General features: G+C 43.8%; 6 protein-coding genes across 9 annotated transcripts; 4 read left to right on the top strand and 2 right to left on the bottom strand.

Moving 5' to 3' along the window:
- The first annotated feature begins 38,272 nt into the window (after positions 1-38,272).
- C1GALT1C1 (C1GALT1 specific chaperone 1) lies at positions 38,273-39,960 on the top strand. Its single transcript, XM_080624516.1, has 2 exons — positions 38,273-38,312; positions 38,738-39,960. Exon 2 carries the CDS (start codon positions 38,743-38,745, stop codon positions 39,697-39,699), a length of 957 nt encoding a protein of 318 aa, XP_080480642.1. The 5' UTR covers positions 38,273-38,312; positions 38,738-38,742; the 3' UTR covers positions 39,700-39,960.
- A 2,926-nt stretch (positions 39,961-42,886) lies between these two features.
- Positions 42,887-49,406, bottom strand: MCTS1 (MCTS1 re-initiation and release factor). The gene is made up of 6 exons (XM_080624517.1): positions 49,203-49,406; positions 48,356-48,508; positions 47,557-47,654; positions 46,342-46,475; positions 45,250-45,317; positions 42,887-43,145 (listed from the first exon to the last, which is right to left on the bottom strand). Exons 1-6 carry the CDS (start codon positions 49,211-49,213, stop codon positions 43,064-43,066), a joined length of 546 nt encoding a protein of 181 aa, XP_080480643.1. The 5' UTR covers positions 49,214-49,406; the 3' UTR covers positions 42,887-43,063.
- A 1,497-nt stretch (positions 49,407-50,903) lies between these two features.
- On the top strand, positions 50,904-77,076 carry CUL4B (cullin 4B). 2 transcript variants are annotated; one of them, XM_080624515.1, is made up of 21 exons: positions 50,904-51,254; positions 52,053-52,571; positions 55,163-55,278; positions 59,847-59,950; positions 60,842-60,911; positions 61,404-61,477; positions 62,497-62,659; positions 62,760-62,849; positions 63,136-63,218; positions 64,283-64,350; positions 65,398-65,516; positions 66,304-66,496; positions 67,584-67,688; positions 67,924-68,034; positions 68,740-68,825; positions 69,599-69,706; positions 69,955-70,068; positions 71,031-71,136; positions 71,213-71,385; positions 71,909-72,061; positions 73,352-77,076. In XM_080624515.1, exons 1-21 carry the CDS (start codon positions 51,242-51,244, stop codon positions 73,445-73,447), a joined length of 2,664 nt encoding a protein of 887 aa, XP_080480641.1. In that variant the 5' UTR covers positions 50,904-51,241; the 3' UTR covers positions 73,448-77,076. The 2 variants fall into 2 exon arrangements, with proteins under 2 accessions (XP_080480641.1, XP_080480640.1); XM_080624514.1 differs by lacking the exons at positions 50,904-51,254; positions 69,955-70,068 and having other exon boundaries at positions 51,558-52,571; positions 73,352-77,075.
- An 8,605-nt stretch (positions 77,077-85,681) lies between these two features.
- Positions 85,682-98,151, top strand: LAMP2 (lysosomal associated membrane protein 2). Of its 3 annotated transcripts, none has more exons than XM_080624627.1 (9): positions 85,682-85,783; positions 86,813-86,931; positions 87,441-87,654; positions 88,278-88,439; positions 89,229-89,446; positions 89,971-90,090; positions 90,353-90,431; positions 91,390-91,557; positions 95,255-98,151. In XM_080624627.1, exons 1-9 carry the CDS (start codon positions 85,729-85,731, stop codon positions 95,329-95,331), a joined length of 1,212 nt encoding a protein of 403 aa, XP_080480753.1. In that variant the 5' UTR covers positions 85,682-85,728; the 3' UTR covers positions 95,332-98,151. The 3 variants fall into 3 exon arrangements, with proteins under 3 accessions (XP_080480753.1, XP_080480751.1, XP_080480752.1); XM_080624625.1 differs by having other exon boundaries at positions 92,717-95,372; XM_080624626.1 differs by lacking the exon at positions 85,682-85,783 and adding an exon at positions 85,933-86,457 and having other exon boundaries at positions 92,717-95,372.
- Positions 98,152-103,281: 5,130 nt separating this feature from the next.
- On the bottom strand, positions 103,282-109,934 carry ATP1B4 (ATPase Na+/K+ transporting family member beta 4; the record flags this gene model as incomplete). Its single annotated transcript, XM_080624911.1, has 7 exons — positions 103,282-103,443; positions 104,745-104,840; positions 105,493-105,549; positions 105,741-105,937; positions 106,185-106,289; positions 107,120-107,248; positions 109,835-109,934. The coding sequence occupies 7 exons, from the start codon at positions 109,932-109,934 to the stop codon at positions 103,282-103,284; spliced, it is 846 nt and encodes a 281-aa protein (XP_080481037.1).
- A 5,413-nt stretch (positions 109,935-115,347) lies between these two features.
- TMEM255A (transmembrane protein 255A) lies at positions 115,348-142,019 on the top strand (the record flags this gene model as incomplete). Its single annotated transcript, XM_080624895.1, has 9 exons — positions 115,348-115,405; positions 119,706-119,848; positions 124,122-124,184; positions 130,390-130,479; positions 132,382-132,444; positions 133,282-133,370; positions 136,751-136,913; positions 138,218-138,361; positions 141,861-142,019. The coding sequence occupies 9 exons, from the start codon at positions 115,348-115,350 to the stop codon at positions 142,017-142,019; spliced, it is 972 nt and encodes a 323-aa protein (XP_080481021.1).
- Positions 142,020-142,801: the final 782 nt, after the last annotated feature.

Raw genomic sequence — 142,801 nt, 5'->3', positions numbered from 1 at the left:
CATAATCAGGAAACAAAACTGAAGATGAGAATGAAGAGATTAAAAAGCCATTTGCAGATCTCATAAGATAACCAAGCAAAGACAGTCATTCCCACTCTCCCCTGGCAGATATATAGCTGTGTTTATAATGTCAAATCAACTAAATCAATTACCTATTAAAAAAATGCAGAAGTTTCACTGCTTTTAGAGTCATAGCCATAAACTTGATAAATGCCAACTTCAGGGTTCACTGGCTACCATATCACAAGACTGGAATCACTCTTCAAAGACTGTCCTTCATCATTATTAATCAGCTCATAATGTAAGTATTTAACATGCAGAGACACTCCCCATTTTCTTCATTACTCCTACAACTCCAGTGCTAGAATAAAGAATAGTAACACAGGGAACTCCTTAGAAGCCACAATCATTTGTTCTTTTGCTTTCTTGGGTTGTTTTAAGTAATTCACGCTTCTGGCTCAGAAATGAACATTCCCTCAACAATGCAGCCTTGGCTTTGCTCATTTCTTCCTGTTATTACATTCTGCAATTATCAAGAGCCTCAAGCACCCCCTTCCAAAACTGAATTCACTGCATTATTCAGACTGTCCATCCATCACTAGCCATCACCTATTCCCTAGAGACCCTGGCATGCTATCGGTCAACATGCTTTGGTGCACAGGGCAGGTGGCATGGGACAGCCCCAGGAGGCAATTTCCCATCTGAAGCTCACTGGCCAATTCCTTAGCATGGAGATGGGAAACCCTGAGAGTACAAGAGAAACAACAAATTCACAAGGTGAATTGTTTGGACATTGAAGTTACCATTCTGAGAAGCACAACACAGCCTGCGCTCCCAAGAAAGCATGTAAAATTAATTCACTTTTTGTTTTGTTTGGGGTTTTTATGCAAGGGAAATGTTTCCAAAGGAGAATCAAACTTCCACACACAAAGGAAGATGCATGATCCATGCACAGCCAAGATTCAGAGGATTACAAGAACACTCATAAAATTAGGATTGTCAATAGGCTGGAGGGAGAAAAGCAGAGAGTAAACTCCCAACTGAAGACACTAAGTCTATTCTTTCCCATCCAAGTGCTTGCACCCATGCAAGCAGTTTCACTTTACTGGAATACTGGCTTTTCCTGGAAGTCCTAGGCACTGTAGCTTTTCCAAGTGGGCCATCCTTTTCTGCTCCCTCCTCCAGCCAGCTTCTGCCACCTCTTTTTTCTCACTTCTTCTCATTAACAGGAAAGCAGTAGCTCTGGGCTTTTCAGAGTACATCATTCACCAGTGACTGCTATCCATACACTGAAGAAGTAAGAAAAATTGTAGAAAAATGCAAAAAGAACAAAACGCCCTCAAAATAGATTTGAAGGGATAAGAAAAACTGCTATCATAAATAATGTAGGATCCAGGGGAATAAGCCTTAGAAACCACCGCACTCCAAGCAAGTTTCCAGATGTACAAGGAGGCCAGGCAATTATGTTCAATTCCTGACTGATTTAATTGGTATGCACAGCAAACCCACAAGACAAACTACAGGCAAAGTTATAATTGCCCTGATTACATAGCTCTGCAAGAAGCTTTTAACAAAATAACATGCAGCAGTTTTCCTTTATTTATATCTAACACTGAAAACATCATGGACAATCCATTTTTAAAACCTCCTCTAAAGAAGCCATTATCAGAAGCAAAGAATAATAAAAACAGGTGGTGGAAAAACAGCAATCTAGTCAGTACCTTGAAGTATATCCCATCTGCTTGTAACATCTCTATTTTGTTTATAAAAGCTTAGCTTAAAAAAAATACCCCACAGCTTTAACAACAAAAATAGCAATTCATGATGTAATTTCTTGATGCCATGGTGTAGCAGTGAAGATCTTTGTTGGCTTTTTGAAAGATAAAAGATGTTTTCTCTCACTAAATAGGCTCACAAAGCAGAGTTTGCAGCACAAACATTACCCTCTAACTTGAGCTGAATTTCTTCCACTCTACTGCTGACATGAATGTCAGCTTAATCAATAGGTTATACTCAACTGGCAGAGTTTTTTCTCCACTTATATTTTATCTTGCTCTTCAATTGTTAGAGAGGAAGGAAAAATGAGCTATCTAAACCAACATAAAGCCAAACACTGCAGAAAACCTTTCTCCTGCAGCCTGCAAAGATGAACCTCTCCCCCAGCTCTTCTTCACACCAGTGCACAAAAGAGAGCTGTGCAGGACTGCAATGCTTTCACCCCAACCACACATGGTTCTAGCAGAGGCAGGAGACCATGTTATCCCTTGCAGGAAAAACCTTTCTCTATCACTGACAAAGGCCTGTTTCAGCTCTGACTCAAGAGCTCTGTCTGCATGAAATAATACACATGTGCCTGTGGACCAGCAGAGGTACATAAAAAACACCACCACTATCATAAGATTTCCCAAAGTATTATCCATCTTTACCAATGTGTTCCCCATTTACCAAATATCCTAAACCTCAAGTGGACATGTATTTTGCCAAGATACAGTCTTCTCCTGACACTTTGGGAACTTACCAGCACAAGCACTGACCACTTCTCTTACTGATAACATCAAGGTAGATTCTTACTTCTTTCAGAGATCTTCATATTGAATTACCTATCTTAATTGCTTCCTGCATTGGCTGGCCCATTTAATCCATCTTCATTAAATACCATCACTTTTACCACTTTAACAGAATGACCAGTAAATATAGTCTGGTACCTGCTGATCATTTGGAAGTAAATAAAAGTCTCAATGGATCACTGGATCACTATGCATATTCTAACCCCAGGTCAGCAAAGCAGAGCTGCACAGTCTGACCTCCAAATGGAGGAAGGCACCAGCCAGAACATGGAAATCTAGCTGGAAATTCCTGCTCTACCCCAGTTTCTGTGGTCTGGAAAAATACTTTCAGCCTATGGTTGATTTTCCTAAATGGTACCTAGGTATCCACCAGAGCTTTCAAGCAGACCTAAGTAGGTCACTCACTCCCAAAGCCAGTGGGGCAAGGAAACGCATAACCTCCCTTGGACATTTTAAATCCACCCAAATATCAATCTGCATAATTATGTGAACACAGCTAGTCCTTAGCTTCTCTCTGTCTTGACTGTCTCCCACTGAAATTAAACCGAAGTTTAATATATATATATATATATTAGAATCATAGAATAGTTAGGGTTGGAAAGGATCTTAATATCATCCAGTTCCAACCCCCCTGCCATGGGCAGGAATACCCCACACTAAACCATGCCACCCAAGGCCTCATCCAACCTGGCCTTGAACACCACCAGGGATGGAGCATTCACAACTTCTCTGGGCAACCCATTCCAGTGCCCCACCACCCAAGCAGTAAAGAACTTCCTCCTTATATCCAATCTAAACTTCCCCTGTTTAGGTTTGAACCCATTACCCCTTGCGCCCTGTCACTACAGTCCCTGATGAAGAGTCCCTCCCCAGCATCCTTATAGGCCCCCTTCAGATACTGGAAGGCTGCTATGAGGTCTACACGCAGCCTTCCCTTCTCCAGGCTGAACAGCCCCAACTTTCTCAGCCTATCTTCATACGGGAGGTGCTCCACTCCCCTGATCATCCTCGTGGCCCTCCTCTGGACTTGTTCCAACAGTTCCATGTCCTTTTTATGTTGAGGACACCAGAACTGCACACAATACTGCAAGTGAGGTCTCACGAGAGCAGAGTAGAGGGGCAGGATCACCTCCTTCGACCTGCTGGTCACGTTCCTCTTGATGGAGCCCAGGGTATGGTTGATTTCTGGGCTGCGAGCGCACACTGAAGCCGGCTCATGTTCATTTTCTTTTTGACCAGCACCCCCAAGTCCTTCTCTGCAGGGCTGCTCTGAATCTCTTCTCTGCCCAACCTGTAGCTGTGCCTGGGATTGCTCCCACCCAGGTGTAGGACCTTGCACTTGGCATGGTTAAACTTCATAAGGTTGGCATCAACACACCTCACAAGCATGTCGAGGTCCCTCTGGATGCCATCCCTTCCCTCTGGCGTATCAACCGAACCACACAGCTTGGTGTCATTGGCAAACTTGCTGAGGGCACACTCAATCCCACTGTCCATGGCACCGACAAAGATGTTGAACAAGACCGGTCCCAACACCGATCCCTGAGGGACACCACTCGTTACCGGTCTCCAGCCGGACATCGAGCCATTGACCACAACTCTTTGCGTGCAGCCATCCAGCCAGTTCTTTATCCACCGAGTGGTCCACCCATCAAATTGATGTCTCTCCAATTTGGAGACAAGGATGTCGTGTGGGACAGTGTCGAATGCTTTGCACAAGTCCAGGTAGACGACGTCAACTGCTCTGCCCCTGTCCATCAGTTCCGTTGCCCCATCATAGAAGGCCACCAAATTGGTCAGGCAGGATTTCCCCTTAGTGAAGCCATGCTGGCTGTCACCAAGCACCTCCTTCTTTTTCATGTGCCTTAGCGTGCCTTCCAGGAGAATCTGCTCCAAGATTTTGCCAGGCACAGAGGTGAGACTGACTGGTCTGTGATTCCCTGGGTCATCCATTTTCCCCTTCTTGAAAATGGGGGTGATATTTCCCTTTTTCCAGTCATCAGGAACTTCACCTGACTGCCATGGTTTTTCAAATATGATGGCCAGTGGCTTAGCAACTTCATTCACCAGCTCCTTCAGGACCCGTGGATGGATTTCATCAGGTCCCATGGACTTGTGTACTTTTAGGTTTTCAAGATGGTCTCGAACCAGTTCCTTTCCTACAGTGGGCCTGGGGTCTTCATTCTTACAGTCCCTGCGTCCACCTTCCAAGACTTGGGTGGTGCGGTCAGAGTCTTTGCCAGTGAAGACCAAGGCAAAGAAGTCATTAAGAACCTCAGCCTTCTCCAAATCCCAGGTAGCCAGTTCTCCCGATAGCTTCCAGAGGGGGCCTACGCTGTCCCTAATTTGACTTTTATTCGCTACGTACCTACAGAATCCCTTCCTGTTATCCTTAACATCCCTAGCCAAGTTCAATTCTAACTGGGCCTTAGCCTTCCTCACCTGGTCCCTAGCTTCCCGGACAGCATCCCTGTATTCTTCCCAGGCCGCCTGTCCCTGCTTCCACCTTCTATAAGCTTCTTTTTTGCTTCAAATTTCCTCAGCAGCTCCTTATTCTTCCAAGGAGGTCTCCTGGCCCTCCTGCTGCATTTCCTTCTAGTTGGGATGCAACACTCCTGAGCTTGTAGCAGGTGATCCTTGAATATCAACCAACAGTCTTGGGCCCCCCTGCCCTCTAGGGCTGTGTCCCATGGAACCTTACTAATCAGGTTCCTGAAGAGGCCAAAGTCTGCTCTCTTGAAGTCCAGGGCAGTGAGCTTGCTGCACGCTCTTCTCACTGTCCTGAGGATCTCGAATTCCACCATCTCGTGGTCACTGCAACCAAGGCTGCCCTGGAGCATCACATTTCCAACGAGCCCTTCCCTGTTGGTGAGCACGAGGTCAAGCATGGCACCTCTCCTTGTCGGCTCCTCTATTACTTGCAGAAGGAAGTTGTCTTCCACACAGTCGAGGAACCTCCTGGATTGCTTGTGCTGGGCCGTACTGTCACTCCAACAGATGTCAGGGTGGTTGAAGTCCCCCATGAAAACAAGGGCCTGAGAGCGTGAGGCCGTTCCTATCTGTCTGTAATATATATATTAAGAGGGAGACAGAGAGACTGAACCAGAAGCTCTATCGGTTTAAGTCTGGTACACATTTATTTGGTTTAAATATGGTCCAGCAGATTTGCTGCCTCAGTGTTTAAAATAAACTAAAAACAAAGCTGCAGATTCAAAGCTTCACACTTCCTCCTTGGAAGCCTGGGCTAGTTCTGGAGAATAGCTGTGAAAGCTACAAATGGCAATAATACATTTTTAATAAAAATCACTGTTTTAAATCATTTGCTTTCACCATCTATTTTGCAAGTCTCAGAGGAACCCAAAAGCCATTGTGTGACAGCTTCCTCATTTTTATATATTACAAAGAATCTAAAAGATCACTCCAGCTATAAATACACATTATGAATGGAGTTCGGTATGGAGGACGATAGCTGTAAAATAATGCCTGGGGGAATGAAAAGTGTACTGGGGCTTTGATATAACCCTGACAGGCAGAGGCCAAGTGCATTATTTCAGCATCAAGGTAACTTTTCTGTCCCAAGGACAATATTTTACACAGCGATTGCTTGAAAAAACAGTATTTCTGTTATTAAACTTCTCTGTATTTTTCCCCCACACCCACATATTGAAATTGCTATAAATCCTATTTGCTCAGGGCAACATTACCCATTTCATTTATTTGGGTGACACACTCCTGAGCACATGCTGGTTTTTCCAAACTACTTCCCCATTTTCCAGAAAACTGTGCCTATTAGGTTGTTCGAGCAAGTTAAAGGACAGGAGGAAGAAATCAGGAGCTCTTGGCACAGCCGTAGTGATCCTGACCCCCAAGGAGATGAACAGCAGTACAGGACACAAAAATCAATACACCCCTCAACTGCCGTCACAAATTCCACATGTGATACAGGTCCTCCCGCAGCGAATTGCCAGCTTGTTAAGCAGCACACACAAGACCCAAGCAGGAGTCTGTCTTTCAAGAGACACTGAGGAAAAAAAATATATACACACATACTCTTTCAGCACACTACCCTCAGCAGTGCTGCGACTCCCCACAAAGTCAGGGCACAACACCTCTAAAAGCAGTTTGCTTTGTGATCCAGCAGGAACCATTTCACATGCACAGCGCTCCAGCCTGGCCACTGCTGCGAAGCAGCACATCCATAGCTGCAAAAGCAAGTGCTTCTCAACAGCTTTACAAATGCAAAACCATAAAGGAAAGCTTGGTCAGCAAGCAGCGCTGGTAGGGAAGAGGAGAGCACACTGGTGCACAGCGCCAACTGGGCACTGGCAGCACCCTGCACACTCCAACTGCATAGCAGAAGGTTGCTGGGCCCAAGTCCCTCACCCATTCTCAGTCCAGGAGCCATAGGTAACCTTGGACCCTTTTCCTCCTGCAGCATTTCCACACGTGAAAGCTCTTCTTAGCCAATCATAAATCCATTTTCTCCATTCCCCTTGCACTAATGCTGAAGCACACATAAGTGAAGAATGTGAAGCAGTCTAAGGGCACTTTCAGAGCTACAGGTTTCTCTGAAAAACAGCCAGTAGGCTGGCTGGGAAAATACAAACCTATACAGGCAGCAACACAGCCAATTGTTGCAGTACAGAGCCAGCTGCAGCATCTTACTGTGCTGCCAGGGAGCAGGAGCACTACAGAGTTTATATTTGCCAAGGTTTGTTATAATTCCAACCATATTCCAATCATAAGAAGTAGCTCCCTTGACTAGGCTTTGTGAAGTTGCTGCATCTTGAATTTTGATCACTAGCTCATTATGTCATTAGTTTTTAGCCAGACTAATTCCTGTTAGTCCTTGAGAAAAGCAGCTCCTTCAACTCTGAAGAGTCCCTTTGGCCCCCTTGGCCACAGAAAAGTGCTTTAATACAAGCATTTTTGAGGCACGCAGAGCTTGAGTTACAGATCAGTGTATGAAATACCCAGAGAAAATAAATGGACATGGAGAGCCTGTATAGGAAAGGCCAACAAAGACAAGGTTGCAGGCACATGCTGAGACACAGTATCATTACCACTGCCTTAGCATCTGCATGGCAGCTCTGGAACAGAACCGGCACAGCACTTTCCCTCCTGACATATTGCACAGTGCTGCATTCCTGTCATTTATGCTTCTCTTCTGTTTTCATCACCTGCACAGAAATACCCATCTGTCTAACTCAATAGTAACTCTCCGGGAAACATTCCCTCTTCTATCCAGGATGAAGATCCCATGCTGTGTGCTGCTGCTTGCACTGGCACTACAGCCAATAAAACAGGTCGGGCCAAGGAAGACCAATTGCTTTGTTTGATCAAATTACAGAAACAAGTAGCTGAAGGGAACATGGGAGATGCAATATCTTGACTTTCATCAAACATCCACTACAGTGCCTCACAAAATCACCAAAACGCTTGAATCAGATTGGTTTGGACAGAAGCACTGTCAAATGGTTTTAAAGTTAACTGGAAATCATAAGCAAAGAGCAACACTGGGCAGCAATGTTTTGAACAAGAAAGACATCCTTAAGTGTGTTTTCACAGGGATTAACATTAGTTATGTGCATATATATGTATATAACAGTTTATACAACATTTCTTCTTTAGCATCTGGAAGAGCAAATAACTAGCAGACGAAATTTGTAAATAGTAACTGCATAGAACAAAAAAGAGCTGGTTGGAATTGAAATAATAACTGTACAGCCACTTGAAATGCAACAAACTCATAGTCTTTTTAACAGGTATGAAAGCACCATGGCAAGAAAAAGTGGTAAAGCAATAAAAGTGAAAGAGATGCCTTGCCATTTGGCCAGCAAAGTAGCAGAAACATGACTTAAGGCAATCTGTTATTCAAACAAGTTTCCGTTCTCCTGAGTAGGTAAGCTTACAGGGAACACGACAGCTAGTTATGAGATGTACCATCATTTGGTAAGGGCTGGCCATCTGAAGACTAGCCTGATCTCAGTGAAGTCAAGAAGGTTTAAGAAAGATCTCTATATTTATTAGATGCTGGGAGGTTTTCCTCATTAATTAGCTGCTCAGGGAAAATCACTTGCAAGGAAGAAGGAATGCAATAAAAGCTGACACTTGCGAATGCTAGCAAGAAACAGATGGTCCTGCTTTGTCAAGGAGAGAAGGCTACGGATTCGAGTCTTGATCTGTAAATACTATCCCCTTTCTTTTGCACTATATAAATCTGGAAATAAGGTTCCCATAATATTATATAGTCTAGACATCAGACACAGGCTGTCTTTACTGCTTTCTAATTCACCTTCTGTCAAGTCTGTATCAGAAATACACAAATTTTCCTCTTATTTCTGTCTGCTGTCAATATACCTCAGGTCTCACACATGAGAGGAATCCTCATTAACAGCCTATGATCTGTTTTACACAGCCAATTTCACACCTGATTAAGTTACTAAATAAAACACATTAAATTTCAGGTCTTCCTTCCCTTTATCAACTCTAAGACAACACTCCACACTATAAAATAACAAGCCTTGCTCTTAATCTTCAATAGCATCTATATAGTATCAGATTAAAGAGATTCATATCACTCTTGGCTCCCAGCTCGCCTACCCTCACTGCTCCCCAACATCTAACTTGTTTAGCCACCACCAGGGTAGGGCACCTGGTATGTAAAGTTATGCTTCACACTAACAGGAGCTAAGTAACCTCTGTTTGCTTGTAATTAAAATACATTATTGCTAATACAAACTATTTCCAAACCCTGCTCTACAACCAACACTAGCCCTAGGGCCATCATTAGTAGCTGAACCAAGGCAGGAGACAGTCAAGCCAATGAGTCAAAACTACAAGAGCTAGAGTGGATATTACTGCTGGTATTCTGGGCACACTGCCTGCCTCATGCCTGTCTAACCTGACCCACTGGTACTGTACACACACAACAAAGCAGCAGCCTGGTGACACTTTACTTCCAAAGCAACGGAAGAGCAGAGGATCTGCTGCTCCTGAAGTACAAGCCACGCAATGCACAGAATGGCATGTTCTCATGGGTGCTCTGCAAAAGAGTGCAACATTACCAAACTCCAGAGGCTGCTCTCTGAGCTAGATCAACATGAGTTATGATTGCATGCTTATGAGTGGCACACTAGTCACAACACTTCATTTGCTTCTCTTTTTTTAAATGAGGAGGGAATGGAACGGAACATGTTAGCCAACAGGAAAAGTACCTCCAGGCACACCATGCACAACACAGTGAAACATGCAAGTCACCAGCTACTATCCTAATCTTATAAATACAGTATAACTGGCTTAAGCAAAAATGCCAGTCTTGTGATCAACAGCACCAAGTCCCACTGGTGCCACTAGTAACATGCCTCAGAGACAGATATTAAAGCCAATGCTATTTAAAGTCTTTTGTAAATGACCTAGGCAGCATTCTCAGCAAGTTTGCAGTCATTTGGTCTCATTTGCAGTCAACACAAACAGAAACCAGTGCTTAAAATTCTAATTAGGTATCTGCATGCATTTCCCCCCCCAACATGCAGGTGATCAAACCCCAGGATAGGGGCCAGGCAGGTGGGGAAGCTTTATCCTTGGAAACATTTAACATCTAACTGGACAAAACTCTGAGCAGCCTGATCCAAGCTGGCCCTGCTTCAAGCAGGGCATCTCTGAATAGAGGACCCCCTGAGGTCCCTCCCAACCTGTTATTTTATAGCAGCATTAGTTAGTACATCAACTGCAGGGCCTGTGCTTTTGGATACCCTCTATGCAGCATTACAATGAGTTACGGAAATGTGAACATCCTGCATTACAACCCACCTTCAGGTTTCTTTATTGTTCAAGTGTCAAGCTTCTGACATAAACTAAATTAATTTTACTCAATACTAAGCTGCAATGGACAGACTGTCTAATGAGTATAGAAACTTTCACAAGCCAGATTGCCTCTTCTTGATGGCAATTGTTACAGTGACGCGTTTTGAGCTCGGTAGCCACTTTAAAAGGCAAATCATGCAAACTATACAGGTTCTCCTCAGAATTAGGTACAAAGCTTAGGTCAGCCATTTTATAGATTAAAAAGGAAAATAATGCGCAATAAAACTCTTGATGGCGAATGTGAGTAATTACTTATCTAACTAAAAGCACATTTTCCCCCTGTGTCCTGAATGCTCTAGAGATTGTCTGCCCATGGTTTTTGTAAGCAGAATAATTCTCAGCCTACACTAGTTCATTCTGCTGTGATAAGCTGTTGCCTGTAGACGCACTGAATCTGCAGGAGTAAGAAAAACGAACCTCTCCTTCTAGAAACACTGCTGGAGAAGAGCAAAACACAAAAGCACTCATTTTTAGCCATAGCGCAATGAGTAATAAAGGAATAATTAAATTATAATTGGTTAAATTACAGCTGTCTCTCATTTAGGAATCTTCTTGTTCAGCAGTTGATGTTTTCCTCCCTTAGCTATTTACAATGCACAGGTGGAGCAGAGATAGAGGGATATTTGCAGATGCATTTGGATAGCAGTTTTACATCCATTCAGTAACCTATTGAGATCTGAAAGTTGCTGACCCTGCCAACAAATAGCAATTATAAGTTCAGTAGGATCTGATCTTCTTAAAGGGTTGCTTTAAGGAAGCCTTTAGCTTATTAACATGTTGCCAGCTTTCAAAATAAATACAGAAGAATCTTTTGCTTGTAAAGTATGTAGCAGCATTATACATGTGAACAGCCCGAGACCTGCAAAGCATTTTTCTGGTTAGTTGGTGTTTTTCTTTATAAGTAATTGTGATACTAATGGTTCTATTAAGCAAATAAATACTTGGAAAAGATTCAGGAAACTTATTCTGAGTAATGGACCATTTCTCTTTATGGATGAGGTTCTACGGAAATATGGACTGTAAAATATCCTTTTTGATAGAAAAACACCACACTTTCCAGGATATTAAGGTTTAAGCAGTAATCAGAAAAATAAGGCTCAACTAATTACAATCCTGTGTTCTTTCAACAGCTTTCAAAGAAATGAAAGCTGCAGCCACAAAATGCCTGAGCAAAGTTTTGTAGCTCCTCATGTTTTACTGTTGTTTTGCCTTGTGAAGGAGCACATGGCATCTGACTTACACTTCCAGTGTTGTATACACCATATAAACATCACGATGCACTGCAGAAGGGGAACCACAAAGGTCCACTCACTAAGCACAGAACCCTTTATAAGCTTCAGCTGAAAAGTATCCCAATTGTTGTAATACACACTAGGACCAGTGTCACTACTCAGAACAGAGTCCAGAAATAAAATACCACCACCAATTCATAGAATCATAGAATAGTTAGGGTTGGAAAGGACCTTAAGATCATCCAGTTCCAACCCCCCTGCCATGGGCAGGAACACCCCACACTAAACCATGCCACCCAAGGCCTCATCCAACCTGGCCTTGAACACCACCAAGGATGGAGCATTCACAACCTCCCTGGGCAACCCATTCCAGTGCCTCACCACCCAAGCAGTAAAGAATTTCTTCCTTATATCCAATCTAAACTTCCCCTGTTTAAGTTTGAACCCGTTACCCCTTGTCCTGTCACTACAGTCCCTGATGAAGAGTCCCTCCCCAGCATTCCTTTTAGGCCCCCTTCAGATACTGGAAGGCTGCTATGAGGTCTCCATGCAGCCTTCTCTTCTCCAGGCTGAACAGCCCCAACTTTCTCAGCCTGTCTTCATACGGGAGGTGATCCACTCCCCTGATCATCCTCATGGCCCTCCTCTGGACTTGTTCCAACAGTTCCATGTTCTTTTTATGTTGAGGACACCAGAACTGCACACAATACTGCAAGTGAGGTCTCACGAGAGCAGAGCAGAGGGGCAGGATCACCTCCTTCGACCTGCTGGTCACGCTCCTCTTGATGCAGCCCAGGATACAGTTGGCTTTCTGGGCTGTGAGCACACACTGAAGCCGGCTCATGTTCATTTTTTCATCAACCAACACCCCCAAGCCCTTCTCTGCAGGGCTGCTCTGAATCTCTTCTCTGCCCAACCTGTAGCTGTGCCTGGGGTTGCTCCCACCCAGGTGTAGGACCTTGCACTTGGCATGGTTAAACTTCACAAGGTTGGCATCAGCCCACCTCACAAGCGTGTCGAGATCCCTCTGAATGGCATCCCACATCTTCCCTCTGTGGTTTATTAGTTATTTGTGACATTCAGAGCTCTCTATTGTTATGAGCCCAACTCCAGTGGTAATTAATGTGAACTCCCAAGAACACAACAGGAGCCTCTTCAGGTTGTCAGCAGGAAGTGCTGAGAGCACAGAAAGCCCATCTCTCCAAAGCAGTTTCTCTTTCAGCTGCAGAGATGAACCTCCCCACATACCCTGAAAAGTGTCTCGAGCTTTTTGAACAAAAGGAAGTCTCTTTGAACCACCACACTGCTCCCTTTTTTTCCTCTTTTCTGTGCTAACTAATACCTTTCCCTAACTGCCATTGCTACGTACAACATATTTTCCACTGACACCACAAAAGCTGTTGACCTGGCCAGCAAATGCCTATTACAAATTCACTAGGCACAAATTGTCTTTAAGCTTTGCTATAAGGGAGCAACCTCAGGATCAAGTACACAAAAAGTCACAAGTTCAGATCCCTCTTGGCAAAATAAACTCAAGCACACTGCTCCAAGTGGATGCTCTGGCAACAGACTACCTGGGACAAAGGACAGAAAGCAGTGTTTGCATTCATATCAACTAAGGCAGATCTAACTCCACATGGAATACTTACACAATCATTGATCAGAGAGAAGCACAATACTCTATGCATACTAGCAGAGGAAAACCACCTGGACTGCAGTCCTGCCTCTCTGCCCCAGTTTATTGCTGGTTTATGCAACTTAGAATTCCCCATTTCTCTGCAAATCCAAAGAGAAAACACCATACTCACTCTTTCTCCTCCCAGCAGCCAGCTGTTCACCTCTCCAAAGGGCATGCAGTCTAACAGAGCACTTATCCAGAAGATGGGCTAAATCTTCCTAAATAAAAGAAAGAAACAACATTAATCCTCCCACAATACCACTTTCCCCTTCAACAGGGCAACAAAGAACCTATTCTCCTACAAAAACCCTAACAAATACCTGTTAGATCAGCAACCACAACCAAAATGAGCTCAGAGAGGCTATATCCTCAGCTGGAGACTGGTGTGATTTACAGCACAGGTGTGATTCATTTCTCCCTCAGCCGTAGCAACAGAAACCAAATACACCTGAAGACATGGGCTCCTCCAGGATTAATACAGAGATTTTAACTTTGGACTTAAAGGCCCCAAAGTAGTAGCTTGTCCTCTATCTGCCTTCCCGAGGATCTACACCCAAGTAAATTCAGAAAGAAGGAGTAAGCCTTTGCTGGGCACCACTGTCTCTCTTCATTTTTTAAGTATTATTCATTTAGGGCTTGGTGTAAATGTGGGTGAAAGCCCAGCCCCTCAAGGAATAACCACCATCAGCCTTGGTCTGTGTGCAGTGACCTTGACAACTTTTCACCACCAATTTTCAATCATAGATGATGGATTAATCAAGGCTGATTTGAACCAGCTGCACTCTGTCAGAGTCTTTGCTCTGATCTTCACGCTCAAATAACTTTCCATTTTAACTGATCCTGCAGCGGTGAGGCTGTTAGAACAGCAGAGTTCTCTTTGCCTCCCTTTGGCCACAAAAAAGGGAAAAAGAAAAGTGATTTTCATTAATACTACTAAGGTGATTTTCACAATAGTGAGAAGGCAGACATGACCCCATTTCTGCCTAATGTCCATGTGTGCACATGTCCTCATTAGCTCAGGCTTCAGAAACTGACCTCAGGTTTTAAACTAGGTAGACCAGAGAAGAGGAGGGGAAGCTTGCACCACAAACAAACTCACAGCCATAGAAGATTATTCATAAGTTTCCCAGCTCCTTTTGTGCAACTTAGAGCTTGCTGTCTTTGAAGGAAAAAAATTACTGCTATCCCTAGTCTCTATCATGTACTGTAATAGTTGCCATATAAATGCATCTCGCTGCTTATCCATCTCAAAAAAGCATATTTTGTGGAGGCTTGTACATCCCCAAGGCCTAAATCAAAAGCTCATGTTGGGCTGTTTGCTCTCTGATTCCCAGCACACGCGCGCACACAAGCACAAGCACATGCTTGCCTGTTAATACCATTTTTAGATGAACAATAATCGACTGACTGCTTCAGGCACAGTTTTATGTGAGAGCTACTCGACTTAGTGAGGTGGAAGGGCAGAGGGATAGCGTGCAGCCACCTGGAAAGCTGAGATCCAGGATGGATGAAGCTGGCATGCCAGCCACTGGCGCACAGGCTCTAGTCACCCACCTGCACTCCCATCCTGAGACAAGGAACTGCAGAACATCACCCCAATGACCCAGTCAGCTCCATTCCACAATCTCAGACAGCTGCTTTATTACTTCTGACAAAAGCTGCTCACTTTCCCCTTGTCTGGGTGAACAGAAATCCTCCCCAAAGCACCAGGAATCATCTCTGTTTCAGATTTTGGTTCTAGGGAGCCTGCTGTCAGTACAGGACACAACAGCGTCAGATGAAAGAGCCCATCTACTGTCTTTCCTCTTCCCGCAGCAGGCCATTCAGATTAGACACGCTCCTGCTGCTGCTTGCTAGCACGCTGGTTCAAGTATGCTCTCCTTTCTCACACTGGGCCTAGCACAAAACAGGCCATTTTGCATCACAATCCAGCTTTCCACTCAACTGACTGCTTCTGTCCACTCAGAAATATCTGGGATCACAAGTACCTCTCTGCTGCTAAAGCCCCACATTACCAGGCACAGCAACACTACCAGTGAACTGAGGGTTAACAGCAATTCCATTGACACAAGTGCTTAGAGAATTAGATCCTGGAAGGATCATGGGAATCAGGAGTACTTACCGACCACTAAATTAAACTGTTTATTGACCTCCTTGCACAGGCCCTCATTTACACCATTCTCTGTAGGGTAGCGTATAAAGGAGTATCAGCTTTCAAGCTGGCTGGGTTTCAGCACTGGTAAATCAGCCGCAGCACCACTGATTCCAAGAGACAGTCTTCATTTCACCTAGTGGATGATCTCAGCAGCTTTCCTGAACTGAAGATGGACCTAGCCAGCAGATCCCTGTACATATTCCCATCCCATGTGTCAACAAAGCTGCCTGACCAGACTTATTTCAGTCTAAATATCGGAGTGCATGACTATATCAAGAGCTTGGCCCCCCATAGCTAACTCTTTCCAACTTTCCCAGTTCCTCCAGAGAAGCTTAAAAATTCTGAAGACCATACAGACATATTATAATATTACAGAATGAAATCTACAACAGCTTCTAAAACAACTTCAGTGAAAAATAATCAGCAGTATTCAGTAAGACAGAAACATACCAAGGCAGCTCTTTTCAAATGCTACAGTAGAAGGTAGTCTGAAACATGCAATCCTGACAATGCCAGGGCTGTGAAGGGACATCAGAGGGCTCAGAGGGCCCATCAGAAAAAAAAAAAAGCATTAAGAGATGGCCTCCACCAGGTCAACTTCAGTATGGGGCACCAGTGATCAGGTCTGAGGAACAGCTCTTTGCTTTGTGACCCAAGCAGAGATTGGAGTGGAGAGAAATGGGAATTCATATATAACCCAATGTCCATTCCCTCCAATGCAGAAGATGTGATGTGTACAGTCTCTTCTAGCACATTAATGCTTCCACCCTGCTGCTTTCTTGTCTCATTTGACTGGAGGAGAACCGGTTCATCAGCTTCATCTGAGTCTTCATAACAAACACTTGAACTAACTCTTCAGGGGAGAAATACTTGCAGCCCATTTCTCTCTGATATTTATTATTTCAGGCTGACTGCAGAAATAAGGCATTGATTACATGTTGTTCGTGTTTTGAATATTAACTTCCCAACCATAGAAAGTAAAGACATTTCAGTTTAAACTAAACTTTTGCTTTTATGAGACAAAATACCAGTTTCCAGGGGAAAAAAAAAAGAATCACTTTACCAAGCCTGTACTATATCCCTGGGTCTGGTGTTGAAAGCCAACACCTGAGCAAATGCTGGAATCCCAGCAGCCATTTGAATCCAGACAAGTCACTTAATCATGCTGTGCCTCCCTCTTCTCATAGGAATAATGCACAGCCACTTCACTGGGGTAATGCAAAGCTGATTTCTTTAGCATTCACAAAGTGCTTTCTGCCCAGCAGAGGAAAGTATTAGGGAAATGCTAAGAATCTCCACTGCTGGGCTTCTCTTCTAAACTTGCTGTTTTCATAAGTTATGTTCTACCAAGCATGGAAAAATTTCTTAGAACCTGCTTAATCAAGAAAGCAAACATATCCTCATTTGCCAAACAGAGGCTTGTAATTATGTGAGCACAAGGCAGAAACAGCACATACATGCATTAACATTGATGTGATCAAGAGATAACAGCACCATTAATCATCATGGCTTGACTTCCAGAGCAAAGATTTGGGAAAGGCTTTACCCATGCTTACTACAAGCGTGCTGATGACTAAAAAGGCCAATGTGGGATAGGCAAATCTGCTTGCATCAAGTGTGGGTAAACCCTTCGGGCCTGCGCAGTGGATTTTTTTAGGTGAGGTGCAGCATGCGCAGAACTGGCCCCATCCTTTACCCCTGAGGTTTATCTGCCAGGACCTAGCAAGCTTAGGACGGTGACAGCAAAGTCCTCAGGTCGTACGTAGGTTTGGTTAGAATATCCTTCTCTCAAATGGATGGCCTTACAGGGCTAAACGAGCTCCATCTGCCCGGGTTTGACATTAGAGTTGTTCTTCTCCTAGGATGGTTGCCCAAAGGCTAGTGAGCCCATCCTGCCCATGGACACACTTTGTCTGACCCTTCAGTTGAGAACTGTCTGGCATGGGAGACCCTACCGGAGGCATGTGCCACCACCAGCATGGCTCCCAACCTCACAAGGGCACACAAGCTCTTTCCCCATGACAAGGGAGTGTCCATTAATATATCCTTTGGAAATGACAGTTTGCAGCCAGATAAATGTGGGTGACGGATAGAAATAGTTAACAAAATGGATCGAGGCGTTATCGCCCTGGTCCAGCTTAGGCCTTGGGAACTATGAAGAAAACACCAGGTGTTAATGCCCTGCTCAGGCCTAAGCCTTGAGAACTGTAAAGAGAACAATGGGTAAAGATCGGTTAGCAAAACAAAGCAGGCGGTTTGCAAGATAAAGCAGGCTGTGCATCTCAAAGACAGACTAAATAGTGTGAATATTTGTAACCCTTAGTAGTTTTGCTAAATCGGGATGATAAGGGAGTAAAAGAGCGGAAAGTTACTGCTTAGCACTTAGTAGACTATAAAAGGGATGCAAGACATGAAATAAAGGTCTTCAGATTTCACCAGAACTGGAGTCCGTCTTTGATAGGCCACAGACAAACAGCTGGAGAACCCCAAGTGGGGCTCATCAAACATTTTCTTTTGCAAGATGAGTTAAACAAATAGGAGGCATAAAGAATGCTGCAGGAACTCAAGGGAGAAAAGGGGCACTGGTGTTTAAGTGTGTTAAATACATTCTAAACTATCCATCCATGGACCTCAGGTACTCAAAGCAGACATTTAATGGGCTGCTGGACAGTTGTAAATAACCAGCTGATGTGGTACTAGCTCCTTCACCTGCTTCAGACAAAAAAATATCCAGTCAGTAAAGATAAAAATGTGCAAGCACCTCAGTAATGGATGCTAGCACCTAGAGATGGTATAGGATCAGAAAGGCAAGCAGCAGAATTGGGCATGGGAACAGAGGAGTCCACAGAATGCTTGCCATTACAACACATGTAACCTGAAGAAAAGATTTTCCTTACAATTAAACAGAATTTCCAATGTCCCAACTAGCACCCATTGCCTCTCATCCCGTTCCTGTGCACCTATGAAGAGTTTGGTTCTGCCTCCCCCATGTTCTCCGATCAGGCAGACAGCAATAAGGCCTTCCCTGAACCTTCTCTTCTTACAAATATTTTAAGTAGTGAAAATTTCCAGTGCTTTTTAAACTACGTAAACCTGTATGAAAACAGGTGGGTTTCTCATTGGTTTGATTACTACTGTAAACACAAGTGACTATTCTCTTCCAAAAGCTACGTATTTAGTAGATCTTTCCCTGTGTGACATGCAAGACAGAACCCTTTCATTTTAGCAACAGTCAAGACTGGATTAGGCTAAACAAATGCAAAGCACTTGGATCTTTTCCTAAAACAAATTAAGGATACAATATACTTTATTAGATCTGGGAAATACAGGATATTTCTCTAGACTAAAAGCTATATTGCTTCTGTTCTGTGATATTGCTGAAGCTCAGGTGCTCAGAATTTGTGTCAGCACTTTCCAATATCTTTAAAGTTCCAATATGTTGTGAAGTGAAGCTTTAATTATCTTCTTGTCATTTTACTGTTGTTGATCTGCTACCATAACAGTGTATTATGTCACAGAACGGAGACATGACATGGGCAAATAATATTGATGGGGAATTCTGGCAAAAAAAAAGTCACCTTCGTTACATTAATAAGCTTTTCCTATAAGGCAAACTCAGCTCAAGCTGCTGCAGTCTTAATTTCTGATTTGTTTGGAATCTGTTTTGATTTTCTGTCTCCTGTTAAATACAATTCTCTTCTGGGCTCTGTTTAATGCATTGATTTTTGCAATTGCATCCATATTACACTGGGACCCAAATCCACAGTTCTCTAATTCAGATTACACAGAAAAGTGTAGACAATCCCAAATTCTTTTTTTTAATTACAGAAATACTTTGCCTCTTGAGCAAGGAGGGGACTGAGGCTAGTTACAGCACCATTTGTTCCCACAGTCAAGGATATTCATCAGGAAGGGATGGACTGTTGACTTTTTAAGGATATATTAAAAATCCTTCTCTCTGGACTATACTTTGTATTGGAGAAACTTACAGTTTAATGGCACCATCAAACTGTTATTTTATATAGCTGTGCTCCGGAGTAGGCATCAGTGCTGCACTGAGAGACAATATAGAGAACCTAAAAACCTCTTCCGCACAGGTCTCATCTCTAATGCAGCTCATGATGGGTTTTTCCTCTTAAACAATCACAAGTGGGTCTGACATTTTTATTTCAAGCAGGGTCATTTTTACTGGTTTTTACAGCTACCAGATTGGTTTTAGCGTGTATTCATCTCAAAAATACACGCAGGGAGCAGAAAGATCATTACCACCACGCAGACCTGGTTTCTATTCCTAGCAAGTCATTTAGGGCTTTTTGGAAAAGCAGGTGCAGACAGAGGCCAAGTCTTCTACCCCTGCTCTCAGTTCAGTAACTCCATTGCTGAAGACTGTACCTTAGGTACATACCCAACCTAATCCACTTGTTTGCTCTCTAACAAGAAGCTCCTCCAGCTACCCTTGTCTTCAACTGGAATGTGAGAATGCAACAGCTCTAAGGATTACAGCTCAAAATTAACTGGGCTTGAGACCATCCCATTTGTAACAAGCAAATATTATTAATTACTTTTTGGTGTTTTGCAGCTGAAGTTACTCAGAGCTTGTAGAATTACTTGGTGGGTATGAAATAGAAGATGATACTTAAACTTTGAGAACAATTAAAGTGGTAGAGATCTGAGTTTGTTTGATTCATATAAAAGCAAATAAGAATGCTAGCTATCAGCTGAAAATTTCTGCTGCTAGCGCAAATGCTGTTTCAAAGGCCATGAAACCTCTGTACCTAAAACACCCTTGCATCCTCTCTTGCATTCAGTTCAAATAAATATTTTCAATCACAAACTGATTTTATATAGATAACCAGAATATTGCAAGGACAAGAGTCTCCTACCTGTTTCTCCTCTCTCCCCCCCCCCCCAGTTTCTTCCTACAATGGCTATGCCACAAGATAGAAATGCCCATGGAACGATTCCACTAATGTTAAGAGATTTAGTTTCCTTTTAGGAAATAGCCTATTATAATCAGATAAATGCTAGATTGCTTGCATTCAAAATAACCAAGAAATAGCCCAACAGGGTTTTTGGCATGGTTTTGGTGTAGGGTTTTGGGGGCATAAGTGAGGGCTCCCTTCTCACCCCTCTTCAAGCAGAGCACAATCTGTGTTTCTGATATACTGCTCACTGTCTAAGTTTACTCATCACCTTTATCAAGGAGTCTGAAGTAGTTTAAGTACCCTCACTGTGTTCTCATTTTCATTTCAGAGATTGACGTCTCCCCATCAACTCAGATGGAGAGAGCAGAGCAGTCCCTGTGATGTACTACTCTACCACAGCACTGACCAGTCACACAGGAAGAGACTCTCTGTCAGGTTTTTAAGAAGATGAAGTTTTCTGTTGCTCCACCACAGTGATTATTTTTGTGTCTCATTATTTCAAACCCTTTCTGCTTCATTATAAAAACACCATTTGCTAGAGCTAAGGCAACGAGCACAATAACATTTCAAGGCAGAGTGAATTAATCAATACAGCCTCTACAGCAAAAAAGCACAATGTCACTCTCACTGGGAAGGTGAAGGCTTCATTTCAAGCTGCTCTCCATCCTCCTAATTAAGCACTTTATAACTCATCTTCTACAAAAAGCCTCATCTCCCAGTTATAAAAACAAACACCTCTGTTGAGAAACAGATGTGAACATAACTGAAGTCAAAACATAATAACCCATGTGTAGGAGAAAGAAAGAAGGAAAGAAGAAAAGGAGAAAGGGAGGAAAGGGGGAAAGGATGAGGGGCAGAGAGAGATTGATTCAAGCATGATAGTCCTTAATCCATCTAGAACAGTCAGGCTTGACCCATACATACCTGCAATTTTCTGTACAGTATTCCCAAGCCTCAGGGTCACTGAGGCTTCAATCTGGCAAGAAGAAAGGAAGAAAGGGCCAAGAGAGGTTTCCCACCCATCCTTTTCACTGCCTAACACCCCATCCCATTGCCAAAGAGCAATGGTACTGGGGTGCTGTGAGACACACAGCATGCAGCCTGGCACTCACCAGAACTCAAAAAGACATTGTTATTCCCAAGGGCAGGAATAAAATACTGAACCAGGAAGCTGTGGAGAGTTAAGGCTCACAATGTCACTTCAGCTTCACTAAGTGACTTGTGTAAGCTCCACATCAAACATTCAGTCCTTTAGTTATACTTACAAAAAACTGTAAGTACAGCTAATATGTATCCTTATAAATAGGACACTGTGTTCCACTGCGTCTTGTGAGTGGAGATAATTTACACCACCCCACAACACACCCAGATCAAACCAGAGCAGTGGGAGCCAGCAAAGCCCTGAGTTAATTGCAGTAAGAGCTGCTTGCTCTGACTCCTGTACAGCCTCACCAATACCACCATCCTTTGTCACTCACAGTCCCTCTATCCATGCAACTTGCAACTCAGCCTCTAGATTTAGGGTAAATGTCTTACAGCAAGAAAACCAGCCCTGGTCCTTTCCACTTCCAAGCCATTATTTCATCATATTTTGTAGGAATCCTCCTCAGATACCAAGATAAATATTGTGCCATGAGCCATATACATACATAAAACACTGCAGTTTATTCTGTATCATGCTGCTAGTTTTCCAGTGTAATTTAATGCATGTGATTTTATGACCAGTCTTTCAACAGCAGATATCAGGCAGTCAGAATGAAATGGCTTACAAGACCTCTTACTGGCAAGAGTTTAGATGTGTGCTTGAAGGGCAACTGGAGTTAAAATACGACAAGCAGTAGATTAACCCATACCTTAACAAATGATAAAGTTTTTAGATAGTTCTTTCTCTCCCAAAACACAGTCAGCTCCTGGGCTCTGTTTTGCCTGTATATTGTAAAGGCTTGTAACTGTGTACTCATTCAGCCCTTGGGGCTTGGCTCAGAACAAGAGATGGTGTTGACTGCCAGCTTGGGAATGAGCAGCATCCTCTTTGCTGAGGTGAAGCTAGCCAGCTGTTACTTTGCTTTCCCCCTTCAGAAAGATATTTGCTTAAAAACAAATGCAATCAAGACACCATTGTACTGACCAGTCTGTCAGAGGGAAAGCAACTCTGCTTCAGCGTGCCATCTCCCACCACAATAGTCTTTCTACCTCAATTTAAGGAAAAGTTTCATTTTCTTCAGTTTCCAAGTCTATCTAAAAGCAGATCCAGTAGCAAGTCCTCTACATATCTACCTCATTCTCCAGTGCAGAGAATCAGAAACAGTCCTCAGAATCAGCTACAGTCAGTGCAGGGAACTGCCAGCCTTTGAATGAATGGTACCAAGGATGGTACATGGAATAGCCTCAGGAATATACTGTTTGGCCACTGGCTTCTACCATTCTTTTCTATATTTCAGTACTATAGTGACTACCTTTAAGCCAAGGAACTCCTGTTCCTGAAGTTCTGCCAGCTATGGTGAACGCATGTAGTCTGCTTTCAGATGCTTTCCAATAGTGACACTGCTATCTCTTCTGCAGTTCTTCTGCAGCCTCATCTAGGTTTTTTCCTACCAGGATGAAGTTAAACTACCAAATGATGTGAGCCTTTCCTTACTTTTATTCAGTGTTCCAACAATAATAAACAAGCAAAGGGCTGAAGCCAGGATCTAGCTAAATAGAGTAAAAGTCTATTCCTTCCTGCACAAGCTGCTATAAACAGTTATCTTCCAAGATACTCCAAGAGCTGTTCTCACATGTATTTTATATGAAGACAAAGGACACTTCAGGTTAAATAAATAAATAAATAAATAAAATATCAGGCCTCTTTGGTCCAGGATTGACAACTGAGGCAACCATTTAGCTGTCTAGCTGAAGATTTTGTAGCAGCCAGAAGAGGAAGAAGTCACTGACCCACTTGCCCACACAAAGTTAATCCTGAAGGAAAGATCTATTTCGTCAGATCAGAAACAGTCCCCAGCTCTCTGTTTCCTCCAATAGCTGCCTGTGAAACAGCTGAAGTAGGCTCTAGATTTTTCTACCAAGCCTCAGCTTCCTAGTACAGACACCTTTGTATCCTTGCCTGTCAAGGATCCTTTTCAGAACCGATCTGCAAGACATCTTGACTCTTTCACCCTTATAAATGAAGCTGGCTAATTTTGGAAGTCACCACTTTCTTTGGCATTGTCTGGATTACTGTTGCATTATTGCATCTGCTTATCTCAAGTATTTTCCGTGCTTTTCCCATTTCCTTTAACACAACTGACAGTACTGCAGTAATGCCTCATTACCCGTCTGGGTACTCATTAACACACCATGAGCACAATCTGCCAGAGCGATGTAAATGGAGATAACAAAGCTCAACATGCAAAGCCCCCTTGCAAGACTGCTCCACCTTTCACAGAATCACAGAATCCCGAGGGTTGGAAGGGACCTCAAAAGATCATCTAGTCCAACCCCCCTGCAAGAGCAGGGTAACCTAGAGTACATCACACAGGAACTTGTCCAGCCGGGCCTTGAATATCTGCAACATAGGAGACTCCACAACCCCCCTGGGCAACCTGTTCCAGTGCTCTGTCACTCTCACAGTAAAGAAGTTTTTCCTGATGTTCACATGGAACCTCTTATGCTCCAGTTTACACCCATGACCCTTTGTCCTATCACTGGACATCACTGAGAAAAGCCTAGCTCCATCATCCTGACACTCACCCTTTACATATTTGTAAACATTGATGAGGTCACCCCTCAGTCTCCTCTTCTCCAAGCTAAAGAGACCCAGCTCCCTCAACCTCTCCTCATAAGGGAGATGCTCCACTCCCTTAATCATCTCTGTCGCCCTGCGCTGGACTCTCTCCAGCAGGTCCCTGTCCTTCTTGAACTGAGGGGCCCAGAACTGGACACAATATTCCAGATGCGGTCTCACCAGGGCAGAGTAGAGGGGGAGGAGGACCTCTCTCGACCTACTGACCACCCCCCTTCTAATACACCCCAGGATGCCATTGGCCTTCTTGGCCACAAGGGCACAGCGCTGGCTCATGGTCCCATCCACCAGGACCCCCAGGTCCCTTTCCCCTCACTACTTTCCAGCATTTCAACCCCCAACCTATACTGGAACCTGGGGTTGTTCCTCCCCACATGCAAGACTCTGCACTTGCCCTTGTTATATTTCATCAAGTTTCTCCCCGCCCAACTCTCCAGCCTGTCCAGGTCTCGCTGGATGGCAGCACAGCCTTCTGGTGTGTCAGCCACTCCTCCCAGCTTAGTGTCATCAGCAAACTTGCTGAGGGTACACTCGGTTCCCTCATCCAGGTCGTTGATGAAAATATTAAACAGCACTGGTCCCAGCACCGACCCCTGAGGGACTCCACTAGTCACAGACCTTTCAGCATGGACACAGCTACCCTGGCTTTGGTTAGCCGGGTCAGTTCCCCAGTCTCACCCTGAGAAGAGCCATTGACCACAGCAATGTCTCCTCTCACCATGCTGGGCTGACTGTACATACACACAGCCCTGACACCTCCTAATCAAATGTGCTTTGCTCTGCAAGTGCAGAATAGTGGCTTCCTCAGCTGAGGAAAACGTGCTGGGCTTACTTGCAGAGCCAATGTAGTGCAGCAGGCTGGTCCCAACACAACCTGTTTGACCTGAGAACAGCTCACAGAGGGATACGCTCAGCCACAACAGGCCTTCAAGATGCAGCCTGAGCAACCCTGCCCTAAAAATGTAACACAGTAGTACTCAAGGGCACACAGGCACACACCAGGCAAGATACCTATCCTGCTAGTAACACACTTCCTGATGCTAGACAACATGAGAGCTACTAAACTGAAATCCAATTTTAATCCCCTTGTTAAGTGAGTTCACATAAGTTCAAAATGGAGCTTTCTATCATTGCTATAGATCTCGTCTCCTTAGACAGGGTGAGGAGAGTAAATCAACAGAGTATCATTACTAAACCATAGGAGAAATGGGTGTATTGGGCCTTAGCTGGTTTTCTAACTACAGCTTTGATTCACCTATTTTTCTCAAGCCTGTCTCATCTGTGAAGCTTTCCAAGCCAGTACCGTTTCAGTGCCTAGCTGAGCTATAAAGCTTCCACTATTCCTCATTCAACTTAAAGGAGCACTCAAGCCTCTACACTAAAAACTGTGGCACCACATGGAGAGAATAGATATGTCTAAGTTTAATGCTCACTACAGCTAATAGTCATTTATGTTAATAGACACTTTTGTTCCTTTGAATTAATCTTCCTCTGGGATTTTTTTATACCATAAATCAGGACAGATTATTTCCCTTACCATTTAGAATACTCTTCTTTCTCAGATACTAAGAGCAGAGAAAGCCAACCACAAGCAATCAAATTACCATATCCTAATGAACTACCATTTGTCAGCTGAGCCAGAGTGACTATTTCCTTGCAAGTAGCAGGTAAACATCAGAAAGGCTTGAGGAAGGTGATTAAAGCCAGTATGTTTAATTTTGCATTTGCAATAGGCTGAGAGTGCACTGTCAACCACTTACAGATGCTTGCCTTCAAATCTTCATCAACTGCAGTCTCTTGTCCTTACTCCACATTTTCATTTCAGACTTTTCCCAACTGGGAAAGTTTCTCTCAACACTGGCTACTCCAGCCAGTTCCTGCTGAATTTCCCAAGCCTCTGAGTGCTGTCAAGAGATGCATTCCTGTACAATGCCGGTTTATGGACCACCAGCACAGGGAGATGAAAAGACTTGCCTGGTGTCCTAGGAAGCCAGAGGGCAGCTCTATTCTCAGCTCTGCAAGAGACTTTTTGACATTTTTTATGCCTCCTTTTCCTCGCATCTGAATTGAGAATAACTTTGCTGAATATCCTGAGATCCCTGGTGAAACAGTAAGATCTGTAACACTCCGGGAGAAATTAATGCCCAAATGTGACATCTTAAATGACTGCAGCATATATACATTTGAGACCTCAGCTACTACGTGTAAAACAATCATCCTCTGCTATCCAATAAAGGGTTAAGGGTTCAAAAGAAACAGTTTTAGCAATTCTGGGTGCAGTATTAGCTCAGATACATGAGTTGAATCCGTATGGCATATTAATGATTCCCAGCAAGGAAACAATTTCAGGAGCTATTCATTTCAGAAATAGTCTTCATTCCATCTAAATACTGGAAGCAATAAAGGCTCCTACACACTCAGTAAAATAGATGAGGAAATGGCATAGTATGAAAATCAGAGAGTAGGAGACAGATGTCAGAGTTCCAAGGAGTAGAAGGTAATATTTTTCCTGTTCCAGCTTTATGTCCATGAGGGGGCACACACAGAGCCTGTTTTGGATTTCACCATGGTATCCAAAGATAGGAGCCTGTATGCTCCCCAAGGAGAATACAAAGTGAAAGAGAGGGGTGTTTCCAACAGAGGTGGTGATTCAGACGACTAAAGTATTATGTGCCTAAAACAGGAAAGGGGAAAACAGCTGGACTTGCCTCACATTAGCCCTTTAGAAACACCACTGCTGTTTTGAAACTCCATAGCAGAAATGAGAGAAAGCTTAGCACAAGTTGACTCCGCTATGCGCAGCATGGGAAAAACAGTGCATGCTTAGCCCCAGGCTGTCATCATACTCTCATGATGCCCTGCACAATGCCACATCCATGCGTCCACATATTCCTTCCTACAAAGGCCTGATCTTACAGGCAGCTGGGGGCTACAGGATGGCTCAAGCAGCCTGTGGCTGGTTCACACAGAAATACGTTAGTTTCTCCAGACACTGAGTTTTTCCTAATTAGGTGTTATCTTTTCTGCTCTTGGTGATGTCTGTGAAGACAATGCACAAGTAGGACCATGTACTTCAGCAACAAACACTAAGGATCTCATCTTTCTTTATACAAATATAGATTATAATAGAAAAGTTTGTGGGAGCTTTTACATCATAGTAATTGGAGCTGCATCAAACCCAGGATGAAGGACAGCATTCCCCACTTAGACAAAGGGCAACTGTGACCTGGAGCCCTTTCATCTCATTGCCATCAGACCATCCCAACAGTTACATCAGCACTGCACAGAGACTAAGGTTTTGTCCTGGCTCCTGTCATCCAGCATTTGAGTAGACTTAAATACTGCAGTACTATTCCCACAAAACACTAGGCTGTTACAGGCAGGAATAATCAATTCTCTCTCTGGCAGGATGTATGCAGATTGGTGGGGAGTCATAAAGGAAATGCACCCCAGCAAAACCAGTGCAATGCTTTACTTTGTACAACCTGTTGCTGAAGCATTCTATTTGGCCACAGCTGGAGGCAGGTACTATGCTACTGCTTTTTAAGGAATTTATACCTATCATCTTTCTTCTAAAGGAACAGCAACAAAACTTCAAATATCAAAAACCTCTCAGGCATTCAGGAAGCCCATAGTGCATCTGGCACTGCTCTTTGAATGCATCACTGCTAGTGCTCTACCATGTCCTCTACCCTCTGTGTGTTGGACGTTCTCACCTGAGCTGTGCTTTGGATACCAGCTACTTGTGGGATCACCTCAGATATTTTTCTTTTTCAAGCGGCTCTGCAGCAATGCTTCCCTCAACTTTATTTCAGCCTTGCTGCCGCCTAATCAGACTAAACAGATCAGCACTCGGTTTCCCCAGAGTCTGTAGAAATGGGGCTTATTCTAAGATAACGCTAAGGGTTTCCGATAAGAGCTGAAGCCTCCTCTGTCATTGACCTCAGGAGGGCTTAAAACCATTGAACCTCTTGCAGAGAAATCTGTCTACATCCAGCCACCAAGTTCTGGGGTAGGATGCACACGTCATGCACCAGAGGCAAATAATTCACTTGCAATGTCTTTAATGCTATCATTGTAGGGGAGGAGAACATTTTATCACTCTCTGTCCTGGCTCCGTCTGTTGCTGTTTGGAGTAATTTCTTAGAACTGTTACTCTTTTAGTGATTATAAGCTTGCAGGAGCCCTGGGCATAGGGCTAAAGGATCACTGAATCTAACCTCCTTTTCTTGAAATTCTGCCATATAATCCCACTCACAAGACTTGCAAATTCAGGCTTTAAACTAGCCAGGCAGCTTGTTCCCAGTGCTCTGTGGAGATGGCTTTTCAACACAGTGTCCTGTGGTTTTAGCAAGTTTTATATAATACTTACTCTCTTTACAGCTCTACCTGCAAAGTACTTCGAAAGATTCTCTGTTAAGTCTACCACAGTAAACCTGCTGACTCCATAATACAACTTCAAAGTAATTCTAGGTCAAACCTTTAATCAAAGAGACCTCTGTAAGCTTCTTCTCACCCTTATTAAAGAGATTTACAAAACCATGAAGGAGGCTGGAGAGTTAATGATGTGCCATTTAAATAGACTCCATTAAGATTTGGGTATTTTTATCTTTTAGAAAAAAGGCATTTGCAGATTATAACTCTAAGGAGACAATTATAAAAGCATTCTGAGAGTCTTTTCACTTGATCTATACAGGGGAGAACTGGTACAGCAGAGTATAGGAAAGAAAATACACTGCCTAAGCCTTTTTCTTGAATAGGATCCTAACTAGCCATGTTGCAGCTGCAGTGAAGTGTCTTATGTTCCTGTGATTTATTACTATAAGGGCCACATCATCTGCCAAAGCGTGCTTGTAAGAAATTAAATGGTTTCCAAAGGAAACATTAGAATAAGACAGATTTTAGATTTGCATTTTTACCCTGATTAGTGTCTGTGAAGCTCCTTTGAAAACTTTTGTATCAAACATAAATACAAAATTATGGCCAAATGCAGTTGGAATCTGGGAAGGTTTCAGGAAGGAAGCCCAGTTACCCACAGAAAGGGATGAAGAGACTGTTTACAGGCACGAGAATGCAAAACAGTACTGAAAGAGAAAGGAACTGGCAACCTTCCAGCATGCTGTGCCTTGGACCAAGTTGCTTTCTGTCTAACATGATGAGTTGTTCACAGTACTAAGTTATTCTGTTACCCTTTCAGCTCGACCTTGGACACCAAGCTTCAAATCAAATAAAACTAACAAAGTAAGAGCTTGATCCTGCACTCCAACTTCCCTTTTACTTCAAATTGAGGAAGAGGAGTGGCATTAAGACCTATATTACTGTTGGTTGTGGTGGTATTCCTGATGGACTTTCCAACCAGAAAAATCCCCAAAGAAGAAAACTCCAACAATTAGCCTAGCTACTGTTGACAGAAAATTAGGGATCATAGCAGAAAATGAAGCAGCAATATTTCCATTGACCCCAATAGCATCAGTGAACCTCAGAGTCAGCCTTTTGAGACATTCTCTTGCTTACGAGCATTTCTGTCAAACTTGTATCAGGTTCTCAGTTTCAAAGGAAAGAAATGCAACCTCACAATATTTGTTCATAATTGTAAGACTTTGCTTTGTTGTCCCGCTAAGTCAGGAAAACTGAGAGCAACTGTAGAGAAGTGTCAACACTTCCATCAGAAAGACCTTGGGAAGATACAGTATGAGTCTGTTACACTTCTTTATTTGCCATTAAAGCATGGAAAGAGAAAAAGTAAAATACAAATACATGGAAAAGAAATAAATGTGTAATAATCTAAACAGATTGGCAAGCTGTAACATGAATGCCCAGAAGTTTACTACTACGAACAGGCCAAATAAACTTGATCAGTATTAACTTGAAGCTGTATAACACACCAAAACACAAGTAGTAATAAAGGACTGACATCTAAGATGAAAGAAGGTAGATTTAGATTAGGTATCAGGAAAAAATTCCCCACTATGAGTGTGGTGGGACACTGGCACAGGTTGCCCAAAGAAGCTGTGGCTGCCCCATCCCTGGTAGTGTTCAAGGGGGTTGGAACTAGAAGACCTTCAAGGTCCCTTCCAACCCAAACCATTCTGTGATTGTATGATTCTAAGGAGGTGACTTGATCTTCAGATTTGTCAGGAAGTTGCTCCTGGCAAATCACTGTTGTCCCAGATAGCATGCATTCTGTAGAATTATTGCTAACTTTAGTTTTCCAGGGTAGGAATCAAAAAGCACAGAGTTCCCATGAGACACTGGGAACAAACCAGCATTGGTAGTTAACCACAGAGGAAAATTCTCCCCTGGGTTTATACAGCCTTCAGGGGGAGTGTAAATATTCCAGGGAATAATCAGATGCATGAACAGCTGGAAATATGTGGCTAATTTCTAAAAGAAATGGTTTTCTGTACTGTATCTTCCCACATTTATCTGTGTTCCTCCAAGACAAGCTTGGCAAAGCTTCTGCAAGGGATTATTTCTGATTTTCAATTTGCAATAGCAGTTGTAACCAACAGCACTTCCCTATAAACCATGAGTATCTCCATCCACACTCAAGGAGCACAAGTTACACCACCTCAATTCATTTGCTTTAGCACTAAATTATAAAAGGATGACCCAGAACGTTTCAGCCTTCTACCTGCTTCCTTTTCTCATTTCACAGTCAAAACAAGCACTTCACCTGAACTACTTTACTTTCCTTCCTTCATTATGATGAAGCCCATCAGATTTGCTTTAGAACTACAAAATGTCAGGATCAGCCCATAAGTATCCTTTCAAGTGTATGGCATAGTTGTCTTCCTATATATTTTTTTTTCTACAATCCCATTCCAGTTACCATGATCCAAAGCCTTTTCCTCATGCAGAGAAGCCAGGTAACACACAAGAACTGGTAGTTTCTGGAAGAATGTTCAAGACATGCTGCTGAAAGTGTATTTTTTAACTGCTTAGGATTAATAACTAAAACTGATTCAGCACTGAGAATCTTCTAACTTTATTCTGATCAGGAAAAATCGTGTTCAACTGCGAGATGACTAGTGTCATTAAAATTCTATTTCAGAGAACTGCTGTTAAGTGATAATTTTGCTCTTCAAATTAGGAGAGAGGATTAATAATTGAATCCAAAGACCTAGTTACATATTTTGGTGGGTTTGTTTCCTAATAGGGAAAATGACTTGAGCAGAAATCCATTAAAATTTTTAGTATTCCCATGCTAGTCTGATTCAAAGCTTTTCCATTAAGTATCACAGTCATAATGGCATTAAACCACTTAAGCAGCAAAAACAGCACATAATTATCACTTTTAATGCCATCTTTTGGAGTGTGAATAGATACTGTACATCACTGACAATTCACATTCCTAAAGAGATTCTTCTGTTCCTTCACAGCAGCTTCACAGCCTCTCGTACTGATAGAACTGACCCAAACATGCATAAATTTTCTCAAGAAAAATTCCTCAGAATAATGAGATAGCAAAATTAAGCCCAGATGAAACAAGGTGGAACAATCAGCTGCGGCTTTATTCTTCCCTTAAGGTAAGATGTTTAGATATGATCAGGAGCTAAGGCACCATTATCCACGTATCTGCACATCAACATCTGAAACTATGAGGGCACTTTCAGAATTATGCCATTTGCACATATTAAAAAGAAAAAAAAACAAGTCCCACATAGAGAATATAAAGTACAGGGAAGCTGTATAGAAATGAAGGGAGAACAGAGAAGACTATGCAGTATGTAGCATCCCCTCCCTTGCCCCTCAACAGACTTTGCTGCATTTATTGGCTGGGACCTCTTTCCCTTGGATATTGGGAAGTGTGGCATCTTATCTGTACCTGCTGCCCCAAGCAGCAGTGACAATGGCTTGCTCCCTGCCATCAGAGGAGGTGTGGCTGGCGTGACCAGAGCCAATATTCACTTTGCACCACTGCCATCCTCAGTGCCAGCACTGCAGGGAGCCAAGAGCTGAGCACCGCAGGGTCCGAGATCCCCCGGGTGCCCTTCTCCTGCTGCCCCCTCCCATTCAATGAAGCCTCTAGCACACTGTGGATACTACCATAGTGCTAAGAAGCACCTTTGCATTTTTGTATATTTTAACAGGATCCATAAAGGCCAATAAAAGGCAGAGCACAGGAGTGCTGCCGTTCAGTTGATGACAGCAGTGCCTCTGCTAAAGGCTGCAGCGCAGCAGCTGCAGAAGCAGAAGGCTGTGTACGTCAGTCTCAATGCAGCCCCCTACTTACAAACCCAGCTGAAAGAAACCAGACAGCACGCTAGGACTGGCCAAGCTGAGCCCCTGTGAGACAACACAACACTGTCAACATCTCTTTGAAAGAGAAAGATGCTAAAATCTGACACACCAACTGATCCTCCACACCAACTCAGACCCTCTGCGCTCTCTGTCATGCTGTCTGCTGACATGCGCACATTATTAGCTCTGCTTACATCCCTGCTTCACCAGAAAGCATAAAGCTTCTGCATCTGGTCGCAGTGTCAGAGTGACAGCATCTCCTCCTACACAGGACAAGCTCTCTCTTTCATGGGTCCTCAGCTAGCACATAATGAAACAGTTCCTCCCCTGCCCCATGACCAGGCATATAATGTTCACGAACATCTCCTCTCTGCTAAATCACAGATTTACAAGAGCAGTACAGGGCTCTGAGTCGCTGCACTAGCATTATTAATAATTCCAGTTTGTTGCAAACATATCTAGCAGACATCTTTGTTTTGCCTCTGCACATACAGCTCAGGAGTCTCCTATTTCAACATCAGGATAGGAAAGCAAATGTCTCCTTGAAGAGTCTGATACTTCAGAATCTGCTTCCTTGGCAAAATGAAGGATTATCAACATTTGGTAAAAGAAAGCATCTCATGGAAGCTACAGACATTCAGGCCTATCAAATGCTCTTCTACTTCTATATTTCCTCTTCTTCCTCTTCCCTTAGCGGGCCAACATCAACAGAACTTCACAGATCTTTCCATCTAGTAACGATAACTATGTACTCACCACAACCCCTTTTAAAACAAATACCATGCCAGAAGCTTTTGCGTCTGTCCAAGTTGCAGGCAACCAAACCGCAGCATTGTCTAAAGACTTCCTAGGACACTGGACCCGAACTCATGTTACACCAAAACACAAACCTCATTTGTGCTCAGGCTCCACAAACTGTCTGCAAACCGTGTCAAGGCAGCACCCAAAGAGCAAGGTTCCCCTTCTGCCTTCTCTGTGTGCCACAAGGCTGTCTTTGCCACCGCTGCTCGCAGTGGTGCTTCTCACCTGTGCAATCTGAGCCTGAAAAACCGTAATTTGAAACCGTAATTTTCTGCAGAGGGCCTTTTTCAAATAACCTCAATCTGACAAAAGCAAGCTCCTTAAAGATGCAGCAAAATCACTTCATCACTGCTTCATGCATTTTATTTTAAAGGGCTATTAAGAACCCATTCTTTCTGACAGAATGCTATTTTCATCTCCAATTTTTTTTCCTTTCAGAGCTTGAAAAATAAGATTTCGCTGCCTTTTTTTCCCCCCTGTTTCTATTCGATCAATGATTGTTCTTTTTTTCCTGTGCTTCTAAGAGAGTTGACATTAAAATGTCTAGCTCCTGTTCTCTTTCTGTTGTATTTGTGCATCGGAGCCATTCGCAATGATGTCAGCTCAGCTCTGGGCATTGTCTCTGCTAGTTTAATTCCAGCTGGAGCTAGGAGGACCATCAGCATTCTCTTGACCGATTCAGCATACCCAGAGAATAGGACGGGGTTTACGTTCAGCTACAACATTAAAAACTGAAGAAGTTATAAAGCAGTCCTAAGTTGGTAAGTCCTCTTGGAGTCACTCATTTTTGCTTCTCATATACCATCCTGTGCTTGAGGACACCATTTAAATAATGGTCATTTCAATGCCAAGCCTTTCCTTGACAGTGCTCATGATTGACAGAGGCGATAAAAGTGATTTAAAACTATTGTTTAACATAGTTAATCAATTCCACACATTTCAAGGCTAGAAGACTGTATTTATGCATTATCTGCTATAAAATATGGGCTATAAAATTTCACCCTGTAATTCCAGCATTTTGTCCAATAATTGCAGAGGACGTTTTTTCAGAGGTAAATATTTCAACCTGAGTTTTGAAATTAGTATTGAAAATACAACACTGTATCTGCTCTTGGCTTTACAGCTTTTTTCCTTTGTCCAGTGCCTAACTCTGTGTCTAGGTCTTGGTGTCATACATGTCTGTGCACACTTCCCCAGGATGAAGACTACAAAGAGTCCATCCATGTCTTTCCAGATTTCAGATTTTGAGTGGAAACTGAAGTGAAGAAGAGGATGCAGGGCAAAAATTTCATAAGAGAAGGCTAAAGTTTGGCTCCAGAACTCATCCTTCTACAAAAGAAATGCCAGGTTGAGCAGCTCCCTGTGAAGTGAATGAAGAAGTCTGGCTCTACCCACCTGCAAACCAGACTCTCCACCTCCCTATTTTATGACTTTAAAATAGGTATTCCCAAATCTTTTCCAACAATAGGATTAAAAACCTTGACAGACATGTTTGTTCAACTGTGCACATTATGAGCTGAATGAAACAATGAAAGTTGCAGGCATGTAAAAGAACAGCAATAACTGGGCTTCATAAAAGCCCTTTTCCTGTACTGTCTCTGTTGGCTTCAGTGGGAGTTCAACTGCTCAAGATAAGAGTTTGCAGCCTTCAGCTCACAATCACACTTGACCCCTCTTCTGACGGATTCAGATGAATGGGTGGAACTTGTATGTTTCCCCATAGCTTCAGCACTATATACACATGTGCAACGTGACAACAAAGTCAACTAACTGTCCCAGTTCAACCATACCTCTGCATTTCTCATAATTTCAACAGTATCTTCTGATTAGAGCTTCTTTCTACACAGAATAAAATGCAACTGGTGCCTTAATCACCCAGAAATGTCTGCAATAGCTCACCTCTAGCTCCAGTTACCCGTTCTGAATGTTACTGCACTGCTCTAGATCAGCCTCTCTGCTTCACGCTTCCACAACAGAGAGACAGATGAGTCTGTTTCCAAGAGAGTGGACAGTCATTTGTGATCATTAACAAGCAGTCACCGTAAAAGATAACAACTCATGTGTCAGCTAAAACATTCAGCATTAATTGGAACAAAGTTCCTATCAAATATGTTTTCATAATAGCCAATCTCTCACAGACTTCTTAGACCACACAGTGAGAACATAATGTTTGATGGCTTTCCTTGGAGGCAAGAAAGAGCATCAGAAGGCAAACGCAGCTGCAGCCCGGGAGGAAAGACAAACAGAAAACAGCAGGGGATCAGCTGTCTGTCAAGACAAGCAATCAACCGTGGAGCTCTTTAGCTCTGTCAGCAGTTTAGAGCCTTGCAAAGGTATGTAAGTTTCAAATGCTGCCGTTCTTTGACAGGGTGGTACAGATACTATGAAGGATCAGCAAGAAGTAAGGGGTGAAGCTGCAGCTGACAAACACAGTGGACAGCAAGTCAGTACTCAAAGCTGAAATCTGGTCGATATTCTGTATGCAGACATACTGCATGTTTTAATACAAAGCTAATGCACAGCCATCTGCAGTGATCTTTGAGGAGTCAGTCCTGCTTCATTGCTACTGTGTGATTCAGCATCTCCCCTCGCTTTCCTCACTTAACTTCCACCTTAGGGCTGGCTCTCCCTTAGTTACGACATTGGACTGGTTCCAGCCCAGGGCAGAATGACTTCAAACACTGATCTCCTGCAGTTTTTAAAACATTTCTTGTAATAATTCGAGATGGACAGTTTACAGGAGTACATGTGTGCCTAAATGAGCTCTAATATAGCTCCAAAATACTTAATAATGGCTGTCGTGAGATCTTATGCAATACTATGCTCCATCCCTGGCAGTGTTCAAGGCCAGGTTGGACAGGGCTTTGAGCAACCTGATCTAGTGGAAGGTGTCCCTGTCAATCACCATTCTGTGATTCTGTGATTCTATGACTATGCCATTTTAGTCCTTTTAATACCACGCAACACAGAAGCCAGGAAAGCCTCTTCAGGTTTATAACATGCTTTACATGTTGCTTAAACGGTTTCTTCACTGATCTGCTGCTGGATAAAACAATGTGGAAAACATATTACAGTGACAGTCAAGATGTATAGCTACATTAGTCATTCTGTCAGAGTCTTGGAAAGAACCTCTCTGAAGTGAAGCAGGAAAACAATTTGTTGAAGCATCAGCCGAAGCAGCAAGTCTCAACTCATTCAAAACTCTCTATAGCACATCATCAAGCAACTGCTGAAGACCTGAAAGCCACAATTGATTCTGCAAACAGGAGAAACTTTGAACTGACCTCCAATCTCTGGTATGTGATAACCTGCATGTCCATCTACTTCTACCTTAAAAGCAGGCAGGTGGGAAAAGATAGGAGGAGCTATGCACCCTTAGTGTAGTAACAGAACTACCTGAACATGCAAACTGACAGTCTTTTCCTATCACAGTGTGTAACTGAGATTTAGTTCCCCCAAATGAAGCCATTCTGCACATGCACCAACCCAATGAAAATAACCATTTTGTAACATTTTTACCTGAACCACAAGCAATGGTTCCCCAGGGCCAGAAGAGTCAAACAGCCCATCTTCTCACAGATCTTTTTGCCAAAGATAACATTGTTAAGCTTTGATGTTTACAGTACAGCCATGAGCCTAAAGAAACCCTTACCTGAATAACTGAGGCATCTGGGGAACCCAGTTAGGTGTCAGGGAATCCAGAACAGCCCAGCGGCAAACTGACTTAAATAAAACCCACTAAGTTTATCCAACTAGGGCATATCTTACAATATAGGGAAAACCTATATAGGACTTTATCCTAACCACTATGTGGGCATAAGGGCATACTATGATCAGCTAATAAAGAGATAAACACATAAAAACCTTTTCTATCCAAGTTGCTGGTGGAAAAGAGGACAAACTGTCGTTCAGTGATGCTCCTTCAGATCAGGCATCAATTCTACCTTCTTGAGAGATGATGTGTAGAAAGTGATTCTTACATCTTTCAATGTGGAGCTCGGGAATGATTATCATTAAAGGAAAGGAAAAGTTATGTTAGTAGAAAAATTTGCTGTACTCTTTAAAAAATAGGATAAATATTAGATATAAGGAAGAAGTTCTTTGGCTGCTCCATCCCTGGCAGTGTTCAAGGCCAGGCTAGATGGGGCTTGGAGCAACCTGGTCTAGTGGAAGGTTTCCCTGCCCATGGCAGGGGATTGGAACTGCATGAGCTTTAAGGTCCCTTCCAACACAAACCAGTCTGGGATTCTCTATTAACTAATCTGTGCTGGAGGAAACAAGTGAGATGTACCATGCTTCCAGCACAGTTTATTGGAAATTGAATATAGGGCAATATCCCATTGGCTACAGCAGATTCGATCCTGGGAATGGTTTAAGGTGGGTTCTGCCTTTCCTTTGCCATGCTGTCCCCATTCATCTACCTTCTAATTTCAAAGCAGAGAGTTTGTGCTGGAAACTTACACTGCTTCCCCCTTTAGTCAGGTCAAGACGTTCACAGGGCGGCTCAGGTCAATACAGCGAACACATTGTAATGGACCCCCGGCAGCGCTCCCGGATGGTGCTGCCCGGAGGGACAAGGGGCCGGACCCCCTGCGGCAGTCCGGCGGGAGCGGCCCTTCCCCGCCACTTGGCGGGGCCACCCCCGGGCGGTGTCGAACCCCTGCCTGAAGGCACCGGCCTGAGCGCGCCAAGAGCAGCCGCCACGGGTCGCGGACAGGCAGGGACAGAACGCCGCGAGGGCGGGGGGCAGGCGGGCAGCGGAGATCGATGTGCCCCGGCAGAGGGCGGAGGGACCGGCAGCAGGAGGACCGCACTGCGAGTTGGCATCCGCACCGCCAGGAGGCGCCTCCGCACCAGCGAGCGCGCGGCGCCTAGAAGGGGCCGAGCGCGGCGCTTCCGGCGGGGCGGGGCTGGTGCCGGTGTCCTGTCACGGGCGGCACCGGTAAGCGCCGGGCGGGGCGGTCCGGTCCGGTCCGATCTGTGACACCGGGGGACGCGGGGCACGGGACCGGCCCAAGCCACAGCTGCCGTGAGGCTCCGCCGGCGCTCCGGCTGTCTCGGAGGTCTGCGGCGGGCGGGGAGAGGCGCTGTGAGCGGGGTAGCGGGCTGGGGGGGGGGGGGGGGGGCGTGGTTGAACAGCGAGGAGCGGGACCGACGGGGTCTGGCTCCGGGAGGGGTCCGCGGGGCAGCGCCGCCGCGCTCGGGCCGTGACGTGGCTGCGGCATCTCGGTGCTCCGGGTGCGCCGGGGCCGGGTGGTCACGGCGATGAGGCAGGTCCGGTGTACGAGACCCCAGGGTGGCGTTCTGTCGTGCTGGTAGCAGCAGCGAGAGACCGAAACTTGTTGGGTTTGCTACTTCTGCACCGGCGGTGTCCGTGATTTAAGGGAACTGCACCCACGGTTAGAAATGGAAGAACACATTAAAACTGTACGGGATCTGCCCTAGTAAAGTTACTGCTGTGAGTTCTCACAGCGTGTCTCCTTTCTAGGAAAAATGATGTCCGAAAGCAGCTCCTTCGTGAAGGGGGTGGTGCTGGGAGGAGCCTTCTGCATGCTGGTCACACTCCTGGGACACATGAAGGTAGGCCACGGGACTAAAGCCCATCGCCACGAGCATCATCACATCCAGGCTCCCAACAAAGAAGATGTCCTAAACCTTTCAGAAGGTGAACGCATGGAGCTTAGTAAAAGTATCCGTGTTTATTGTATCATCCTGGTGAAACCCAAAGACCTGGGTCACTGGGCTGCAGTCAGAGAGACATGGAGCAAGCACTGCGACAAGGTGGAATTCTACAGCTCAGAAAATGTCAAAGTGTTTGACTCTGTAGCCCTTAACACAAATGATATGTGGGTGATGATGAGAAAAGCTTACAAGATAACATACGAACGCTATAAAGATGAATTCAGCTGGTTCTTCCTTGCATATCCAACAACATTTGCTATTATTGAAAATCTCAAATATTTCTTACTGAAAAAAGACCCCTCACAGCCTTTTTATATAGGCCACACTGTGAAATCTGGTGACCTTGAGTATGTAGAGGGTGAGGGAGGAATCGTCTTAAGCATTGAATCACTAAGACGGTTCTCCCGTATTGTTGAAGACTCTGACAAGTGCCCGGAGCAGGGAGGCATGATTTGGAAGCTTGCTGAGGACAAACAGCTGGCAATCTGCCTGAAGTACACTGGAGTGTTTGCTGAAAACGCAGAAGATTCAGAAGGAAAAGATGTCTTCAACACCAAGTCAGTCAATGCTCTCATTAAGGAAGCAATGTCTACTCACCCTCAGCAGGTGGCGGATGGCTGCTGCTCTGACATGGCCATCACCTTCAGCGGTCTGGCCCCGAACCACATGCACGTGATGATGTATGGTGTCTACAGGCTGCGACCTTACGGCCACACATACAATGATGCACTTGTGTTCTTGCCACCTCCAGGCTCAGACAATGACTGATGTGTCCTCAAAGCAGACCTGGAACCACAGAGATGGCTCTTCTCGCCACATACATTTGTACTGACACATTTCATTTTGTACCTGGTGGTACTGGTGTACAGGTTCTTTTTGCACATTGCGGTTTGGTAAAGCTCTTCATTTTAAAAGTGGAAGGAGAACTTTTTTCTAAATCTTTTATACAGATATGTTTCTGTTTTGACACTGCTGGAATGAAATGATAAAGAAACTGTTAATGTTTATAATAAAAGGAAATTAAGTTTATAGGGGGGGTTTGTACATGTAAATATTTATTAATGAAAACCCAAATGAAGTTTAGTCTACTGTTATAAATATATTTTTTGTAAAACTTTGATTCTTTCAATTCTTCCGGGCATTTCTAGAATGTCTTTCTATCTTTCTAGATATACTGATCTGTACCAAGACATACGAATAAAACTGGCTACAGCTGCAATCTCAAAGACTAATTTTAAGCCATTTCCTTTACACTAAATACATAACCGTTTGAGCTGTGCTGTATATGCAGCACCTATTTGCTTCGTGCACAGCCTCCCAGCCCCATCAGAAGTTAGCAGGAAGCAAGCCAACAAGAGATCTGTCAGGAAATTGCAGCAGAGAAATACTAAGTGACCTTTGGACTGGTTTTAAGCAGACAAAAGAGGTAACTATATTTGAATAAGTATTACCATGGTCAAGTAGCCTGTTAGCACCAGAGGAATTACTCATTTAAAATTTCACTCCATAGATAAGCACATTAAGAGTAAATGTTCAGTAGTATTTTCAGTCCTGTTAATGGTGCTAAGTGTTTACAAGGAAGAAGTTAGTTAAATGTCAATACATACATAGATACATTTACAGACGTTTTTAACACCAAGATGCAGGAAGAGCAACATGTGCTTGCACTGCCACCCTTCCTTTGAATATTATGCAAAACAGGTTACACATGCAACAAAGGAACCTGCAGAACTCCTCAGTGGTCTTTGGATTTCTTATTGGAGATTCTGCTTGTGGGTTTGCATTTGTTTGGTTTGGGGGGTTTGTTTCCATTTGTTTGCTTTTTACACAATGGAGTGCACATGAAGTCAGATTTATCTAAGTTACTAGGTCACACTCTCACACTCCCTTCCAGCCACAGCAAGAAGGGATAAAGAGCTCTTCCATGTTTATGCCATTTAGAATTCACTGACCCAACCTGGATGCAGTACCCTCCTTACCTGGTACATCTAAGACTGTCACAAGCTTTGTTGGTACTGCAATGTCCATAAAAGACCTGATAAGAGAACGTTACTTCCCCTTTCTTTAACAGGCCATTTTTAATACCTCAGCCTGTCCTGAGCTGTCGGGGGCAGGTGAGGAAGTGACACAACTGCGTGAGAGCCAAAGAAAACATCCACATTTTTTTTTAAGCATCAGATCCTTCATTTTTGACAGGAAGGGAAAAACAACTGCACAGAGCCCCGAGCAAGACACCACAGCTCAGCTGTTTCAAAAGTGCAGCTTGTCTCACCTCTTGCACCCTCTCCTCCATGTCAGTCATAACTCAGCTGACACATCAAGGCAAATACATACACTGCTGCCAAAGCCTAGAGAAAAATTAGTATTTCTGGGTTCTATGAAATTGGTATACAAATTAATTCAAGCATGATTTAACTCACCTTTTCTACAGAATCATTGTTAAAAGGTTAGATCCACAGTTGGGAATACTCTGACAAAGCAGATGAAGTAAAATTTTTATTTCAGTGTTGTTTCTGATATTAAAGACCCCACAGCAACACTGGCAGTCATAGGGCAAAACAAGAAAAAAAGAACAGGATTTACCACAAATGTCATTTATCACAGAGTTGAGAAGTACTGTAATACAACAGGAGGTGACAAGATGGAAAGGGAAAAAGCAAGCCACAGCACTCAGCACTAGCTTGTTTTATGCAAAGATCCACTGAATCACTAACAAGAAATGAGTACACATTTACAGCAGTCTTTAAGATGGATAAAAATGTCTATTAGCATTCTGAAGGGAAGGTCTGACCAAACTTTCTTCTGTAGCACTGCTGTTACCACCACCTTAATTTTTGTCTTCCTACATTAACAGTTTCAGATTTACAGTCATCTTCACAAGTATGATCTTTCAAATTTCTCCTGTGTGTATTAGGAAACACATTCCATCTCCCATGTCGTAACTTGACTTTAGAATCAGACACAGACCACCTCTGCCACTACCTAAGGTCCCAGTGTGAGGAAGCCAACATGCAGAACAGCACTGACAGAAGGCAGTTGCATACAAAATTACCTTCTGCCACTATATAAGTGTTAGAATAGACTTGAAATATTAATAAATGCTTCCAGAGACAGAGTTATGAGTGGTAGACCTTAAAGTTTCTTTAGTTTATTAAATGATTCCACAGCACAGGCTGTTTTCCATAGGTATAAGCTTTAGGTGTGCAGTCACTGAACAAAGAGTTGGCATATGCAGACAAATACACAGTGCTCTTTAGCCCGTTCTGTATGTGTACATACATGTGGCAGTGTGCACAAGCAGAGATCTTGTTTGAAGGTCCACCTGAAGAAGTTACTCCTGGCTACACCGATAACTATGTTTTGCTGCTGTGCCTTTGTTAAACACTGATTTTGTTTCTGCTTCTAAAATAAGGCAGCAAACGGGGAGTAGAGCATCAGGCACCAGGCTGGCACACACTCCACCTGGAGTATGCCCACATTACTAAGAACACTATAAGGAGAGAGACATCAAACAGTGTTGGCAGGTAGAAACTTGAACATATATATATATATTCTTCAGATATGAACTAGCATGAAAATTTCTAGTCCACATACCAGTCTTTAATTCATAAATCCTATACAGATAAATGCATATTAAAAAGAGAAAATCCTTATGTAAAATACTGAAATAAATGCTGTTAATAAATTAAGTTAAAAAACGACAAACTGATTCAAGAAACAGGTAGACTAAAAAGATGTTAATCAGAAAAACTGAAACGTTTCAGAAGTTTTATAAACCGTATTAATTACATTTCTCATACACTTTGTTACTCTTTTAGAAGAGCATAAAAATGTAAACATTTCTTGCCTTTTTCCTCCTTTTTGTTTGAAATAGTCTACTCACAGTCCATGCAGAATCTTGCCATCAACTATCTTCAGTCACTGAAGACTTGACTTTAAGACAAAAGAACTGTAACAAAAAGAAATCTAGAAAACTATTGTAGCCTAACAGAACTTTTGCATTCACTTGATTTATTTAGCATAGCCACAGAACAAAATAATTTGTACATTCAGTCACATTAAAAATAAGGAATTACAAAGCAGTCCACATTTAATCTAAGTGCATTCCTTTGGAGTAACAGTTCTTTTTGTTTCACTTGTACGTCTTCATATGCCAAAGGCCATCATTTAAATAGTGGATATTTTCGATACCAATCCCTTTGTTGACCTTCTCACTGCAGGGGGAGGGAAAGGGTACAGAAGTATTAGCTAGGTTAAAAACTACAGCACTACAGAATACAGTATTTCAAGTAGAAAATGCAACATTTATCAACTGGAAGGGCAGAAGCTATCATCCACTGTGTCACAATCTTCAACAGCAGGTAGACAAGAAACAGTATTTGCTATTAAATGTACCCACTTTGCTGAATGATAAGACAACAGTATTTGCCTTCCGTGTTTTCTCAACAAACATTCCACAGTATTTTTAACTACTTCTTCACAGGAGGCAGGTTTCAGACAACACTTTTGCTACTTATTTTAAGCTTTTTCCCTGTGAAAATAGCAGAGCAGTTTTAAGTGACTGTCCTCCTCCAAGCACAGGAGGTTGTGTAACATGGCTAGAATGTGGAATTTGACAAGTTCTTGTTCCTGGTGCATCAGTGACCCAATCAAATACAAGTGAGGTACTTCACTGATGGTTGTGGGACATCTACCAACTTAATAAAGTATTACAAATGCTACATGTAAGTGCCAAGGACTTGCAGCATGTCACAGACATTAATATCTTTCTGCCTCTTTTGAGTCAGGTCATCTTTTAAAGACGATTGGTTTATGTGTCTGCATTGGATTTGTGTTCATCTTTTTTCCAGTACCTTATTCCACAGAAAAAAAAATATCTAGTTTTGTCACCATAAACAAGATCTCTTCATTCTAGGACTGAGACAAGTTTCATTCCCCTGGAGAATATAATTTACTGTATTTACACTAAGTGTCCCATTACTTATACAACTTGTCTAAAAGTAATCAGGGATGAAAATACCACTACGTTAATTGCAACAACAGATCATGTACCATAGTCACACCAAGTGACAAATCATACTGTTGCACTATTTCCATGCTAACAGGCCGCATAGATCAGTATCATTTCCTGTCCAGTTCATGTTGCTTCTCACAGGAACAGGACATTCAGCTGCAAGGCTGCTGAATTTGAAGTTAGCATTAGGAATACAGATCATCTTGATTTGCAGCAATCACAGCAGATCACTGCAGATGTAGGACTGGGACAGAAGCAGCTACTCTTTCCACCTACTGCTGGAGACTTTTGAGGGCGCTACAAAGAATCCTAAGGAATGTAATTCCTCAACAGCTACAGGAGGTCCAAATCAAGGCTGCTGCAGTCCCACTCTATTCCTGCCCTCTGTAACACATTCCCACCTCTTTTCCCAGTGCTCTTAGGACCATAGAGTGACCCAGCACAGATGATGATACTGCTGCAAATTATCTCCACATGAAAGAGCAGCTTGTTTGCATCAAAATCAGCTTCCTCCCACACACAAGTGCTAGATGGGGCTGGAACCAACAGCAGCCCAAACGTGCTGAGTGCAGTTTACAACCTGCTGTGAGGTACTACAGAACTTAAAGTGACAAAGTAGTTCAGCTACTTATGATTTAGCTCTATCTGAACGCTACAAACAATTATCATCCATTTCTATTTTCTGTCCCTTTTCCTTCTCAAATAATTTTCAGTTGACACTTATTCCCTGAACAGGCTTCTGCATTTAACAAGAAGCTCATCTAAGCTGGCAATGACATCAAGCAGGAATCCTGTGTGTGGACTCAAGGTAAAGAAAAGGAGAAGGTCACAGAGAAAAGCCCAACTGTCAACCAAGTACCAGCAGGACTTTAGTCTCTGCTGTCCCTGCAGACAAAACATTACTTTCAACCCCCTCAAATCCAAATTACATCTCTTGCCCAGCCCAGGCAGTAAGTACTCCATACAAGTATTTCTTTGTTCAGCAAGACCTTTGATAAAGCATGATCAGAGAGGAAGAAATACTGACACTCATTGGCAGTACAAATGTTGTACATCTTAAAAATCCATATTCACGTGAAAAGAACTATTTTGATTTCAGTCAGTAAACAAATAAGCAGGGAAGCTATTCCCTTCCTCCTGTTCTTCCCCTCTTAATCAACACAATGCAATCTTAACAAAATCTGTACTTGAACAACATATGCTGCAACAGCAACGCAGTAGCCTTGCCAGTGGTGCTTATATTTCAAACTAGCATAAGAATAATGACATGGGGCAAGTTATATTTCAATTTTTAACACACTTACATGTCCTCAGCTGACATCTTCATTACTCCCACACATAATGCATGTTGTTTTCCCTCTGCCATTATTGCCTACAAATTACCGCTAAGGAAAACAGACTGGTTTTAAAACTGTTTCAGAAAAGCAGTATGAGGAAACAACTTCCCAAAAAGTTTCAAAATCCAGTGTTGAACTTTTACCCTTTCAGTAATTCTAGAGCTCCAGCTCTTAAAGGCAAGAAAAACAATGCACCGCATTTAACAATTGAATCACAGTGTGTAGAACAAAGCATGTATTTAGGAACTTCGAACAGCAGTTACAGAAGAAGATCTCCGGCACTACACTCCTTTGTTTGCAACACCAATGGCCTCATCCTTTCTGAAACAAAACTGCACATGTTTGTGGATCATTTTAGATTCCAAGGTACAGAGGAATTGAGACACAAACCTAAAAAAAGCAGAAGTACTGAAATCAGATGCATCTTTTCAAAGCTTAGCAACATCAATGCTAACTACTGATCTCTTCCAATAGCACCTAACAAGAGAAGCAGCACAGCTTGGTGGTTTTAATGCTGTGCGTGCTCAGGGCTTCTTTCTCACTAATATAATGAACAGGAGTGAATTAGCATATTTTCCTCTTTTTACATACACTAATTTCATCAGTCACCTAAAAGCAAGTCCTGACTACAGCAAAGCAGATCCTAGACATCTTTCCAAATTCCCTAGGAACAAGAACAAATTCTTCTGTAAATGAAGGAGATATAAGATTAAGAAGGCAGTGGACAAGTTAAACTGTAACTCATCTGTTTTTACAATTCTGCATAAACTCAAAGGAGATCCACTTATCAATTAGATTAGTGGAACAGCATCCCACCCAACGCACAACAGGACTAGATATTTGGTTTGGAACATCACTGTAAGTAAAAAAAAAAAATTAAGGACAATGTTAACCTTGCCAAGTAACATCTGAACCTCTGCAGCTCTCTTCAGATTACTAGTTATTCCATGAAACACCATTAAAATAAACAGCAGTTCAGATTATGATCAGCTGAGAACACAAGAACATTAATTTAACTCATCTCACAGCAAGCAGTAATGCATAGTTAAAGAAGGATACAACAACAGTGTCAATGGCAGCAGGGTAAAGTTTTGCTCCAGGAGACGTCAGGCCAGGGCACATTATATTAGCTCCACTTAGTACAAACTTAATGGCACCTTTATCAACCTGCTGATGTGGTAGAATAAATGGGTCTAGGAAGGGGAAAGATACAGCATCACAATTAACATGATAAAATGACAACATGAATAACTTATTATCAAGGCAGTTTAGATGTGGCAATTAGATATATAAAGTGCTAAGAGGGTAAGAAGTTTGAGAAGCAACCACTGAAGCTCCTGCAGGTCTGTGCTGCCCCAAAAGGACACAAGTAATGTTCTTCTAGAGCACACCTTTTATCCAAGAACAAAAGCAGATTCCAACACTGAGCCCATGCCTCCTGTATATTCATATACTGAGTAACAATTTGAACAACTTCCCCCAGTGAAAACAACCACACAAGAGCCCACATACTAAGAGGTCTTAAAAATAAGGGCTGTTAAACCCTTCAAGCCCTTCCATGAAAAAGAAACAGTTCAACATTAACAGGACAAAAAAGGCAAAGATGGACAAAAGTCATGAAAGTTGTTGGCTCTCCAAGCCAGCCTTCAAGTGCACACACCTTCATCAAGTATGTCAAATACTGAGATTTGACTGAACAATGTTTCTAAAGATACTTATGTTCGTCAAAACCAGAGTAACACAAACAAGCAGAACAATGAGGACAGCAAGAAAAATAATGCAAGAATAAATTGTAAAAAATAAAAAACACACAACCAGAAATCCTTACAGAAGACAAGTATATATTACATTATTGAACTCATGAGTAAAGAATTGTGCTCTAATAAAAAGCAAGTGAAAAGGAAGACTTGAAAGAACAAGGGCAGGGACTAACAACAGGAAATTCAGATCTCTGTCCTAGGGAAGCCTCTCTCAAGATTTTTTTTTTTTTTTTTTTTTACAGAGCTTTGCACAACTTAATTCTTAGATTTCAAATTTCAGATTGTTTAACATACAGCATTACAGCAAATATGAGGGAAGCAATCCATACAGGCACCTGAAATAGCAAAGCAATATATTACACTTGAGAAAGTATATTGTATCTTTAAGATCTATTCTAGATACATATATAAAATATGTGTAAGCAGTAAGTTCTTTTTAATTGGGTTCTACAGAAGTCCTGTGGAATCATGCTCTTGCTCCTCTCCCCACCCCTCCCACCCTCAGGAAACTTACATTTGTGAAGCAACCTTAGTGTCGGGTAGAAAATCCCTTCTCTTTGTCTGAAGAACAGCAGCTCCCCGTTCACAGTGAGGATTTCTATATGTTCATGGCTGTAAGGTTAAGAAAAACAAATTATTCCAATAGGCGCCTCACCCTTTCAGAGTTTCAATAAAAGATTTTACTTCACAAAGTCTGGTCTCTCTTGGTATCTGAGGATTGAGACAGTCAATTAGCAAGAATATTTTAAACTTTGTACTGGTCTGTTCTTCAGCACTGGCCCCTGCACACTGCCTGCCCCTTAATGAAGGAAGAAAAAAATATACAGACAAATATTCAGCTCTTCGCTTGTTTTTATACGTGTTAGAGGACAAGGAGAAAGAATCAGCAAAGCTGTGCTACCTCTATAAAACAGAAAACGAAAGAAAATACTCCAGATAAATATATGGAAGCCCAAAGAGAGTAAGAAAAAAACCCAACATACACACTACTGGAAGCTATCCAAACAAGTTCAAGCTTCCATATCTGTAAAGGTGAAAGGTTTACTTCAACAAGAGGCTGATCCATGGAGAGTCCTTAAATAGGTTACGCATTCACTACTAGGCAGCATTTTTGTTTTCATCAGACAATAATATCTTCAAGAGTGTGATGAGCACATGGAAGCTGTCTGGTTTGGACACAACACAGACCATTATCTATCAAGAAACAACAAGTGTTTTTCAAAAACACCAGGTTCATTGACTATAAAAAGCAAACGTATAAAGGAAGAAACCCCAGCACCTTGGGAGAAAAGTTTAAGAGAAAAGAAACTTACCATCTTACTATTTTGACTGGGTCTTTCTTTGGCATGATCTGGTTTAGCCATGGTTCAATAACAGGAAACTGGTCTATCAGTTGATTCTTAATTCCTTTAATAACAGAAGTCTTCAGCTGGATGCAGTTTGATACATTCTCCTTTTCATCAAATCTGTCAAGCAAGTGAAAACGTTTCAGAAAAGCACAGTTCACTGCCCAAAAGATACCATATCTCGGCAAGACTCTTCAGAAACATTTATAAATTTGCTGAAAAACATTAACAGTATCATACCTGCCTGACTTTCAAACCTAGGATTTCACGAGGCATAAATTGTCCCCTGGGAACAGTGGGTTGGGGAAAGGCAGAGGGTCCCCACCCGTAGGCTGCCTTTGTTCGTACACTTCATATGCATCCACAAAACACGGTTTTAGCCTCACAGACACAACTTCGCACAAAGCATTACTTCATTCAACCCCTAAAGCAGACATGGCTGGTAACACAAACACCTACGGCCCGTTCACATGTATCTGTAACAATCCTTCACCTTCACCACAGGCGCAGAACCGCGCTTTGTACCACCTAGAAGCTCACACAAAGTCATGACTCAGCTCACTGTCTACGGTTTTGCCTCTTCACAAGCAAGTGCCCAAACCGCTCAGACCAGCGCCCCCGGAGACAAAGCTGGCGGCGGGGCCGCGCCCGGTGCCCCAGGGAGGCCGCAGCAACTGGGGGGGGAGGGGGGCCGGCCTCTTCAGTCCCAGCCCCCGAGCAAGGCCCGGCCAGGCCGAGCCCTGGTACCGAGGGGGCTCCGAGCCCGTCCCGAACCCCTTTCCCCCACCCCTCCCGCAGCCCCAGCCCCACTCACTTTTTGAACATCCTGGGGGCGGTGGGCGCGGGGCGGGCGGGGCGGGCGAGGCGGGCGGGTGCCTGGGGCCGGCGGGCGGGCACCCACAGCCTCCACGCTCCCTCACACGAGGCTCCCAACCCTCCCCTCCGCGCCAGCCGGAAGCGCCGCCCGCTTTACGGCCTGTCGCGCTGCTCCATGACAACGGAACGCCCGTAGCACCGCTGGAGCTGACGGGGACTACAATTCCCAGGGGACGGCGCGGCACCTTGGCGCATGCGCACTGCGTCCCCCGGACCTGCGTTCTGTTCCCGTGAGCCCGACAGCGAACACAAGTGGGCTCTACCGAACCGGCCGCGGGGCTTCCTCAGGAGCCGGGCGCTAGTTACGTGCTGTTTTCCCAGGTGACACGTTCGTTTCCATTGAAATAAATTCCTTGGAAGCGCTAATAGCTGCTAACTGCGTTTAAACACAATGTATGTTTAACAGGACGAAACGCGGCCACCTTCAAACTAGCAGAGCAGAAGCCACCCTCCTCCTCCTCAACCCAGCTTAGAATGCGACACGAGATCCTGCTGACAGCGTTTGGGATAAAATACCCAACAAGGCGTTTATTGTAACACAGAAAAGACAGGAGCCAGGCGGGAACCAGTAACAGGAAGGGAAGGTGCAGGAGAAACCTGTCTCGCAGTGAAGATCTCAGCTGTCAGCCAGAGATGGGGTCTGGTGAAGACGACTGCACTACATGGCGGTTATTTGAATCAAATAAGGTTTTGGTTGGTGATGGCTGCAGGAATTGTGAATTATCAGCAGACAAAGGTGAACAGAGGGAACTTACCATACTGCCTTTTGAGTCTCAAGAGCAGACATCCGTGTTTGTGTTCTTTAGGCAGGTATCCACTGTATAAGCACACGTAGAGGCTACTGCCCTGTTTCTTTTCAGAGTAATGGAAATGTTTCCTCCAGTATGAAGAGGAGAAGGGAGAGGACGTAAAAGACCTCAGCATTTATGTTAAGCCAACAAAGTTTCAAGTTGACAAGCAGGTATTCTTTATTATGGTGCCGGGAGACACAGGGGATAGCTCCTCCTAACCTGTATCACCGTATTGCTACACAGGCCATCCTTATATAGTCCCTGGGCACACGTACATATTCATGAGGCTACACATGAATTGCATCATTTTCCAGAAAGTTTCCCGCATGCATACAAAAATGTGATGGTGGTCTTTGAGGGTCGTTTACTTCTCCCAACAATCTTCATAACTTCTGGCAGTCTTTGAAGCACCAGCTTAATAAACATTACAGACATAGCAATCACCCTGTCCTTCTATGTATTAGTCAGTTTAACTGTGCCCATCCTGGACATCTGCTAGTCCCAGATACTCCCCATCCCCAGGTCCTGTTTTTTCTATTCTGCTTTTTTACACTTTTTGTACTAAGGTCCTAAGGATCTAAAACTATATCAACTACCTTCAAGCACCGCAGTTATTTTCCATTATAAAGCCATCAAACTTAACATTACTTAGAACTGATTACATTTTGTGCTTTTGTGCCTCCATGTCTCACTATTTTTGCTTCCAGACGTTTAAAAGTAAGTAAATAGAAGAAACCAACACCCCAGGCCTTAGCGCAGTGCAAGTCCACATATATATTTAAATCATGTTAAAAAGTTGATACTAAGTGATCGGTGACACAGCAGCGTAAGGAAAATCATTCCCAGAACCAGCTCGCAGACCGCCGCTGCCATTCAGGCTCAGGCCCAGACCCCGGCCCCAGCTCTGACAGACCTGGTTGGGCCCCGCATTTACCTCAGCCGCAGCACACAGCAGCGGTCACCGACAGAAGAGCGGCAGCCGGGACCCACCGCGCTGACGGATGGGAAGGGAGGGGACCGGACCCCATGCCCCCGATACGGACCGCGACGAGGGCCAAGCCCCGCGTCCCGCGGTAGCCTGCCAGGCCCCGCCCCCTCTGCGCTCACGCCACACGAAGTGCGGCAGCCACGTCCCCTTCCTGCGGGACGGGGTAACGAGCGCGGCCGTTACAAGCGGCCGGCAATTATGATCACTTCCGGTAGGCCAGAGGGCAGCGGGAAGCAGCGGGGGGTGGTGGTGGCGGCAGCGGGGCTGTGCACCAGAGGTGGGGCCCGCCGCTTTACCCGAACTGCCCAGCCGCGCTTCCGGGCAGCCGCGCCCCGGCATGCACGGCGACCGGATATGCCGCCATCTTTAGTCTCCCTCTCTGCCGTGTATTGACAATAACAAGCCCCGGGCCGGGCCGTCCCCCCTCAGGCAGCGCGAACAGGCGGCAGCGAGGGGGGAAGGCGGGAGCCCCAGGAGAGCGGGCCGCGGGGGGAGAGCGGGCCGGGCGGCGGTGGGGCAGTGGGAGGTGTGTGGGGCGAGGGGCTGGAGCCGAGGCGTGAGGGAGCCGCGCTCAGCCTTCCCCGCTGCTGCTCGGAGGAGACGAGGCGGCCGGAGCAGAAGGGGAGCGAAAGGAAAAGCCGAGGGAGCGGGCAGCCGCGGAGAGATACTGGTATTGGAGATAAGAATTGAACTAGTGGGTGGCGAGAGGCAAGAACAAGAGAGGCTCCGCTGAGAAGGGAGTAAAAGCAGGAAAGCAGAGACCAACTACGTGAAGAAACAAAGTAATAAAGAAAAGGTGAAGAGAGAAGATAAAGTGATTCCTTCGAGAAAGAAGAAAGCGACGGAGAGGGAAGACGGAAGGACTATACTGATGAGAGAGAGGAGTTAAAAGATCCCCTCGAGAGACACCGAGCAGAGACTGACTCAAACTCTCTCTCTCTCTTTGTCACATCACAAGGATTTGATGCCCCTCAGCCTGTTCACTTCTGTGTGTTCATGTTTCCCACAGGTTTCTCTTCCCCCAACCCCCCAGCTGCAGCCCAGGAGGTCCGACCTGCCACTGATGGTAATACCAGCAGCAGCTCCTCCTGCAAGAAGAGAAAGTTAAATAACAGCAGCAACAGCAATTCTGAAAGAGAAGAATTTGATTCCATTTCTTCCTGCACCTCTTCTCCTTCCAAGAACACCACCTCATCGTCGTCTTCCATCATCTCCACCTCCTCGTGCTCCTCCTCAGGGGTTGCCTCTTCTAACCATCACCTCCAGAAGAAGCTGCGCTTTGAGGACTCCGTGGATTTTGTTGGACTCGATGTGAAGATGGCTGAAGAGTCCTCTTCATCCTCCTCTCCTGCTGCCTCTTCGCAACAGCAGCACCAACAACAGCTCAAAAATAAAAGCCTTTTAATTTCGTCAGTGGCTGTGGGGCACCATGCAAATGGCCTGACCAAAGCTGCCTCCTCTACTGTTTCCAGTTTCGCCAACAGTAAACCTGGCTCCGCTAAGAAATTAGTGATCAAGAACTTTAAAGGTAACAGGCCATAATTTGTCACAACCTATGGGGAGCTGATGTTCACCTTTGTGTTTTGTTTCCAACGTGAAAACCGGTTGGCTTTCAAATAGCTCCAAGTTTTACAGGAAATGCTTTTCTGTGATGAATGTTTCTATGCTTATGTAAAGGGGGAATAATGTCTTATGATGCATACTTGCCCAGTCATGTACACATCCTGAGCTGCACTTTGCTGCTTGGGATTATTTTTCAGACTCCTTTCACTCTGTCTCTTGAGGAGGCCTTAACTTCTATGTTAGACGAAAGCTTTTACTACATTAAGTGTGTAAATGACTTTTATTCAAACTTCTAACGTTTGATTCCTCTTTTCTAGTAATCCTAATTCAAGGTTTAGTGTATGTATATATATATTTTAGTCCAGTGTATGATAAATCTTTGCACAGGCTGTGGGGGTTTTGCTTTAAAATTGGGCCTGAAACTATAGATGCCTTGCATCTATCCATGTTGTCTGTTTATAGGTTAATCTGCCTGTGCTTAGTTTTAACGGTGAAACTAAGGTGATTATCAGGCTATTATGGCGGATTTCCTTTCTGGTTTCCCCACTTGCCATTAAAGTAGGTAGTTCAGATTTTTGCTGAGTGTTTTCCTTGCAGTATCCTCGCTGTGATTTTTATTATTTAACTCTTTCTTGTCTTTTCTGTCTTAACGTACTCTCATTTTACAAGTTTACATTATTTTATAAATTCTCTCAAAAAATGTTTGAGACTTTCAAATATTGTTACTAGAGACCAACTGAAGCAGAGAAGTTAAACTTTTCTGTGGTGATGCTGCTTCATTTTTTAGCAACTAAAACCACAAATAGGCAGAAAGCTTGGCTAAACTTCTGTCAGTTTATTCCCCATAAAGATGAGGAAATCATAGGCTTTCTTACTTCCTGCCTCTTGTTATCTTCTAAAATAGTCTGGTAGCTTGTTTGCTTGGGTTGAGGGTTTTTTTCCCCATGTGTTTGGGTTGGTGGAGGGTGAAAGATGTTACTGGCATTAAAAATTATTTCTAAATACAAATTTGATAGAAATGTTCAGTGGAGACATCATATAAGTTAAGGATTAGGATTCTTTTAGCCACTGTGATGTTTTACAGCAATTCATGTTCACAGTGTAACTTTTTGCTCTAAGGTCCTCGTAATTCTCAGAAATGTTGTCTGCCCATTATGTCATTATCATTTAATTTAATTATTTTAAATTTCATAGTTATGATGCATGATAGTGAGCAATAGAGGCCATTCTTCTGTTACTTGTACACTATTATCTATAAGGGAAGTCAACTTTCCGTGTTTAAAATATTTGTTAAATGTCATGGATTGTATGGTGCTGTGATCACCATCACTTATGAATTGGTATTTGAATCACTTGTTTAAAAAGGCTGTCTTGGGAATTTACCAGCTTTGCTTTTTATTTACTCTCAAATGCTAAACTGAATACTCATTTTAAGGTTGTTGCCTTTATCTTAGTGTGATAGCAGTAACATACTTCACAACTTAACTAACTTCCTAAAATGCAGAATCATGGTATTTACTGCTGAGTAGCATACTCATTAGGTGCTAGTAAAAACAAGCAAGTCTTACTTGTAGTTAGTTTCTCCAGATTCTTATAATACGGTTAATGCTGGGATGTTGCCAATACTGTAGGGAAATGCTTGGGAGGATAAAAATAAACCCAACAAACTTCTCTCTCTGTTACTTCTAGAGAAATCATAAAGCTTTACAATTTGTTTTTTACCTTCAGGTATGTAAAAATCAATTTCAATAGAGTATAAACTCTGTGCCACTTTCACCTGTTGGTGGCATGGATATGAATGTGCCTTCCTCCCTAAATTTTCTCCTCCTTCTCTGTTTGGGAACATGCTTATTAGAACTAAAAATAGTCATTTTAGTTACGAGAACACAGAGAATTTTAAGATAGTCCTTGTATTCTATGGCTGTGACTTGAAGAATCTTTCTTAGCTTGTTGTAAATGTTTTAGTCCTGTTGAAGCTGCTGCATAGCATCTAGAGATGCCCCTGAGAGTCTGAGAAAAATAATAGAAAGATTCAAATTTGTGAAGCTTGAGGTATTTGAACATTAAAAGAGAGCTTAACTCTTAACAAAAATCCCCTGACCAAAGCCAAGAGAGACGTAACTGGATTATTTGTAAGTAGGATGATTTTTCTTGCTACCATAAAGCCTATATTATAATTACAGTATTTCCATGTGTGTTTCTCAAGGTTTTTTTTTCCATCTGTTAGTACAGAGTAGAGCTAATGAGCAGTAAATTAAAAAAAAGAAAAAAGGCAGCTATACACAACTGTATCTAGTAACCCACATCATTTTTGGCTTTTTTTAGCTGTGTTGTCTTTGTAGAGGAAAAGCGTAATGAAGGTGTAGATCATTCTTGCTGTTTTTTAGCTTTTATCCCTTCTTGGGTTGTTCAGACACAGTATTGTGATTTTTATAAATCACATGTCCTGTTTGGGCTACAGATGCTGTGATGTGTATGTGAAGAGCAATGCTGAATTTTTTTAATGCATCTGCTTTTTCTAAAGAATTTTCAAACTCTCTCTCATTTATTTTAAAGATAAACCCAAATTGCCTGAAAACTACACAGATGAAACCTGGCAAAAACTGAAAGAAGCTGTAGAAGCTATCCAGAACAGTACTTCAATTAAGTACAATTTAGAGGAGCTCTATCAGGTAAGTGCTTTAAGTAAGAGCAATGGGGTAGAGCTTTTTGCTTTGTTGTTGGGCTTTTTTTCTTGGCTTGATACAGCGGTAAGAATATGAGATTTTGCTTGGTAGCTGCTTTTGTCAAACACAGTCCAAGAGATGGTTTCACTTGCAACAGCTGACAAGAATTAAATAAGGCAAGGAGCTGTATTCCCTTTACTGTTTCAGGGTTTATAGTGTGTAGCTGCTAAAGGAGAAATATGAAATCCTAAAACATTGGTGTTTAGGTAAGAAAAAGATGATTTTATATTAAAATATAATCCTTTTTCTGAAGGCAACATCTGTTCTCGTCTGAGGATCATAAATCATTTAGAAACTGAAACATTTTATTTTACTTCCTAAAAGTAAATAGAAGACCATTTTTCCCCATGAATTGTGTTATTTTGATTTGGTTGTGATTTTCTTATCAATCAGTATTCTGTCTATTCTAACAACTGAGAGTCAAATTTTATTCCCAGAAACAGCTCTGACTGCTTTGCCCTAAATGTTTCAGGAAGTCATCAGACTTGAACCGCATTTCCTAACTTTTTTTTTTACAAGCTCCACTTCTGCTTTTTCAGCTGAATGTGTTGGGGAGACTCTCTCCCTCCTCACCTTTTCCCTACTAACATCATGGTACTTGTGGTTTTAGTGGCCTAGCAACAATACTGCTTTAGTTAGGTATTAAGAAGCACTTACACTTTTTACTCTACTTTTAAAGCCTGGTTGGCTGTTTGATTTATTCCTCTGTATGTATATAGCTTTCTCTCCATCTGTTTGTAGTGTCTCTTCCCCTGTCCTTCAAGTTGTATTTGGATATGACAGATTTCTCAGAAAAGCTGGGAAGAAAAATTGTGTTTGCCAAGGTTTGGGGACAGACTTAGGGGAGGATAAATTGCCACTTCTCATGGAACCAAGTTCCTCAGTCCAGTACGTTTCTAAGCTCAAATTAATCTTTTATAATGTTCACTTAACTTTTAACAGTTTGTCAGGATGATGCACAGTATTGTTAGTTCTGCAAAACTTGTGAAACTAGTAACAAATGACAACCCACTGTATTGGCTGGTATTGTAAATTACTTTAGATTGAACAACAGAGCAAATAACTGGTAATTAAATACTTGAAGGATATCCAAAACTGTTTAAAAATACCGAGTTCCACTGAAAGCCTTGCTTCTGCTTCACAATTATCACTTACATTGCTGCTCACTTTTATCACAGGCCTAATTTTCTGTTGCTTATGCCCCCCCAAAAAAAAAAAAAAGGCACCTTTTTCTTTTCAACCTTAATTTTAACACTGCAGTAACTTCCTTTTCAATGAAATAGGGTGCAAACAAGTTAGATTTTTTTTTTCAATAAATCTAAAAATAAATGCCATGATTAAAAATAGTAATAGGAATCACTAGTGTTTTTAAATGCTATTTAAACTAATGTCATTTCTGAACAGCTGCTTGGTAAATGGATCTGATGCCAAATATGCCTTGGCAGACACCATTATCCAGACGTAGAGGGAAACTGCAGAAATTGTGCTGCACACCTTAAAATAAGATACTAGGGTTTTTTTGATGGAATCAAACTTCTTGAGTTTGGTTTAACTCTGCTCTGTGCTGGAAAATCGCACTGGGCAAACATTTCGAAGCTTTATTTCTTTGTGGGACACTAGATTCATACTTGCTTTGTTCCTCCTCAGCTAGAGAAGTGATACACATCTTTGAGTGGTTGAACTGCTACAGGATTGAAAGCTTCTTTATTAAAATAATTTTCCCTAAATTAGTACCAGAAAATAGAGATCTAGATCTTTGCTACCAGCTCCCTAGTTTTTGTTTGGTTTTGCTCATTTGGTTGGTTTGGTTTTTTTTTTAATCACAAAGTTAACTACTTCTGGAGTTTCTGCTTTTGTTCTCATCAAAGCTGTGTTCAGTTCTTTTCCCCAGCACACAAACCCAAGTGTGGATGCTGCTGTTTGGTGGGATGGAGAGCCAACCAAAAAAGCCCAACAACAGAATATATCTTACCCAAAGGCAATATGATTCTTTGCCATCAGATGCTGTGACCATCTTTAGGGCACAGATTCCCTAATCAGAAGGCTTTGTTCCCCTAATTTAGAACAAGATAATTTTGTGAACTAGACCCCCTAAAGTTCTTGGGAATTTTTGATATATTGTTATTATGTAACACCAGTAACTAAATTTGGAAGGCATAATATTGCAGTAGGGGTGTTATGCGCCACAGAGCAAATGTTAGTAAAAGGCTTTGTATCAGTGTTTTTAGAAAGTTTAATCTCTTAAAAAAAAAAAAAAAAGTGCCAATTAAGCAGAATTCACAAAATATTTCTATGGATGTTACCAGTGAAGATGCAGAAGTTTTGCACTTGATGTTCAAACACTCAATACTAGCAGATGTGTGTTTAACACTAGGGGGTTTCTGATACACAAATGCAAAAGCACAGCTTTATACGATCACTGCATAAATGTAAGTGTATATTAATAGATGTTAACTTACTTCACTCAGAGTTAATGGAATGCATTTGTCCATCTGCAGTGCAGAGGCTAATCCTTTTAAGGATTTGGAGCAGTATGTGTCAATTGTACTTTCTTTGATAGACAGCGGTTACAAAAATGTTGGTAGTTGAGATAGGTGAAGTATGGCAAAGTGGCCACTGGTGTCCAGGACTGATAGGTAGAAGCGAGAGAGCTGTGGTTGTGCAGGCAACCAGCAAGTTCTAAAATGTTCATCTTCCCAGCTCCTCCAAATCAAATGGGAGAAAAGAAGAAGTGCATTTATTGCACTTACTGGGGGTATAATGAGGCTCTTGAAGTATAGTGGGTTTATCTCCATTTTCTCCTAAAATGAGAGTAGTGGTTATTTCTGGTTTTGCTGCTGTTCCATCTAGAGCCTGGCCCTGCGGGGACAGCAGCAGAATAGAGTTAAGCTGTGTCCATAACCTACTTTGAACAGCAAGCTGTAGAATATGTTTTCCTATCACATCACTGTATTTGCTTGGAGTTTCTTACAGTGTTAAGACTGAGAGTTGAATTTGTTGCTATTTCCAAATACTAAGACCTGTACACTTCAGTGATAACTCTGGCTTTCTTAATTATCATCATTTAGACCTGGTTTAGTCTTACCTGGCATACTCACTTTCTTGCTGTATTCATTTGTTTCTGACAGTAAGCTTATGCAGGTTTGGTTTTCTTTTGTGGTTTCTGTTGTGTGGGTTGGTTTTGTTGTGGGGTTTGGGGTTTTGTGGAGGGTTTTTTTGTTTGTGTTTGTGTTTTTTGGCTCCTCTCTGTCCTAGAGTCAGTATTAGCTGTAGTGCAGTTGCTCTGGAAAGTTGTGTACTGTTGATACTGAGACTGATATCCTAGGATAAACTGAGGAACTTCTTGTTTAGTTGTTTTGATTCCTGCTATGCTTTTAGTGATAGCTGCTTACTGTTTGCTGGTGGCTCCTATTTGGACTGTTGGGAAATACTCTGAGGGACTTCAGTGTAATGGAGTAGATCTGCTCTGTGTATGTCTGAACTATGCTGTCCCTGCATGGTTGCCTGCAGTTGCTTTCAAACCTTTTCTTCCTGTGAGCTGGTTGTACTGGCAACTGAAGTATTTTCCGTTAAAAAAAAAAAAATAGATAAAATCAAAAGGCATTATACTTCTTTCTAGCTTCTACAGGTGTTTTACAGAATAATTGCATATTGTGTCTTTCATCAGTCTGCAAAGAGTTAAAGTTGCTTTCCAAATCTGGGCAATTGGTATTCATTTTGGAAAAGTCTTGAGTTACACTTAGGGATTAAGAATACTTGTTTGCTTGAGCAGTCTCTGAGACAGATACACATTATTTTCACTTCTCGCTGTGAAGCACAGCAAAAAATCTTCTAATACTTACTTATGATCTAGAAATCTGAGTTTTGTCACAGCACACATCTGGAATGTAGTAGTTCTGAAAATGAGCCTTAACAAAAAGAATTTTTAGTACAAAAGTTGTTCAGGAGTACAACAACTTATCCAGGCAAGGGGTTGATGGATGGAGATATATATATATATATATATAAAATATGTGTGTATATATGTACTTTTGGGGATGAGGGAAGCTTAATCAAGGAGAGAACTGCAAAACAAATTAACACTGGCAGTGCTTTTCTACTAGTATTGGTGTGACTTGCAGAGCACAGCAGTTAATAAAATTAAGACCTTAAGTGTCTGCTTTGAAGTATGAAACCCAGCAAGCTGCTGGAACATATTAAACTAACAAACGTATTCTTAGAGACGCAAGCCCTGCAGTTCTGTATGAGGTATCAGTACTCCCAACTGAAATTAATAAACTGTAAGCTGTTCAGGACATGGCCTTCCTTTGTCTCTTATTACCACTGTAGTTTCATATCTGGTGTTTTGCATGCAGCATTTAACTCTGTTACAATTAAAAGCTGGTAGATTTTTGAGCAAGAAGCAGAAGAATTCCATGGTTGGTTTGGTTGGGTTTTTTTTCCTGTTTCCTTGTAAAACCACTTACAAGCATCATATAAACAGATTTCTTAGTATCTGTTTCTCTTTACTTCAGGCTGTTGAAAATCTCTGCTCCTACAAGATCTCTGCAAACTTGTACAAACAATTAAGACAGATCTGTGAAGACCACATTAAAGCACAAATTCACCAATTCAGAGAATATCCTTTTTTCAGCTGTTGACAAGCTGGAGCGTTTTTACCTGCTAGCGATGGATTTGACTAGTTCTGAATTCCTAGTTCTTGCATAATAAAGTTTTAGTTTTCTGTGAGACTTCAGAGAACACTACTAGTTCCTTTATGTCTGTAAGCTGTGAGAAAGTCTATGAGAAAGTTTCGTTGGTATTTGTGGAACGCTTGACTTATCACAAAAGCTCATATTAAACTTAGAGCAAGGCTTAAAAAGACTGTATTGGCTTTACCACCTCATGCCTTTATATACACTGAACTTGCCATGCTCAGGTAAACAGGAAAGTCTTCCAGCAAGTAGTTCTTGTTTTCTTTTTGACAAGTGCTAGTGGTCTGACAGCATACAGTGTTAGAGAGCCTAAGAATCAAAATGTTTTCTTTTCAAAAGTTTTGAGTTGCATCAGACTGAGATCCCATTAAGTGGATATTAATAGTACCAAAACTATGCAATGAGCTGAGTAAAAGTTAAATTTCAAGGACAAAATTTATCTCTTAAGGTTATCTCAACATGAGCTGACGTTACAGTAGCTGTGTAGTGGTGGCTCTTAAATCTGTTGTGAATTGTTGGTAATTGAGGTGTGGGGATACATATTTGTTCCACTCCTCAGGGATGGAGGATTAGACAAAGCACTCAAAAGTATTTCAGTCCTTTTTTTTGTTAAAACATTTGAATCATTTTGATTTCTCACTATTAACACAAGGACTCTCATTAAAAATAAGTATGTTGCATGAAGTTAACTCGTTCTTTTTGGGAGCAGGTGACATTGTTGTGCTCTGTTAAGTGTCTTTAAAAAAATAATAATGTTGGTTAATTTCATTGCAAACACTATCTGTTAATCATAATTTCCTTAATTATTTCTTCATGGATTCATTGGATAGTGTCCTTTTTCTAAAGAAAATAGACAAATGTTGGCAAGATCACTGCAGACAAATGGTAAGTTTGTTGTCTTTTTAAAGAAAACCAGTTTACTAGTCAGCCTATGTTTTGCTTAACTTTTTTCCTTTACAAATGTATCTTGCTTCTGAAATGTTGTTTTAAATTTACATAAGGCTTCATGGTGAAATACAACTCTTACCTAGTTTGTCAGAAATCAAGCCTTGAAAATACTTGTATGTAGTGTGTTTTTTGACAGATTGGTCTGATCTTTAACCCACACATCCCCAACTCCTAACTGTTGTTTCTATACAGTCCTGTCTCCTTTTATGCCTATCATAAAAGGAGCTGTTCTTTGATAGAGAAAGATGATAAATGTCACACAGATCATCTCACTGAGACTGGCAGAATATCTTAAATCAACAGTGTCTAAGAAAGCATTGCCTGAAACTTGTCAGTGGGTATTTTTGTTGTTGTTGAGCATGATCTGTGTTGCTTTTCAGTTTCAAGAGTAAAATGATTGTGGGGTTTCTTTATTCTCTCTCATAATAGATTATGATTAGAAGTATCTTTTTGTTCTTGGACCGAACATACGTACTTCAGAATTCAATGCTGCCATCTATTTGGTAAGAGCACAAAGAATAAAATTACTTGGGGGGATATTTAAATTATCACATGTATCCTGCTGATTTTCTTATAGTGACCTGTACATTAAATAGTGAATGCGTACATGCCTGCTGCAAAGGGAGATATCACTTTAAGTTTATTTGCCTTGAGTTACAGGATTCTTCTAGAATAGCTGTGATAGCAAATTTCAGCTAGGTAGATATCAACCTCCCTTTTGCACACTTAAAGGAAAGGGCCTGTTTAACAACTGAAGTGCAAGGGTTTGGGTTAACCAGTTATTGGCTTTAACATACACAGTATTCAAAGTTCTGTAAGTACTTTGCAAAGGAAGAAGTTACCTAGAATAAAAAGAAGTTACTCTCCTATGGACTCAACCTCTGTGCTGCTCCCCCCACTATTTTAATAATTAGCAAATGCCTTACAGTGCCTTGGGTACTACCTAAATTACCTTGCCAGAGATTGAAGGACTGGAGATGGAGGATGCAGGTTCTGGCTTTTCCTAAAAGTGTCCCAGCTCACAGTTACAAATTAATGGAAGGTTTTAACTGGGATGCCCAAAGCAGAAATCCTTGACTTTCACATCACTGACTTCTAAACTATGGCTAAGAATTAGAGATTAGAAAGGGATGGACAAAGAAAATTATCCAACACCTTAACCATGGAATTGGGACCTTGGGTGACATGATCCTTTTCTTGTGAAGGGTGCTGTTCATTCAGTTTCCATCATCCTGCCAACCAACTCAGAAATAAAGACACTGGAAAATTAGGTGGTCATTTAGGGAAAAATATGTGCTTTGGTCTTTAAAATCTGTATCTTACTGTTGATGCTTTGTCACAGCTTATTTTAATGTTTATGTGTGTGTCTTCAGTCATTCAGGGAAAGGGGAATTAGGAATTTGAAGAATGCTAGCATTTATTGGCTTCTCTATTTGATCCAGATAAAATTTTCTGTGTGTATATATATATATATATTTGGCTTGATTCTCATGCAATTTATTGAACAGTATTTTCTTTCTAGGGATATGGGTCTAGAATTGTTCAGAACTCATATAATCAGTGATCAGAAAGTTCAGAACAAAACTATCGATGGCATTCTTCTCCTGATTGAGAGGGAAAGAAATGGTGAGGCTATTGATAGGAGTTTACTGCGAAGCCTTCTAAGCATGCTTTCTGACTTACAGGTGAGTAAACTTGTTTCACTTTTAAACTGGTAAAGAGCTCTGATTCTTATTTAATGCTCAGTAAGTTTTACCCTGCGTTGCTATCATGTTGTTTCCCTAGATTTATCAAGACTCTTTCGAACATAGATTCTTGGAAGAGACTAACCGTCTGTATGCAGCAGAGGGACAGAGGCTTATGCAGGAACGAGAGGTATTTTGAATGTTTAACAATATTTATGTTTAATGACCAAGTATTTGTCAGGAAAAGGAACTGTTTTGCTGCATTAGCCAGTATACGGGGCAATAATGTGACCTTTATGTTTTATGGTACTCTGAAAAAGGAAATTCACGTGCAGACTTCAATCACAATGCCAATGATTTCTGCTTAGAACTGCTGCTGTCAGACCAGTACTGTCTTCCCACACACACACCCCTTGATTTATTTCTTTTTAATATTTTTTTTTTTTTAACATACGAAACTACTCTGGCATTTTCAGGTTCCAGAATATCTTCACCATGTCAACAAGCGCTTGGAAGAAGAAGCAGACAGGATAATCACTTATTTAGATCAGAGCACACAGTAAGTGCAGTTTTGCTTGGTATTATTAGCCATTTGGCTCTTCTGTTGAGGGCCATCTGATAGCTACAGTTTATTTCAGTTATTGACTGACCATCAAATGCTTCTCACTTCCAACAATTCCTTGTTTACAGTGAAGCACTGTATTGGCTGACACAGTTAATATCCTTTGCTTCTATTTTGACATAAGTGCTGTTGGTCATTTGGTTGGAAAAAAACAGGCTGCCACCCCCAGTCCAAAGGTCTCTTTTGTGATGAAATGCGATTAATTGAGCACCATCCGATCTGAAAAAGATAGCACCTGGGGCAGAGAATTCTAAAGCTAAAGAGTGAATATTTACATTAAAATATTTGCATGTTATTTATGGAGACTGGGAAATTACTGAGTAGTGTCAGTCTTCAGTCTTCCTACTTAGAGACAGGATTTCCTGTAACACAGTCAAGCGAAGGTCATGACTGGTAGGACAGGAGAAATGTTCTCTAATATAAAGCCATAGCTGTTGTGTCTGAGAGAAAATGTAGGTCACTAATAGAACAAAACTCTTTGAGCAAGTGGTGGCAGCTTAAAAAGCAGGCACAAAGGATCTCTCCGAGAGGATCTTCTCATACATTTTTGTTTCCTTTCTTCTTCAGCTGTTAAAAACATTTGGCTTGTTTAGTGGCTTCCTTCTTCCACACCGTTATTTGTGGCCAATTCCCTATTTTGTTTTAATACCTCTTGACTCATGAGGTTTTTTTTCTCCTTGGTTTGTCTCCCAAGACGTGAGTCTCCTCTCACAGAACAGGAGATGGTAAATTCTTTGTCAGACTTTTGCCCAGTTTCTTCACTGATGGAATCACTGTCCAGCTCCTTAGAGGTCACATAGAGCAGCCAGTCAGCAAACAGAAAAAAAATTGCTTACTGGGGAGGAAAAAGAATAAATATGTGTATAAATCATTTTAGGTCCTTGGCCACAGATAAATAGAGCACTCCCAATGACAAGTGTATTTAACATTATCTCTAAAAAAGGATTTAAAACTGTCAATAACAGAAAAAGGAAAAATAACTCTAAACATTTTTTCTTTAGGAAGCCACTAATTGCTACTGTAGAGAAGCAGCTTCTAGGTGAACATTTAACAGCCATTCTTCAGAAAGGTAATCTTTCTTTATAGAAATGTTTCTAATTACTGCTTTGGTGCTTTCAATAATGTGCTGAAAAATAAAGTGGCAGATCCAGGTGCTGCGAGAGGACACAAGCTATGCCATTCTTTAATGCCCTTTGCTACTCATGAACTTTTCAGTTCATGAAATAGCATTGACTATTTTGCAAGAGGGCAGATAACCATTCTCCTTGTCAGAAGAAAGGAGAGACAGTGCTGTCTTCAGATACACAGAAAAGCAAAAGAAAAACTGTAACAGGGAATTCTTGATTTCAGTGTGTTAAACAGCATCTTGAAGACTTGGAGGTACCTTTATCTCCGAGTAGCCTTCAGATGATGGAGAAACATTTGATTACTTGCTGCTTACAAAAAGCAGCTTTTTCTTAAAATTTGAGCCATGAAGTATGTTGCCTCTGTTCTGCAATAGTCTGTGGAGTCAGGTGACCTTCTTGCACTGAGGGATAATCTGGAAATAGATATGGGTGCAGGAAGGATTGAATGATAAAGGAAAATTACAAAGTCCTTTCAAGACAGATTATAGATGAAGCAGGTTTGTGAGCATCTTCTGCACATCTGTAACAGACTCTTTATTGAGAGAAGAATTAAGTTTGCAACGTTTACCTGTCTACTTTCTTAGAACCTTGCTGTGGAGCATCAGGACTTCTCTGCCCAAATGTTAAAAAGTGAAAGATGAAGCTATTTCTTGAAGCTGCTTGCCTTCAAGTATCTGTAAAATCTTATTTTACAGCTGGAACTGATACCCAGAGTTCTGTCTTTCCAAGGAACCTTTCCTACAGATTGGTAGTGTAAAAGTCTCAAATCTTAGGGAATAGTAAAGCCGAAGTAAGCAAAGGTATTGTGGTATGTAAAGTACCTGTAGCCTAAGATACACAGTGCAATTAGGTAGCTTAAAAAAAAAAGAAAACCACTAATTGCTTGATTAAAAAAAACTAGCTTTGAAGAGGCCCCTTCTGTAATAATATGCTGCGCTTTCTTTGAATTACTCTGATTTTCACTTTTACTGAAATTCTGTCATTTGCAGGTTTAAACCACCTTCTTGATGAAAACCGGATTCAGGACTTGTCTCTTCTGTATCAGTTGTTCAGCCGTGTGAGAGGTGGAGTACAGGTTCTCTTGCAACACTGGATTGAGTACATAAAGGTACTGTTCCTAGAACTCTGGAACAGACACCACTACTGTCTCAATGGGGTTTATACACAGATACTTGAGTCATCTTGATGAACTGTTGCATTTTAGTAAGAATCAAAGACTACTTGCTTATAGACATATATTTAACAGGCAGCTTTTGAAACTGTACTAGGAAAAGTACAGTAACTGCTCTAGCCATGTTGAAGAAAATACTGAACATTCAGTTGAACTACTGAACTCCAAATAAATTTGGAGGTTTTAAATGGCTTATAGTTAGTTGGGGGGACAACCGTATTTCTCCAATAGGTATTTTGGTAATGGCAGAATGTTTCTGTCTTCTCCCTGGTAAAATTTCATGGTAGAATGAGTGGTAGCTTAAGTCACCAACCATTTTAAGTTCAAAAAGCACCTAAATACCACTTCAGATGTTTCATCTTATTACTCAGTGGAAATGTTGTCACAGAAAGTACTCTTAAATAAAACTGAGTTTAGTGAGAGCTTTAAGTGGGTGAAACCTGAGAATAGAGTTGTTTAAAAACAGTATGTTACTTTTGTCATGCTTAAGTTTATTTATTCAGGCAGTTCTGAATCACTTCACTTATTCATAGATTGGTTTTGAATCAACAGACAAGGTCTAGGAATGATTATAAAGTAAATAATAGTAAACTACTCATGTTGTGCTAGTGGAACTAATATGAATACCAGAAACAAGACATTACAAAGATAACTTGGGCTTTTAGAAGTCTTGTAATTTAAATTCATTGTTCAGGCTAATTGAAAGGTATGTTTTATTTTGCAGGCATTTGGTAGCACCATAGTAATTAATCCAGAAAAAGACAAAACCATGGTCCAAGAACTACTTGATTTTAAAGACAAAGTTGACCATATTATTGATGTGTGCTTTCTCAAGAATGAGAAGTTTGTAAATGCCATGAAAGAAGCCTTTGAAACATTCATTAACAAAAGACCAAATAAGCCAGCTGAACTCATAGGTATTTTTCTTCAGTTTCTTTCCATGTGAGAATTTTGGTGGGGGACAAGAGAGAGTTGCTGATGCAGCTTACAGATGGGATATGATGGAGTTGCATGTTAAAGACGTTATACACAGTGCATTGTCAAACTGGGGAACTGTTGTGCCTTGTTATGCAAGTGAACCATTTCATAAAATAGCATTAAACATTTAAGAACAAGCTCTGTTCAGCAGTTCACTGGCTAGGCTATAGAAAAGTGAAGAACATTCGAATTTGGGCATTCCAGCAAGTGACTGGTGTCCAGATGTAAGCATACTGCTAGTAATTTGACTTTTTCAGAAGCTTACGTAACTGTGCTACCAGCACCATGTGCACAGGGCTATGAGGGACTCTACATAGCTATGTTTTAATATATAAAAGTGAAGAGGGATGAGGATTCCCTTTACCTCATCTTACAGGGACAGAGCCCCTGTTTGCAGAGAACAGTGTTTACAGATGTGTGCATTACAGGCCTGGCTGTCTGCACTTTGAATACCTTAATGGTTTCCCCACACAGTGAATAATACCTGCCTTGCAGTCTGTTGTGTTGTTAGGCTTGTGGGGTAATGCTTTCTGCCCCCCCTTTTTAAAATTAATTCACTAACTATAATGTGCTTACCAGACCATCTGAAATTAAACCGAACAGTAATCTGCTAGAGAAATTCCGCATTTAAGTAACTGGTTTACATATTTTAATTCTGATCTTTTTGCTTCTATTATAGCCATGTCAGTCTATACCAGTGATGAGTTTTTTGCTTTGAGATCATAAGATGGACCAGGACATTTTTTTTATATGCACAGGAATCTTTTTTTTAACACTATTTACACTGATAAAGTCATGATAGAGTAATTGCTTATCTGAAAAAAGAGATTAGGCTGTAATGTTTTTAGAACTTTATAGCCTCTATTAAAATATATCAAGTTAGCTGCAATGAAACTGATTTGAAGGTGATTTCAGGATCATTTACATTTCCAAAAGATTTTACAATATTAGATGTAGAAAAAATAAACTATTGTTCCATTGTGATACTCACCATTTGTTAAACTTTCTATTCCTCAATACTTTTAGCTAAATATGTAGATTCAAAGCTTCGTGCAGGCAACAAAGAAGCTACTGATGAAGAACTTGAAAAAATGCTGGATAAAATTATGATCATATTTAGATTCATATATGGTAAGTTGTAGGGGTTTTTGTGGGGGTACAGTTGTTTAACCAGTAACATAAAGGTATTTTTGAAATTTTTTTTGCAATCTGCATTTTCAAGTGGTCAATCTCTGTAGATGCAGTTTGCTGGTATAGCGCTGTTTAAGGCTCCTCTTAGCTTTACTAAGCTTTTAGTTGGGGTTAAGTAAGGTTTGTATGAAACAAACAATGATTTGTGATCACTGTCAAATCTCATCTTTTACAGGAAAAGATGTCTTTGAGGCCTTTTATAAAAAAGATCTAGCAAAGAGACTATTAGTTGGGAAGAGTGCGTCAGTGGATGCTGAAAAATCAATGCTTTCCAAACTCAAACATGGTAAATGTCTGTCTCTCAGCTTGCTTTCTTTTAAAATAGTCATCTTTTAAAAACAGGCCTTCCTAGAAATGCTGCTGGTAATTCCCTTGTATGTGAGCTGGTGTGCAAATCTTGAATGACTGGTGGATTTTAAAAGAGACTCATTTGCTTTTAGTTTTGTAATTACAGCAGCAATAGTCAAAAGTCAAGAGATGAAAGTGGGACAGAGCTGAGGTTCCCTGCTAAGTCAGTGATGTACTCAGAGAATTGATGACTTCTTCTTGTTACTCATTCTGTGTAAGGACTTGAAACATCGAACTCCCAGCTACCAATCTTCTGGCTTGGTCTTCATTGTTTTGTAGGATGGAGTCTCTGGATGGTGAGAGTAAGATTTGTTAGAACTTGATCTTATTCTAAGAGACAGTTTGGCAGGCAGCTGGTAAGGATCAGAACTGTTGTCTAAGTGACAGGTTGCAGGTGGAGTCCTAGGATGACCCATCATGTCCATGTGGAAAAAAATTGGGTTGCAAAATAGCTGCCACATTAAAACATTTCCCCCCTTGTTTATAACCTTTTTCAGTATCTTAATTAGAATCCAGGACTTTAGGTAAGAACATATGCTGAAATAGGTAGTCTTGCTTCAAAGTACATTCTGATACTTAGAATAGCTACTCTGTGGTGTTGAAAATAGACTAATTTTTAAGATTTAAATTTTCTCTTTTATAGAATGTGGAGCTGCTTTCACCAGCAAACTTGAAGGAATGTTTAAAGATATGGAGCTTTCAAAAGACATAATGATTCAGTTTAAACAGGTACTGTGGGAAAGCCTGCCATGGTGCCTTCATTTACTTGCTTTTTGAATTAGTTATTCTCAGAAAGCCTAATGAGAGCATACAGGGTGTCTTCAGTTGTGTACATTTCTATTGCAATTAAGTTAAACTTCTTTTGAATTATTCCCATTGCCTGTAATATTCTTACACTAAAGAGAAAAAGACTTTGTAGGTGATAGCTTTTGAAAGCAGTGGACAAAAGCCCAACTGGGAAAACAGTCTCTACTGAAAATCAGTCAGAATCTATTTCTTAATTCTGTGCTGCCTGTGCTTTTTAATGTTTTACTGCATTTATTAATGGTTTTCCTGAACAATGAAGCAAAAAACCTGACACCAGAAGTTTCTTATAAATAAACACCCACACACCTCCAAACCACCAGCAGTAATAAAAGAACTGTAAACTTACAAAACGTTTTATATACCACTATATCTGATGAACTGGCTAGTAAGTTTGGTTCTGTAATGTTTTGATTACAAGCAAATTTTAACCTTTCATCCATTCACACATATCTGGGTTCATCTTCACATCAGCCTACTAAAACACTTGTTTTGCTGTTTTCTTTCTGTATGGAAGTGCCTTTAGAACTTCAGAAAAGTGCTTTTTCTTAATCTTATTTTTCATATATGTAACTTGCAGTTTATACAGCAAAGGCATCACAAGGTTACTTTTCTTCTGTACTCTGACTCCTCAGATCTACCTGAAATATGTTCAATAAGTATTGAATTATTTCAGTTTACTTTGTTTCTTTCTGCAGTATATGCAAAATCAGAATGTCCCTGGCAACATTGAACTGACAGTGAATATTCTGACTATGGGTTACTGGCCAACCTATGTGCCTATGGAGGTCCATTTGCCCCCTGAGGTAATGAATACAGACATATTATACCACCTATCAGTAATGCATCTTGATGTCAGCTGCAGCTGGGTTTGAAATATGCATGTGTTCTCTAGAAAGAAGCACACAGAAGTGTCTTCTTTAAATAGTTTTTCTTTTTTTGCAGTTCCCTTTATCTTTCTGAGCCTTTGCTTATGGCTCATTTGATTGCAGAGGGAAGAATTATTTTAAAGTAGAAATTGTGTTTTAGTGTTTTGGGTTTTTTCTTTCTTTAGATGGTAAAACTTCAGGAGATTTTCAAGACCTTTTATTTAGGAAAACACAGTGGTAGGAAACTTCAGTGGCAGTCAACATTAGGACACTGTGTACTAAAAGCAGAATTTAAAGAGGTGAGTTTATTTTCTTCCTCTTATTCCTGCTGCTTTGCTGATTCAGAGTATGGATTGTAACTTAGGGATATATTTGGAAGGGGTTTTGTGCCATGATAGAAAACTTAGCACTGTTCTTGCAATTACTTTTAACTTTTGACCTTTTGCTGTCATTTCCAGAGTTGGTAGTTTCTGGAATGGATGTATTAAGGTCTAAGAAGACAGATCTGATTTCTTATCAATAAGGGGAAGGCTGTTGGTTACTGCTTGGGGAAAATAGCCAGTGGGTGTAGTTGCATATTAAAGATAGCACTAATTTTTGTACTGGGGAGAAGAAAAAGGAGGAGGCTGTGTTCCACGGATGACTTTAATTCAACTGACAGCATTAAGTATCTTTACAGTAACCTTTTCACTACTGAAACAGAGAAAAGTTTTGGATTGTACCAGAACACAACTGTTTGCAAGAGGGCTGCCAGTTACTCCCCTTCAGCATTTCTTTATGGGCACAAATATATTTCAAGAAAATTAATCTTGGAGTAGGAATGCTTACCAGTTCTGGTTTTTATTAAAATGTTAATGGTAAAACAAATATAATCAAACTTAGTTATTTCAAAGATCCTATAGGTGTATTTCTTAAACTAATGTTTGTGTTGCACATTGATTTAAAGGTCTTTCAAACTGTAATTTTAAGCACTCACTGCTTTGTGATTTGTCTTCAGTAAGTTGGTGTATGTGAGTGTTGTCACTGGATAGTCTAACTTTCTGACCTCTAGCTTATTCTATATTTCATAGTAATACAAGGTGACCAGTAGCTCTTTATCCATTTGAGAATATGAAAAACTAAATCACATCGTTTAAGTGAAATAATTGACATGCAGGCGTGTCTGTGTCATTGTTATCACTGTGTTCCCTTCCCCTTCCACCCCCAAAGAAGAAAAAATTAAAACCAGCCTAGTGATGCCTGTTAATTTCCCTTGTGACAGGGAAAAAAAGAACTTCAGGTCTCCTTGTTCCAGACACTGGTGCTGCTCATGTTTAATGAAGGAGAGGAGTTCAGTTTAGAGGAGATAAAACAAGCCACTGGGATAGGTTGGTATTGAAAACAGCTGACTACTTCCAAGCATTCTTTCTTAAAAAAAACCTAAACAACTTGTTTCTGCTTTAGAGGACGGAGAGCTGAGAAGGACACTTCAATCTCTGGCTTGCGGCAAAGCCAGAGTACTGACTAAAAGCCCCAAAGGCAAAGATGTAGAAGATGGTGATAAATTCACATGTAATGATGATTTCAGACATAAGCTCTTCAGGATAAAGATCAACCAAATTCAGATGAAAGAAACGGTATATTCATTTTAATCCTCTGGGGTTTAGATCCTTGGGTTAAGTATCTTATTGCCTGCCCATTTACATGCTTTTTCCTCTCAGTTGTAATGTACATGCTGATATCTTTGTAAATTACACATCATTTGGATGGCAGCATATGTCTACCACTGCTGATTTAAATGTGTGCTTCCATACTAATGTAGACACCAGTGATGCTAGATGTCTCTAATAAGGTTGTTAAAGGGAAGTTCAAATTAGTGAATGTTCTTTTCACCCCTGATCATTCCCTGGAGCTTTACTGAATGATTTGTGAACATAGAAACAAGTTCACAGTGCATTTTCCCTGTCAGCCATCCAGTATAAAATCTGTGCAAAGATTTTAATTCCTTGTAAAAAGGCTTTTTTTAACAGACAATATTCATATTTTTAAAGAATTTCTGTCAGATATTTGACAGCAGATATTTTACAGTCTTAGATCTATAAAGAATAGTTTTGACAGTTCTAGTGCTCCCTTTAAAACTTTTCTAAACGGATCCTTCAGGTGGAGGAACAGGCAAGCACTACAGAGAGAGTTTTCCAGGACAGGCAATATCAGATTGATGCTGCAATTGTACGAATCATGAAGATGCGCAAGACGCTGAGTCATAACTTGCTTGTGTCGGAGGTCTACAACCAGCTTAAATTCCCAGTAAAGGTGTAGTACTGATTTTTATTTTTCGAAAACCTTTTATTACTTTTTGTATTCCCTGGCTGTCTTTAGTTGAACAGCGCTTCTGTCCAAAACATGCATCTTTGTACTAATGGGAAGGACAAATACTTGCTTTCAGACTTCCTAAAGTGCCAGCTGCATTCACTTGTCTGAAAATTACCTCTTTTTTTTTTTTTTTGCTTTTAGTAAGTTAATAAAACCTATTACCAAAGGCTTTTAGAACCAGAGTGTGTTGGCAATAACTGCGAAGCTAGCTCTCCTTGTTCTTGTATTGAAGTGTTCTGGCAATGCATTCTTTTGGACAAGGAGAAAATTATTCAGATACATAATGCAGAATTCATAGCATCATGGAATGTTTTTTGTTGGAAGGGACCTTAAAGCTCATCTAGGTCCAGCTCCCCTTCCCCTAGACCAGGTTTCTCAAAGCCCCATCCAACTTGGCCTTGAACATTTGGTTTTGATTCTTAATTTGGTTGACACTTGTTAATAAATTAGGAACCAGTAAATGTTCAGTGCATTTCCCAGACATTGGTTAATATATTTACACACACATATAGATGGAATGAAAATTAGATACTGGTAAATGTCTCAAAGCTAACGAAGCCCACAGTTGCAAGATGAAATTAATAGCCTATTGTGTACAAATAGAAATGGATTTTCAAATACAGTAATGAATCTCTTCAGAGTTGAAATATACAGTGCTTCTTATCAATGAGAATGCAAGATAAAAAGTACTGCCATCTCATTCTGCGGGTTTGTCCCTGCAGTCCTGTAAGGATTGCATAAACAGCAGTTGGGCTTTGCGGGGTTATAACAGATTTAAATGCATTCTCTGACTCTATCATGAGGCATCGTTATGAAGTCCTTCACCCATTGAATTCATAGGGCACCAAAACCATTGTAAAACTTACATCAAGATAAATTGAAACTGGTACCATTTTTACCAGGTAAAAGTCAGAAATAGAAACATTTTGGTACATAGTGCATGAATTGCAGCTCTTTAGAGTTCAGTTTAAACAGCAATAAATATCTTTACCTGCTGTAAAAAGTTTATGCTTAGCTGCAAGTGACAAGCTAATTTGGTTACTTTCTCTTCAAATTATACATTGCAGACTTCAGAAGCTTTGATGTTTTAAGGGTGGGGTTTTTTTTCCAACTGTGATTTCTGTTCCCTCAGCCATCTTAAATAGGAAGGATATTGGGCTTAAGTAGAAAGAAAGAACTGAGAAACATTGACTACAGAGTAATAATGCTGACATCTGCTTTATTTTACAGCCTGCTGACCTTAAGAAGAGAATAGAATCCTTAATTGACAGGGACTACATGGAAAGAGATAAAGAAAACCCCAACCAGTACAACTATATTGCATAAACATATGTTGGCCTTTGTTTTACTGCACACTTGGTGTCATACACAGTTGCCAGTGGATAAACTAGCCTGTTGATCCCGTTAATTGACTTTTTATACTACCGATGATTGAATGAAAGCAGTGTAATGGAAAAGTATAGTAGAGTGGACTTCTTTCAGTGGTTAACATGCCCATTTAAAGAGTACTATTTACATTTTAAGAAGAATGCTGTTGAACTCTTTGCATGTTATTTAGTAAGATGTGCAGAAAGCTGAAAGAAAGTACCTGGTCTTTGTGATTCCATTTGTCTCTGGGTCTGAAGAGGAGTCCCTTGATATATGACAGATGTCTTTCACACCTTTAAAAGGAAGCAGGAGGTTAATATAAGAAAATAGCCTTTAAAATGCTTAAACTGCATGCAAACTTTTAATTTACTGTACAGAGTGCATTTCAGTTAGTGACATACCATTGGTTTGGTTGATGCCCACACTTGGGTTTTTCCCTTGAGGGAGGGAAAATGGGGAATAAGCCAAGCTATTCTTATTGCTGATCTAATGGAAAATATTCTTGGTCATAATTAGGACAAAATGGTACCAATATAAAACAATGTATAAAGTTTGCAGTGTGGGCGTATATACTGTATATAAACAAACACCATTCTTGAAGAACTGCTACAACAAAACAAGTTCAGATTAGATTTATATGGCTTGCCTATAAGACTTAGTGTTCACCTTTGGGAATTTTAAGCATAAAACAGCCATAATGGAAAAAGTGACAGTTTTTACTAGTCATGGGTAGGAGGCCTTCACCTCTTGGCAGCAATACTCTAGAAAAGCAGATCTATTTACAGGTATCTATGAAAAGCCACGCTGTTCTTGTGGTAAAGCTGTAAGAACAAAAATTGCAAATGGATTTTAATACTTGTTTTGCTTTGCAACATTCTAAACTTGAACTAACCTCAAGGTTTAGACAGGGCAGCTCTTCTAAAGTCTGCCCTGCTTTGGATTGCTTTAACTTAAAGCTTTAAGAACTCAGCCCTAGATGTGGCAGGCCTCCTAGAACCCAGAAGCCTACCTCTCATATATAAAGTTTAAGTATTGCTATAAGGCATCTAAAATATATTTTCTTAGATGACCAGAGAGCATTCTTTGCATCTTTATAAGACATGGGAGATTAAGTCACTTGAATGTAGAGCTTTGTTTCAACAAGATGCATTATTTTTATTGGTATAGCAGCATGTGCCAGGAATATATGGGGGGAGCGAGTGTCAGCAGAAAAGGTAACTCCTCCATGTAACAGTTCTTCCTTACCCAGCAGGCTTTAGACCTACCATCAGCTGTGTTGCAGAGCACAATGAAAAACCTCATCCTCTTTCAGGCGCTGATAGTCCTGGGGAATACCAGATATTTCTTGGAAGCAAGATGTTACTTTTGTTTAGTGGCAGTGTAACTTAACGCTCTATGATCTATAACTTCTATCACTGTGATTCCACATTCAGGGGTGTGCATGTGCGAGAGAGGGTGAGTGTGTGTATGTGTGTGTATTTTGTATCTGATACATCCCATCCTTATTGCTTTTCTGATTTACTGTTTAATTCCATATTTCCCCCAGCTGTGTTTTCTCTCAAGCTCTTTTATATGCAGCCCTCAGCTGACAGATGATGATGTTTTTTTTCTCCTACTAAATTATTTGCTGTCACCTTCTACTAACTGTCATACAGCTCTTTGTGATCTGCAGAAAATCTACCTTATCCTTTGACACTTTTGCAGCATAATCACTGGTAAATATCCAGGACCACCCTTGCCTCTGCAAGAAAAATACTAACAGTAGAGTTATCTGGTAAGAAACTTGAAGACTGCTCCTGCAAATCTTTTAAGTATTAGTTCAAATAGAGATCCACTGGGGAGGAAAGAACAGCTCCCCAAAACATTCTGTACTTTGCATTCAGTGTTCCTTTTTGTTGTATGTGTTTTGTATCTTTAGCCAATAAAAGATTCCTTTTAAAAAGGTGTTTCTGAGAAGGAGCATAAAACTTAACTCTTTGGGAGACAGGAAGTGATGAGTATCAGTATTGAAGTGGTTCCATTCAGTCTGTTGTAGCATATAAATCTAACACCACTACATGTTTAAAACACCTATTTTTGGGAAACTCCTCCCTCATTAGACAAGTGTGTTGCAATCAGTCAACCTAACCAGAAAGGTCTGAAGGTTTATTTATTTTTTATCCCATCCATTTCAGTAAGTTAAATGCAGAAAATACTACATAAAAAGTGTCCTCAAATCTCATCAGAGTTCCACGATCTGAGGCAGACCCTAAGCGGCAATCTAGTTAAAGCAACCCAAAGAATGGACTTTGAGAGCCCTGGCTAGGCCAAGAGAAGAGGTGAGCGAGGGGAGGGGAGAAGTCTTCTCCTTGTATCTGCATGGGGTTTCCCCAAGAACTTGTTCATCTTCTCTGCTAAGGAATCGCTCATTCCTGGTTAATGACAAAGCTGCAGCCAAGATTTACTGTCCAGCCGTACAACTCTGCAACTTCTTGCTGGGATCATGTGCCTGCCTATTGAGCCATATATATCTCTGTAAGAAAAATGAAAGTGGGCTTGGACCACAGCTCATCTGGCTAGAACACAGCTTGTCTGTTTGGCCACACATTTTTAATCTTGACTCTTGCATGCAGTTTATAGCACCTTGTTCATAAGAAATTGCAGTTTATTCTTAGAAATATATATTTTAGGTTTTTTAATCTTTATACCCATAAATGGACTATTTTTTTGTCTTGGCTGGTTTGAAAAGTGACCATTTTGTTTAAATGCTGTAATTGCAAATGTGTTGTAAGTGTTGTTTTGTTCTATAGTTTACACAAAGGTGCCAAAGTAAATAGTTAATAAAAATCCCCCAAACCCAAGCAAACTGTTGCGTTGCTTTAGCTGTTCTTCGAATTTTGGTCTCTGCTCTTTTTTGGGGTTGGGTTTTGGGTTTTTTCAGCCTTTCAGTTTTTCCCAGACATATCATTTGCCCAATGCTTTCTTTTAAAAAAAAAACCAAAAAAAAACAACCACAAAAAAAGTGCATCTAAAGAAATGTTCAAATACCACTTTTTTTAGTGATTTCATATAGTAGGAAGAATATTTTCTTTGAAATGTTACACTAAAATTGTAAGAGTACAGCAGCATTCAAAAATGTAATATACTTTTTGTATAACAGTTCTTCAGAGTGTGTCTGGAGTGGGGGAGAAAACTAACCCTGTTACTTTTCAGAAACCTCTTCCCTCGGCTACCAGGATATGAAATTGTGCTTTTTCACTGCATCAAAAAGTTATAGTTTATGCAGACTTGCAAACAGGGCATGTATCACCATTGCATCCTTCGATGCAAAGAGCAGCAAAACCTTTTTTATGTTTCATAAGTCTGATATGGGTACAGAGAGTCTTTCTTAAGTTGGTAAATAATGTAAATACATGTCCTTTCAGAGAGTGAGTCTGTTATCTAGGTATTTTGTGTCATTTAATAAATATTAAAACAGTTTTGTGTTGATAAACCCGTGTGTAAAATGCCTTCTTACTCAAAGTTCTGTATGTTGGGCTTATTAATGTTTGTGGCTTCTTTAAATTCTTTAGCTTGTGCTTTGATAGCAAAATACTTGTTTGCTACTTAAGTATAATAATCAGTAGTTCCTCCTTTATTCAGTCATTAAAATCCCTTGAGTTTTCTAAGTGGTTTCCATTCCTGAATTTTATTTTTTTTACCAAGTCTTCTACCAGGTTAATGGGGAGGAAGGAAGTAAACATCCTACAGCCTGAATTGGGATTAGAATGTGTAAAGTGCCAGAAATGGTGCAACACTACCAAGGCTGCTGGCTCATTGCCAATACAGGAGGCTTCTCTCCTGCTGTACGATTATTCCTTGTTTCCTAGTAAAGCTTGTAGCTTTTTTTAACAGCTGTAGTACAATTACTGAAGTACAGGACAGGGCTGGACAAGGAACTTGTTTCTGTTACTGGTGATGACCAACTGGGCCATTCTTAATTTTATCTTCAGACTGGCCCTGGCTGGTGCAGGTGCTCTGAGGACTTAGTGGAGAGGGGTGGCAGGGTTTTCTGATCTTGCTTTCCAAGCTCTGGAGGGGTGGTTTGAGAATGGGAGAGCTATAGCAAAGCAAGAGCTGATGCTCCAAACTGATCTCTCCTGAAGGCATGTATCCTGCAGGGAGGCTGACCTTGCCCAGCACTGCCATAACCCTCATGTGGTGGGTTTAAATCGGAATGGTGAATGTCTTCCAGTAATGCTGCTCACGTGTGTGTGTTCTGTTACAGCATGGAGGCATGTAAATGCATGGGATGGTTTTTCCACTAACAACTTCTTAAGAATATTTCCTATGTTCTTCACAATCCTACAGAATTTTGTTGTTAGAAATTAATCCTACAGAAGCAGATTCCCAGAGAGCAGAAAATACTTTCTGTTACTGTATGAAGTGCAATATACATTGCTGTTCTTTCTCCTGATTTTGAGAGAAACTGTTGCCAAATTAAATTTAAGGCAATAGCTTTGGATTTGCCTTGTTTAGGGTTTGGGGTTTTTTTTTCCTTTTAAGAGGAAAGGGTTTGTGGGCATATTGTGCTTGTTAGAAAACAAGCACCTGAAAACTTAGTTGAGACATTGGACTTTATGCAGGGTATCTTGTAAAATACGGAGTTAATTGGGAAGAGGAGCAGTGGATGTTGATCAGCATACAATGGAGCAAGTTTTTCTTCTGGTTAACTGCTTCCTGATACAAGGTCATATTCCTGGAAGAGTCATCCTTAAAATTACTCTTACAATTTGTCTTGCTGCTGCTTATGGGAAATAAGCATTAAGATAAGAATTCAAGAAGAAAAGTAACTTTGAAAGTTAATGTTCTAACATCAGTCAGACACTTCAGCTCCATAGGGGAAACCTTTTTCTTAAACTTTGGAAAAGGAGTTCACATCCAGTAAATACTAAATTTTTATTGTTACACATTTACACACAGCTGGCACCATAACAAGGTCTCACTGCATGATCCTGCTGAGAATGCCAAGTCCAAGTGAAGGTTTCCAATTAGTCTTTTAATAGTTCTTCAGTCACAGCTGGAGCTGGGCACCTCCAGAAAAGGGTCCCTACCCCAACTCATGCTTCCCAATTATACCCGTTCCACAAATCATCCCATCCCCAGGTCCAGGCACATAATTCTTGTCAGTGATTTCTCTTGATTTCTCAGTGGGTTTCACTGTTGCTTGGCTGCCGCCTCCTGAAGTTACTTCACTCTTTTGGAATTGCCCTTATCTTTTTCATTCCACTTATATCTGCTGCACACAGTGCGTTCTTTGTTAGCAGCGTTAGTTTTACCAAAAGTTTATGCTTTGTCAGCTCTTGTGGCCAAAGGCTTCAGCTGCTTTAGTGGCTAAAGCTAAGCTACTAATGCCAAACTGTATTCAGAGAGAATACAGTATGCAACATTGATGATAGTTCTTTAACTTACTCCTTAAAATAATCAGTTGTTTGTCAGCTTGCAGCACTTCTATGTTAGAGCTGGAGGAAAATAGGGATGTCACTAGGTACTTCTGTGTTAAAAGTGCCGAAGTAATTGTAACTTGCTTTGTAGCCGTAAAAGGCTACAAAATTTTGCCTTTTCAATAAAGGGTAAGTTGAGAGGTTCTGCTCCATCTAATGGTATTTTCAGTAATAAAGAAGTTGCAGTAGCTGCTTTCTCAGCAGATCCAACGTTAGATGCTTTATGCAATTAGAGCAGAGGGTCAGGATCAGACTCTGATAATGACCCGCCCGTTGCAGGGCTCAAAGGCTGTGATGCTTCTATGCAAAGCTTAGTCACTATCATGTTGCAAACTGAGAGTGATGAGCGTGCAAGTAAACTGCATCCAAGATTACATGAAACGGATTTCTTTGTACCACATAAGTAGTTACAATACAGCATGAAATATCAGTGCTAGATTATTAGTACAATGTTCACTTAATATGTAGCTCTTTTCCCCTCCCAGACCAAACCTCATGTGGAATTACCATAATGCATGTTCTGTTTTACCACTGTGTAATCTGTGAAACTTGAAGTGTATCTGAGAATGGTTTGTTACTATGGTCAAAAAGCAGATACCTTTCTCAAAAGCAGTCCCTTACCTGTATCAAGAAAATCCTTCAGTTGGTGCTACTTTGAGGCTCAAAGCAAGGCTGCTTTACTAATTATGACCAAAAGCTGGGCAAGACGTAGTTGTCCTGGGTTCAGCAGCAGCAGTCAGTTTTTCTCCTTCTTAGTAGCAGTGCAGTGCTGTGTTTTGACTTTTGGCCTGGGGATAATACTGATAAAACCGATGTTTTCAGTTGCTGGTCAGAATGTTTACTCTGACCAAGGACTTTGTGAGCCTCATGCTCTGCAAGAGAGGAGGGGAAGCCAGGAGGAAGCAGGGACAGGACACCTGACCCAAACTAGCCAAAGAGGTATTCCATACCACAGCACGTCATGCCCAGGATGTAGAACTGAGAGTTCCCGGAAGCGGCTAGTTCGCTGCGGGGTGGGGGCGAGGTACAGGTCGGTGAGGTGTTGTATTCTCTTCCCTTGTTATTTCCTTTATTATTATTATTGGTGGTAGCAGTAGTGATTTGTGTTATACCTTAGTTATTAAACTGTTCTTATCTCAACCCGTGGGAGTTGCATTCTTTCGATTCTCCTCCCTGTCCCTCCAGGAGCCGGGGGGGAAGAAAGGGGGGGGAAGTAGACTGCATGGTTCTAATTTATGGCCTGGGCTTAAACGACGACAGCAGTGCAGACTGAGTTCTGCTTAGGTGTCTGCTGGGGAGGAGGTACAGCTTTCAAGCATGAGATGGGAAGAGACTGCAAAATACAGCCTCTGCAGGGGTGAGCTGGAACCTTGTCACCGTGCAGGTAAAGTTTGTAGGCTGTGGCCAAGGGTAGGTCAGGCTCCATCCTCTGGAGAACTGGTTCTGCAACCAAAGGGCTGCAATCCTGCGTATCTGTCCTAGTTTCAGCTGCGATAGAGTTAATTTTCTTCCTAGTAACTAATACAGAGCTGTATTTTGGCTTCAGTCTGAGAACACTTACTAGCAGGCTAGGCTTAATCTACAACAGTATCCCTTCAGTTTCTTCCTTGTTATCCCTACAGCACCACTGCTGCTTCATAATCCGAGCTCCAAAAGCAGACAGGGAGCCTCAAACTGGAGTGAGATCATTCCCCAGAAGAGTTTTGTTGCTCAGGACAATGCAGTGAACAGGCATTAACTCGGGGTTTGCCAGGCCTGGTTTTCTATCTCTGTCAGGGCTGGAAACTAGACTAATTACATATATGGTTAACTACATATATGGTCATTTCATGTATCATGTGCCCTGATGTGCTGTCTGTAAAAGGGATGTAATGTTATTCTAGGTCACGGCACTGCAGTCCTGCAGTTAAAATATCCAGATATTAAAATGACTATATTAAGACCGCCTCCCTTCCAGCCCTGTATTTTAGATAGAACTTCCTCTGCTGCTGAGATTTCTCAAAAACAATTACAGCCAACATATCTTTGATAAGAGTTGAAGTGGGAGGTGCCTCGTGAGCAGAACCATTCTCACATGATTTCTGCTCTGAAGCTGACAGATGCATCTCCAGCAAGTTAGCAATGTACATTGATAGACACAAAACTGACATTTTTCTACTTTGCTGTTATAAGCCCAAAGAACATGTTGAACTGTCAGTCAAACGATTTTTTTCCCACGTTAAACAGATCTACCTCTAGAAACAGTTTGGCATGACTCACAAAATGCATAAATCTCATCAGCTGCCACATGGTAATCCAGCTGCTGAGTGCCCTGGTACACGTCGTACCTAGCAGCAGCTGGAAACGCTGCTGAGCGCAGCAGCCTACCCCAGCCCTGCACCTTGAAGCACGGGCTGCTGTCCCCGTGCGTGTCAGCGAAGGAGCACCGGCTGTACCAGCTCCTGCCCCGCTGCCACCTCCCCAAGCACCCAGCGTGTGATCAAACCAAACGGCACGTACGCGAGCGGTGTTTGTCTAACAGGCTTGTGACGAGCTACTGCCGCCTGTGCCTGGGCTTCTTCCTGCTCGGCTGGGATTGCGTTGCTCAAGCTGTGTCGCAACACCTGGTTCCAGCGCGCTCCTGCAGGCAGCCCGCTGTGGCTGCAGCAACCTGCCCTACGCCGCCCCACCACCGCTGCTGGTTTCGGCATTTCACGTGATTGCCCCAGCCTTGACTCAGCAGTTTGCTGCGGCTGCGTTTAATGGTTTGGTTTCCTACCACCACCTCCTCCAGAAACCGGTCAGCTCAGACGCACTGCCATCTGCTCGAGCACGGCGAGCCGCAGCTTTCACACCCTTCAGAGAAGTCGCTCTGCAGAGCCAGAGGAGCAGAGCTGTCGGGAGCCATCCCTCCGCAGCACACGCAGCTCAAGTGCTGCAGGTGTCACACTGTGCTGGGCAAAACAGGGGCTTCGTTACGGTGTGCAAATCCACAGGTTACAAACGGGCTGCATGAGAAGGTGGATAGCTGTAACTCTCACAGCTGCTGGCACGATCCCAAGAAGGTCCCTGTGGTTCATCCTCCCTTGCCAAGTGGATCTGTGACCTCTCTGGCGGGCGTTAATCTCTTCCTTTTTCCGGCTTTCCCATGTGAAATGGTACCAAACCCTTGCTCTGCCACCGGGAAAGGAGTGATTTGTTCTGCCATAATCTTGTCCCTGGAAAAATACAGAAAATTCCCTGTTGTTTAAAGAGACATCTAAAAGAATTAATAAAAATAATTAGAATAAAACAGTAATTACTGCATGTCCTAGCTATTTCCTCTGCCTTCTTTTAACCACAAGCTGTACTCTTCTGCACCAGAGATCACAAATATGAAGTTACTCAGTGATTCATTAAATAGTGGACACTTTGCTTCTGACTACGCACATCCATCAATTTTTGCAAGTCTCAGGGTTAAGGAAAATTTGATTACAGATACAGTACCTAACCAGCTAAAACTGCTGAAGGGCTCACAAAGGATTAAGCATGTGCTGGACATCAAGAATATGATGTGAATGACAGTCACAGAACAGCTGATACATTTGAAATTAGACACAAAATTATGTTCCTTGATGAACCACAGCTTTAAAAAGAAATCACGAGGTTTTGCATATTTGTTCTCAGTACATGAGAACAAATCACCTTCTTAAAATTACTGACACCAGACTAAGTATAACATGCAGCAAAAATGTAATGCCATACAGAAACATTCAGTCCTCATTTTCACAGCCAGCAATAAACATAAGGAACATCCTAGAAAAGCAGGATCAGCTTGCCATCCATCAGCAGCTCCCAAAATCACGCCAAAATCATTTCTCTCCAGTAAGCAAAAGGCTGAGGCATTTTCTCTCCATCATGGTAAGAACCATTCACACTTTCCTATGCCACTAAAGTCCGACTGTCACATAAATTTTACCATTAAGACTGCCACTGTCCACAAAGAAATTACTTGTGATAAATAAGATGCAGCGTTAACACTATTTGAGGTTGAATCCTACAAGTACTGAATATCATAGCTTTCCATGGAATTTCAGAGGAATCAGACAACATCTGACCCCAACCACTACTTTTTTTTTTCTGCATGGAAAGCTGGAGGATTTGTTAATCACAAAAGGAACAGAGTTCCATTTTGCTCCCTGCAGAGCTACAAAGAGGAGACAGTCTTTGGGAACTGCTCAAAAAAAATCTCTATCTAGGGAGAACAGTGACAAAACTGAGCTGCTGACAGTTGGCTGGGCAAGAGGAGACTATCACTGCGCTAATAATGCAAAAGCACATTGGTTTTGACAGCCTTTTAACACATTCAGACCACTGCAGCATGTAGGCTTTGCAGGGCAAACTTTATCCTGTATGTGAATGCGAGGTGTCTGTACCAACTCTCTGCAGGTGGAATTTGATCCCCTGGTCTCCCCAAGGACCACACACAAGGGCAGAAACCCTTTGGGCAGCCTTTGTGGCCGCCTCATCGCTTCTCCTTCTGTTGCTAGGGCCAGCCTTGACATACCTACACCACAGGCACATTACTGTCCCCTGCGATACCGTGTGATAATGAAAATAAACCACCAATTCAGTGTCTCTGAATTCACACAACTTCACCTTTTCATTAAGCTACTTCTATAGCCAGTCTGGTACTGACATAATTGAAAGCAGGATTAGTGCGTACATTGTTTTTATGCAGCTCCAAGGGAGGAACTGCGCTCTCTTTTCTCTTTACTGATACAGCAAGGACAAAGTGAGCCATACACCTGCTAAGATCACAGTAAGACACTGTAACACCACAAAGTGCCCATGGAAGGCAGGGATGGAGATACAGGGAGGGCAAAGCAACTAGATGCAAACAAAGAATTCTGTGTTCTGATATTAATGATGACCTTTCTGGTGCAAAACAATGTATTTTTCTTTATGCTAAATTACATAAACTGCTCTTTCAATACCACACCAGTTGCTCCTTTTATTCTGTGCTCTTTCTCCTAATGTCTTTCTCTTAATAGTGAAATCCTCTTAATGCAATTGCTTCTAACTCCCAGAGAGATCACTTTTTAAACACAGGACTTTACACTAAAACAGTGAAGCCTGAGGAGACGTGAAAGACCCAGCAGCAGGACCCTCCCTGTCCTCTGAAATGCCCCATTCTTTGCGGTGAAGACAGACGACTTGTTGCCTTCAGAATCAGTGGTTTCATATGTGCTGCTGGGGATGCTCCCCACGGCCTACAGCAAGTGCTGGCTCAGTTATTAAATATAAAGTTTATTTCTCTACATGCAACAATGCTCAAACAGATGCGTGTGTGGGTATGTAATATACAAGATAAGTTGGTTCTAGTGCAGTTATTAAGCACAAAAACAAAAGCAAAGAAGCAGTGAACGCATCTGACCACACAGGCGTTTGTGCGTGGAAGCCCCATTAGTACCACGCTGTGGTTCCAGTGGTGGTCCTGACCTGCCAGGTTCGGTTTTGTGACACTCTTTGAGAAAGTACACTATTGCAAGTATACAGCTGAGAGGATTTAACTGACATTTAATCACAAATTGCATTATTTCCATTTCCTCAACACTTCGTAACCGTTTTCCTATCAACACCATCTGCACTCCAGCTGCTCCACTCAATCAGGTCAATGTGTTTGACTGTCTTTCTTCCCCCACGACTGGGGATATCTCTAAATGCCCGATTATTCAAAATACTACTTGCAGATATCCCCCAGCATCAGAATCAGGAATATGCTATTCAATGAGGGCCCTTCCTCGCCGAGCCCAGAGCTCCAGTCTCCTCAGGCAGCTGCCCGCCATTTTCCCTGCTGTCTCTTGGCCTCAATCTCTTCTTCCCATCTCCCTTTTCTCTGCCAAGCCAGCTTCTTTTTCCCTCATCAATACTCTCCAGGCTGCAATCCAACATCTACCACGCTTTACACCTCCATCCAGTCTCAAATCCACCAGGTTTCCTGCACACTGCCATCTTCTGCCTCCCTCTCTCCATCCCTCTTTTCTCTCTCATTTGCACCAGGCAGCTGCTTTCTCCCATTTTCTGTCCCACGTTTTGCATTGCAGGACTGGCTAAAACACAGCAAAGTGTCCCAGTTCCCTGTGGTATTGCCAGCTAGTGCCGGCCTCCGTAAAGCAGGAGGGCTTTACAGAGCCCATAGCTGGAAGGGTTTCTGCCCAGTCATGGTGGAGGCAGTCACCAGAGAACCTGAGTATGTCTCTGGCCGGGAGGATGGACACAGTCCTGGCAGACCTAGAGACACCCGCAGCCATGGCAGGGCTGAGCAGAGCCGTGTCCTAGCCCCCATGACCCTGCATGGCATCCCGCTGCACTGCTCTGCCGCTCCTGCACCACTGACTTAAACATTAGGCTCAATTTAGTCCGTTTCTCCCTCTTTTTATTGATTGTAACCATGGAAAACAGCTTAATTCTTTACTTGTGGCAGTGAAGGCCTTTCTATTAAACCTGTCTGGGTGCGCATCTTCTCTCAGCCTTCTCTTCTCAACCTACAGAAGCCCTGCTGAAGACAGCAACAGCGGCCGAGGGACGAACCAGACCGCCGTCAACGCGCTCCTACCGGGCCCACAGCGCCCGCTCCCGGGCCCCTGCCTCTCTCTCCCCGCCCGCCCGAGGCGGTATACGACGCGCAGCCCATCCGCAACCCATCGAATCGAGCCCCGGCGCGGCGATTGGCGGCGCCGCCCCGCCCCTCCCCTCACATGACCGATGTCGAGGGCTCGGTGGCTGTCGTCGCTTCTCGGCGCACCCACAGTCAGCATGGGGCCGCGTCGCGCTTTCGTCTCTTTGCTCTTGCTGCTGCTCGGTACCTCCGGTGAGCGAGGCGGTGCCCGGTCCTGCGGGAGCCGGTGGCGGCGGCGGTGGCTGGCGGGACGGACGGACGGACGGGCGGGCGGGGGGGGGGGCAGGTGTCCCCGCGGGCGCGTGCCGCCCCCTCCCCCGCCCTTTCGCGCACGTGACGCGGCGTCGGGCAACGGTCGGTCGCGCGCGGGGCTACCGCGGCCTTCCCAGGCCCTGGGGCGGCTCCGGACCCGCGGCTCCTGCCCCACGCCGGCTTCGGCTCGCTGCCACCCGCTGCGGGGAGGGGGGGCCTGTTGCTGATGCCGCCGCCGCGGTGGCAGAGAGCCGCGGGGCCGGGCAGGGTGGTAACGAGTGTCCCTCACTCGAGGGCCTGTCTGCCGGCGCAGCCTGCTCGCTGCGGGCCCACCGGCGAGGCGCTTCCCGGCGGGTGGCCAGCTGCAGGCGGCCAGCTGCAGGCGGGGATGTCTCCCGCCCGCTCTCATCCCCTACGCCTGGCTCGGGCCGTGGGGTCAGCGGCCACGTCCGCGCACAGCAGAGCTGCCCGGGGGTGCCGCGGATGGGGTTCACCGCGGTACGATCTAGCCACTGTGGAAAGTTGTCCGGAAACGTGAAGGGGATTCCACATCCCTGTGTTCAGAGAGAGGAATTGTGGAAACACAATGTGGGCACCCCGATCCCACTTAAGAGGTCAATTTGAGCTCTACCACTGATAGATAATAGGAAGACCCTGGCCTACCAGCAGTACATTGTTTAAGTGCTGTGTTCGTGCACTCAGTATGTCAGCATAAATTAATGCTCATTTAGGTTATTAGTCTCCGTCAGGTAAATAAACTATACAACATTAATTTTTTGTTTAGCTTTGATAAGTTTGCTGTGTGCTTCCTAGTTGTAATACTTTTTAGAAATCTAGCTATTCTTTCAGTGTTTGGCAGATTAAATCCAGCCCTGAAATAATTCACTGCTTTGTAATGAGCTGCCCTCTTAAGTAATTCTAGAAAGTGAAATTAAAAGCAATGTCTTAGCTAATAATCGTATTTTATAGATTTTTTGCAGTCTGATGCAGTGGAAGTAGATGTAAAGGATGGTGCTAACGCTACTTGCCTGTATGCAAACTGGATGATGAAATTCTTGATAACATATGAAACAAACAGTAGTGATTATGTAAGTACTTGGAGGTAACTTTTGCTGACAATTGTTATTTTGTCCTAGGTGAAAGTTTTAAGTACACTGTCACTGAGGGCCTTTGGTTTGTTACTTTTAGGTTTTTTACTAAGTCGGTTGTTAAAGAGTATTCGTAAATATTCATTATAAAACAAAGCATAAGTTCCCAATTAATAATACAAATAACTGAAAGTGTCCTATTGCACTTACTTAATTGACATATTGGTCAAACTTGGTGGGTTTTGTTTATCACTGTAGTAATGTTCTTAGCCCAGATAGTAAATGTAGATTGCAGCTCAGCACAGCTGAGATTTATAGCTGGGTTGGAGTTCTACTGTGACTCCTTTCGTAGTCACATGTCAGGGAGCCTTTTTCTTAACTTTGTAGAACAACTTAAAATAATCCTGCTGATCTTGTGCAAGGTCCTGTGTAACTCCAGCAGATTTATAACATTGTCATGGGAAGAACTTCTGTCTGTGAAAACATTTAAGCCTACCCTCCTCTTCTAGAAAAACACAACCTTGAACCTGTCATCAAATGTGACACATGATGGAAGCGTCTGTGGCAATGACACAAAAGCTGCACTTCTGGCAGTACAGTTTGGAGAAGGTCACTCTTGGAGTGTTAACTTCACAAAAACCAATGACACTTACCAGGGGGACTTCATCACATTTACCTACAACACCAATGATACCACTGTATTTCCTGATGCTAAAAGAAAAGGTAATGTTCAGTGCAGAATCCTTCTTACAAAACAGTTTTGACTGCAAGCCTCGGATCTTATGTCCCTGACCTTGGTTGACTTTTTCAAAGTGAGAAGGACTAATAATATGTCTAATAACTTGTGGCCATGCACTGCCTGTTAATCATACATGCCGGTTGGATAAGAGTACAGACTAGTTAGCTTCACTAATATGTGATTCGTTGAAGTGGAATGAAAGAGGAGTGTTAACTGTTTGAACAGCCTTTATCAGTAAGATGGTGCTTGTAGACATACAAGATTCATTTTAGTGTGTGCACTACTTGACCTTCCTCCTAGCAAAGCGATACAGTGTTAGGCCTTCCATAGCCTAATACATACGAATAATAGGGTGGGGTTTTTTCCTTAAATTAAAAACTTAGATAAAAGGATTCACCTTTCTAATGGCTTGTCTAGTTCTGGAAGCACGATTACTTCTCTGCATTACTTAGCACTTCAGGTCAGGGCCCGTAGGTAAAACATTCAAGAGGGGTTAGGGTTGCTGAACTTAATTAATTATATTTTTGTCTTATCAAATAAAGCATAACAGTGTTTATAAATGTTCTTGTAGTTCTTAAAGCATTAAAATATTTTTGCTTATTTGTAGGACCAGTTACTATTGTTGTAAAGGATACTATGCAGCCAGTTCAACTGAATAACGTCTTTGTGTGTCATAATACTGACTTCCTTGAAGCAGAAAGTGTAACACAGGTTTTCTGGAATGTTACTGTGCAGGCTTTTGTTCAGAATGGCACAATTGGTAAAAAAGGTGAGCATTCCAATTTGTGAATGAGCTTTTTTTGTACTGCATCTTAGGGCAGGGAGCAAAGCCCCATAATAAAAAATCCACCAGTTCTAAGATGTGCTGTGTTGAATAATATTCATGTAACTATCCTTTAGTACATCTTTCCTTGTTCCTGGAAAAAGAGATAAGTAGGACAGGTTTAGTTTTGGGGTTTTTTTTAATACGTAGTCATGTAGATTGTTCCCATGCCAAGGTGATAGTGTAATAAAGTGTATATTCCAGCTAGTGAGGTATTAAAAATAAGCACTTCAGAACTACTGTTGCTGACTAGATCATTTGAGCATCAAGGTTTTTAACTGACTGTCTTCCATCGTCAGTGGTAGCCTCTGGGTTTGTTTTGTTTTGGTTTTTTTTTTTTCATTTAAACAGTCCAGAGCCTATCAAGCGATGCACATATGATCCTGCTACATGTAACTTAATAGGGTTGCTTATTTTGTCTACAGCAAATACATATCACACTTATAACCATCTGTCTTTGTCTGTGTGTTTCACTTTTGTGTGTCAGAGTTAAGCAGTATTGCATATGCTACATGGATTGAAAACTGAGAGCGTTACAGAATTTCTGAGAATAAATGATAGCGGTAAATTATTTGGAATACTGCACCATAGTGTTGAGTTTAAGACTTGTGACGTGATTAGCAGACCTCCAGTGAGCCTTCAACAGAGAAACTGGTATCTGCATTAAACTGACCTCTGAGTTGTAAGAGTTCAATACAGTTTCAGCACTAAAATGGTGACTAAATTTCTTTTCAGAGTCTAGGTGTCGTGCAGATACACCTACTTCAGCACCTACAGTTCCTCCTACTGTTGCCAATGTAACTACTGCATCTGCTACCACTGCATCACCTGCTCCAACTACTGCTCCCAAACCTGTGGAGAATCCAGAAACAGGAAACTATTCTCTTAAAAGTGGAAATAAAACTTGTCTTCTGGCTAATGTGGGGCTGCAGCTGAATGTTTCCCAAGACAAGGTGCTTCTCTTCTATTTTAGAAAAGTGTAAAGGTGGTTGTAGTTATCTGGTATGAAATCTGGGTGCAGGGTGTTGGCTTTGTATGCTGCTTGCTGTCCAGAACTGCTTCTAAGTATTGTACGTAAAATCTCTCTGACATCAGAATACTTTTGTGGCATAGTATTTAGCTTTAAAACCTTATATGCATTCGATGTAACCTGTTGCTGGGAATACCTCTAACATTATTAAACACCTGGAACTTCCTTTATTTTAAGGCAGTTGGTCGCTGCAGATACGGTCTTTTCCCCACAGAGGGAGCCAGAGCTAGCCTGTTGTACTGGATCAACAAAATAGGACCTCACTGGGCAGTTTGTTTGCATTACCAGCATGTAAACTTAAGTAGCCTTGATTTGGTAGTAGCTAGGCTTAATCTTCCTGCTGTCATCTTCATGACAAGCTCTTCTAGTCTAAGACTGCTACTGACTGAAACAATGTCTTCCTGATAGCAGCTGAAATGGCCTTGATGTGGTATGTCTGTGTTTCAGCCTCTTCTGATCAACATCAACCCGAAGACAACTAGCGCAGATGGTGCCTGTGGTAACACAACAGCTACTCTGAAATTGAATGATGGAAATAGAACATTGATTGGTTTCACATTTGTTGTTGTAAGTAACTTCTCTTACTTTAAATTTCCAACAGCATTACATGATCACTGATAGTAAACCCTTCAGTCACTTGCTGGTGGTAGTCTGTTCCCATATAGAATGTGGAGCTGGCTAGCTGACTGCCTCAAGACAAATGAAATACTGGGTTAAAGCTGTAGAAACTGTAAGACTGTGGTAAATATGTTAGCCTTTGTAAAGCATGTGTTCTTGAAGTTAAAACTGCAGAATGCACACTGACTCTTGGTTGTTTTTTCTTAAACAGAAAAATGTAAGCAAAACTGCACAAAAATTTTACCTGAAAGAGGTGAATGTTACACTGCTCAATCATCTGAATGGTTCTGGTAAGAAATTGCATCTGCCTTAAAGCAAGTCTAAGCTTTTATTCAGTGTCTGTATTTATCAAATACTTCTGACTTTTTTTCCCAATGTTGTTCGTGCTTACTGTTACTTCCTACTTTAAGCCTTACATTAGTAGGAGGAAAAGCAATAAGCAGAAATAGCTGTAAGAGTTACTTTAAACAGCAGTGTGGGATTATTCTCTTTTCCTGAAACTTCTGCTAATGTTTGTCTATACAAATCGAGGGTGGTGAGGCACTAGAACAGAGAAGCTGTGGATGCCCCATCCATAGAAGTGTTAAAGGCCAGGTTGGACAGGGCTTTGAGCAACCTGGTGTGGTGGAAGATGTCCCTCCCTGCCCGTGGCAGAGGGTTGGAACTAGATGTTGTTTAGCATCTCTTTCAAACCAAACCATCTTATGAAATTAAGATATCTTCTTTATAATGTTTCCAGTAACAGATTTTTGAGGTGTGAAATACAGTTGTACCAATGATGAAGCTTTTTATTATACTTAAACCAGCTGTTGTCTTTGACTGAAGATGCTGCTGTATCTTCCAACCACTTCTGCTTAACTCTCACTGGGAAAAGAGATCAGTGCTGTAAAAGCGAAAGCATACTTGATTGCAAATGGAAAGTATGGGGATTCTTTTAAACTTGCTTGTCATGTCTACTGCAATTAAAAGGGCGTCCCAACACAGTGTTGGGATGAATGGAGGTACAACAAAAGCCTGTGTGGAGGATAGGATACTGCTAAGTACTGTAATAACTTCAGTGCCTCATTTCTCTTGGTTAAGCAGATCAATTGCACTTCAGACTACCTTGTTTTTCAGAGTAGTCAGTGTTGAGAAGTTGACGCCCCTAGATTCAGGTCCTTAGTCTTATGATTGTATTAGCAACATTCTTGCGTTTGAAGTGGGCATACAAATTTCTTGTTTTCTTTCTTTCTTTTTTCCTCTGTTTAGTCATCTCAAATGCAGATAACAGCAATTTCAGCAAGTGGGATGCTTTCCTTGGTACTTCTTATATGTGCCAAAAAGAGCAAACTCTTGAAATTAGTGACAATATTCAAATACATACATTTAATCTATGGATTCAGCCATTCCTTGTGGAGGAAAATAAGTTCTCTACAGGTAAGGTTCTTCTTTTGTTAATTCTTGCAATGCCTGCAAAATTCTTACTTGCTAGGAAGCACCAGCTTTGGGTTTTACACATGGAATGAAGAGGAGTTTGGAGACTGACATTTGAGTTCAGTGAAAGCTTTGTTCTCACTTAAAAAATATCTGCTACGTATGTTGGTTCTCCTTCTTAAGACTTGAAGGAGCTAGAGACTCTAAGAGGGACTTAAGTGTTGCCTTGCAGAATAAGCTAGAAATTATCTGATACCATCTTGCCATACAGCTTTTTGTAGCTCGAATATATAAGAAAATGGGGCAAAACCTCAGCACAAGTGGACTTTGGTAACACTGTTAGGTGTTTAGTTTCTTTTTACCTGTCAGTCTAAGGAACAGGAGTGTTGGGGGAGAAATGAGTTGACAAAGCTTCTTTCAGAAGCAGTCTTGAATATCCAGAACTAAAGAAAGATTCTGAAATGTTTGTGTTATCCTGGTCTTGTGTGGGGAAAACTGGAATGGTTTAAGTGACCTCTTTCTTAATCTTTAGTGTAACCTGGTCTTTGTACTTAATGATAATACTTGCACTACAGTCTTATTAGACTAATCTGTAGACACATAGATTGGGTGCATGTTTTTTCACTTCCTTTTTTTTTTAGGTAGAGGTAAGTTAACTCCCCAAACACATGCAGGGTGAACAGTATTCATCATAATACATCTTGTAGAGTTAGGGTCTCATTTCACTCTGTATTTCAAGTTGCAGATAGCTTCCTTCTCCTCGTTAGAGTTATTTCATCTCTCTTTAACACATCTCTGTTCTGGATAGGTTCTTGATACCAAATCAAGGTCACTTTATTCCTAATGAGTAAAAGCACCAGTCTTGCCTTAATCATGAAGTAGATGAGCCTGGTTCTGTCTTAAAAGTAGAAGATTAGCTACTCCCTTGACTAGTAAAGATCTTGTGCATGTGAAAACTCATACACTGTCAGCTCACTATAGTTTATCAAGCATTCCAAGTGATTATAACACTTAGACGTACCCATGAGACCTCTGCAGTTCTTTCTCTCTTAGTTCAAAGATGTAATAGTACTTGGGTTTTGAACCTTCAGATTTTTATACCACACTTGGCAAGTATTTTGTCTTTATTTATTCCTTGTTGCAACATTTTTTTCATCTACAGCCCAGGAGTGTTCGCTGGATGATGACGACATTCTAATCCCAATTGTAGTTGGTGCCGCACTTGCTGGCTTGATTGCCATTATAGTGCTTGCTTACGTAATTGGCAGAAGAAAAAGCTATGCTGGATATCAAACTTTGTGAATCTAAGTGTGATTCCTGTTCTGATTTCACTCTAAACAAAGCAAGTGCAAGTTCTGAAGTCCAAAAAAGACCCAAAACTTAGGAGTAATTACTAGCCACAGCTAACTGGAGTTGAGAAACAAAGAGAGAGTGTTTATCTCAGATGAAGCAGAACTACGTTTTTAGTTTTCCTGCTTTAAGAAGACAGCATGGGTTTCATAGCTGTTTTGAAGATGTGAAATACTGAATGAATTGTTAGGCTAAGGATTTTGTCTTGCAAAACCCCTAAAATGTTTAGGATTTATTTCTGCTTTTTACAAACTGTAGCCTGAAACAAGGATACATTCTAAACTAATGTGCATTGGGCAACTCCCAGAATAGCATAGAATTTGTACTTGCTTCTCTCCTCTGCGTTCCTTAGTTGTTGTCATAATTGTGGGTTAAGCTGGCAGTATTAGTCACTATGTTGACTTGTATAGTATTTAACAAGGATTGTACGATGCCCAGTAACAACTTTGTTTTTCATAGAATGGAACTTGAGGCTGGTGATTAAGTGATCTTTTGAAGTGGCAGCAGTAACTTACTTAGCTTTGACAGAGTCTGAGTAGTTTACTCCTGCCTTGGTGTAGTTTTGGGAATCATTCCTATACCCTGGCTGTACAAATAAAATGGGTAACCTGTACTTGCCAAATGGTGGATATATAGGAAGACTTCAGTGCTGTTTCCAAATGTTTTCAGAAGAGAAAAAAGGAAAATTACTGTTAGGCACTGAATTCTTCATCACTTATTATACCTTGGCAGTCATCTAAAATACTCATCTGAGGCAGAGTTCTGCTAAATTAATGCAAGCTTTTCTGCTGGCATCAGTTTAAAGGGAATAACCTTTCTAAATATTCCAGAACTTTAAAGTGCACTTAACTTTATATCATACTCTGCACAGAACTGGTCTGTCTTGTTGCTTTGAATGACCATTGTTTAAAGATGCTTTCATTTAATGAGCCAGTATCTGTTGTTGCAGCTTGAGCTGTCTTTAAATCTTCATCTTGAATGGTTCTCTGCCAATCAAAATTCACACTATAACGGCCCGCCATTGGCATTCTGAATGTTTAATGTACTTTGTGTTTGATTGTTTGCTGTGTAGCATTTATTAATGTTAAGAATGGAAAAGCCAAACAAGTCTCAGATGGACCCACAATACCTGTTTTTCCTTGCTGTATGGAAAGGATAACTAGCTTAACAAATAAATGCAGTGCAACTGGACTGTTCTTAAACTGTAGCTCTGTAGAGACTAACCCTTGCTGCACAACTTCTCTCTGGCCTCCATGTGCTCTAATACAGTTTTTACTGCATGGGAAAAAACCCCAAGTCTTCAGACTTCTAGATAAGTGTGGCTTTTTTGCATATGTCATAACATGAGCTGCCTAAACTGATTATTTAATGAACATAACGTTGTCTCCCTCTTTAGAATGAGTTTAGCCTGCATCAAAGCTGGTTTAGTGTTTATTAGTGTTTCCTAGGGTTGTAGAGATGTCTGTGGCATGTTTGTATACAAATCATCAAACACCTTTCAGTAATTTCTTTAATTTTTTGTAAAAACAGTTTCCTCTGACACTAGCCAAGGAAGCAAGTATGGGTGGGTAATGCTTGCTATAGCTTGTAGCCTACAGCTTGAATTTTGCATCAGTTACTGAAATTCATTTTAATGAAAGTGAGGAACTACTCTAAGGTTAATCCTGAAACAGGCTTCAAGACTTATCATTTTAATTAAAAAAAAAAAAAAAAGTGGATCTAATGATTTTCATATTAATATATCCTGAAATGCAGAAGTTCATCTAGATTTTTAGCATTTTTGTGACTGATGTGCAGTGGCACCAGTTACACATGCATTTCTGTTAAGGAGTAGTTACCACGCTGTACTCATCTGACCATGCAAATTTTTGGACTGTGCACAGTTTCCAATAGAGAAGATAGTGCAGACTGCTCCAAAAATACAACAATACTAGGAGTATCTTTGCAAAACCCTGCAACTTACTCTTCACGTGCAAGTATATTGGCTCAGAGATTCAAGTACTCCTAGACTGATGTGCAGATAACTAGTTCAAAAAACATCTAAGTTTCACCTGAATGCCTGTTGTTATAAAACCACTAGTTTTGCTGTATGTATTGCTCCATAGGGAACTGTCAACCTGTTCAACATCTGCTCTAAATAATAAAGATTGTTCTATTTCTTAAGGAAACTTGGTCATGTTTTTTAACCAGTTTGGAAAAGGACATCTTGTACTGTCTTTCTTTAAAGAAAATAAACTAAATAAGTAAGGTCAACTTCAGTCAGTCTGCATGGGAGAGTCTGTTCTGTAGCTGGTGAAGGTGCTCCTCAAAGAGTCCTCTGTCGTTTGTGTTTTAATACCTTGTTTTGCAGCACCTTCTGGCCTAATCCACTGGCAGAAGACAGTTGGGGAACCGACTGAGACACTGTACGTCTTGTTCATCATTTGAAATTTGCTTGTCAACTTTTTTGGTCAGTTGTCTTTGCATCCAGGCAGGATGTTTTTAGGGTTGATTTTTTGCCATCTTAAATGGATGAGCTATAAACAGCTCAGTTTCTCTTTGTAGTTGCTCTGGAAAATTGCACTGGTCTCTGCATTCAGCAAAAGTAGGAAAGCCTTAGGGAGTTACCTGGGAATTGGCTAGGAGTTTCATCCCCCGTGATAGAGGTTGTGTGATCCTGTTTGTGCTGCCAGTTCATCTGGTGGCAGTAGTCCTGCATACTATTTTTCTGAATCGAGAGAGACTAGTCTCCCTTGTACCATACCTCTTTCCAGCCTATCTTGTGAACTCTATGGCCATATGACAAGGGGAAAAGGCGCAGTTTAATCCTATATCCTTTCTTGGTTCTAGCCTGCGCTGCTTATATAATCACTGTGTTGGAGCTACCTTCTTACCTGCTACACAAGGTCAAAAAAACGTTAGCACCTTCCTGAAGTGTAAGCTGAAGCTTTTTTACTGTGAAGAACACAAGTATTTTAATAGGCTCTTGTTAAAGAGCTTAGCAGTGGGGCTCCTGAGAATGCAAATCAAAGTGGATTTAACCTACGATGGGACTGCAGACATCAAATTATCAGTACAGGTCAGCCTGCAAGAGTCTGCAGGAGTTGCTACTGTCATTTTCAAGACAGTATATAATCGAATTTTGAGTCTGTTAGTTAGGATGTTTAGGAAGGGGAACTATTGCTTTTGTGTTTTGGGGGAGATCGGGGCTTTATGGATGGCTGACTGATGTCCTGCTGGGGAAAGGCACAACTGGTCTGAATAATTAAAGGGAGATGATAGCATTAAATTCTATTCAAATGCATTTCTTTTTCAGACTTGCCCTTTTTCTATTTAGCTGAGGTGTGTAGCCCAGAGGCAGAGAACTTTGTTGTACCCGCAGCTGTAGGAACAGCTCTGGGAGGATTACTTATCCTAGTACATAATGGCTTACTTTCTTGGGTATGAGAAATGCTGTGATGTTGGATATGAGTAGTTTTTAAATGGAAAAGTTTAACTTTATTTGAAAAATAATCTGAATTCAAAAGATGGTTTGCTTGTGGAGCCAGGCAAGTGGGTGGTTAAAAGAAAGCATTGTTAGGTGCAAATATAAACTATGACAACTTATAGTTCATAACTTATTGATTCATTAGTTCCACTTCTCCAGACTATTACACATTGACTCTCAGAATATTAAAGACATGCAGTGGCATGTGAAAGAAATAGTTTTGTTCTGGTCTGTGGAAACAGCGTTTGACTTGCATGAGCTTGTGGGTGTTGAATATTAATGTGTATTATCTATCATAGACTGGGGCTTGGTTTGATTACTATTGACTGTGCCTTATATACAGTTTACTGACTACTAAAATTGTGCTTTAAGATACTGAGGTTTCTGATCTTTTAGCTTAAAGGCACTATCATAATTCTGGTCCTCAAAAGAAGCTTTTCCAGCCAATGAACATCTCTTTTCTATTTTTTTAAGTTTGCCACAGTGTTTTCTATGATGCAGCATATACCAATAAAACAACAAAATTTGGGGCCACCGGTTGCATCTTATGATTGGAATTATAAAGGGAAGAGAGCTTTTATACTAAGGTTAAAATGTTGGGGGTGAAAATTTCTGGTTATTTTAAATGGAGACATGTTCAACCAAACACATGGAAAAGCCCTTCCTCCTGGCCTGGATGTGGAGTCTGCTACTTGGGGTGCACAGTTACCACGTTGTACGTCTGAAGATACTGCTGTGGATCTTCTAAACATTGTATGTAACACATGGACAGACGTGTGCCAGCAGCAGTGGCAAACTAGAGAGAGGTAGAAGATGGAATGTTCCTGATATGAAACTTTAAGCCCTTTTTATCCTGGGAATTCCTTGTAACAGTGCCATAGTATGACGCATATGGCAGCAATCTCCTTCCTTTAAAGAAGAGAGGGAATTTCTTGTTGCTGTCTGCTTGGGCACCTTTCATCCTTAGGAAATTAATTCATGTTTAGTATTGACGACCCATTATACAGCATGTAGTAGTTAAATCGTGTACATTGATCTTCAGTGCACAAAGATGACTATCAAATACAGTTCTCTTTTTAAGATACTTGCACACTTTCTCAGTAGTCAGAATATTTTGGAATAGCTCACTGTATGAGGTATGTATTTCCTTTCCACTTCTTTCGCCCTTTCCCAGTGTTGCTCTACTGGCAGTATGTGCCTTCAGATTGTCTGAGTTTAGCATTTTCAGGTGCTGAACCTCCAGTGGTGGGTTTTTAACTCTTAGCCAATGGCCTTTCATGAAGGGGTACCGCACTGTAGTGAGCTAAGTCAAGACAATGAATTTCCCATAACTAACGCTGGTTCAGTTAGAGGTTCAAATGGCTTAAATATTCACTTATAACAATAACTCTGAGTAATGCATTGGAAGTGTGCATGACACTCTGCTCTAATACAAACCCAAGCAAAAAGTTTTATAAGGAGCTCTGCTTTGTTAAAAGCATGCAAGCCAAGCACCCTTACAGTGCTGAAGCAGCACACGGAGACTGTGTCATCTCGTGTAAAACATCTGGGCACCACGCAGGTGGAGCTCTGCTCTCTCTACAGAGGAAGAAGGCCAAGCCCTGCCTCCATGCCTAGGGTGGATCACTGAGTTGGAAATCAGTTCCCAGTGTTGTTTGAATCCTTGCATGAGTGTTTGTACCAGCAAGGAGTTCATCACATATTTTATAACCTGTGGATTAAAAACCACCATAGCATTACAGCTGTCTCTCTGTTGATTTCAGTAAGGTCTGTGCAGCTTTCACCTGAAACCAATAACCCTTTTCTTGTACTTGGATTGAAACTAAATAAAGTTACTCACCCAAGGAGAGAAGTCTTTCAGTGTTTTACATTCAGTGCTTTCAGCATATGTATCTTGGCTGTCTCTTTGTCACTTGGTGTGCTGTCTGTTGGTTCTCTTTGTGTCCAGAAGCTGGAGAACATTGAAGGTTTGGGAAGTCCCTTGGACAAGGCAGTGACACACCAGTCTGTCTTTTTTTTGTTGTTATATTGCTGTTAACTCAAGTGTGATCAGCTGACGTGTGCTGTTTTGTGTACTGCTCACTAGAGGAGAAAGAAATTAAATATGTGAATGCAAATGATGTGTAATCCATACATGTAAAGGAATCAGTCTTTATCAACCCTTTACTCAATTTTTTTATTCAGCTGATTTACGTTATATGTATTGCTGTATCTAATCCAGTGTAAGGTCTCAAAAAGTGTCTGCTCCTTGCTTGCTGTGGTTTCTAATGCCTCGTTTCCTTTACTAATTTATTCTCCCTTGCCTTTTCTTTTGTTTTTCTTCTTTCTGCAGCTGAAGAATGCTTGGCTGATTCTGACCTGAACTTTCTTATTCCCATCGCAGTGGGCATGGCACTTGGCTTCCTTATCATTCTTGTCTTTATATCTTATCTCATTGGAAGAAGAAAAAGTCGTACTGGCTATCAGTCTGTATAATCTCTTAATTCTGCCTTTGTTGCCACCTTCCCTGCTCTTCTTCTTTTGCCAGACTCCCCGATCTGCCCCTTTAGAAAGAAGAAAAACAAATTAATTCATAGGTTTTTAATTAAAAAAAAACAAACCCATTTCACAACAGAAAAACATGCCATGGGCCTGAAGATGAGCTACAGAATTACTCGAAGCTACTGTATGACTTTGGAGAAAGTAAGTGTGCTGAGGACCATAGAATTGAGTAGGGTTGATGTGTGTGAGAATATGTGATTCTTCTGAGTAAAGAAGGCATCTACCAAACCTAATTTCTGTTGTTTAATCTTTTTATACAAGAAAATTTCTAGTTGCATACAGCTCATCTCAGATAGTGCTAAAGCTAAAACCATAATTGAAGGTGTGAATGCTATGTTGAAAGGGACTCTACACACTTTGGGAAATGAATACCAAGCTCTTAACAGACTTCTGGGGACTTGGCACATGGCTGTTGTCTTTTTTCATTAGCAGCTTGTTCTTGTGAGTGAGTCTGAATTTCCTATCCCTTCTGAACGTAAAGGCAGTACGTGACCTCACTAATAAACTAACAGAGTATGAGAAGAACATCTGATGGTTTTAGTAAATTAATTTGTTTAACATCAGTATGGAGAAGTAGACAGCTAATGTATGTTAAATAGCTTAGCACCAGCATGGTGTCTTTGTTGTCTTTATTCACCAAGATAAGGCTCAGTCCTGGAGAACTTGTGCTATTCAGCAAAGCCAACAGGCTGCTGAAGGGAATATGTCCTGTGCTGTTTTGTTTGTGTTTTCCCTTTGTTCTGAGCTCAATTGTGAAATCAGGCAGGAGGCTGGAATTTCACTGGCTGCAGTTTACCTTGGCTTTGATTCTGTGCGCATAAAAGAAACTACACTGCATTTCAGCAGTGGTTCATGTGAGGCTCAAGAGAATTTTAAGAACTCTCAAAGACTGACTAAGAACACAGATTGTTCAGTGATTTCTGCAGTGTCTTTGGACAGCTTTCATAGGTTAATAGGGGATCACTGAAAAGCTGTGATCCACGAATGCAGGTGAAGATAAAACCAGTCTGTTTTGATAGGATTAATCTGCTGTTACTGTCCTAATTATTGCTCTGTCACACAACGGTTGAATAGCGTAAGAGCACAAATTTCTACTATGAGGACTGCTGATCATAAAGCAGAAACTAAAATATACATTTAGTGAAGAAAGCGACTTCCAAAGAAGGAAGAGCATCATCTTGTTTGAAGATGCTTCCTTGTCATTAACGCTATAACTTTTATTTCTATGTTCCATATGTAAACCGTACCAAAGTAGAAGCTACTTGTTTGTGGTTGCGTTCTGCTTCATTCCTATCAGCTTCATGTTGATCAGATGAAAGGAGCCTCTTACTCTTGCTATGTCTTTAGTCCATCTTGGTAAAAGCCTTTTGCAGCCTGTAAACCCTGGTTTCCAACTGTGGGACAGCTCAAGAGCTGCCAGGTCTGCAAAGAGCTGACGACACACAGAGTTTCGGTCCTCTGCAGCAAGTGTTTGCTTAAGCTGCTTTAATATTTAATCTCTTTGTGTGTTAAGCCTCTATCTACGTGGTAGGGGAAGCACCTTCACATATTCACATGCACAAAGGAGACGGTCAACACTGATGTTTAAGTAACTTGCAATAGCTGTAATATTTAGGGAAGGGAGATTTCTAAAGAGTTATCTTTTGTGCTTGAGAAATACCTGTACGTTCAATCATCCCTGTCCTCACTGTGACCAAAGATAAGCTTTACCTGAATCTGACAAAACTGGTTTTTGTACCATAAAGGGGTTCTTGAACCAAGTTGTCTTTGGTTTTTTTAGGACTGCAAGTTAATGCTGCGGAGTTGGATTGTGTGCTTAGGGTTTGGTTGCCTTGGTCTTGTGTTGTACCTTTGCTCTCACAATACTCTGTTTCCCTGCCAGAGGGGTAAATGGTGAATTATTTTGAGACTGGCAAAGCTGAGTAACACCAGCTTGTCAGGGTGTGCTGCTTCCCTGCTGCCAGCAGATGGATTCCATCAATGGTTTCATGCTCAGATTGCAGATCCAAGTATTTTGCATCACTTTTGCTAGGTTATTTTAGTAAAATGTGGTAATTTCCTAGATGCACATATATATATATATATGTGTTTTATATATACGTACAAAGTATTATTTTGGGCTTCACTAGAAGTCAAAAATTGACTCAGCACTTTAAGGTTGTTGTAGCATGAGAAGTGATGTATGCAATTCTCCAACTCCCAAAATGACTGTACAAACATGCTGAAAGCTGACTACGTGTTTGGAAAATAAAGTTAACTACAGTGTTTGTATGGCTTTGTTTAAGTTAAGTAGACCTGCATGTCATTTCTGAGAGCTTTTCCAAGGGGATTGTCAGAGTGCCTGGATCTGGATGTTCATGGGGAAACAGAAACTTTTGTTTTCAAGCTGTTCACACATTTATAGCCAAATTAGTTGATCTTTCTTTGATTGGATCAAAGCATGGGTCCAGTGTCTGCTAAAGGACCAGCTGCTTCAAGAAACCTTCCAATAGGCAGGTAAGGCATAGATATGAATAGGATTTTGTCCTGTTGCTAGCTGGAGAGCTGTTTATTTCATGGTCTGAAGTATGAAGGATTCTACAGAAATATGAGTGTTTTTAAAGAACTAAAGCATTTGACACTAAGGGAAATGTTTGCGGGTTTAACTTATTCCCGACGCCAAAGGAACAGCTGCTACCCAGGCAGCACCTTCCTTGGCAGAAGCTGATTTGTGTTGGTCATAACATGCCCTTTCAGATAAGTTGTGCAGGCAGAATGATGGTGTTGCCCTAGCTCTAGCAGTGTCATCTGAATAACCACATCTGATCAAAATTAGTTCCTAAACTACCTCTGGTTTAGGTTTTTAACAGTTCTTACTAGTTTTTGCCCAACAGTTGTTTGTGATACTTAGCATATAGTAAGTCTTATTGTACTGGGCTCCTGAACTCTGGCCCTAGAAAGTTAATTAAGTGCCAAAATTCAAGGATCACATTATATACTGCCTTGAAATTCAGTCCCTAACTGGCCAGCACAGGATGCTGAAGTCACAAACTGCATCTCTTAACACCAGTGTTTTAAGAATGGTACCATAGAGTTAATTTTAATGGAGTCGCTTTATTTTTAATACAAAAATGACTTCTTAAGGGACTTATGTAGATCAGGAAACGATGGCAGATTGGGTACCTGGGCTAGGATGTAGGACAAACATACCATAATGCTCTTGTTCAGTCAGTAATTTTAGTAAGTGTGCTCTGCAACTAGTACATTATCCCAAGGTGTCCTGGCCTGCCGTGCTCTCATCGCTCCTAGCACATGAAGTGTAGTTCATCTGTTGGATGCGAAGGGTACACAGGCCAGGGAGGGTGAGGCTGCTCAGGTCAGCAGCGCTCCACTCTGACAGGGGCACATGTGCTTCACAGGTCTTTTGAGGGTGATCTGCTGATGACTTTGCTCTTACTCACATTGACCTCTTAACGATAAAACAACAGCATTTCCCTGTGGTCTTCCGCAGCATTGTAGCTGCAGACTCTCTGGAACAGGGAAGAACAAGCCTGAAATGTTTGGGGGCAGGGGTCTAACGTGTTTCACTGGCACTTCTTTGCCAAGGGAAGGAGGTGCCATCAACCTATGAATGAACCATGACAGAGAGAAGAGCTCCTTTCACTCATCCCTGCCTATAAACTTAATGAGGAGTCTTGGGGCAGAGAGAAGCACGGGGGTGAGGAGGAGGAGGAGGGAGAAGTGCTTTAATCTTCCCACTTCAGAAAGGAACAGTTAGAAAGGTTCAAGGGCAAATGATTTTCTAGATGACCTTTGCTCCAATACCTTGGGTGTGCTGAACAAGCTGTGTAAAATGCTCCAGTCAAGATGCTCCTGGTGCTCAGCGTCCTAGGGGACATTTTGAAATCTGTTGTTTTCCCTTTTTTAACCGTGTCTTTGCAGGCATAATCCAGAATTTTCACTCTTTATTATTTTAACAAGGATAGTCTATAATAAACTGTTCTCTTGGTAGCTGTTGCCTGAGAAATACACATAAAACTGTGGTGCAGTTTAAAATGTAGAGCCAGGAAAAATGCATTCCACAGGAGTCACCCATAAAAGACCTTATGAAAATAGTGTTCAGATACCAGAGGGGTTTTTTAATCAAAACCAGAATGCTTTTGCAGGTTGTCTGTCCAGATGACTTTTAATTTTTACTAGTAATGATTTACATCAGCTGGTGAAAAATGTGGTTCCACGTCCATTGCATCTCATTTGTTTTGTAACTACGAACAAAAATAAATTAACAAAAATCTCCATGTGCCTGTTCTTCCTAGAGAAAAAAATGCTGGCTTTATGCTTTAGAAAGGAAAAAGCCTCTGACTGACTTAAGTGCCCAGTGTTTGCAGTGGCTACTTTCCAATGCTCAGTGTGAAGATGATTCTGCCCAGGAAGCGGTCGCTGTTAAGGTCATTGATAATACCTTTCCCATTCAGACTGCACTGAATAGGGACCAAATAATTCCTCTTCACATCTGTAAAGTGCATAGCCACCAGTGGGGACGTATAGTTGACCTGAAACGAAGAGAGGTATAAGTGTCATTTTTGAGGGAGCAGAAAAGCAGGCAGTGCTTTCATGTGCAGTAAAAATCACTGGTAATGGGTTCATGGTTCCCAGGTGTCCAAGTGTGTTTGCCTGGTCCTCAGGATGCTGAAGCTGAGCCTTTCTGTGCCTCAGAGGGATGGGATCACATCAGAGTTTTGCACTGCACCATGCCTCTTGGGTTGATTGGCCAGGACAAGCATCACCAGATACAGGGACTCTCAAATACTTCCTGCTGTTCTGAAAACTGACCTGTGGCTTGTAGTAAGACATTTGTGGTGTTCCTCAGATCTGTGTGCTGGAAGGACATGCACACTGGGGCTGTTACTCATCCTCAGCCAGCAGCAGTCTGACAGGCTGAGAAAGTTGGGGCTGTTCAGCCTGGAGAAGAGAAGGATGCGTGGAGACCTTATAGCAGCCTTCCAGCATCAGAAGGGGGCCTGTAAGGATGCTGGGGAGGGACTCCTCATTAGGGACTGTAGTGATAGGACAAGGGGTAACGGGTTCAAACTTAAACAGGGGAAGTTTAGATTGGATATAAGGAAGAAATTCTTTACTGCTTGGGTGGTGAGGCACTGGAATGGGTTGCCCAGGGAGGTTGTGAATGCTCCATCCTTGGTGGTGTTCAAGGCCAGGTTGGATGAGGCCTTGGGTGGCATGGTTTAGTGTGGGGTGTCCCTGCCCATGGCAGGGGGGTTGGAACTGGATGATCTCAAGGTCCTTTCCAACCCTAACTATTCTGTGATTCTATGAACAGAAGTCTACTGCCTGCCTCGCCTTCCATTTCAGCTTTTGTTGTGAAGGTGCGTTACCTCCTATCACGATACAGCCCAGCGCAGACCAAAGCAGTGCTGGATGGCATGTTCAGAAATAGCCTCTGGTGTTGGACTGGTTTAAACCACCCAGCCTGAAGTGGTTTTGACATAGCTTTGACAGAAGCCCCATCATGTTCCTCTTCCGTCACTTAACCCCTGACTTCCCTAACGCCCTGGGAAATGCTGGTGTTGAGATCTTCTCTGGGAGTTAGCACAGTCTTAGTCTCCAGATGATAAACGTAGTCGTTCCCATTGCTGCCAAGGGGCAACCAGAATCCCCAAGGATTTTCCTCAGTTTGTCAGAGACAGAAATAGAGGGCTGTAATCCCAGTGCCCGCGGCCTCTGTCCTGCCTGCATCTGCCCAAAATAGCCAGAAAGCACATCTGTACCCTGTGCAGCAGCTCCTGCCCTCTTCTCACCAAGGAGACAAAACAAAGATGCCAGAGTCCTTACTTACATGAGTGAACTTGCCATAGTAGGGATAATACATGAGATCAAATGTCCCATTTCCAGGGTAGAAGTCCACAGCTCTGAGATCGCTCTCGTTGCCTTTCTGTGATTGGAAAAAAACCAAAAAGGGACACACATAGTACATGGGACACAGAATGCAGCTCCCTTCAGGATGGTGTGAAGGAGCTTTAATACTGAAACCTCTTGCAAATCCCTGTCAGGGCTCAGCTGCACTTGCCTCCATGCAGAGTTTGCTGTGAGAGCCAGCTGCTGCTGCAGTGAGTGGAGCATAACAGTGCTATGAAGACACAGGCAGGGTTACAGGATTTGTGCCTGTCAATCCCTCTTTGCACTTGTCTAGTTCTGTACCGCTCTCTGCCCGGGCAGTGGGAGCCCTTCCTTCACCCTATTGCTGGGAGCTTGTAGGGCACTCCCAGAACCAAGGGTCCTGCAGAGCAGTGGGGATGGATGTGAGCAGCTCCTGCCTCTGCCCCCTGAGCTCCAGGCTCTAGCTGGTACCCAGCACTCAGCGCTGCCCTCAGGGGCTGAGCAGGGCACTGCCGGTGAGCCTGGCTCTGGCAGCACTTGGAGGGCGAGGGTGGGAAGCAGGAGACTGGTGCGCTGCACCCAGAGGCATCGGCAGCGCTGGGTCCTGTGACTGAGGCTCAAACGGGGATGAATATTGGTGGGGTCCGTCAGAGGGAGACATTTGGCCTTCTATGCACCATGATCCCAAGCACAAATGAAAGCAGTACCTGCACTTTGCAGTCCACTCTCACGGGGACCCCAGCACCAGGGCGATAGCCTATGATCTGCAAAAACAAAAGACATCTGTGCTTGTATGAAACACAGTGATAAACATGCGCGGCCTCCCTTCTCCAGGGCTTAAGCTCTTGTACATGCCAGTCACATTACTCAGGGCAGGAGTTTTGTGCTCCTAGAAGCAGGGTCTGGCACCCCATGCACTGAAGGAAGGAATTAAGATAATGAGCTTTCTCTGTACCCGGTTCATCTTCAGCAGGATGCAGGGCTGGCCTTTAGAGTAGCCAAATGTTGGGTCCTCAATGCCAGAGCAGTTCCGCAGAAGCGAGCGTTTGAACTGACAGGCCTTCTTCTCCTCGCTTTCATTGCCCCCCTGGATGAAGTAATGTCCTGAGATGCACTCGATATTCTTCTCCTCTTGAACTTTATCATCATAAGCTGGTGGGGACCAAGACACTTGTTAACATTTCTCAAGACCTGCACATACCCACACTCTCAGAGTACATGCGCATGTCAAGGGAGTTAGAAAGTCCTACCCAGAAAGGCAAGGCTCCTGTGACCATTTCAAGAGCCTCTCTTTCTAGATTCATGAGATGCCCACAAGGAGATCCCTGCACTGTTGCGTGCCTGTGTGCACAGATGCAAACAACTTGCCAATATGACTCTGGGGTGACTAAGAGCTTACCTGCTAGGAAATGGTGCATGCTGTCCACGTAGGGCTGCCACGTGCTGGGCTGAGAGACATTGAAGGCAATGGTAAACCCATTCAAGTACGGTCTGATCATTACTCCTGGAGAAGGAGACAGATCCCGTTAGAGAATATGTAGGTGGACTTGGGGTGGACATGGTCTTGGGGTGCGTGTTGCTGGGGCTGGATGCACTGTGATTGGGCTCAGGGCTGGGCAAAGGATGAGAGTGGCAGCACCAGCTCACAAACCCTCTCCTAAACCAGCTGATCCCTTACATCCATTTCACACTCAGAGAGCACAAAATATCCCAGGAAATATGGGAGACTGGGAGGATCTCAGTAGCACTGCAGGAAAGTGATGGGCTTATGGACTTGGGTATGCACACAGGCGCTGAGGGGTCCAGGCTCCAGAGAGGGAGCAGGGTGAGAGGGCCTTGTGTTCCCCACCAACATGGGGAAACACAGGGAAACTGCTGCTTTTGACACAGGGAAAGCAGTTTTGAACGTTATCTTGCCAGGACTCCCCAGAATAATAATGCATAAAACCTTAATTTGCATTTTATTTTGAAGATCTGAGGTATAAAGGGGCAGCAGCTGAAATGAATGGACATCACCTATGGAATGACCAAACCTTTAAAACTGGAATTTCATTCTCATTTACCTTGAGAATAGTGACAACAATAATTTGCATAATGGGAATAACAGTGTCATTAGAATGAATGCTTCACATGGGGCTATTTAAGATGCCTGATCCTCTGCAGAGAACCTGCAGCACTGTCAGTGCCCTGAGGTAAGTGATGACACCCTGTGTTATGGAAGGCTGGTTGTCCATGGGAGCATAAAGCTCCAGCAGAGCTTTACCCACATCCCTGCCATGCCGTTCCAGTACATTGGTGCAGGGAGGTGGCTGAGGCTGGGCTGGGGGCATGTACCTGGTGGAGACACGCGGTCCCGGTATGTTGGTGTGTAGGGGCTCAGCGTGAGCAGCATCACGTACATGCAAAAGGCAAACATTCCCGCCAGGCATGTGTAGAAAACGAAGTAAAACAGCAAGATCAAGCCTGTGAAAGAGAGAGGGCACGTTGCTGTTAGCGCAACTGGAGCACATCCCACGGGGAGCGTCCCGCAGGGATGCACAGCCGTGCTCAGCACGGCATCCTCTGCAGCACCAAGTCCATCGTGGAGGTGGGAGCTCACAGTTCCCCTCCACACACAGACCCTGGCATGTCTGGATGCCTGACACGCTCCCTGCCCAGCCTCAGGGCTGGGGCAGTGGCTGCTTTGCTCTGAGCTCTTTTGCCTCACAGCCATTCCCAGAGCTGGGTCAGGATCAGGTCAGTGTGCCCACCTGCCTCAGCTCTCTCTGACAGACAGACTCAGTCTTGGCTCTTGCCCTTCCACCCGCTCTTGGCATGGTAACATGTACCCAGCGGCTTCCGCTTGTCTCCTGCCCTGATTCCTGTCACCTGCATAGCAGGGACACCAGTGCTGGGCATCGCTCAGGGGCTGTGGCACCGCTGGCTCTTTCATAGCCCTGACATCTCAGGAATGGGTTTGTTTTTCCTCTGGACCAGGCTGATGGCTGAGGATGTCTCAAGAGGCCACGGCCTATGAATAAAACCCAGCGGCTCAGAAAGCAACGTGAAGCCCTAACGCAAACATTTCCCAGGAGAAACGTGCCGGCAGCTCAGAGGAGCCCTGGGAACGCAGATGTGCTCTCCTGCCGTGCTTCTGCTGGGGCCGCGGTGCTGGGAACCACTGCGGGGCCATGTCCTGCTGTGGGCTGAGCTGGGGCAAAGGGAACCATCACTGCTGCTGGTGGCACAGCAGGGACAACGTCCAACCCTGCCACAACGATGCTGGGATGTTGCCTCTGCACTAGCCTGGCGGACCTGGAGTTGCTGCCGGTGACGAGCCACTGCTTGTTGGGACATGGTGCTGCTACCGTCCCTGTCTTAAGTTTCCTGCAATGCAGCAGGAAGCGTTGTCACCATCACAGCCAGGGGTGCAGCCTTTCCTAGGGGCTGCAGCCTCCAGTGCTGACCCTGTGGCCAGCCGGCTCCCTGCATTATGGCACTGCAAGTCTCCGGAGCCCCCTGTCCCTGGGGAACACCTTCATGGTCAGCGCAGCGGAGCAGCCCCAGGCTGGGCCAACTCCCTCCTCCTCACCTGTGAGATGAGAGCAGGAAAGTTCAGCTCCATTCACCTCCAAATGCTCTCACTTTAAAAGAAGATTGGATTTTCACAGTAGCTTCAAGGCCTCTGCCCTGCCCCCCTGCATGGGCATGTGAGCGCACACGTGTGTGCAGCCTCTGTATGTGTGTCCATAGGGCAGTGTGGCTGTATAGCACACCAGGATGCTCCCAGGCTGTGAATAAATAACTTTCAGCAACAGCCAGCTGGGGCCACATCCACTCCTCTTGCAGAGCTTTTCTTGGCACCTGGAAGAGCCAAACCCATGTCCCTAAGGACTCTCACCTGCGTACTGCTCCCGCACTCCAGTCTGCACCTTCCCATCCAGCAAGGGAGCAGCAAAACCCGGCTGCCCCCATGGCCAGCAAAGGGAACAGGGGAGCAAACATGGATTTCTGCCCCAGGCTCATGACTGCATGTTTTCAGACTCCTCTGGTGCTTTTGGGTCCTTTGTTTCTCCTGGCTGCCACCACAGGCTTTGCAGGACACTCAGAGCACTCAGCCAGGGCACAGGCAGGCTTTGGGGCTTGCGAGCTCATTGCCAGTGCCAGTCGACAAGGGCTGCAAAGGCTGAGCAGCAGCCCCTGATAATTTGCACTTACATCCATATGGATGTGCACATGATGCTAAGGGCTAAGATTTTCACTGCTGTGGGGGCTATGTGCTGTCAGGAGAACAGAGCTGCAAAGGTGGATGGCATCAGTGTGCTGTGGCACCTTGCTCTCAGTCTGAGCCTGCAGCAGAGCTCACCATGGGCTGCTCTTAATCTCCCAGGGCACCTCCAGGCTCAGTTATAGTTTCTGAAGGCCACACGGATATGGATCAAATACAGTGTCCAAAGCCCTCACTGTCATATCCCAGCCACCATCCCTAACAGCACCTATGGGCCCTGTTGCTGGCACCATGTCATGCCCTGGGAAGCTGCGAGGTGCCAGTGATGACTGGCCCTTCCCACCCCAGAGCACATGCAGGCACCGAGGGCTGCGTGGCCTCGCAGTGAGCACCCTCCCCACAACGCCTGCCCCGCGATTCTGGTGCTCTTCCCCCACCAATGCTGATGACTCCAAAGCCACCTCCCCACAGGTTTCTGACTTACACAGGCAGGAGCCAGGTTGCTGGCAGCAGCAGAGAGGCACATGGCTGTGACAGACTGACCTGCAGCCCCTGCGATCGCTCAGCCTCTTAGTTCCTTCCCAGTACATGGTCTGGGCAGCCCGAAATCTTTGCTTTCACATTCTCAGTCAACATTAACATCCAGACCAAGGGTAACTTTCCCAAGGTTTCTGCTCGTCCTCCTCACTAGTTCTTTATTGCACTGGTTAGAAACATCTACCCTGAAAATGTGGGACAGGGGTGGTCAGTCCAAGCTATCAAGGATGTTCACAGGCAAGTGCATCCATTGTGAAGCAGAAAAGGCAATGATCCCCAAAAGCGGGAGTTGAGTAAGGACCTACCCCAGCTCTTGGCTGTTCTCCCCAGGCATGTTTTCTCCTCTGGGTTCCACAGGAATATCTTCATCTCCCCAGCCAGGTCTGCCCAGGTTTTGCTCCCCATGTCTGCCTTGGTCTCGTTCTCTCTTCTGTCAGGAACCTGGACCTCCTCGAACTGCGTATTTTCCTGGAAGAGTTACAGGACACAACCCCCACATCCAAGCTGAACATCTCATTGGCCAAAAATAAATGCAAAAGCACTTAATAGCTGGAAATGTTTCAAATTTCCATTTTCCCATCATCACTCTTGAGTTAAAGAGGGGCAGATTTGGCTGCTGTAACCTTAAGATCGCTTAGATCCCAGCATCCATTTTTCCATGACACGTATGTCACTGCTGTCACACCGGGCACTGTCTCCTTGTCCTGGCATTTACAGAAACTCATCTTTTCTCACACTTCACCTGTGTGAACATGACCAAAGAAAACCTGTGATCTGGGGTTGTTCCCACGCTTCTGCAATGTCTCTGAGCTTAAGTGCACGTCTTCCGTGCTACCACAGATGACAGCGGGCGACATTATTTGAGGTCACCCAGCTTGTTTTTCTTGGCGTATAAGTGTTCGGCCTTTGGAGAAATCCCTGTGTTGTTATTCTTTAATTGCATTACGTTCCTTGGAAAAGCATCTTCCCAGGTGGTGAGAATTTGCATTTGCCTCGGTGGTGAAAACTCATTTGTACAGAGCTCAGGAACACAAATCTCTCTGTACCTGGGCCTGGCTAACAGTCTCTTGAGACAGGGCATGGCAGATGTCCCTAACCACCCCTGAACCTGGGCAGGCTCTGTGTCTCCAAAAGCAGGCAGTGAGGTGGGAGATGGTGCAGACCTCGCTTTGAGCTCAGGGCAGGGCTGGGAACAAGGGGCGATGCTGAGATCTGGGTGGGTTCATTACCTCCCTGTGCTGCAGGGTTCATCCTCTCCTGGCTGGGTCAGAAGCCACGCTCACCCGCCCTGGCCACATTTCCCCGAGGGCACCGTGCCTGCTGTGAGCCCCGCGGCAGCTGCACCGGCACCATCATCCCACGTCTGCACTAAGGGCCATGGAAACTCGCCAGCCAAGGGCACCTGCTGGAGCCAGGGCCGACAAGCAGGATATTCACACCCCAGGGGAGGCCAGGGGAGCCGGGAAGTGGCCGATGGCTTAGCAGAAAGTCTGGCTTGGGAACACCCTCAGTTCAGGGGGATTAAACTCTGCTCAGACACACAAATACTGGGAAACAGTGAGAATGGGGGGAAAGGACAGACTCCAAAGCCCGAATTCATGCCTTGGAGGGCCCGGTCAGACCCAGGGGGGCTGTAAACCATCACCATCATCCCACTGATTGCCCCCATTGGCCCTGGTTAAAGCCCCCGTGGGGCTCTGCTGGGAGCACGCCTGCGTCAGAGCCCTGCTGCCGCTGCCAGCACAGCAAAGGCAATGCCTGGCCCAGGTCCCACTCCCCGGGCTGGAGCCTGTCCTGAGCCAGCTCCTGCACGGCCACAGCCCTGCTCCATGCACAGCTGATGAAACCAGGGCATTTTGGAGTGGGGAAGCAGCAGCCCCAGCAGAAGTGGCCAGCAGGGAATGGGAGAGAAGTGCAGGAGCTGCCGGCTGCCAGGACACCGGCAGATGAGCAAAGGATGGAAGAAGAGGGGCAAGAGGGGTTCTCCTTCCTCCCACTCTTCTCCCCACTAAACTAAAGAGCTATGGGAAGCTGTTCTGGAAGCATTTGCTCAGACTCTCAGGGTAGCAGGGGCTGCTCAGAGGGACTCTGCACCGATGCTTAGTGCTGCTTTAGGAAAAGACCTTTGAATTTCATACCAGCTGCAGCTTGGAGGCAGTGAGGGCAGTGCATGGGCTGCATGCAGAGCCCTGGCCCAGAAACTGCTACCAAGAGCTGTTGCAGGGACATAGAGACAGCCACCCATGGGCTCTCACCCTGGGAACTCCATGGCTCTGCCCTGCAGAAGCCTTTTGCAAAGAGGAAAGTTTCCATGTCTCATCCAGCACTCAGTGAAGAGTCCCATTCTGGTAACTGGGAGAGATCACAGGGGCTCCAAGGGGCACGGGAAGGCTGAGGAGGTCCCAGTCTCTTTCCACAGGGAGGGAAGTCTGTGTGGAGCAGGTGGAAAGATGGGATGAGCCCACTGCCAGGTCCCTGGCAGAGGTCCCTACGCTGGGGAGCTAGGTTAGGTCTGGACTGCAACACCTCCAAAGTGTTTCACCTCTGCAATCCCGGACCAGAGGGGGTCTCAGAGTAGTCCCTTGCACTTGGAGAAGGGGCAGGAGGAGCAGCAGGGGCTGAGGCAGGAGCGGGCTGGGGCAGGAAGGGGGCACAGCCACAATGGAACTTCTCAGGACACTGTGCAGCCCCAGGCTGCTGCCTGCCTTTCATCTGGGGTGAACCCTGGGTGGCAAGGCAAAGCAAAGCTGGGGTTCATTCTTGTACGATCATGCTGTGCTGACGGTCAAGGGTGTCCTGGGGATGCCAAGGGCTTTCCCAGGACCAGGTCAGATCTCAATAGCAGGTTCCTCTTGCTGAAGGTCTGCAGAGGCTGGCCCATGGCAGATGTCCACAACCCTCCTAGACCCCCTCACTGCCCAGGACCACCAGCCAGCCCCCCTGCTGCCCCTTCCCCCCTCAGTACAAAGTGCTTACACTTTGCCTAAGGGATGAAGCAGCATTTCCTAGAGCAAAGTAGCTATATTTACCATCCACAAAGCAGGCCATTGACAGCAGCCCCCGCCTCGCCTCTCAGAGGGTGGCCAGCAGCCCCCAAAACACTCACCACCTGCCGGTGGGGGCTCCTGCGCTGGCCCTCCGTGCCCCCAGCGCTGCTGTTCCTGTCCATCCCTGGGTGGGAAACGCAGAGAAACGTGAGTGTTAGCACCGCTGGAGCGCAGGGCTGAGCACAGCAGCACCAGCCCCATCATGGGTGCCGTGTTGCCCCGGCTCACGGGCACCTGCAGGCACAGCCCCCTCCCCAGCACAGCTCCCCAGCCCCGCAGCTCCCCCCAGAAAGGCTGCACCAAGACCTTTGGCTGTCTGCAGTGAACTACACTGCTTTCCCTCCCTATGCTGCAGGACTTTGGCGTTAGGGAGCAGATCAAAAAATAACTTCCTTTCCTAAGCGGGGGGAGCTCAATGCAACAGGATCCTGCCCCGAGCCCCCTGGCATCTGGTGCCCTTTGCAGCACGCTCACAGCATCCTGACCTGTGCCCAAGCCCTCATCAATGCCAGCCAGCGCCCTACATGGGGAAGCGGGGCTCTCTGCCCCAGGGAGACTGTGTAGCTGTTAATAAACATTAGGAAATCTCTAGGGCTTTTGATGGCCACATGTGTCTGTCAATATGTGCTTGTCAGTCACGGCGGCGCTGTGGTTAATGCTTGCAAAATCGCTTTTGCAGTGAAGGAGCAGTGCGAGGGAACAGGTCTATATTTATCCCTTTGGACTGAGACAAGAGCTAGAAACACAGTATCGCTTCCCTGACGCGCCTGTAAGCGCCAGCCACAGCTACCAAGACAAAATCCAGAGGGACACCTTGCTGGGACACCCTGCAGACAGGGTATCAGGTTTTCCCACATTAAAGAATTACAGGCACAGGATGGTCATTAGTGGCACAGGGGTGCATGCTGAGTCCCGCTCCTGTCAGGGGCTGGCATGGTAGGAGTGCTGGGGAGAGCAGGGAATGGGGCACTGATGTCGGTACAGCCTTGCTAGAACACAGCGGTGTGATGGCAGCGTGTGAGGACTGCCTGTCCCTGGCTGTGCCCCGTGCAGCTCTCGAGGAACAGTGGGGCTTGTTTTACACCGTCTGTCCCAGCAGGAGCTCAGCATTATCCACCAGCTCATTCTCTAGGCACGTTTCCAATGGGGCCAGCGGCCCATCCTTTCACAGGAGAGCCAGGCCCCATTAATGAAGGGAAAAGGCTGCCTTGCCCCTTGCTGGGGCTTTGCCCAGGGGCAAGGGGACGTCTGTTCCCAGCTCCTGCAGGGCAGCAACGCGCTGTTCAAGCCAGCAAAGCACCATTTCTCCCTTTCCTCTCCTGAGCATGGCTGAAAGCCGCTTGCCGGCTGTGCTAATAAATGGGCGCCACGGGAAGGAAAGAGGTCTGGCAGCAGCCCCGGTCTGCGCCGAGTTGGCCAGGGCTGCCGCACGCCTGCGGCTGGGCATGCAGGCAGGGCTGGCTTGGCACCGGTGCCTGCCCGCAGCCAGGCCCGCGGCAGGATGGGTGCAGGAAGCCGTGCTCACAGCCAGGCTGGGCCAGGGATGGAGACATGCCTGCCCAAGGCTCGGGAGCTGGGATGGGGCACAGGGAGTGAACACGGCCTGGGCCATCACGGGGCAGCAGCAGCTCCCCAGAAGCACACACACCCCATGGCAGTGGGGGTGACCAAGCAGGAGGGGACCAGTGCCAGTTCCACACAGGCAGTGATTGCAGGGCTCCTCTAGTTCATCTGAGGTAAATAACCACTGTTTTCTCTGGAGGTGACGTATTCTTTGCCATTAATTGATCTGGGCATTTGTAACTTGCCTCTTGCACTACTGTCAGTGCACACTTTCTTTTCTCTTGGGAGAAGCTGGCAATCAGCCTCTTGTCCAATAAAAGTGTGGGGGTTTTTAAAGCAGAGATAGGATTCATTTCTTTTAACTTGAAAAAATATGCTTTGGCTTGAAATAATTACATGATTTGCACTTAGCACCTCTCAGCCCAGGGCATTAAAGTGACTTACAAGCAATTATGAAGCCTGCTGAGAAGATGTTTTTATCCCCATTTTACAGACACAATATGGAAAACAAGAGGTTGAGGGCCTGCCCTGGCCAGGGATGCAGGGAGTTTGCAGGTGTCCTGGAAGTTCTGCCGCCATGGGACGGGGCACAGGCAGCAACAGGCATCACCACCAGAGCAGGGATCACAGAGCCGTGTCGGTGGCTACCTGCGACTGCCACCAGCACCGCAGGGATAAGGAGGGACTCGGGAAGGATGGGGCACAGAGAGGTGCCAGGGAGGTGTTTAGGGAAGGACAGCGGCCTGGAGCGGCGGGGCTGGAGGGGGCCTGGGAGCTGCTGGGGTGCAAAGAAGAAAGATGGGGAGAGGGCGGGGAGGCCCCGGCCGGGCTGCGGAGGGGGTCCGTGATCGGGAACATCCTGAGATGTGGCAGGACCTCTACCCCTCTCTCAGAAAACACCCTCTGGGGCGCATCTCTCCGCTGGTTTCCAGAGGAACGGGACGGGCGCGCAGTGCTTTGGGAGGAAGGGTACGGATCCAGGGTCCTTGCCAGTGATATCCGCAGCCGGGCCGTACGTACGGTACAGTACAGTGCGGTACGGTACACACAGTAGGTACGGTACGGCACGGTACGGGGCGGGGCGTTCCGGCCCCGCAGCTCCCTCCGCTGCCGCCCCAGCGCGCAGGCGCGGCGGAGCCGGTGCCGGGGCTCTGTCCGCCGCCGTGGCCCGTTGGGCTGCGGCGGGGAGTAGCGGTAGCAGCAGCAGCATGCGGCAGTCCCTGACTCAGCAGCGCCCGGGTGGCGTTGCCCTGCCCGACTCCGTGGGTAAGTGCCGCGGAAGGCGGCGGCGGCGGGAGGTCCCGCCGGGCCGGGAGGATGCTCCGCGCTGTGGGGCGGTGCGCGGGGGCCGGGGGCGCTGCGGCCATTTTGGGCGGTGGGTCTCCGCGGGCGCCGCTGTCGCTGTCGCGTCAGGCAGACCGGACCCGACGCGCCCGACCTCGCCGCGGCTGGGCGCTGCCTGCCCCGGTCCCCTCCCCGCCCTACCCCGCCGATGTCTGGGCGCTGTTTCAGCCGCACGGACACGGTCCCTATCTCCCCCTTCGAGGCCGCATCTCCCGGGTGCGGGGCTGCGGCAGAGCGAGACCCCCGAGGAGCGCTGGCTGCCCGGGCTCCCCGCAGCATCCTTTGGAGCGGCTGCTCGCAGCGCTTCTGCACAGTGATAATTAGGTCACAGAACCCCTCGCACCGCTCCGCGCCCGCTGCTAATTGCGGTTTCGCCACCTTCCACCCACCCACCCAAGCGGGAGATGAAGCACCCAGACACCCGCAGGCCCCCCCGTGGGCTGCGGGCAGGGCCCTGCAGGGAGCCGGAGGGTCGCATCTCGTACACTGTTGTAGCAGAGAAGTGGAACAGGAGAAGAAGGGTTTGGAAGGAGAATAGCTCCGTGCAGGTTGCCCCCGGTTCTCCCAGGGTAAAAGTTAAAGCTGGCTTCCTGGTGCTATTTTGCACTTATTCTTCGCTCCTGGCTTTCCCCCCCCAGGAGCACGATGGAGATGATGTTTCTGTGCCATCTTGTCTATTTTCTTCTGATGATTAGGAGAAAAAACCCAAGTAAATCAGGGGCAGTACAAGGATCTGTATTGCAAACTTTTGAAGTAATTTGGAAAAACCTGATACAATGTCGTTTTTTGAGTGAGCTTATATATGGCAACTATAATGAGAGGATGCTTCTGAGGCTTAAAATAAAAATGATCTTTCTGAAGCCTTTTCACATTTGGAGTGCCATTTTAGCAAAAAGAAATAGCCAGACTACAAACAGCATTAATGTCCTTGCACCTTCCTCACAGAGTTAAGCACAGTATTTCAAATCAACTGTAGGCATGTTGAGGTAAGCACAGCAAGTTTTGAATATCTAACTTGGATAAATTGCAGAGAAAAAGCTGCTACTATATCTTAAAAAGCAGAGATAGCAAAGCTGTCATAGCTGCACTTCTGTGTGTAAAGCTGTACCAAGTAGCAAAGAGGAAAATTATTTAATGGGGAATACTTTCAGCAGAAATTAATGTTGAGAGAGGATTTTGCTAGGGCAGTTCATCAGCAGCTCTCACTGGAGATGCTGAGTACGAGTCCATCTATGTTGAAGCAGCTGCAGGCATCCCTACAGAAGTACAAAATAATTTTCTCAATATACATGTAACAAAATGGGTTTCCAGAGAAATTAAAAATGGAATTAGTGTCTCAGTACAGAGCTGAAGTGGAGGTAATCACATTATCTTCTATTTCGCATCTCTCTCCAGTATCGCGGTAAAGGATCATGGTTGGTTTTGTCAGGACTTGGAATAAAAGCTTTTTTTAAGGAATATTGAAAAGCTTTCAGAAGATTTCCAGTTGAAACCCTTTTATTTCACTTCTGTACTGCATGTTGGTGTGCGCCAGTTGCGAGCTGGGAAAGAATGTCGAAAAGAGCAGAAAACATGGTGGTTCTGAAATAAGCTCAGAATCTGTAAGCAGTATTTCAAGCTGCTTCTTTTCAACTCTCTTCCTGCAGAATTCAATTATAAAATACTCTAGGTTTTGAGAAAAATTTTTTGCACGTTTTCAAGTTTTTTTCATTGTAACTTTATGAAGCATCCCTGATGAAAATGCAGGTTTGTATGGGTAAACTCCGCACCCGTGTACTCACAATGCTCTCCCTAAGCCCTGCTCTGCAGGACAGTTTTGCATGGCACACAAACATCTGCACACCCACACAGCCTAACCGTGAAGAGTTTAAGCTGTGTAAGGAACATATGGCTGAATTCACTTATCTTCTGCTCATTTGCTAGCCCAACTGTAGCACTAATCAGGAGTTGGGTACTCCACTGTGTGTGTAAGCAAGACAGCTTTGTTTTTTCTCTCCTTTCAGAACTACTTCTATATAAGAAGTAGCAGGGTTTTTTCTCCAGTTTCTGAAGTTTTGTTCAGCTAAACCTTTGGTCCCAGGTACTTTGGAATTTTAAGATGTTTAAGTGACACTTGCATTTAAGTTATTACATTGGAACTGGAGTGTGGCACAAGCTGTAGTATTTGGGAGGCGATACATACAGAATGGCCTGATATATTGGTGAATTTGAAGGCTTTAGAAGTCCAGAGTTTATATTATTAAGTTATTTAGCATATTTAGGAGAATAAAAATATTAACCCCAATGCAGCCTGCAGCAAACAGTCGGGTACCTTTACCTCCATCCTCTAAAAAACGGCATGAAAAGGTAAGGATCACTGGTGAAAGATCCTGTCTGGATCTTAGGGTTCTCTGGAAGTTAGTTAATTTCATTTTGTTTGAGATTAGCAAATTTGTTCTGTTTCACTCTGTTCAGTCTAGCTATTCACTCCAGTTAAGGACTAGCATAGTTGCCAGGCTCCTTGCTGTTAGACCCAGCGATGTCCCAGTGGCACAGTCACAGTTGTTCTCAGGGACATAACCAGAAGGTTTGTGGGTGGAGAGCTTTCCATACAGAGACACTGGTCTGTCAGAAAGGATGTTGCTTTTCTCTATAAAACTCTGGCTATTAACCTCTGTGTTTTGGCCTTTTAAACCCCAAGTTTAGGACTTGTCTGTGATTTCAAGCTCAACTGAGTGTGGGTGAAATGATCCAGCCCTGTGCCCATGGCAGCTGTGCCAGCTCAGAGCATGGGATGGAGAAGGGAGCACTCCTGCCAGAAGCATGGCTGGAGTGGGTGTGGAGGAGCCAGGAGCCACTGCATTTTTCCCTGGAGAGAGCTGTCTCTGCAGAAGAAGGGAGATAACTTGTACCGGTGTGTGTGTCCTTTTGGCTGCATCAGTGTAGCTGTTAAGGTATCTCTCTAGCTGTGCTCCAGATGCGCACAGACCCTAAAGAAGGGCCTGTGGGCACATCTTCAAGACAGAAAACTTCCCAGCAAGGCATGGTGTGCTCCTTTCCCTGGAGAATTTGGACAAGGGATTGTGCTCGGCTTGGCTGAGTCTTTCCTCCCAGCCTTTACGCAGGTGTTTTGCCTCACCACGTAAAGGCTTGGCTGAACACCTCACATGCGGGTTTCCAACATGGTTTGTTTTAGGGAACATGCTCAACGATGGTGAAAGCAGCTCCTTGCTCTTGGGAAACATCCCTGCCCTTCTGTGAAACACTCTGAGAAGGCCTGGTAGCATGCACATCATTTGGGAGCCTCAAAGTGGGAAATATCTTTGCCTGCTCCTGGTGTGCATTGGAGAGCCCTAGGCTGCTGGGATGGAACGCAGGGTGGCCCAGCAGCCCAAAGGGAGCATGGCAGGGGACCCTGTGATCTGTTATCCTGCCAGCCGCCTCTGCAGGTGCCGGGTTATGTCTACTTAATGTATGAAACATAATCAAAAGGATTGTTCCACAAAGTGATGTAAAGGTGACAGAGCACACGCTGAACAAACATGCCTAAAGATGTTGCTGAGTGTAACGGCACAGCCAGCTTGCCTCTTAGCTGATGGAATCACTATTTTATACATATGCTCATTTGGGAGATCTATAAATACATAAAAGAAAAAAATCATAATCAGGCAGCTGTAGATGAGTTTTACTAATCCACAAATCCATTATTCAAGCATCTAAAAATACCTGGTCCTTGCTGAAAGTAGAGGATGATACTACAGGAGAGGGAGAAGTGGCTGTTACTGGTGATGGCTCGTTTACATGGAAAATTGTGGGTGCAATATGATTACAGCCAAGATTTCCCCCTTAATTCAAGTGGCGTACAGTGTGGCTATTAACTTTGATGTAAGTAGACAGATCAGAAAATACAGAAGTGCCTAATGGTAATATTTCTCATCAGCTCAATTGCCTCAGGCCAGAGGGGTTGGGGGGCCCTTATGTATCCAAATGAGCTTGGCAGAGTTACAGTTCTTGAAGCTCTCCTCATCGACGTCAGAGCAATAATAAGTAAATGTGAATTCAGATGCCCAGGTAACGCTTGATAAAGCATGTTAGTGAAGGTGAAAAGTGACAGCCAAACCCAAAAATATTCTCAAGAAAGAAAATTCACCACAATGTGGTTGGCGGTGGGAGCTAAAAATGATGGTACCGTGACTGTTCCCAGATGGAATCAGCAAATTCTGTTGTGTGTGTGTGTTTTTAGGGTCGTTCAATAGAAGAAAAAGAAATTCCCTCTACGTAACTGTGACTCTCCTCATTGTGTCAGTATTAATTCTAACGGTGGGCCTAGCTGCTACAACAAGAACCCAAAATGTGACTGTTGGAGGTTATTACCCAGGGGTTATTGTAAGTATAGAACTCCTAGGTAGGTCTAGAAAACTTATTGCCTACAAAGTCCCCTGTAATGCTGCAAATGTTTTAAAGGGTGATCTTGTCCTGAATATTGTGCTCAGCTACTTCATTGCCATTTGATTTATTTGTTTTATTATTATTTTGCACCTACTGCTCATTCCCATGCAAAAATCCCAACCAGGTGACAGCCTAGATAATAACAGCTTAGATAATAACATGCTTTTGAGCTGTGAGACAGATCAATAGGTCTTATGTCAGTCAAAGCAACCTTAGAACTTCTTTGTTTTTATACATCACATTAACCCCAGGCAGAAGTAAGGCAAAGAAGGACCATAGGTGCCAAGAACAGATGAGAGACCAGGTCTTGAAATACTCTTCACGTGGACTCGTGGTCATAAAGTTCACTTGCAGAAGTGTTTAATCTGGAGTCCCTGAGTGAGAAGCACATTAGCATAGCTGTGGCAGCTTGCCAGGCGAGCATGCACATCAAAGCAGGTAGCACATCAATTTCTTCTCTTTTGCCAATGGTAAAGGACCGTCCTGTACCTTCAAATAGCTTAATTTAGAGAAGACCACTGGTGCCCAGCTCTCTTGACAGCAGATGTGTAACCTCCTGAAGAAGCATAAGGCAAGTACATCATGCTGCTCCCTGCATGAGCAGAAGTCTAACACTGGCTGGAAACAAGTCCTGGTCTGCTCCTATCTGAGACATGCTCAAAAAGAAGCACAAAAAGGCTGAGCTGCAGAATTAGGTGCCTTGGTAGATGCAGTGTACTGGCAGCCCCCCAGCTAGAGGCCCCTGGTGTAACAGCTGAGCAGTGCTGTGCATTCAGGTTTGGAGACTTAAAGCCAGTCCAGATAACTAGATAGAGACTTGTTCTTGCCTTGTTACAGTTTGATTTATTTGCCATACATTGCTGATCTTGGGGAGGTTTCTATTTCTCTGTGGAGAAGCTCTTCTATGACTGAAGAAAGTCCCTTTACAGCCATTAGTGTGGAATGTTGTTACAGACTGTGTTGGATCTCCTTGGTGGTTTCTGTCTTGTCTCAGTAACTCCTGCATTTAGTCCTGATCTTTTTTAAAGAGAAGTATAGAAGGGAGGTGTTAAGAAAGGTGACAGGATGGCTTCAAACTCTCCATACCTAGCCTACGCTCTGTCAGCCTGAATTGAACCTCGTGCTTCAGAGCAGGCCCTGCAGACTGACGCAGATGGATAGAGCCTGTTGTTCCCATCCCCTTGACATCTCCTGTGCTATTTATGCTCCAGGAGAATCAGCATCGCTTATGCTTTTGTAAGACTCAGTCTGCTCAAGGAATTAATGGATTCCTAGACCTGGGAAAGGTGTTGAGTTACTTTATTCAGAGGCACCCTTGACAGTTTATGTTTGTCACCAAATTCCCCCTCATTAATCTGCTGTATAGAAATGCGTGATGACCTCACTTGTCTCCCTGCGCAGGAGAACGTTTCAGTGTGCTGCTGGATGCTTCAGCAGGTGCTTAAAATAGCTGGTGTTTCGTAACAAGCTGGGATTTCTCCCTTTATTGTGGAGAAAGGGCTTGCTGTGGTGCAGGAGTACTTGGTGAGTTGTCCTCGAGCAGATGCCTTCCACAGCCCTGAAGAAGCAGCTCACTGCAGGTCTTGTCATCCAGAACTTGACACAAATGTTAGGCCTGTGTGCATCTCCATCAGGGGTTTCTGTATCCTGAGTACCCTGCATTGGTAAGGAATAGAGCAGAAGTCTCTTCATGCATTGGGTGACTTCTCACTGCATGGACCAGATCCATGGATGGAATCATCTTGTGGGACTTCGGATGTCTCATCAGTGCCATGCCTAACGCACCATTCTTTCCTCCTTTCACTTGTTGTCTCTTGTGGGAGCACCTCTTGTGGAAGGAGGAGACATGCAAAGAAGTGGCTGTCTGATGAGGGGGTTTATCTTCCTAGGCCTCTGCTCCAAAGGAAGGACAGAACAAGGCACTGAAGACTTCCCTGCATCAATGGGATTTTGTTTGGTTGTGGTTTTGTGGGGGTTTGTTGGATTTTTTTCCCCAGACAGCGCAATTCCTCATTGACACAACTGGAGGTTGCAGTAACCTGTCCTGTAGCCAGGATGCCTTCACCCTTCTCCATGGTCACCAACACCTTCACAACTACCTCTGTGAACACCCTGGCTGTGCCTCTGTGGGTAATACCATTGCCTGTGGCTGGATGTCTGACCTGGGCCTAGGAAGCCCAGAGTAACAGTGATGCTCAGCAGACAAAAGTAACGATCAGGTGCAGAGAGCAAGCACCCTTATGGAAGCAAAGCTCTCTGACATACATATGTTGTCTCCAAGTTATACCAGCTTCCAGCATCTGTGTAAATGATTGACCTTTCTTAGGCTTTGACTGGTAAAACTCTGTAACAGCTCCTAATCAAGCATGCTGGCTTGGGGCTTTAATCTGGAAAAGCACATTCATTTTGTGTCCTGTCCTTTCAGGTAAACACCCCAAGGAATCATGTCACCATCAATAAGTGATGCAATTGATGCAGATTACTGAGATTTCTTTGTGCCATCCGTAGAAGAATGAGTGGTTTTCATATTAATGCAATGAGAATTCCCATTAATTAATGAGAATCCACTGATTTATTTGGTCCTCACCTGTTGTATGTACTGACTTGCTCTAATTTCTTCTTTCTGGATTATCTTTAGTATTTCACCTTTTGGGAGAATTTAACACTATTAAATGTCTTAGATCAAGCTCAAAGGGCACAGAACATTTTTCTTAAGCATTTGCCTTAGTTGTGTGTTGCCACACAATTTCTTGAGCAAAGTAAAAAGCCAAGAAGCACTAGCAGATCAGTTTGGGGAGGTTCAGCAGGGCCCCTGGCTCTCTGCCCTGCCTACCTGCTGCCCCAGTGTTAAGCAGCACCTGGCTTTGTTGCTGTGCTTCCTGCCATGGTAGTTTGTCCCTGATGCGGGGACAACAGTCTCCAAGAGCTCAGAGTGGAAGGCAGGCAGCCAGGAAGCTTTAAGCCCTGCCATTTGAGCCAGCAGCCCACAGCACTGCACCAAATGTTTCTGGGCTTTAGCAGAGCGGGTGAAGATTTTAGCCCAAATTTTCCTTGCTTTTGTGTCTGCTAATCTCTGCATGTGCCTTGGCTTGTTAGTATAGGATTTATTAAACTGTTGGTTTCTATTCTTGGATCTTAAAATACGGATGCCAGGTTAGTTGACTCATTCTTGAATCACTGCAGCTTGTCTCACGCCTTATTCTGCTTCCTGAGGAGTTAGCCAGTTATTTGGCATTCTCACCCAGATCTTCACTGCCTCCCTAGTTTATTGACTAGATTTTTGTCTCCTTCGTACAACCACTCCAACTGTAGGACTTTTCTGGCATTTTTCATTTTGCCAGCTCTTAGAAGCAGAGTTGGATATGCTCTACACTGATCAAAGACCTTTCTCAGTGTGACGCAGAAGTACTTCTGCATCACCCCCCCATAGTCCGTGATTCCTGGTTGACGTCCCTGTTTCTGGCCTGGCTGAGGTCTGCTCTGTCCTAGAAACTTGTGTTTAGTGTAGCTAAATAGCTTAAGGCTATGGAGAGAGGAGGTGGGAAATTGCACTCCTGGCTGACTTCACTGAGCTGAAATAAGAAGAGTGTTTTCAGTTATGGCAGCAGGAAAAGATGCTTTTGCTGGAGTAGCTTATTCTGTTGGCTGGGCTGGCGGAGCTCTTCTGGTAGAAGACCCTGGTTGATTGCATCCCCACCCCTGGAAATGAGGGAAGAGTAGAAGGCAGAAAACTGCTAAATCATCCCAAGTATAATCCTCCAGTATTACATGCTTCCTATCTAGAAACTCTCTGAGTTGAAAACTTAGTTGATTGCTCACACCCTTGGTGAGGTTACAAAAGCCTGGTCCTTCAATTGCTAGTGATGTGGTCCTGCTAGGTTTGTACCTGGAGGCTCCTGAGCATTCGTAGGGCTGTTCCAGGACAGCAGAGCATATCCTCATCCACCAGCCATTTCTCAGCATCACTGGGAAGGGGCTAGAATTAAGAACTCATCCTTTTGGTTTCTGCACGTGCTTTTAGTGTCATATAAGGGATACACTTGATAGTTACTACTAGTGAGAGACTTCACTGATTCCTTGCTGAAGAAAGCGTGCTCACACATCCCCAGTATGTTCTTTTGCTGCTTCGAGATTTAATTGTGTTCTGTGTGTATGTAAAATATGTTGTATATTCTCCTGATCTAAATGCTAACAATACGTTGTTTTTCAGCTTGGTTTTGGGTCGTTTCTTGGGATAATTGGATCAAACTTGATAGAAAACAAAAGGCAAATGGTAAGTTCATTATAAAACCTTCTTTTTTAAAAAAATGACTCAAATTTTGCATGTAAAGAGTGTTATTGGTTTTCCTGACTCTTCCAGGGTAGTGTTGCTTATCTGTTGAGAACTGGAGATGGTTTCTAGCAGCCCAGGAGAACAAGGCTGATATTTTTAAATGAAAACAAAGAGAAAAGCTGAAGGAAGCACAAAGTGACTTTACACAGTCTCACTGAACTCAGTGGGATTTTGTTTTAAAGGGCTTGAAATGGAGTATTTGAGGTTTCCAGTACAGTGCTTCACAGGCTTATGCCCAGTGCTTTGTTTCTGCTGAGCTGGCACAGTATGGGATACATAATATGGTGAATAACATGAGCATAATACATTTATTTGTCATCTTTTAAAGTAAATTCTTAGATGCTCTGCAGAAATTGCTTTTGGCTTCTTCCTAAGGAAAGGCTAGAGAAGAAGATCAAGCAGGTAGTATAACCCAGCCCAGAGACCAGAGGTGAAATCCCTTAGAGGGCCCAGCAGAAAGTCCATCGTGAGGACAGGAGTGCACAAAGCTCTCTGCTCTGCATATTCGTAGAGAATAAGTCACTCAGGATATCAGCATGTTGAAAACACGAAGACTGGTGTAACTGAAAAGCAACCAACTTCTCTGGTGTTGCTGATTAACATGTGCGTTGTTGGTCCTTGTTTCCAAACGCCTCTTCAAGTAGGAAGGAAAACCAAGAAACTTGGCATGCTGTGAAGTAGCAGCTGGGAACCCGAGAAGCACAGAGGATGCTGGCTAGACCAGATGTGTGGACCACAGCACTCTGGTTCCCTCCTTACACTGCAAGGAGGTTCGTGTGTGCTGAGGCTGGGCAGCCACTGTCTAGGCAGGTTTCTAGTGCCCCTTCAAGTATTGGAACAGGCTTCCCAGGGAAGTAGTGGAATCCTGTCCCTGGAAGTGTACAAAAACTGTGTAGATGAGGCCCTTAGTGACATGGTTTAGTGGTGGACTTGGCAGTCCTAGGGGAACAGTTGGACTTAAATTTAAACTAAGCTTGATCTTAAAGGTCTTTTCCAACCTTTTCCAATTCTATGATTCTGTGATCCCGTGGGAGTAATGTTCAGAAGAGAGCAGTGAGCAGCGAGCATGCAGATAGCACAAATCAGGTGAGACCAACGCTGCTGATACAATATGATCACAACTAAGTTTGTGCTGGGGTCTGAGTGGTCTCTCTGCAGTGGGGACAGAGCTGGCCCAGATTACCCACTTTGGCAAGCACAGGAGAATGATGTGGCCTTGGCTGGGTCTCTGATGGCCTCTTAACATGTCTTGCAGACACTGTTTCACAAGCTTCTTATCCTCCTGCCTCTGCCTCAAGGTAGGGGCTGTAGTATTTGGAAGTGTCAGTACCAGGTCTTAGGGTGGAGGGAAGTTTTTGGGAGAATTTAGCAAAAGGAGTGAGGAGAGATCAGAAAAGGCTGGTACCTGATGCTGGCAGGTAGACTGAGACTGACAGCCAGTTTCCTCTGCTTGACACATGTGGCTGGTGAGAGATAGCAAATGGGGAGGTTCAGTCCAGCTCATGTAGCATCCTGTGCGTATGTCTGCCTCCTGCTTCTGCTCAGCTCTCCAGAAAGTGGCTGCACTCCTCCCCACAGTGACTGCCCCATGCTCTGGTAGTGAGATCCCTCCAGCCTTTCTCATGTGAGGTTGCACAGCACTAAGGGGGGATCATCCGCCCCTGCAGCCTGTCCCACAGGCCCAGTGCTGCTGCTCTTGCAGGAATGGAGAGGGGGTGTGGGGACCTGGTTAGCAGGGTGTGCTGCTGAGCAAGGCTAAAGCACGTGTGCCAAACTGCGGAGGGATTTGGGAGAAATCTGTGCTTGTCCTAATCCAGAGCCTGGCCTGCCTTGCCCTTTGCTTTGCTAACGGTGTGCTCCCTGCAGAGCGGGAGGGAGAGGGATAGGCAGACCTTTGAGGAGGAGGTCAAAGCTGCCTTTCCCACAGTCAGACAGGGTGCAGGGAAGGTGGGTTTCCCAGTGGATATTTTTGGTTGTTTTCACCCAGGCTCTAGAAGAACAGAGTGTCCTGTTCTTTCTGTCCTAGCAGCATGTCAGTGTCTGGTTGAGCAATGGCCATGTAATGCCAGTCTTGCATTCTTCACAGGAGTGCCCGTGAGTGACACAGCGGGGCTCTGACTTGATTGACTTTTTCATTCTGAGCCCTGGATAGGCCGTGTTAATTCTTTTCCTCTCTCTATTGTTTTGTGTCCTAAGCAGCATGCATGACCCAGCTCTGCAGGGATTGCGTCACTGCTGCCGCGGTTGGCAGCTCCAGTGTCTGCTCTGACCGCACAGAGGACATGCAGTAGCTGTCACTTACTGTCCCCTTGCCTTAGGCACAGGCCGTCCTTGCCCAGGACCACCTTTGTCCATTCCATGTTTCCATATTCCCACTGGCAGCGCGGGATTATTTTGTCTGTGTGAACTTCCCAGTGGCCTGGTTTGCTAAAAGGCAGTTCTGGTGTTGGTTGTTACGCAGTTGCTCTGTAATGATGGCAGGATTATGCTGCCGTGTTTTTGTGCGTGTTTCTGCCCATAACGTGGCTGGGGAGCATGAGGAGTCGAGTGAGCCAGCATGGCTGAGGGCTAGACCTAACCTGAAGCAGCACTCCTCTCTTCTCTCCTGCCTGCTGACAGGAATAGACCTCTCTCATTTTTCCTACCCCAGTGTATCGGCTTTCATGCCATGCATCTGCATTTCCCACTTGTCGAGGTAAGGGAGAGCTTTCATGCCCCAGGGAGGGCCAGCTGCCCAACAGCTCTGCCTGCTGCCTGCCAGCACTGCCGGCACCTCTGACTTACACCCAGGCTGCGCTCAGCAGTTTTCAAGTGAGGAGTCAGTGTTTCAGATGCCTTTGTGGCAGTCAGATATGCCATGGAAAAATAATAACCGACAGCTTCACAGCCCATGTGTCCCTCGATTGTGGCCCAAAGGGAACCTCAGCCCAGGACACTCCTGCTTCATGTCCTGCACTATCTGAACCCAGTTTGTCTGTTCTTGTCCGAATACTGCTTGTCGTGCCTGGCCTCAGCAGGAGTTAGGTGAACGAAGACCAATTACTACTGTCACACAGCTTTTAAGAGGGACTTCTGCTTGCTGCAGTGACAGTATTGTCAACCCCAAATCAAAAATCTTGTTGGCAAATCATGAGATTAGTTGAAAACCATGGGGGGGGGGGGTGTTTGGTGTTTAAATTAATTTGTATGGTTTTATTTGCTGTTTGATTATCATTAATTCTGTTATATATCTGTTATTCAGGCTTTTCTTTCTCCAGCTGAGAGAGAAAAAACAGTGTAAATAAAGTGAGCAAGCCCTTTTCTAACGCCTGATACTTATACCCTAGTAGGGTTGTTAGGAAAGTGTCATCATTAACCTTGTTTTATTTTAAATAACCATATTAGCAGCTGCTATCTGCAACCAGGGGTGACCGGCAAATACCCTGCTTGTATATATTTAGTGTTTGGCTCTCTTCCTATCTCCACGGGTCATGCTATTTAGGGAGAATATCCTCTTTCATGTATGTATGAAACAAAGGACAATACAGAGGAAGACTAAATGTGCAACAAAATAACCTAAGCCATAAACCCCGTTTCTTCCACCAAGACTGCAAGAAGCTGTGCTTCCTCCCCTTGTGTGGTTTCACTGGCTGTGGTAGTGAAACAGCGTGACTGCTGTAATGGATGGTGCAAGTTGTGATCCAGCTGCGGAGATGGCATGGGCCTGAGTGGAGAGGAAACGCTGGTGTTCATAGCTGACAGAAACAGGGTCCCAGCATAGGACCTGATCCTGGAAAACTTGTCACCTGCTGCCATCTGCGAGTATTTTGCGGCACAGCATCTAATGGTCCAGTAATAGCTTGTTATTAGTGATGGTGACCTGTTGGTATGGTCATTGGGTTAGCTTCACAGTATCCTCTGTCTATTCCTGCATGTCTTGAATACTTGCCTCATGTAGAAAACCATTTCATTTTCTCTCATTTTGAAGCTCACTGAACTAAGCAATTGTACAGTGACTGTTTTCATTGTCCCAAGTGAGCCCTCCTGCATCTCCACTCATTGCTCAAGCTGACCTGCTGTGAACGTGGATGTTGCTGGTGGAAGGTCTGTTTTCACTGAGGGAGGTTTAGGTAAAACCAGTGTGATTAACCTAAAAATCCTGAGATACTTTAAAAACACATTATAGGATCCTTCTGGCTTGTGTTTGTCAAGGGGTTTGGCTTGTCTTTCTGAGAACTGGATACTTGTGCAGTGGCAGGAATCAAGGGGTTTGAGCACACTTAGCACCTGGAGCTTTAAAACCAACATCTTCATGCCAGGAGACCCGAGATACCTGTCAGTGCTGGCCAAGCTAACTGTTACTTTTGTATTTGTGCTGTGAGGGATTTTTACTATTGCCTAAAGCTCCTGATGACCAGAGTTGCCTTTGTACTTGCAGAAAGGCAGTTTTTAACTCTTGCCAGCAACCAACACTTGAAGGCTGTGATCACTGGAGTGGAAAACCACCAGGGAAAAACCCAATTAAGCTTCCAGTTCTTTAGGTGGAAGTGCTGCTGTTCCGCAAGCTATGTCTTTGTGAACTTGTCTGAATGCCACACTTGCCCTCCCTCCACAGCCCTGTCCGTATCCCTGATGTGCTTTGGCAAGGGAGGTGGGTACTGGGAGCTCTGTGTATGATGAGCTGGTCTGGAGCCTGCTACCAGTGGCTAAGCGGCTGCTCAGGGGTAAGGAGAAGGGTTGTGTCAGCACTCGTGCACGGTCCCCCAGGTGAGCACTGGCACTTTGGCAGACGTGGTGTTTAAAGTGGCGTAGTTGGAGTAGAGACTGTTTCTCATACCTGGGTGGGAGGTTGAGTGTTTCTGGTTTATCTTCTGAATGCTTTCACGCTAATTTTAAAAATGGGCAGGATGTGGACAGTGGAAGAGGATCATAGAATCACAGAATGGTTTGAGTTGGAAGGGATCTTAAGGATCATCCAGTTCCAACCCCTGCCGTGGGCAGGGACACCTTCCACTAGAGCACGTTGCTCCAAGCCCTGTCCAGCCTGGCCTTGAACACTGCCAGGGGTGAGGCAGCCACAGCTTCCCTGGGCACCCTGTGCCAGTGCCTCAGCACCCTCACAGGGAAGAACTTCTTTGTAGTCTCTGAATCTACCCTCCTTCAGTGTAAAGCCATTACCCCTTGTCTTGTCTCTGTATGTCCTGTAAAAAGACTCTCTCCAGATTTCTTGTAGCCTCTCTTTAGGCACTGGAGCTGCTCTAAGGTCCCTCCAGAACCTTCTCTTCTCCAGGCTGAACCAGCCCAGCTCTCTCAGTCTAGCCCCAGAGCAGAGCTGCTCCAGCCTTCGCAGCATCTGTGTGGCCTCCTCTGGACTTGCTCCAACAGCTTCACATCCTTCTTGTGTTGGGGGCCCCAGAGCTGGCTACAGTACTCCAGGTGGGGTCTCACCACAGAAGAGAAGAGGGGGAGAATCGCCTCCCTCAACCTGTTGGATCAGACTTGGCTAAATTCCCTCCTTGAGCTGAAGGTGGATATGTCTTTCCTTGCAGCTCCCCAAGCCTGTGGGCTGTGCTTATCACAACCTGGCAGCAAGAAGCCCAGCCAGGCTGTTGTGAGGGTGTGTAACACTGATGGTGTAGGCTGGTCACCTGCCTTCTAGTCTCATGGATTCATGCTTAATGCCTGCATTAAAGCATTGTTTCCAGCAGGTGCAGTCCCACCAGAGAGGGTCGCTTAGAGTGGTCTCCTACATCCTTCCAGCCGGGGGGGTGTTCACAGGAGCAGCTCCCCACAGTGCTCCAGGATGGGGAGAGAAGAAATCCCCTCCTTTCTCTCCAGGGAAGAGTTAAGGAGAGCACAGCCAGAAGAGGAGGTGTATCCTCGGCCTAAGTTTAGCTGGAGTCGTGGAAGAACTTGCATTACAATATCAAGTCCCCAGAGTACCAGTCTGGCACAACACTACTGCTGCTGCCGTCTTGCAGGAGCAGACGCGCTCCTTGGAGACGCACATCCCATTGCCTTCAATGAGACCAGCAGCCTGGGCAAACATTTGGGTCATTGATTGCTTGAGGCCTATCGACTGTGGTTTATGTATCCATGTGGAGAGGGCACGAAACGCTTGGTTGTGAAGAGGTGGATGATACTTTGCTTTGTTTTCCTTTCTCAGCTGGTTGCATCGATCGTCTTCATCAGCTTCGGCGTCATCGCTGCATTCTGCTGTGCCATAGTAGATGGTGTCTTCGCTGCCAGACACATAGTAAGTGCTTCCAGGAAAACACAGGTCCTGCAATGCTTTTGCTCGAGGAAAGCAAGGGAAATTACGGGCTGTAATCCCGTATCAGCCCACATTGGAGTCTGTGGATATGCATCATGTGCTGAATGCTGGTTTAAATTATAAACTTTAGGAAAATGTATCAATTTTTAAAAAATATTTTGAATTTAACAGCAAGCATTAAGAGCTAAGAACTTTTAGGTTTTTTGTGTATGCTTTATGTGTTTACCGAGTCTCAGAACCGTAAGAGGTAATGTGAATTATGGCTATTGCCAAGGGACAATATCTGAGCAGTTGCATCTATTGTACTTTAAATGTTAGCAGAAGTAGTTCTTAATGCTAATTGAACTACTGGATCTTGTAGTAGAATGAAGCAATTTGATACAAAGCTCATTAAAGTGTTACAGTGTAAACAGGAAGCACTGCAGTAGGTTCTCAGTTTCCATTTGATGACTTGAAAAATTACGAGCTACTGCTGTTATGACCAATTGCTAGTACAGTGGGATGTGCAAAAGCTTCAGTTATTGGTATAGAAATTAAAAACCACAATTCCATTTCAACTTTTTAATTGAAACAGCAGCAAACAGATTTTTGTCTTGCAGCTCTGCATTTTGATGACTTTTTTGTTTAAATTTTTGGCAAAATGGAATGAAAAAGGCAGATTTGGGGTTTATTTGTGATCAGAATGAAAGGGAATTTCAGGAGATCAGAATTACCCCTGCAGTGGGAACTCCTCATGTCAGCTGGGTCATTATTCTCCTTGTAAAGCTGGCTTCCCTTTCCTGCCTCTGAGCATACCAGTGGTAGAAAGACGACAGCTGGACAGCAGGATTTGCTGACCAAGCAATGGGCAGCTCCGCTCAGCTGCGTGATAGGTCTCTCTGTCTGGATGCAACCACCAAGTTCTGGCTGTCTCTGACCCCCCCCCCGCCCTCGTGAAGACATGTGAGGCATTAGCTTTGATAGAAAGGTGAAGCTCCTTTGACTCCTGGTCCTAGCCAGGTGGGTCAGAGCCCTGCAGACTGGCTCTGGGGTTTTTAGGTGCTGACCTCATGGGTTGGGTGCTGGCATGAGCTGGCACCTCCTCCTGGCTGGCCACGGGGATGTCTGCGTGCCTGAGGCGGCCAGACCTGAGCAGCTGGGATGACAAGGGCTCTGGTTTCTGCCTCTTGATGAACGAACATGCTTTTGGCCTCACTTCACCCCTGAACGGTCCAGAAATGTCAGTGTCTGTCTGGAGACGTGCTCCTGCCACACTAGCACATAGCGTTCTCCCTGCCGCTGCCCTGACACCCTGAGCTTTGGATCATATCCCCAGAGAGCAAGTCTGGCTGCTCCTTGGAAGGTCTCCCTGGTGTGGATACGCATCCAGCGTTGCTTTCCCCGAGGTTTTGCCCTGGGGACCAGACTGCCCCAAAGTGAGACGCTAATGCATGTGTGCACACTGAGCCATTGGTAATCTTCCAGAGCTTTCTCACAAGTCAGGAGCCCAGAAAGACAAATTTGTCATCAATTTAAGGAGCAGTTGTTATGATTCAGCATGAAGAACCCTCAGAAACACGTCAGGCAGCCCTGGGATGTGTCTGGGAAGGGGTTGGGGAATGAATCATTCAGTTTAGGGTGGGTTGCCCTCACCCAAATGAGCCTGGCTTCAGAGCCTGTGCCTCCCATGCTAGCTGCAACAAATACATGCCTCCAAGGACCAGGGTTAAGCAACATCTGAGGCTCAGGGGCTGGGTAGGAGGCTGCTGTATGTGTGGATGTTGCAGAACACCACTATATTGAGATGATGATGCGAGAGCAGGGTCTCTCTAAAGCCTTTTCCCACACCAGTGAGCTGAGTTTGATTTTGATGCAATGCTAAGCCTGGTGCTTTGTCGTTGGCAGGATCTGAGGCCGCTGTACGCGGGGCGATGTCAGTACTACTCCAAGAGCACGACTCCACCTGAGGTGAGAGCAGGGTTGGCTGTGCTGTCTCCATGAAGGGATGGAGGATAGGAAAACAGATCAGTTTCTCCAGTTCTTCAGCTGCACATCCATTACAGGAGCAGGGTGGTGGGTTAAGAGTGCATCCAGAAGTAATTTTGGAGGATACAAACAATACATAACAGCCTCTAGTGTATTCTTCAAAGAGAATCCACTGGGGATGGATGTTTCTGCCACACACTGATAGTGTTGGACATCCTTGCCTGGCTTTGCTGTGCACTGGGAATCTCTCAGATCTCCTCAGAAGTTCCCAAGTAGTTTTGAATAACCACTGTATTCCAAATTAAAATGCAAAGTAAGTACTACCCAGTGGCATTGGTGGGGTCCATTCTCTTTTCAGCCCCAAAACCACCCATGTGAGTTCAGGTGTTATTACCCACAGGCAGACAGTTAACCACATTAGTCAGTTATTCACCAGTATGGGAATCTTGCTGTCAGACTGTATCATGCTGTTGACACCACTTTGCTCTGAGTTGCTGTGTGGTGAGGAGTGTTATTTCAGCAAGGTCTTGGCTACTTGTAGAAGAGTTGCACAGCCCCCTTCCTTTGCAGGCATGTGCTTATCTGTGACTTCCCCATGGTGAAAGGAAATGCTGGTCTCTTCTAGTCTAGTGTGTCTCTATTCCAGTATAACTGTACTTTGTAGGAACTGTGCTGCAAGATAAGGGAAGAAAAATCTTCCTGGGGCTCATCTGGAAATCAACGTAAACTCTGCTTGCAGAGCAGGTCAGGCAGCATTAGAAACTGTATTTCGTGATTATGTCCTTATGTGCTTGATGTGTTTTCTCTGTATTCACACAGGCAATCTGTCACCCACAGCGCCGTGCACCTTGTACACCGAAAATAAAAACCAACACCTGCTTCTGCTGTGACCTGTACAACTGTGGGAAGTGAGTAAGCTGACAATTCCCATGTTGGCCGTGGGGAGGGCGAGCAGTGGTCATGCTGGTTTGCACTGTCTGAAGGGCCGGGACAGGGCAGGGAGAAAACATCAGTTAATGACAGCTGCTGTGGGAAGGGATCCTGAGGTGTGGTTGCTAGCCACAAGGGCTCCTAGGCAACAGGTAACCAAGGAAAGGGATATATGAAATACACTAAAGCCATCCCAGCTATGGGTGAGCTCCAGGCCAGCCCAGATGGAAAAATAAAGAGAGCAGGAGTTTCCATTACTTCCATGCTTGGTGCCTTCCCCAGATTTTCCTCTATTGAATGTCTTAGAATCATAGAATCATAGAATAGTTAGGGTTGGAAAGGACCTTAAGATCATCCAGTTCCAACCCCCCTGCCATGGGCAGGGACACCCCACACTAAACCATGCCACCCAAGGCCTCATCCAGCCTGGCCTTGAACACCACCAAGGATGGAGCATTCACAACCTCCCTGGGCAACCCATTCCAGTGCCTCACCACCCAAGCAGTAAAGAATTTCTTCCTTATATCCAATTTAAACTTCCCCTGTTTAAGTTTGAACCCGTTACCCCTTGTCCTGTCACTACAGTCCCTGATGAAGAGTCCCTCCCCAGCATTCCTTGTAGGCCCCCTTCAGATACTGGAAGGCTGCTATGAGGTCTCCACGCAGCCTTCTCTTCTCCAGGCTGAACAGCCCCAACTTTCTCAGCCTGTCTTCATACGGGAGGTGCTCCACTCCCCTGATCATCCTCGTGGCCCTCCTCTGGACTTGTTCCAACAGTTCCGTGTCCTTTTTATGTTGAGGACACCAGAACTGCACACAATACTGCAAGTGAGGTCTCACGAGAGTAGAGTAGAGGGGCAGGATCACCTCCTTCGACCTGCTGGTCACACTTCTCTTGATGCAGCCCAGGATACAGTTGGCTTTCTGGGCTGCGAGCGCACACTGAAGCCGGCTCATGTTCATTTCCTCATCGACCAACACCCCCAAGTCCTTCTCTGCAGGGCTGCTCTGAATCTCTTCTCTGCCCAACCTGTAGCTGTGCCTGGGGTTGCTCCCACCCAGGTGTAGGACCTTGCACTTGGCATGGTTAAACTTCATAAGGTTGGCATCAGACTTGTTTGCCCGGTTTTATTTTGTTTTAGAAGATGGAAGATGCAGAAACTGGGACATGGTGCTTCCTCGCCTTGTCACCATTTCATTCTGCACCCCTCTAACAGAGGAGAATTCACAGGCTGGTACCACCTGCTTGTTCATAAATCAGTGTCCTCTCTGCCCAGTAAATATCTCGCATGGTCCCAAGAGGCTGGAAAGTGTACAGCACTGTGCAAAGATGAGTCAGAAGGGTGGTTACCAATCAAGAACCCCTGCATAGTGATCACACCACCATTAAATGTGGCTACTGTGCCTAAGCCAACTTAATTTACAGCGTGTGCTGCTTGTATCATTTGGAGAGTCTAATGTGTGTCATCAAGCAATTAATAAATTGATTTTTATAAGGCTGGCTCTTGCCTAGGGCTGTTTCAGGCTTAGCATTTCTCACAGTACTTAGTTGGGCTGGCCCTCATTTAAATCATTGGTGATGGTGGAGGAAGATCGAAAGCTGCTGTTGGAGAGGGTGGTTCCGCATGCTGGAAAGGGTAATCCCTGGTCTCTGCAGGACTTTGTTTCTGTGAAAGCCTTTGCAGAGGGGTGAAGCTCACATTTTCCTTTGACAGTTTACAGAACATGATCACTTTTTACTTGCTGAAGAGAGCGATACACAGGGAAGTGACTGGAATAGAAAAACTTGTAACTTTTGTGTGTTTGCTTTTTTATTTTCCTGTGCTGCTGGGTTTTTTTCTCCAATCAGGCTGGTTCAGGGTCCTGCCTCTGACCCATTTTCTCCTAAGATACCAGTTCTTACCACCTCAGTCTTGCTCAGTACCACACACGTGTTGTGCACTGCACTGATCCTTTTGGGATCTCAGTAAGAAAGACAGACACTCAAGGCTGGTTAGTTCTCATATTAAGTAAAGATGGACATTATAGAAAAGGTGATAGCAATCTTGCATCCCTCCTGATGCTGGGAGCCCCGGCTGGGGCAGCATCGGGCCAGCCCTTTCCCATTGATAAGAACATGCTGTACTTATCTTGAAGTGCTGAGTGTTCTCCATGGTAAACCAAGACTTGCTGAAAGCTTTACACTCTCACACATCTCCATAGGAACGAGCTCCTGCAAACAATGCATACAGGTTGCATTGTTAAAGGCAGTCACAGTATGTGTTCAGGTCATATAGAGGTCATGCAGGCTAACATACAGGTTTTTACAACCTGTGATCATGCTCTGCCTTGATTCTACTTGAAATCCCTGTCTCCTTGTTGCAGTGTCTTCTGCCATTGCCTGCTTTGTGGTAAGGAAACAAGGAAAAGAAGAAACAGAAACTGAGTAATGAGGGAAGGAGGGTGGCTTGTGAAAGGGGGCAGATTCCTGCAGCCCTTGCAGAGTCTGCTTAGGAACTGTGTCTGGATCTCCCGCTTCTTGGCCTTAAATATAAGTCTGTTCTTCTGTATTTGAGGCCCTTATGCAGTTTCAGCCTAACCCCGTATGTGAGCTTAGAGATAAGTAAGTCATTCATAAGCCCTTAGTATTGTTTATCCCTGATAAACGTTTTCTTAAGGGGAATTTGCTGTAGCCCACTACATCTAGTCAGCTATGCTGAAGGCCACCCTGTTCCCCAAGTGACAGAAGTTGTTACTGAAGAATCCCACCTGCAAGGCCCCATGCTGCAGGAGCCACTCTTCCCTTTCCAAAATAATGACCTCAGTGGGTTTGGCCAAGTCTTCTCCATCTCTTTTCTGCATGTGGAAAAGCTTAAAAATGGGAGCAGAAAGACCTCTGTCTGCCAGCCCATGCCATTGTGGCGCTGTAGAGGGCAGCTGAGGGCCGTGCTTTGTGGTGCTGTGCTGTCCTGTGCCCATCCCACCCAGCCGCTCCTGGCTGTGAGGAGCACAGGCGGATTTCCGTGGCTAATTAATTCCAAGACAAGTTTGTCCTTGGGAAGCCTCCCAAGGCTCTGTGGAGATTTCAGATGATAGAAATAAAGAGGCAGATTCAGACTTGAGGTCATCTGGGTATTTGCAGACCTTGAAGGACTTGTTTGTTTCACAACAGATCAAGCCATCTTCTGCCACTGTCATGCAGGGAGCTCTCAGATGCCACAAGCATGGGATGTAGCAGGCTTTATCCCCACTCCCTCTATAATTAAGTCCAGGCTATCATTAAATTGCAGAATGCATTTTACTGTCCAGCAGAAGTGTTTAGATTTTATGATACGTTGCATTGTTTTATCATTATTGTTGGGGTTTTTTTCAAATTTAGCAGGGTAGAGATTTCTGGAGGCTACTATGAATACATTGATGTCAGCAGCTGCCAAGACATCATCCATCTTTACCACTTGCTTTGGTCGGCAACGATTCTGAACATAGTGGGGCTGTTCCTAGGGATCATCACAGCAGCGATACTTGGAGGCTTTAAAGACATGGTAAGATGGTACCAATTTCTCTGTGCATTAAATGAGAAATCAGGCAAATTGCCTTTTAAAATCAATTAGCGGTATTTCAATGCAGATGGTCTGTGCATCACTGCAATCAGGCTGGAAAGAAAGACATGAAATAACTTTAAGGAGAAACTGGGAATTATTTACTTTTGTGATCTGGTGTCACCACCTAAAGACAATTGGAAAAGGTGAACAAAATCAGGAGTTTGCATTTTCTTAAGGAAATTTCTCAGAGGTGTTGGCAATACCAGGCTGATGAATAAAAATAAGCTCTTCATTAAAAAATCAGTCTTCCTTTTCATAGCACTGACCTTCTACATGGAAGTGTGTAGTGGTTGCTCATGAATTGTTCATTTTATAGCAGTGGTAGGGTTCTGAGCTTTACAGACTGCTTAAGCAGCCATGCTAGGCTGAAACTCTCCCATCTGGTTTCTTCATGGTGCAGAATCTGAGAGGATGAACTGGAGACCAGAACCAGGTGAAAGATTGCAAACATAAGATAATGAAAAAAACATGCTGTTCTTACAACATGAGCTTTGAAATACCCCTACTTAACCTGGCTGCCTGTTACCTTCCATACAATGTTGTCTGCAGAGGACAAACCAATGGGGAGAACTGAACATTCAATAGATAAATTTGGGTTGTTTTTTCTTTTCAATCTCTTGTGACTCCTTCAGAACAATACAAAATGAGACACTCAGAAAAGAGCATTTGTAGTACATTTTTTTACAAACAGATGTTGGGCCCTGCACTAAGGATGCCTTATTTCAGAACTCTGAACTTTCCTACAGTTTTCACGGACCTTCACTGACCAACATCTTCCTAAACAAAACAGGGGACGTGTTCCCAGCTATGCATTGTGGCCTTTGAGGTGTGATCCACACCAGGCAGCCTGTAAACCTCTGCAAATAGAAGTGTCTGTGAGCAGCAGCAGTGCAAGAGGAGTTGAAATACGCTGATCTCAAAATGCACTGAATAACAGAGTAATCAAAATGAATGGGTTCTTTTTCCTACTTGCGAAGATGCAATCTGAACAGTACTGGTGTGGGCTGGGGTATTGCCAGCTCAGTCTGTGGGATCTGAGAGGAAACAATGGGTGGCTGAGGAATGAAGTGACCTTGGGGCTTACCTGCTGCCTAAGAGGGAACTGGATTGCTGGTTGCTAATTCAACAGAGTTGAGCTCTAGAGCCAAACAGTGCATCTTTAAATCATTTCTGCTTTCATTCAGCTGTCAGCTTGCTGTGACTTGGTTAAGTAACCTGAAATTCTCTTCCTTTTGCTTTAACAGACTCCTTCCCTCCCTACGCTGAACTGTGCAGTTGAAAATGCACACCCTTCGGTGTCCTACTACTCAAGGCCACAAGTGACATCTTACAACACCTACTACCACAGCACTCCTCACCTGCCTCCCTACTCCGCATACGACTTCCAGGTAGGGAACGTTATAGGATGTTTTCTTGTTTAACAGCAAGGTTAAATCCAGCCAGTCTGCAGGACTCTGGAGGCCTGTCTTCCTGTCATCCACACAGTTTAATTTTCTTGTTCCTATAGAGAATATCAAATCTTTCCTGCTAGGCACTGGTCCGTAGCAGTGCTTTCTCTTACAAAGGCAGTGTTTTCCTGAAAGCTGTCCTTGAAGAGAAGGCAACGGAGCTTGCTGCCTGCTCCCCTGTTGTTCAGAGGCCACGTAAAAATAGACATTGCCTCTGGCACTGCAGTGCTCTGAGGATAGAGGCAAAGTGAGGTGTTCAGGTCCTAGTTTTTATTAGGCCGACTGCTATGTCTGAGAGAAACAGAAGAGCTTTTGGAAACAAGCTGTTTGAGCTCCTGAAGACACGTACAGACTGAAAAGCTATTCTGTCATGAGTTTTTTCCACATGCTGCAGCTGGTCTAAGAATGGTCCCTACAAACATCACCTCTGCTGTAACACATCCCTTCCTGTTCTGAGTTATGGAGCTGTGCTGTTAGCAGTGCGTGATTTCATGTGAACTCTCCTGTAAACATCAGCTCTCACTTGTTGAAGCAGATAAGGACGCTTCCTACTCAACTCTTCCATCAGGTGGAAGTTACCACAGTGGTGATGTTAACTGTCATGGTTTAAACCCAGCGATCTGGCCTTTCTGGGTGACTCCCCCCAGTTCATGTACTGGGCATGACGTGCTGTGGTATGGAATACCTCTTCGGTTAATTCAGGTCAGGTGTCCTAACCGGCTTGCTCACAGCTTTTTGTGTCCCTCCTCATTGGCAGAGCATGAGAGACTGAACAGTCCTTGACCAGGGTAAACACTGAGCAACAACTGAAACACCGGTGTGTTATCAGCACTGTTCTGAGACTAAAGCCAAAACACAGCACTGCACCAGATACTAGGAAGAAAATTGTCTCTATCCCAGCTGAAACCAGGACATTAACTTAATATATCAGATGTTTTCTTTGCGACCATCAGGGCTGGAGACTTATTTTATGACAAAAGCTTAAGCTCTTAGAAACCAACTTAGAGGTTTGCTCTGTGATAGCCACCATGTCCCTCATCAGAGCCATTAGAGGCAACGTGAATCTAGACCTTCATGGTTTTACTGCTAGTACCATTAGACAACACTGTTGTCAGGGCCTCCTAGAAATACCTGAACACTTAATAGCAGAATTTCTAGAGTTATTTACACATATTTGTGAGTAATTTTTTATATTAACGCAACCTGGGACAGTCATTAGTGGTGTATTAAAATTTTACATTGACAAAAATGCCAACCTCAGCGCATACCAAACCAGCTCTGCTGCAAAGTCTTCTTCTCAGCTGCTCAGCAGGTATTAAGTGCTATTTAACTCAGGGTTTATTTGTGGTGCAGCCACAGTACCGGCAGCGAGCTCAGCATGGGTGAATTTGCCCTGCTTTTCAACCAGAAGTGCTGCTGGGGCTCTGCTAACGCTTACAGCATGGCCAGATGGATGAAAATCTCTCCATGTCTCACTGCTGTGAGCACAGGTGTTGGCTTAGGAGCCAGCACAAAAGCAGGGCATGAATTGAGATAATTTATACTTAAAATAGCCAACTGTCTCTTTCAACTGCAATTACAAGTCTGAGCCTTGCTTATCTTCCAGGGAACTTGAGGGCCTGCATGAAAGCATTAGCTGAAGCCTCTGGTTGTGGAGACTTGCCTTGCCTTGAGCAAGAGCGAGTTGCTCTAGATTGCTAGACACTGGTGTTACAGATACCCTGACCCCAGCAGTGTCTGCACCACCCTGCCACTTTCTCCCTGGCCATCCTACAGTGCACAGAGCAAGCCCAGCTTTGCCTCTCAAATCCCTTTCAAAGGCTGCACTGCCTCTGGAGCAAGAATTGGCCAAGTCGGTGCTTCCCACTCATCCCACATATTCATAGGAAAAACACCCCAACACTCCAGAATTTCTAGGGAAGCTTGTGCCCCTGCAAGAGCGCAGGGTGTGATGGAAGAGTTGTTGTATTGTTTGAAGTGGGGACAGTTTGTATGGCTTTCTGTGAGGTGCTCTGTCACACGAAAGGAGGAGATTTTCTCGACCCCAGTGTTTGATCTGAAAGCCATTGTGCCCTGCCAGTCTGTCCGTGTCCTGTTAAAGGGACCCTTCACTGAACATTCCCACTGGGTCAGAGGGCGATTTGTTTGAGTTGTTCAGGGAATCATGCCAACACCATAAGAGGGACCCCTCAGTGGTCCCCTCCGCCCACTATGATTTGAATACGTTACCCACTGCCAGCAACTGCTGGCACCCATGAAGGACCAACACTAACAGTTTATGGAGTTAATATAAAATCATGACAAATTAAGGTTCGTGGATTGCCCATGATAATATCTGACTGCAAAAAACATATTTAAAGCAATATTCAGACAGGTTCTAATCTCCAATAAGAGCGTTCAGCACTCAGTGTAAATTTTACGCAGTAGGCATCCCTATGAGAGAGAAGACAGGTTTCAGCCCATCGACTCATTCCAGTAGTTACATTGGAGTCTTCCCTGACTCTTCCTCCATCCTCAACTTACTTTTATACTGTTTCTGTATGTTTAGGTGGAGCCTGACTGACTCTAGTCATTCATTCTTTTATTACTGATTGGTGTAAAATTCTCTCACTTTAAAGATATAACCAGTAAAAATATAAAGCGCATGCTTGGTGAGGAGTAGTCATGCATTGGAAGTGGGTAACTTTGGGATGGAGGTGTGCATTAGTATTATAATGAGATTATAAGGAGCAAGGTTCACCTAAGGGAAGTCATTTTGCCATGGTTGCTGGCTCAGCAACAGACATGTCTTACATTTCCCATTTGACAGCTGCTATGTGGCTTATCAGCTGTATGATGCCATCACGTTCCTGCTCCTGCAGGGAGTACAACAGAGCCTGGCCTTGCTGTCTCCACTCTGCTCCACCCTCCATTGCTCCTATAGGATAGCAGGTTGTGTTGCCTAGGGAACCATGGTGGAGTAGATTCCATGCATGCCTACCATCAGGCATGTACAGATTTTGTTTCTCCACCTTTTCAAGCTTTTTGCTTACTGAACAAGGAAGTTATTTTAATTTCTGGCAGGTTTTATTTGTGAGTAAAAGTAGTAAAAAAAGAAATGATCTGCAGCCTGTTCATTGTTGCTGCTGGCTGATGTTTGAAACCCACTGTTTGAGAGCGACTCATCAGTTTGCTGTTTTCCAGCCTCTATGAAATGCAGCAGGTACACATAAGTGATGAGAAAGCAGTTTTTGTTTGTTTTTGCTGTTCTTAAATGCCTTCTAGGAGTCTCATTATGCAAAACTGCTCCTTACAGGCTGTGCTTACCTTGAATGCAACAACTGATTTGTAAACTTATTTGTATGTTATTTTGCACTGCTTGTTAGGGAAGCATTGCTTTGCCAGGGTCCTTTACATGAAGAAGTGTTTACATTACAGCTTTCTTGCTGTCTCCCTGCAGCATTCCAGTGTGTTTCCAGCCTCCACGCCTTCTGGCCTCTCTGATGACCCCCAGTCAATATCACCATCTCCCAGCTACATGTGGTCCTCCAATGCGCCGCCTCGTTACTCACCACCGTATTTCCCACCTTTTGAAAAGCCACCTCCTTATACACCATAAAGAATGTCAGAAAGAAGAAAAACATATTTGCCATTGAAATAATTGTGAACATTTTGTATTTATATTTTACTGTGGGAGGGAGCAGGAGGATAGATACAGAAGATAATTGCAAATACAACTCTTAGATTGGACTGTTCTTTCTTGCGAGACTTATTTTGGGGGTTAACAATAGAGTGTGCGGAAGGGGACATACTGCTGATGTTTTGCAGTGTTGGTGAGTAGTGAGTGACCTAAATTCCAGCCTCCTTGTTTTACCCGGAGGTTCATGTAGTCCTTGGTTTTTAATAAAGCGATACAACACAGAAGATAGATTCTGGTCTGCCTTACTCCATCTTGTGCCAAGCTGAAGTAAAGGTAGCCAAGATCGACAGTTGCCGGAGAGTGTCAGTCTGTTTAAGGTAAGGGTGCTTGCAGACAGCTCAACTTAATGCTTGTTTTGTTTGGCCTTGGGGCTCCAGTTCCTGAGGTTTTTTGGGGCCACAGAACATAGCTCACATCACTTGTCAGTTTAGGGCCTACACACTGGAAAAATCCTGGGGTGAACCACAGCAGTGTCTCAACCTTTAATGCTAATGCAGAGAGATACATCACAGGGTATTTTCGTGTATGTCTAGAAAAACTGTTGGAATATTGCTTTTTTTTTGAGGCAAAAAATGTTTAATAGGCAAGCTGGTTTTATTTCAGGATCCTTCTTAAGATGGAAGGTGAAATGGAGTTGTCTCTCTGAATTCTGTGTAAGTTAATGCTGAAGTTTGGGTGGCTGGAAGTTCAACAGTTTGGGT

The sequence above is a fragment of the Psittacula echo genome (genome assembly GCF_963264785.1).
Source record: "Psittacula echo genome assembly, chromosome: 8".
NCBI lineage: Eukaryota > Metazoa > Chordata > Aves > Psittaciformes > Psittacidae > Psittacula > Psittacula echo.
This window is presented reverse-complemented; position numbering and strand designations above follow the sequence as displayed.

Bases quoted from the DNA above. Each gene is read 5' to 3' on its own strand.
- MCTS1 (XM_080624517.1), bottom strand. The intron at 47,655-48,355 runs GTAAGTTTCTTT...TTAACCTTACAG, and splicing joins CCAGTCAAAATAGTAAGATG to CCATGAACATATAGAAATCC. The intron at 46,476-47,556 runs GTAAGTTTCCTG...TCCCCTTCCTAG, and splicing joins ACTAAGGTTGCTTCACAAAT to ACCCATTTATTCTACCACAT.
- CUL4B (XM_080624515.1), top strand. The intron at 64,351-65,397 runs GTAATCTTTCTT...TGTCATTTGCAG, and splicing joins AACAGCCATTCTTCAGAAAG to GTTTAAACCACCTTCTTGAT. The intron at 68,035-68,739 runs GTAAATGTCTGT...TCTCTTTTATAG, and splicing joins GCTTTCCAAACTCAAACATG to AATGTGGAGCTGCTTTCACC.
- LAMP2 (XM_080624625.1), top strand. From the start codon at position 85,729: ATGGGGCCGCGTCGCGCTTTCGTCTCTTTGCTCTTGCTGCTGCTCGGT. The intron at 87,655-88,277 runs GTAATGTTCAGT...GCTTATTTGTAG, and splicing joins TCCTGATGCTAAAAGAAAAG to GACCAGTTACTATTGTTGTA. The intron at 90,432-91,389 runs GTAAGAAATTGC...TCCTCTGTTTAG, and splicing joins CAATCATCTGAATGGTTCTG to TCATCTCAAATGCAGATAAC.
- C1GALT1C1 (XM_080624516.1), top strand. From the start codon at position 38,743: ATGATGTCCGAAAGCAGCTCCTTCGTGAAGGGGGTGGTGCTGGGAGGA.